General features: G+C 40.7%; 5 protein-coding genes and 1 long non-coding RNA gene across 8 annotated transcripts; 3 read left to right on the top strand and 3 right to left on the bottom strand.

The window, feature by feature from the left end:
* Nucleotides 1–10696: 10696 nt before the first annotated feature.
* On the top strand, nucleotides 10697–75292 carry lef1 (lymphoid enhancer-binding factor 1). Of its 2 annotated transcripts, none has more exons than XM_015008650.2 (11): nucleotides 10697–12054; nucleotides 13131–13197; nucleotides 14297–14424; nucleotides 46221–46353; nucleotides 52220–52310; nucleotides 53832–53951; nucleotides 54869–55031; nucleotides 55999–56106; nucleotides 59912–59954; nucleotides 60475–60516; nucleotides 73875–75292. In XM_015008650.2, the coding sequence occupies exons 1-10, from the start codon at nucleotides 11854–11856 to the stop codon at nucleotides 60507–60509; spliced, it is 1089 nt and encodes a 362-aa protein (XP_014864136.2). In that variant the 5' UTR covers nucleotides 10697–11853; the 3' UTR covers nucleotides 60510–60516; nucleotides 73875–75292. The 2 variants fall into 2 exon arrangements, with proteins under 2 accessions (XP_014864136.2, XP_014864135.2); XM_015008649.2 differs by having other exon boundaries at nucleotides 10700–12054; nucleotides 59906–59954.
* Nucleotides 75293–77732: 2440 nt separating this feature from the next.
* hadh (hydroxyacyl-CoA dehydrogenase) lies at nucleotides 77733–84957 on the bottom strand. Of its 2 annotated transcripts, none has more exons than XM_015008654.2 (8): nucleotides 84737–84957; nucleotides 81065–81193; nucleotides 80832–80989; nucleotides 79934–80060; nucleotides 79051–79140; nucleotides 78902–78974; nucleotides 78720–78836; nucleotides 77733–78177 (listed from the first exon to the last, which is right to left on the bottom strand). In XM_015008654.2, the coding sequence occupies exons 1-8, from the start codon at nucleotides 84875–84877 to the stop codon at nucleotides 78056–78058; spliced, it is 957 nt and encodes a 318-aa protein (XP_014864140.1). In that variant the 5' UTR covers nucleotides 84878–84957; the 3' UTR covers nucleotides 77733–78055. The 2 variants fall into 2 exon arrangements, with proteins under 2 accessions (XP_014864140.1, XP_014864142.1); XM_015008656.2 differs by lacking the exon at nucleotides 84737–84957 and adding an exon at nucleotides 82201–82219.
* LOC148161217 (uncharacterized) lies at nucleotides 83803–86589 on the top strand. The gene is made up of 2 exons (XR_015763090.1): nucleotides 83803–83892; nucleotides 86256–86589. It is a non-coding gene; the product is annotated as an uncharacterized LOC148161217 (long non-coding RNA).
* On the bottom strand, nucleotides 85527–91246 carry cyp2u1 (cytochrome P450, family 2, subfamily U, polypeptide 1). Its single transcript, XM_015008651.2, has 5 exons — nucleotides 90742–91246; nucleotides 89147–89797; nucleotides 87665–87826; nucleotides 87408–87575; nucleotides 85527–86504 (listed from the first exon to the last, which is right to left on the bottom strand). Exons 1-5 carry the CDS (start codon nucleotides 91166–91168, stop codon nucleotides 86293–86295), a joined length of 1620 nt encoding a protein of 539 aa, XP_014864137.1. The 5' UTR covers nucleotides 91169–91246; the 3' UTR covers nucleotides 85527–86292.
* Nucleotides 91247–92351: 1105 nt separating this feature from the next.
* Nucleotides 92352–104702, bottom strand: sgms2a (sphingomyelin synthase 2a). Its single transcript, XM_015008653.2, has 6 exons — nucleotides 104488–104702; nucleotides 95942–96429; nucleotides 95063–95180; nucleotides 94002–94155; nucleotides 93255–93421; nucleotides 92352–92922 (listed from the first exon to the last, which is right to left on the bottom strand). The coding sequence occupies exons 2-6, from the start codon at nucleotides 96388–96390 to the stop codon at nucleotides 92737–92739; spliced, it is 1074 nt and encodes a 357-aa protein (XP_014864139.1). The 5' UTR covers nucleotides 96391–96429; nucleotides 104488–104702; the 3' UTR covers nucleotides 92352–92736.
* Nucleotides 104703–105881: 1179 nt separating this feature from the next.
* papss1 (3'-phosphoadenosine 5'-phosphosulfate synthase 1) lies at nucleotides 105882–121473 on the top strand. Its single transcript, XM_015008657.2, has 12 exons — nucleotides 105882–106155; nucleotides 107039–107153; nucleotides 107247–107482; nucleotides 107579–107717; nucleotides 108574–108692; nucleotides 109675–109788; nucleotides 109866–109977; nucleotides 113246–113451; nucleotides 117574–117709; nucleotides 117789–118057; nucleotides 119425–119654; nucleotides 120728–121473. The coding sequence occupies exons 1-12, from the start codon at nucleotides 106096–106098 to the stop codon at nucleotides 120864–120866; spliced, it is 1875 nt and encodes a 624-aa protein (XP_014864143.1). The 5' UTR covers nucleotides 105882–106095; the 3' UTR covers nucleotides 120867–121473.
* The last annotated feature ends 423 nt before the right edge of the window (nucleotides 121474–121896 follow it).

Genomic DNA, 121896 nt, shown 5'->3' on the forward strand with positions numbered 1-121896 from the left:
TTCTTAAATGATATAAATTCTACTTACTGCATCCAAGTCTGTTCTAAGAAAACAAAGACAAATTTTAAGTGTAAATGTCCTTTGTTTCATCTGCCAAAATAATAAAAGAAATGCTAACTTGTCCTTCAAAAAGCCTTACATCTTCATTTCAGCTGAAAATCAATCTGAATGTTTTTTTCTGGTGTTTTTTGCATTTCTGAAACTTCAGGCATCGAGTTTGCTCAGAAGATTTAAGATCTCATGAAATTTATCTTGTTTTGAAAGGGTTTCTGTTTCTATGGAAGACTATTTCTCACATGAAAGAAAAAATAAAAAGCCCAACAGGATGTCATAATTATTGTTTAAGTTATAATTGCGAGAATAACATTATAATTGCAACTTTTAACGTGATAGTTTTGAGGTAAAAAGTCACATTGTTTTTCTAAGAAGGGTTGCTTTAGTTTCACATAATCATACTTATGATTTTATATCACAAAATTATGACTTTGAATCTTATAATTATGACTACATCTCAAAATGTTTTGAATTAATCTCATAATCATTACTTTATCTCATGATTGTGATTTTTGTATCTCATAATAATGACTTTGTATCTTATGACATTAAAAATCTAAATTATGAATTCCTGTTGGGCTTTTATTTTTCTTTCATGGCAAAAATGTGTTTCCATCGTTTCATCATGACCTGATTGAAAATTGATTTGAGTGACTATCAAAAGCAACCTGATGCCTGCCCTGCCCTCATGTGGAAGTAAGCCATACCTCGGATAAACAAACAGCCAGAAGGCAGAGGTTGAGGACCTCAATGCGTTTACAGACCTTAATGAATGTAAAGGAGAGTTGCTACACACTCATGTCCAGTAGGTGGCGGTATGCACCTGAAGGTTGCTTGCGATCCGCCATAATAGAAAAGAAGAAGAACTGAAGGCGTTACAGAGACATTTCTGTCTTATCAGCCCGCAAAGACGTCAGGTGAGAAAATCCTCCAATGAGTCCTACATCAATCAAGCAAAGCTACATTCACTTATTGATCTTCGATTTGACTATCAATAAGTGTCGTTATGACACAAAATGGGATGTTTACTACCAATTACCTTCGTTCAGATGAACATGTGGTGGTTTCCGTTGATCACAGTTTCATTCAGATGGACATGAGGTCGGCTGCAGGCCTCGCGTTATTCCAGACTCTATCTGGGTTTTGGAAACTTAACAAACTGTATTCCGCCCTCTGAACGCTCTGGGAAATGGCTGCTGGGATTAAATGTTCCCCATTGACGACGCACGACGATGACTTTCTATTATTTTCCTCAAAATCTCTGACCGCAGCTCGTTATCGATGATGAACCCCTTTATTTGCCGCATTTACCGCCACCTGTCGGATTGGAGTGTGAACGTCAACCACCCGGCTGCGACGGAAGCTCAGCTCCTCCAGATAAGGGGCCTGGACTTCGGGACAAATTGTGACCGCTTATTGGTCAGTTGCTGATTAACGCCCTGAAATGATTAATTGACGGGTGGCGTCATGTCAGTTATGCTTTATAATATATGTATACATATTATCTTTAAATCTCCTTTTGTTCTGAGTACATATGCATTTTTGTAGCCATATTGGATCCACACTGTTCCTCCTCGCGTCCTGCACCCAAACACAGAGGTGGGACCAGTGGCAAAAATATACTCAAGTAAGAGAAGATGTACTTCTACATATTTTCACTAAAGTAAAAGTAAACATTGACTCAAGTAAGAGTAATAAAGTATTTAGTAAAAAAAAAAAGTCCACTCAAGTACTGAGTTACTGATCAAATTATGAATCATTTAATATTTAAAAATTACATCATCAGACGGACCAAAAATATAAGCTTAAGTGAATATTTTTTGTATTTTAAGAACCAAAATGACAATAATTCCTATAAGTAATAATACAATAACAAGTAAATGTAAATAAGTGAAAATGTAAGATTTAGTAAATGTAACTAGTTACGACCCCCCTCTAGCCAAACTTTCAGTGAGCGGATCAGGCTGGCTGTGTTTACTGTTCAGTCCAGAGCGCTGATGTGATGAGACACCGAGCCGATACCAGGGCCAGAGGTTCTGCCGGTTTGACCTCCAGCAGCTCTGGTCGACCCAGAGATGGAGCCTGGGTCCAGACGGGGGAGAGGGGTGAGCGAGGTGACCTCTTAGCAGGTCAGCTCTGACCTCTGACCCCTCCACAGCAGGCCGTGACACTCCACTCGGTGCTTTCTCCAATAACGCAGCGGGATGAAAGGAGCGGCTGCGTTCAGAAAGAGAACCGGGTCGACCGCTGCACATGTGGAAACCCTGAGACATACAAAAAAGGTTTGTTTCGCCTCCCGAGTTTTAGTTTTATCAGCTGAAACCATATCCTTTATTAACTGGATGAAATCCCTGCAAACTTTCACCCTTTAGATGCTAAAGTCACATTCTCTGTTTTTACGTCCGCATCAGTTTTAGTGTTTTTCACAAAACTGCAATGAAAACATTTTCTTCACATCATATCTGTAGCCTGTGCCAGCTTTTTCAGGTTTGAATACAACAGATATCGATGCCATATTTGTTGTATATGCTGTTAATGGTGGTAATACATTTTTTTTTTTACCTCACAGGGGTCATGTGATCAACAGCCGGATGTTACTACTGGTGGAAAATACGAAGAAGATGACAGGAAGTGGTAGGAAGATGTTTTGTAATGACTTATCATGTGAACAAAGTTATTTACATGTGACTTTGATTGCATTTCATTTAACTTCTCTTGCAAAATAGTTTTTTCAATTGGAATATGAACAGAGTTTTTGTACATTTGTAATGAAAATGCAGCTACAGATTTTATTTCCAGTCTCATGTTTTTATGTGTGAAATCCCATGAAAAAAAACTGCGTACAAAAAACTTTCTCTTTTTTTGCGGGTCAAATATTTTGGACTTATTTGTAGATTTTTATCAGCAACTGATCTGTAAAGAAAAAACAAACACGTAATTTACATTTCAGAATTTGTTTGCAAATTCAACAGATACGGATTAATAATGCAAAAAGTTGGGTTGTTTTGCTGTTTTCTGGGAAGATATACATTTTTATCAGGCGTATTATGGCTTACAACAAATAAAGTGTGAAAAACCTCAACATTGTTACAGTTGGTGGAAGTTTGCAGATGAACATCTTTGCAGAGATTTCCCCTTCAGGCTTCTGGGTCAGCCAAGTGTTAATCTGCTCATTAGTCCGTTGGATTGATGACTGCAGGATCCCACAAAGCACAAACAAGCTGCCTGTTTTCATATCAAAAAGCCCTGCAGCGCTCCGGGTTTGGCTCCACCTTGGAGCCTCCCCAGGTTGCGTATAAGCGTCGAGACGGTGGAGCGTCAGAGAGAGTTTGCTTCGGCATGTTGTCTGCCAGGGAGGGAGGCGAAGGGAAAGCGGGTCTCTAACTGCGCTCATGTCTTTTCCATCAGCAACAGCAGTCACTTCAGTCATCCTTTAGACATAATTTCACAACATTTCTGGTGTGGCATACAGGAAGTCCATCCTCCAGAGCAACTTGTTTACTGTCAGAGAACAACTCTGGTTCAACAGCTTTTTTGTTAAAGAGGATGTATGATCCAAAATTTACATTTTACACGCCTTTGTTGTTCCATTTGAGTCAGAATTGCTTCTAAAAACAAACCAAGTGCTTAAAAAAATCCACCCAGTCAGTTTTTTGGCAATAACTTCATGTTTTTTGGTGTCTGGAAAATAGGTCATTTCAAAAACCCTCAGAATGTAACGTCACAAATCAGCTGACTGACCATTACTTAGCAACCCTGGTAGAATACCGCCCGTTACCTAGCAACCCAAGCTGAGCTCCAGCACGTTTGGTCAGCTGGTTTTACCGCTCTATGTGCCATACAATGGCTGCTGGAAGAGACAAGGGTTTTGTTGTTGACTTCCCATCCAGAAATCACTTGCTGCATTCTGGCTGGTTGTGCAGGAGGCTCCACTTCTGCTTTTCAAAGACGTATGATTGTATATTTGCGGATCTGTTTGCAGCCATTTTCATGTGTGAGTGTAAACATTGAGTTGGAGAGAATAGACTAAAATGTATTTATGTAAAAATTATTTTGTGCAAAAAAAATGAACTTGTTTTGCACCTCATAGATCTATTCTAACCTGTTAAAGGATGCATAGTAAGCCACCTTTACAAATATGTATTTTTCCCTACAGGACAAAGTGCCTTAAATAGTATTCATAACCCTTTAACATTTCCACATTTGATCACATTCTACACAATGTGCAACTATGCCAACTCAAAACCACTTTTCACAGCTAAATTACTTAATAAATAGACATAAGAGCTCAACAGTAAATGTCTTTATTGTTTTTAATCTGTTGTTTAGGTTGTTTAGCCATCAGATTGGTGCAAAGTGTTGTTATTGTTCCAGGAAGCCCTGATCATTCATGGAGCTTCTTCACAAATATGGCGTTGGCGTCTATCCTGCTGCTACATGTTTAGCATTAAGATGCTATTTTAGCCTTGAATAGCTACTATGATAGGCTAACTCCTATAAGCACAACTTGAACACAACCACAGTCTTTTCCAGCATCCAATCAGATCGTTTTTTTGATGTTGAAATTAACTCCCAGTGGACCGAGAGAAATGGTTTTGTTGCACATCACTGTTGTTACCCGATGTAGCTTGTGCGTCAGATTTACGGGTGTAGCAGAAACATGCAAATACAAATGTTCCTCTTTGGACTTTTATTATATAAAAGTCAAAAATAAAAAAAGTAATTAAGTGCATAAAAGTTTATGTAAAAAATTCATTGAAATAAGCGTGTCCTGGCCCTAATTTATTAGCAAAAAAAACAAAACATAAATGTTATCTTTATGCTTAATAACAAAAAGCACCAACAGTAGCACTTCTGCCTTACAGCAAGAAGCTACTGGGTTCAAATCCCAGCCTGCTGTCTTTCTGCATGGAGATTGCATGTTCTCCATGTGCATATGTAGGTTTTCTCTGGGTACTCCGGCTTCCTCCCACAGTCCAAAACCATGACTGTCAGGTTTATTCATTTGTCTAAATTGCATTTAGGTGTGTGATGGGCTATGGTGGGCAGGAAATAATGCATTTTATGCAATATTTTTTTTCTTTGTACTACTTATTAAGCTCTAATACACAACACATGTCATCTCAAGGTTCTTAACTGGATTCAGTCTGAACCAACAAAAACTTAAGTGGACAAATTTCCCTTTTTTCCATCTAGGAGATAATTTCTTTTTAACGACAGTTAGTCTGAGACAGCCATAAATCAACAGATCACAGGTCTGCAAATATCTTCCTCCATCTTCCCCCCTCCAGACATTTTCCTCCCCTTAAGAAGGTGACTCATCTTCCACCAATCAAAGAGCGGCACCAATAATCGCTCACCTTGGACCTCCCCTAGTTTAGATTTGCACCTGTGATAAACGTGTCTACCGCTGTGTTTAATTGCAGCCTTTTCATCATAATTTAATGTTTGTTTCCTGTCGTTTTGGCTGCGAGCGCAAAAGGCTGTAATTTCTACATCAAGGGTGTGTTTTTTTATTTTTTATGAATGAGTAGCAGGTGGAGCAGACAGTGAAGAAACCATTTTACCAGTGAGATCATCTGGAAAGTGAGTTTTATTGACTGGTATTGATAAACCGTCCCACTAAACTGGCTGCTATCCCACAAGCAAACATTCGTGGAGCTCCGCTGCACAGTGAGCAAACAGGAGATAATTAGGCTAATGTCTCTTTGAAGTATAGTGCATTGCAATTAAAATAGAACAGATAAAAGATGAGACAATAATAGATCTAAGGAGGACCTTGACTGAGTGTTGTTTAACAAAGAGCATTTTGTTTGACACAGTTCTTTTTTTTAACTCCAAAGTTGGGAGAGGAGGGAAAACATCAGGAAACAAAATTATAATGTTCATCAAGTCTGCAGCTGATTCTGTGTTTATTTCCTGCTTTAGATCCACCAGCAGTCTGAAAGCTTTCTGAATCTGCTGGTGATAAATTATGCTCTGTGTGCAGACACAACTCTTCCTTTAAACAACATGCAAAATGTAAAGTGAGAGACAACTGAATCCAGGTCACAGCTCAGCAGGAGGTCCTGCGTTTCATGTGCGATCCAGAGGGGTCACTCTTATGAACTCATTAGGAGAAAAAAATGCAAATGTGTTTTTTTTTCTAACCGTTTCACTCCTTTCTGCTGCTTCCATCAGGGGATCTTTTTGTTTTTGTTCATTTAATAAAACCTTACATGTCAAGTTTGTTATTGAGAAGATAAGAATAAAACAATGACATAAGTTTGTTCTGGTTCTGTTTACTACAAAACTGAAAGTAAAACAGAAATCTGCAGTCAATAAGAAGCTGATGCTGCCTGTGAAAAGCATCAGGAAATGTTTTATCTGAATCAACGATCTGCACTCGAAGGCCACATCTGTTCTATTCTAGTGTTGTGAATGGAAGGGCCGCACATAATCTCTCTACGGGCCGCAAATGGCCCCCGTGCCACACCTTGGACACCCCTGCTCTGCATAAATAAACTGAATTGAAATTAGGGTAAATTTTAAATCTTTGTCTGTTTTTTTTTTTCATGAGGTAGAACCAAACTTTGCAACTGGTTACCTTCAACAGATTACAAATGCATCTCAATAAATTATAATATAATCAAAAAGTTAATTTATTGCAATAATTTAAAATTATTCTATTTATATTTATCCCACATAGATCAATATATATCAAGCTTTTATTTTTGTTCATTTAATGATTACAACTCAAAGTTAATGAAATTCAAAATTCTGTTTCTCTGAAGTCTGTCTCAAAAAATGACTTATTTGGCTGAATACTTTTTCCTTCCACTAAACTTTTCATTTGGATACAGCACTGTGAATATCCAGTTTCTTTTTTTTTGTTGATAACTAACTCCGTCCTGGTGATTTTAGCAACTGGAGCGGCGATGCACAGAGGAGTCGGGTTTGATGTTGAGGGGAAAGTTCTGGCGCTGCTTCATCAGAGAGTCTGTCATTTGCAGCCTTGTCATCAAGACCCTGAACCTGAATTATTGTACAACACCTTGTCTTTACTGCAAAGATTTATTATCTCTACAGAGTCGTTTAGGAAATGGTAAAAAATTTCACATCGGTGGAGCTTCTCTCTGAGCTGCTTGGACTCGAATGGTACAACAACTAGATCCCGCTCTGCTTTTTTAAATTGGTCATAAAACTACCTGACATGAACATGAAGGAGCCTTCATAAATGTTAAAGACTGTTGTCATTAAGTGTCATTCAGTAAATAATGACAGTTTTATTGCAAAGTTACACATTAAAGGTCCATCAAAAGTATCAGCTTTGCATTAAAAGTGTCATTTTTTATTGAATGACACTTCTATGACACAGTCATACATATTCATGGAGTCTTCATGAATATTTATGATGGTGTCATGTCAGTCTTATGCACACGCCTTCAAATAAAGTCTTACCAACAGTTATTCAAGCATTTTTTCTTTAGACTTTGGCTACTTTTTCCACTCAATTTTTAGTTCAGTTCAGGAACAAACATAAAACTCTCATCTCTCATTGTGAGGGATTAACCTTAGCTATCTCTGGTTGGCTCAGGTTAGGGCTGGAACGTGTTAACATGTTGATTTCAGTTAATTATCTACAAACATTTTAACTCAAGAAATAACTTTTTTTCATACTAAAGTCGAAGCTGGAACCTTTGTGTTTGCTTGTTTCTGGTACACCTGTAAATCTCACACACAAGTGACAGCCGCTAAAAGCAGCGATGGACGACAAAGCCACTTCTGTCAAGCCCACTTTGGGTTAATGTCTGCTTCTAAAAGCGATCTGATTGGACGCTGGAAAAGACTGTTGTTGAGTTCAAGTTGTGCTAAAAACAGTTAGCTTATTAGTGAAGCTATTCAAGCCTAAATTAGCATCTCATTGCTAAGCATGTAGCAGCAGTGCTAACGCTACTGTCACATTTTTACAGAAGGATTTGTTCAAAGACGTTACATAAACCTGACTGGAAAGTTGAATCTGTTGTTTATTCTCTTGATTTATGGTTTTCAATTAAACTGCAGTTAATCAAGTACAGATTGTGCAATTAACTCAAAATTTTAATTGACTCCCATCACCTACTGTAACATAAACAGGATGGAATTGAGTTGTAGCTGGAACTGATATCTCAATATGATCTAATTATTTCAATTAAATCTTTTTTTTTTTTTTTAATCCAAGACTCCACCAGTGGTGTCAATTTTTTTTTATCACAATCATCAACAAAGTTATCAAGTTGAAAAGGATGTGGGCCACACAAAATATGTTTTAATTCAAAAATTAAAAAATAAATATCTTGTTTCCTTTTTTACTCTTATAGTCAACATGCAAGGTTTTATTAAAATAAAACATATTTTAGTTATAAAAGGGATCTGTATTTTATTCTCAATGCAAACCATTAAAGGGCCAGACTGAGGTTAGCTAAAGTTTGCTTCAGGTTCTGTTGACTAAAAAATTTTAATAAAACAGAAATCTGCCGTTGATAAGAAACTGATTTTGTCTGTGAAAAGGTTCAGAAAATGTTTTATCTGAATCAGCGATCTGCATTTGAAGGTCAGATTTACTTCATTGTGGTTGGAGGGGCCGCACATAATCTTCTGAAAGGCCGCAAATGGCCCCCGGACCACACTTTGGAGACCACTGCTCTACATAAATAAACTGAATTAAAATTAGGGTAAATTTTAAACCTCATGTTTGTTTTTTCATGCTTGGCCTGAGGTGGGACCAAACTTTGCAACTGCCTCAAATTCATCTCTGTAAATTAAAATGTCTTGAAAAAGTTCATTTATTTCAATAATTTAAACTCACTATTTATATTTATCACACACAGAGTGATACATATCCATTTATTCCCGTTCATATAACAATTACAGCTCACAGTTAATAAAAATAAGAGATAATCTCTGAAAAGCCTGTATGATTTAATAGCCTGAGGATATTTTCCTTCCACTAAACTTTCCATTTGGATGCTTGGATACCGAACTGTGAATATTCTGTTTGTTTCTTTGTGATTTTTGTTGATAATTGTCTGAATAATCAATATAAAATAATGTTTTGTTGATTAAATGTGATATTTATTTGGATTTTTTGGGGCTGAAAGTCATAGTCACCTAAATAAACTGGAAGAAGCGTTTAAAATAGGCCTGTGTTACTATTTATACAAGGACTTAACTTTACGAATTTGATGTGTCACCTCTAAAAAAATTAACCACCTTGCGGTGATTATGCTCTTATTTTTCTGATTAAGTTCAAAAGTTTAATGTGATAAGCAGCCAAAAACACGCAGATTGAGATTAGACGTTTGTTTTGTATTGATTCTCCAGTAAATGGAGAGAAGACGTGAATAATTGAAGCGGTAATCTGCTTGTTTTGGATCGCAGCGGCGGCGTCGGGCCCAGCAGGCCCGTCTCTCGCTCTCCCATCCTGGCAGGCCTGAAATCTCTTCCCTGTTGATTTCCCGTCACTTCCTCCCAGCTTTATGATTTAAAACCAAATAAAAAGAAAAGGAGGTTGCTGCTGCTTGGTGAAAAAAAAAGTGCCGGATAATTAAATTAAATAGTGTAATGAGGTAGAACCGAGACTTTTTTCCTACAGCAGGGTGGAAGGAAAACATCCAAAGCGTTTTTTTTTTTTTTTTTACCTTTTCATTGCAGTTTTTGGCTGAAAATAAGAACTGTTTAATGTTGAGGGTCTTTCCAATGAAAGGTTCGGTTGTTTCTGTGTGAAATCTGTCTAATTAGCTCTCTCTCCCTCTTTCTGTTTTTTTTAGGGCTGAATCTGTGCGCGCGTGGAGGAGCACGCGCTTTCCGCTATACTCTGGAATGCAGCCAGTCTCGCGCTTTGAATCCAAAACCCAAAAAGCCTTTGATCTTTTTTCCCTTTTTTTCTCCTCTCTCTCCTCGCCGTCTCCTTACCCGGAAGAGAACCCCCTTCTCTCTCTCTCGCTCTCTCTCTCTCTCTCTCTCTCTCTCTCTCTCTCAGCTGGGATGAACGCACACGTGGAAACGTTGGCTCGGATCCACACTCGGCCCAAATTTAGTCGTACAAAGGGAGAGCAGGGGGGAGAGAGGGGGGAGCGGACGGGGTGAGGGGGGAGTTGGGGATGAAAGAGGCAGCCGCCGCCAGATCAAAGGCAGCCGCGGCTCCGCCCCGCTAACTCCACCTCCGCGCTTTATAAAGATCTGCCTCCAGATCCCAACTTGGATTCTCACGCAATCTCTCAGCGCTCAGACGGAAACAAGCCCGCTTTTCATTCTGTGCTTTTAGTCATTTTTATTTAAAAAGTTGTTTAAGAAAAACTTATGTATATATTTTTATTTTTAATAATTTTTGATCAATATTAAGCTTTGATTTAATTTATGTAATCTTTAGAAAGAATAACAATGCATCTGTTTATATAAATAAATCTGCCTTTATGTGTGTCTTAATTCACTCCTGTTGCTTATTTTGAACAAAAACACAAAATTTCACACGGATTAAATAATTATCTTCTGTAATGCACAAAAGCAGATTATTTTTGGCCCATACTAATTTTTAATATTAATGCATTTTTTAAAATAATTTACTTACTCTACAGCGTTTTGATATTTATTATAATAAAAATATTTTATTTATGCATTTTTTTACATCTCTTTACCCTGCAGTATTTAGATTTTTAAAATAATTTTCAGTAATATTTTTTATTGTTTATGCCTTTACGTTTTTACTTTACAGTATTTAGACATTGTATTAAAATAATATCGTTATTATTATTATGTAAGGATTTCTTTGTTTACATTTTTTATTCTGCAGTATTTACTTTTTATGTTTATTTTATTTTGCTTACAAATAAATTGCACTTATTTTTTTTTTTAAACAATTGCTTTTAAATTGACCTAGGTATAAACAGATAAATGTAACTTTTGCTTCGTACTGAAAGTCATAATTTTTTGGTTGTTTTGGGGACTTTTTCCATCAGTTTGAAGGGAATTGGCTGCTTCTCCTCCTTGTCTCTCCATTTGCTGGGAGTTAAATCTCTCTCTCTCTCTCTCTCTCTCTCTCTCTCTCTCTCTCTCTCTCTCTCTCTGTCAATCAGAGCCTCGGCTTCCCTTTCATCTCTCCTTCCTCCCAGTGACTGAAGGGGGAGAGAAAAGGAGGAGGAGGAGGAAGAGGGAGCGCAGCTACATTATCAACACACACACACACACTGCTATCATTACACTGAAGCTCTGCGGGAGCGGCGGGAAGTCGGTCCACGGCGGCTCTTCCTCTCTTGTCTTTCTGCTTTTTTTATTTGATTGTTTCAGGACTTTTTATTTTTTATTTTTTGCTTTTATCTGTCCTCATCTGAGCAGCTTTGAGGATTTATTTGCAGGCAGCTTATTCCCGTTAAAGCTGCATCCCTTCACCTTGTTTTCATTTATCTCCACCGGATCACGCAGGGACGTATTTTTACTTTTATAAAAACACTTTTTATTATTATCATTATTATTTGTTGACTCGTTTCAGGATGAATTTAGACACAAACTGATTATTGTTTATCCTCATGACTTCTTTAATCACAGCTCCGGATTCTGATCTGTCTAATCTGGCTCAGAGATTTCAGCTTTTTTAATAGTTTTGAGAAAAAAGGAAAAAACCCGCAAAAACCTGCGGCTCCGCTCCTCCTGTTGCTCTTCTGAAAACCCACCGGCTGCGCTGCGGTTCCTTCCTGCCTTCCTGCCCGCTCGGTTGTGCTCGGATCTCGGTGGGAGTTAACCTGAAACCCCGCAGCCGCTGAGCAAGCACGCAAACCCCGCACCATGCCTCAGCTGTCGGGCGGCGGCGGAGACCCGGAGCTCTGCGCCACGGATGAGATGATCCCGTTCAAGGACGAGGGCGACCCGCACAAGGAGCAGATCTTCGCCGAGCTCAGTCACTCGGAGGAGGAGGGGGACCTGGCGGACATCAAGTCCTCGCTGGTCAACGAGTCCGAGATCAGCCCCAACAGCAACAGCCACGACGTGAGTCCGCTCTGCTGCCCCCAAACTGCCCCGGTCAACCATAATCTGGGTTAAAAAATCCTAAAACTGCCCCGTTCACCCATAATCTGTGTTAAAAAAAATCCTAAACCTGCTTCATTCTCCCAGAATCTGGATTGAAAAAAAAAATCTTCAAGCTACCCCATTCACTCCTAATATGGGTTTAAAACCGCTCAAACTGCTTCATTTTGACCTAATCCAGGTTACAGTTTCCACTACAGATTTTTTATCAGCTGAGTCACTCCTGATTGAACCATTTACATTTGACCTGCTGGAACTTCAAAGATGCTCATAAAATCTGGATTAAAAATATCTCCTGATACTCCTGCAGAAACCTTAAATGCTTCTGAACTTAATCCAGACTGAGGCAAATCTGAACACAAACAGATTATAAACTGCGTTTATTTAAGATGGGAGATTTTGGGGCCTTGTGAGTCAAACACTTCTTCATCCTGATGTTTATCATATTCCTGATCATTCCAGTCGTATTTTATGGTTTACTGCATTGATCCAGTTAAAATAATCCAAAATGTGATCAGGAGAAGAAATACTTGTATAAATTTGTTAAATTTGACTTAAAGTGTCTATTATGTTAATTTTTAAATGAAAATGTCGGGCAGCTTTTCTGAGTCTTTGCAGGTGAATTTGGAGGATTTTCTTTAATTTAGATATTTTTGGCATGAAGCTGGTCACTAAACGGAGGCTGAATGTTAATGAGGTTCAACCTGACTCACCCTGAAGTCATTCCCTCTTCTCAGAGAAACGATTATTAAGATTATTATTCTTTATTTGAATGTTTTAAAAAATCAGATGATTGGTTTGGAAGAGCATCAGATGCGTTAATATTTTTAATTTTTTTGAACCTTTTCTGGGTTTGAACTGTGAGAGAGCGGACCAGTGGTATTGGAAATAAGTTAATTTGTAAGCTGCTTAAGGACATGAAGCTTAATTAAGTGTTTCCTCTGAAGCTTTGATGAGGACTGCCAGGGCATCGTGTGTGTGCGTGTGTGTGCATGTGTGTGAGAATCTGACTGATTTCTTTCTGTTTTCTCTTCCAGGCAGCTAGACAGTCCCAAATAGCTCCAGATTCGTACCATGAAAAACACAGAGAGCACCCTGACGACGGTAAGAGACGCACAGCTGTTTTCTCCTGGAAAACGACAAACGTTTAGTTTTACTAACCAGATCAGAGGCGACTCCAGCAGAAATGCTTATTTTGGTCCTGCACTGCAAAAACACAAAATCTTACCAAGTAACTTTAGTCTGGTTTTTGACTGAGATGTCTTTGTACGCTTTAAATTAACTTAAAAGTAACTTTTTAGCTTGTTTAAATCAATAATTCCTTTGTTGGTGAAAAAGTGAGAATTATTTCATAATTGATCAACATTAAGGAACTAAAACAACCTGAAAAGTTTCTTCTAAGTTACTTTTCCTTTTATTCCAAGTGTTAGAAGATATTTACACTTAAAAACATTTTCTAGTTTTATAGACTTCTTAAACCTTGGTAAGATTTAGTGTTTTTTCCCTTCTGCTAGTCCGGACACGTTGCCTGACTCCGTAACCACGGCGACGAGGCGCCTGCAGGAAAAGCTAAGAAAAAAAACAAAACAAAAATAGCAGGAAAAGGAGGTGAAGCGTTTTCACCTGGGGAGCGGCGCGTCAGCTGCAGGGATTTGTGATGTCACAGGCAACACGTTGCCCCCCCTGGGGACTCATTGCCCCCACATCCCCCTCTGGGGACTCATTGCCCCCCCACCCCTCCCTCCTTTGGGACTCACGGCTGTCTGACCCCGCGCCTGCAGGTCGTAGTCAGAGCGTGCCTCCTTTTTGTTCCTCCTCCTTCAAAACCAAACACTGGCCTCCCTCTTCACGTCAGCCATGTTGCCATCGGCCACTGCCCCCCTCCCACCCCTCTAACCCCCCCTCTAACCCCCCCTCTCGGGTCAGAGGCGCAGTTGGGGCGTCTCCTGCTTTGACACAGCCTGTATGTTCTCCTAATTGGTGCTAATTGGCTCAGAGGGGCTCCATTGTTGCGCCGCATAATGGCGCCCTCCTCTCTTTGACGAGGGGGAGAAAGGAGGAACAAAAGGCCGCGGCGGCGCGGGGCCGCGGGGTTAAAGCCACAGAAAGCGATACGATCACCAGGTGAACTTCAGAGCAGCTTTGTTCGCTGAAACAGAAAGTAACGCTGCCTCTGGTTCTGCTGTGTGTGTGTTTGGACCAGGAAAACACCCGGACATGTACAGTAAAGGCCACCCGTACCCGGCCTACCCAGGCTACATCATGATGGGCAACATGAACAGCGACTCCTACATGAACAACGGCTCGCTGTCGCCGCCCATGGCCAGAACGGTGAGTACCGGCCCGGTTCTGGGCCACAAAACCGAACCTGAACCTGCAGAAAAAACCAAGCAGACGGTTTCATGACTCTGAAACCCGTCTGAACGGATGTGTTTTCACTGAAATGTAGCAGGTTTTCCATCTAAATACTTTAAAACCAGCTGTGCTCCAATAAATCGGCTCAGATTTCTGTAATTTTGGAAAATAGGTCGATATTTAACTCGATAAACCGATTTTATCTTTCTCCGTAAAGGCCTGAAAATCAGAAAAAGATGCAAACTTAGCAACTTTGTTACTATATTTAGCAACTTTTCAGACAAAAACAAACTGGTATCAGCTAAAATCGGAATCGGTAGATCACATCGGCAATCGGTTAATTAATGAGAGCCTTGCTTGGTTTGTCGTCCATCAATGATTTGGTTGTTTTTGATGTAATTCTGCAGATGTTGTTTTAAATATCGTCAAGTTTTCGCAGCTCAGACGTTTTTGTTTCACACATTTTTAAAACTGGAATCTCCAAATTCATATTTAGTTTTTTATGAAACTGTCACCTGAACCAGAGGCATCCAAAGTCAAAAGAACCAAGAAAATAAAAATAAAATCAAGTAAATGAAGTAGTCCAATGTTTTTGTTTTTTGTAGAAAAGCAATGTAATTCATCACAGATCCAAAAAATATATATTTTACATGTTATATTAACAAAAAATCATCCCGACATAAACAGGATTTATGTCACTTGGTATTTTTAGCCAAGTTCAATAAATTAAATAAAAGCTGATTTGAGTTTCTCAGTGAAAGTCTCTGGATAAACGCGGTTCTACTTTCTATCAAAGACAAATCATTAGAAAATTGTCTGTGATCATTTTTCCCTGATTAGTAAATAAAAACTCTCCACCTGAATCATCCACCTGTGCTGTGTTGTAGTAGGGGCCGCTTTAGATCAGTCCAGGGGCCACAAATGGCCCCCGGACCGCACTTTGGACCCCCCTGGTCTGAAGGAAAAATTAAAACAGAATTAAAAAAATAATAAATCCGCCTTATTTACTGAAATTCTAATCTTTGATTTTAAATCGGGAAACGATCATTTGATCAGGAAATAACGGAGTAAAAACAGGAAGCTTGGGGTAAAAATGGAAAAGATGCTCGACGGAGCTTCATATTTAGTTTTTAATTTTGTTAAAAAATATCAGAAATGACTAATTACAGAAGATAAAATCATGTATTGATCTGTAAATGAGGAATTAATTTTAAAATGTACCAACAGTTTGAGTTAAACCGTGTCTTCCCATAGATAAATAAAAATAATCTAAAAAATTAAAAAGCATCTATCATTGGTTTTAATTAGACAATGCATTTATTTTCTGTATTTTTGCTCGAGTTGACCTCCATGTTGTTGTCAGTTAGCCTGTTAGCGCAGCCTGCAGACTCACAGCCCGGCCCTGAGGAACACCAAGCTGGGCTGCAACCTGTCAGATGAACCACATTTAAATCTGCTCTTATCTACAAAGCGCCTTTGATTTTTTTTTCTCCTATCTGGCTCTGAGTTTTTTCCACTCAAAATAAGAAGCGTGATTTGTATCTAAAGAGTTCGCTGATCTCAGGAACCAGGAGCTCTTCCAGATCGCTTATCTTCAGTTTGGGAAACCAAATGTCTGAATGTGCGGGAACTTTTTCTGCTCGACCCGGATAAACCCGAGAGTTTCAGCTCCGTTCAGAAATCATCCTCTGCATCGTTTATCAGTGGTTATTGAACTAAATGTTTATCAGTTGCCATTAAATGTCCCTCAGACTTGATTTAAGAGAAAAAGACATTGGCTTTTTCTCTGCTGTTGCTCCTTTTCTTTCATTCTTAAAACTTATTTTGATTCGTTGGCATTCAGTTGAGGTCTGACGCTGTAACTTTTCTGTTGGGATGTTTTAGTTTTACTCTCTTTTCGTCATTTTCTTCTGCTCTGATTTGGTATTTTTCATGTGTCCTCGTCCAGAACTTCAGTGCATTTTCAAACTTTCTTTTTAAAAAGCGCCGAATAGATGAACTTTGGCAACTTCAGGCTAGCTGCTGCTTTCTTCTTTCTTCAAAAACACAAAATATTTACCAGTAATTTAGTTTAGGCTATAGTGCAAATATCTTAGTATACTTGGAAACTAACTTAGAAGTAACTTTTCAGTAATAATGTTTGTAATTAGTGGAACTAGTACTTTTTAAAATCACCATTAAAGGAATTATTGGCCTAAAATGAGCTCATATTTCTTACTGAAAAGTTACTTTGAAGTTATTTTTGTCTTATTTCAAGTGAACTAAGACATTTGAACTAGAAACTAGATCAAAACTTCTTGGTAAGATTTTGTGTTTTTGCAGTGTTAAAAGGGAATAGTGAGTTTGGTCCTGTTAGTCTTCCACTGCAAAAACACAATATCTTACCAGGTATTATTGGTCTAGTTCACTTAAAACAAGACTAAACAAACTTAAAAGAAACATTTCAGCAAGAAATAGGATCTTGGTTTAAGTCAATAATTCATTTAATATTGATTTTTAAAAGTAGTTAGTCCACTGGCAGATTATTTCACTGAAAAATGTTGTAAGTGAATTTATCTGACAGTGGAACTAAAACTTTTTCACCTATATTAAGGAATTATTGGCTCTTTTATCTCCCTGCAGAGTCACTTGTTAGACAGTTTCATCTATTCTGAAGACATTTGCATTAGAGACCAGATAGAAATACTTGGTCAGATTTTGCGTTTTTGCAGTAAAGCTTCTGCTGTCCGTCCAGTTGGCATCGGGGCGTCCAGCAGGGTGCCGACGCAGGAAGTGCTCCCACCTGGTTAGGAAGAACAACAAGGCCGCTTCTTGTTGTGAATTCCCCGGGAGTTGGATGGAGCGGCGGAAAGTTGCCTCTGCGTTGTTGTGAGAGTCTGTTTTTTGGGAAGCAGATGTGATTGTCGGGGGGTAGAGGCCACATGCTGAGTGTAAAGGATCTTCTTTCACACGCAACTCTATCATGGGATGATGTTAAAATTGCGTCGTTCCCCCTTTGAAATAGTTGCGGGAGTGAAAAGAAAGTGTGGCAGTTTGGAGAAAATTGGATTAATTCGAGCGCTTTCCTGTTCGCTTCTGGAAATTCTGTTCTGATGTTGAGATTTTTGCTGGTTTGTGTTAATCCGTGGCACCGAGAAGCTCATAAACCTCAGTATGGAGACCAGCTGAGTGTGTTAGAGGAAATTACCCCTCAGTGCAGATGTGTAAAACCAGGCAGTTCGGAGGCAAACCTCCTGCCCAAACTTCTAAAACCTTTTCTTTTGCTGTGGTTAGCCTCCCTCCCCCTGTCTCCAATAAAACAGAAGTCATTTTCTACGCGTTTCTCTCGCCGATCCAATAACAAGTGGAAGAATCCCGACTTTCTCACTGATGTCAGCTCGCCTGCTCTGCTGCCGGCCACCGCAGCCTCAGTATCTGCAGGCCTGGGATCAGTTTTCACCCAGATCAAAGCAACATTCTCCCTTTCATTCTCTTCCATCCTCGCCCCCCGTCCCAGCAGTTTAGATTGATTTCCATTGACCATGACATTCCTGCACATGCCGGAGTCCAGTCTGCGAACAGAGGGTAGCGTTTGCTGATTGTCAGCAGATTTTGGGGACTCCCAGATTAATGAGCAGACTCTGCTACAGAAGCTCAGACTCTACACCAAAACATGTCCACAGTTAAGAGAAATGAGTAACTTTTACCAAAAATAAAAGATCCTGGATAAATGTTGATGAGACTTGTCATGACACAGTTTGAACACCTGGTGGCGCTTGTTAAGAAAAACATATTTCAGGCTAAGTTCACACACCTTCGATGATAAATTCGATTGTCTTTTGGTTTTTTCATGGTTGTGAGTCGCACAGCAGCGCTCTGTTTACGGCAGGAATAATGGCCGCCGCTGCAAAGTGGATGGACTCTAACGGGAGGCGACAGGCTTGTTAGAAGGTGAAGCTTCTAATAAAACAAAATCGCATCGGCTGCAGCTTCTGTAGAGAAATTTGTTTGGATTTGTGGCAGGAACCACTGACACAAACTTCTTTCACAATTTTTCTGTTTTTCTGCGTCTTGGTTCTTCTGATGCATCAATGATGCAGAAATGACTGCAGACACTTTGAAAACTATCGGATATGTATCCGATTTAGTTCCTCAGATGGAACTGAGGTAGGGATAAAAGTAGATCTCGCAGCAATAAATTAACACAGATCTTCCTATTTAAACTAACCCTGTCTCTTAAAGCTTCAGCTAGCATGATTTTTATTTAGCTAAATTAGCATAAAGAAGGAACAACATATAGAAATAAATAAACTGGCATTCATAGTTCTGTGGTCAAATCTAAATTATTTTAGATTTCCTAAAGATTGCTTAAAACACCTTTTGGTTTGTTAAACATTAATTCTGTTTATGGAAACTCACAAAAGAATGAATTTAATGCTTTATTTAGTACGCTAGAGTTAACATGCTCTATAGCTTTTAGCTACTTCACTGTTTTGATTTTATTGAATCTTAACTACATTTATATACTATCTAGTTTTAATGAAGCCTAGATAGTGTAGCTGCTCTTATGCTTGTCTTTGTCCTGCTGGTTTGTTGAAAGTTTGTGTTTTTGGTTCTGCAGCATTTTGTGGAGTTCTGGATAGTTCATGTGTATTAAGATCAAAGCTGTAGAAAAACTGCTTAGCATTCGGACGAGGTTTGTTTTAACTTCATGAACACTACATGGTGTATTGAGTGAATCTTCATCAGTGCAGACTGAGCGTTTGCACTGTTGAAGAGATTGAATCATGTTTTATGGGGTAATGCTGCGATTTTTCAGTAGCTGTTGTGTGAATGCAGATGTGAAGCTGAGGTTGAATTTTTCCACCTGACTCAGCAGCAGATTCTTTGATGTTTCAGCACAAAAAAACACCAGAAAAAAACTCTTTCATCTTAGATCAGTATAAGCATTTTTAACAGGGTGTCCATGCATCCTTAAGGAATCTTTAATTCAAGTATCAATAATTACGGCCTCAAAATGTCTTTAAAAAGTAAGTTGGTCTTAAACGTGTTAATCACAGGTCTCGTCTTGGCAGTATTTAATCTCCTATATTGGATGTTTTTTTATTTCTTGCTGGACTTTTCAGTCGGGTAAAAGTTTGAATCGCACAGAGGAATTTTCAATGCGTTCTGTGACTTCAGACAGTTTGGATAGTTTGTTAAATCGCTATTTAAGTTCAGTCCATTTACGCGTGAGGCTACTGGTGACGAGCTGCTGACATAACCTTGCTATGGCTAGCTGGCTGTTTTGCGTCTAAGATGGTTGGATGATATTTGTACATTTCTGTGTAGATACAGTCTTAAATGTCATTCCTAGTCTTAAATTTGAGTTGGTGAAACCTGCAGAAACCCTGTTAAATTTCTTCTGTGACGTGTAGCAACATTATGTTTTTCTCTCAGTGGTTTCAGATAAAATTGAAACTTTTGTTTCTCTGCTGTCCTTTTTGATGTCACATTTGGAGGGTTTTGTTTTTCCCGGTTTGATGTGTGGAAGAAGTTGAGTTCACTTACATTTCAGCAAATACAGGAGCTTTATTTTAGGGAATAATTCCTTAAAATGTATGAAAAGTACTTGTTCCATTGGCTGATTATTTCACTTAAAATGTGGGGAAAATATCTTGTTAGAAATTAAATAATCTGCCAAAGGATCTAGAACTTTTTCATCAATATTCAGGAATAATTGACTCAAAACAAGCTATTTGTCAGTTTGTTTTGTCTTCTTTCAAGTGTATTAAGATATCTTCACTAGAAACTAGGCCAAAAATACTTGATAACATTTTGTATTTGCAGTTCACTTTTCTTGCTCCAGTGTAAGTTTGGATATATTTCATAAAGAACTGAGATCTGGAAATCCAGATTTGTTTCTGAAAACTCACATTTGATGAGACAGAAACAGTAAAACCAGCTGCTTAGTTCTGAAATGTTGGTAGAGATGCAGCTCAGGATGTCTGAAGATGATTTTATTTTCTGATGATGAGGACTCAGAGCTACGTCTCCATTTCAGTTTTTATTTTTTTGGATCCCTGGTTGCAGATCCTCATGGTGAGGATGAGGAGGGGCTGCAGCACTGGGCTTCCTTTGATGTAGAGGGAACGTGACGGATCTGCTAGCCAGTGTCTCGCAGCGTGGAATCGCTAACCCGGGCTTACCTAACGGGATTTGGTGGGGCCGCGCTGGTGTCCCTCAGTGCCATGTGTGTCCTGAGCTCATGCCCTCGGTGCTGCATGGAGGATCTGTTAGAGAGAACACTGCATCTCCCAGCAGCCTCCCTGTCCATCACTGCCCATCCTGCGCTGCTTTCCCACGGCTGGGCTTGCCTTTAATCGACTGCACTTTCTGCGAGCGTCTCATCTTCAGCTCAGTTATTCTCAAAACTCTGGAAAATAATACGGGAATAAGAAACTGTCCAAACTCATTTTAGTTTTGGGCCACATTAAGACCATGAAGGTCCAGTTGTGCCAGAATGTGTTGATAAAACCTATTAAACTGTTAAAATATTAGCTGGCTCTGCATTTTATAAGTACTCCTTAAATCAAATAATACTGAACATCTTTTTAGTGATTAGTTCCTCCAGGATTTTATGAGTGTTTTTGTGATTATTTTTAAAATTTATGTTGCAATCAAAATCACTGATTTTGTGATGCTAATTTAGAAATATTTGCGCTTATGTATGATGTAAATGTGACTTTTTGTAATACACCCCATCTATCACAGACTATAACCACTCATCAAATGTGGCGGCTGAGGCAGCAGGGTAGTAGAAGTAAGAATTGCTGCCACCTGCAGGTGGGAGTTGGCATCACTTGGAGCGCTAACATGTTGAGTCTGCTTTAGTTGAACTCCTGCCTGGAAAGTCTGGTTTGTTTGGGAAAGTGTGACTGCGCAATTAAAGTCTGACTCAGACTAAAAATGTGAATGCGGCTTCAAAAACAGGAAGTGTACTACAAGTCAGGGCATTCTGGGTAAATGAAACCAAAACAAACATGCTAAGCTAGCGCTAGCGCTTACTGGAGAAATCACTTGTGATCTTCTGCCAAAGACAAAAAAGAAATCCTCTAACTGCTAAAATCTGACCACGCTTTATTTTTGTTTACATTTCAGGAAGAAGAAAGTGTTAGTGTCTTCTTCAGAGGCTTTTGTGTCAGTAGTTTTTGGTGCAGCGCCCCCACAGGCGGGGAGTGGAACAGTGTTTCCAGTTGGAAACACTTGTTTCCAATTAAACCATTTTGGTCTGAATTGAACAAAGTCAGCTGGACTATAAGCTGTGGAAACACCCCAAAACACTATGTTTTTAATCATTTAACTCACAGTTATGCATGAAATCTGTTGATTTTGTGTAAATTTTGCTAGTTCACAAAAAACTGGAGGGACTGACTAAAATCCCTGTGAGGCCTTCGGAAAATAAAAGTTGCATTTACATTGAGATTAAATTACACACAGATTTACATGCAACACTTAATGTTTTTGATCCTTTTTGCAGAAAATTTGCAATGAACTGACAATTATGCCTTCGTGTGAAAAACTACAAGGACTGATTGATGTAATTTTGCAGTATACAGATAAAAACTCCTTTGACTTGATTGATAAAATAACAAGAAAACACACAACTGTTATCTTGAAGGTTCTATTTATGTGGCCCACTGGAGTCCAGAGGACCACATAAAAAGCTGTGGCGTGCCGGATTTGGCCCCCGGGCCTTGAGTTTGACAGTCTAAAAGATGCAAGCCTAATTGCTGTTTTTTTCTAAATCTGCTCAGACATCAGTGTCATCTGCGGTGCAGATCTCACACGGTGAATTATGTGTTTGCACAGCGATGGCCTGCTGCTGCTGTGGCGTTTTATAAACAGCCCCATTAACACCGAAGTTTCCTGCGACGTCTGGCGATGCCGGTCGACACGTTTACTCCTTATGCGCGGTGCAAGCGACGCCATGTGGTTGTAATCTGCTTATCTGAGTTTTCATCCTGGTAAATGGAGCTCAGCAGACTGTAAGAGGAGACGACGATCACGGATGAAGGCTTTCTTCACGCGTTTTTAAAAACGTCTTCTGGTTTTATTGCTTCAAAAGTTCAACATTTAATAGTTACAGAAATCCAAGCAGTTAAACTCATCACGTTTAAGTTGTTTCAGTGTTAAAAGCTAAAGACAGCAGAAGGAAGACATCTGTTAGCAATACTTTAGCTCCGGCGCTGAAAGCCCTGAAACTGTGACTTTCTACATGTTTGAGAAAGCCAACAACCCGTGAGCGCCGCATGCAGGCTCGCATGTGACACAACCTACTGATGCTTATTTTGGACGCATGTTGGCTCTCAGAAAGCAGACGGCTGGTAAACGACGGCTCTTCCTTTGGGCGCTGAGCCGGCCGGGTTCTGGTGGTTCTGGCCTGAGCAGCTGCTCACTGGGCTTCACTCCTCACCAGCAGCCTGCTGCTGCGGGTCTCCAGGGGTCAGCGGACGGCCTCGCCAAGGTTGTCCCTCATGCCCAGTTCTGGTTGATTAGAGGGGGTGGGGACTTCCTGTGAAACGAGGATAAGAGTTGGAGACTGGAAGGCTGTGTGTTCGTGTTTGTTTGGGTTTTTGGTCAGATTTCTCTTGTAACGTTTGTAATCTTATTTTGTGCGTATGGGATTGTAGACTGATGGTATGAGAACCTTGAATTCATGTTTTTAAATTGAAAGAAAATATTCACTAATAAACTTATAGTTAATAATAGCACTTCTATTCATCCATCCGTAAATACAAGACCTTTTGCACATTGCATTAAACGTCGCTCTCCTGTGCAGCCGACATGGAGTCATCTTTTATGCCATTGGCTGGTTTTGGTTAATTAGCAGGGCTATCTTTAACATTTTGAGCTTCCAGTCATTTATATCAGCTGTACATCAACTGCTAACTAGACAGTTACTTGAGCTACCCCTAAGCACTAACCGTAAACATTAGTTCTGCTAACATGCTAACCATAAACATTATTTCCGCTAATGGTAAAGAATGGCACCTGTATGGTATTTAGCAGAATGCTAAAGCGCTATAACGGCATAATAATTTTCAAAAAGCTAATACTAAAATAATAATTTCAACCATGTTCATACCCACTTTGAGTTAATGGTGGTTTTTAAACATTTTGCAGAAAATTTACAATAGCATCACAGTTATGCATTGTTTTGAAAAAATGTGGGGATCTTCTGATTTTGCAGTATTGTGACAAATTTGAGGAACTGCTTTATATGCACTACAACACAGAGAGATGGAGGCTGTTCAGCTCTATAACATGCATTTAATGAGTTCAATGTACTATTTGATGCCTAAAGTCTACAACTTTACATTTATTAATGATGGAGGCCATGTTGAAAACTCAAGCCCTCCTTCCCAGCAGAATTCAGACTTCAACGGTTTAGTTGTAATCCCAATTGGGAATTACAACAACACTGACGCATAAGCCAATTGTTCAATGCTGTTGAAACTTCAGTGAGTTTCAGTGAGTCTCCCTCGCTAACTGACGGCTAGCGAGGGAAGGGAAGTGTCACTCTTCCAATATATTAAGGATGTTTTTCCGTTTGATAGTCCAGTAGACTCGGTTCAATTGAGGACCAAAGTTACATTTTCAGCTGCTGCAATTTGCTTTCATGCTGCACCGAGTCAAACCAACCAAAACATTTGAGCAACTTGTGAAACCAAACTCTGATGCGGATCAAAAAATCTAACTCTGGTTCGCCTACAAACCTCAGTCTCTGTCCGGCTGAATTGAACTCTCATGTGGCTTAAATGCATATGTGAACGCCAAATGGACTGGAGTTTGCTCCACAGACAGGAAGTGGACCGTAGCCCAGAGCATTCTGGGTATATACTAGGGCTGTTGTAAACGAATATTTTAGTAATCGAGTATTCTATCGATTATTCTTACGATTAATCGAGTAATCGGATAAAAAAAAATTATAAAATGAAATATTGGTAAATCTGGCATAATACCGGTGTTACTATCAGATATCAATATCAGTCCAATTTTTCATATTTGAGCATCCCTAACAGTTGCTTTTTTGTAGTTTAGAAAACTAACCTGTAACAATAATAGCTCACTTTCTAAGTTAACCAGAAGAAAAGTTATAGAAAAATCTGAAATTATATTGAATTTAATAACAAAGAGGCAGGCTCACAAATATGCTTATAAAAAATGTCTACAATCCAGCTTTTAGTTTATGTATTCATCTTCAGTGAGTTTAATAGATTAATTAAACTCACCTTGCCACCTAACCTGTCACGCTTTGGGTTTGAAAATACGGGAAATGCCGCCTGGAGTGGGAAGAGAGGGCGAATGAACGAACGTAAGATGGGGTGGAGGGGAGGAAATAGACCAGCGGACTGACGAACCGTTAGACCGGGGGACGAACACGGGGGGAAGCAATACGGGATATTTACGACACCTTCACTGGTCACACTCAGAAACTCATCTACCAGCCATGTACGATGCGCTCCGCCACCCGTTTCTTCAGACCGGGATATGAAATTTATTGTGCGGTTCGTCGGTAAAGCTACATTTACACGGTAAGCATCAGCTACTCAGCCGCCCGCCCTGTTCAGGCTATCCGCTCACCTCAGCGCTCTTCCCGCCGTTCGCTTTCAACCAGCAGCCCCGGAGGAGAAATGCTGCCGTACTCCAGGCATTCCCCCAGTCATTTTAAGGATGCTTATTGGTTCCCCAAAAACGATAAAAAGTCAGGCATTATCATCAATCAATAAAATCCCCACGGGCCAATCTTGAAGATTGGACTTTATGCCGCTGAGACTTAGCTTTTGTCAACAACTCAGAGGCGGAAGTGAGAGCTCCGCGCAACGCAAATGAAGTCCCGGCCGGAACACAGTGCGCTAACTAATAAAACATAAATTAACGAAGCTTCGAGGCAGGTAAATTTTCCTCGAGGAATTTTAGTAATCGAGGTACTCGAATCATTCGAGGAATCGTTTCAGCCCTAGTATATACAACCAAAACAAATGCGCTAGGCTAATGCTAGCAGGAGAAATGGCTGTACCAAGGACAAAAGAGAAGTCATACACCACTAAAATCGTTATTTTTGTTAACATTTTGTGAAGAAGGACGTTGTGCTCAGTGTCTTCTTCAGAAGTTTTCATGTTGTTTCCTTCAGTGGGTCTTGGTGCAGCGCCCCCACAGGTGAGAAGAGGAACAGGTTGGAGTGTGAAAGAACCACAGCAGCTGAAAATTGTACAAATATTTGGCCCCTAATCAAACCGAGTGTACCGGACTAGATTTGTTGTTGTTATTTAATCTGATAATAAAGTTACACGACCTTCTGTCAAACTCCAGCAGGGACTGGAGGCGGCCGCTCTCTGCTACAGCTGTAAAGTGAGTAAAATCATGAATAGCGTTTTCTGACCTCATCCTGACAGCTCGCAGCTCTATAAAGAGACAGTTCCAAGTAGCGATCTGCAGCGGAGCGGGAACAATGGGCTCACAGGGGTAAGAACATGGCTCCAAATGCTGCCAGCTGTGTCCAGACTTCAGAGGAGCTCAAACAGCCCTCACTTTGTCCCGCTCAGAGACCGAGCCATGATCAATAGCTGCTCTGTTGGATGAATCCGTTCTCGCTCCGGCCTTCCTTTTCTTTCTTTTTTTGCTGTTTCATATTTTTTCAGAAGCTCATTATTTCCCTCTGCTGTGGGTGTGAGCGCTAAAGACGCTCACATGCAATGCGTCTCTGACAGCGCTGAAATATTAATGGTCCCCAGTGTAGGAGGTGGTACAGGGCCGGCATAGTTGCAGTACAAAGGGTGCCTTCTTGCCACCAGGCTTTATTAGCGGAGCCATTAAATGAATACATGGCTACGGCTTTTTCTTCATGCCTCCTTCTGTGTTCTTGTGCCGAACATCAAACCACTTTTTTCTGTCGGCATGTGTGTGTTGGTGTGTGTGTTCACTCCATCGGGAGGACAAAGAGGAGAGGCTTTAGCTATCAGTTCGTTTTGTGTGGTCTCGGCCGTAAAAAACACGCCGTTCTTTGACTGCTAGAAAAAAAAGCGCCTGCCTTTAATTTTTGGGAAGGCCATAAAAGTTTGTCGCTCCTTTCATATCGGCGGTGGAATTGAAAACAAATGCTACATTTCTCCCCTCCTCTCCTTTGAACTGTCCAATTATGGAGTTGTGAAAATATAAAAAAGAGAGAGAGGAGAATCTGTTTTTGGATCCATTTACCTCCTTCTCTCTTCTTGTTTTGAAGAAACCGATGGTTAGGGGGAGCGGAGGAGAGAGAAGGGGGATCACTGATGTCAAAGTCAAAACCAAGAGCATTAAGAAAACTGGCGAAATGCAATACAGCTGCAATCCAACATGACGCTAGAAAATAGGGCTGAGGAGCAGAAAGCCTCTCTCCCGTATTCCCTGGGCGCGCAACTGCTCCCGGCCTTGGCTTTGATCTCTTCAAAGCCTCCTGCCTCCTACTAGATGGAGAGTCTTGGCTGCCGCTCGCCGCGCTGGAGAGAGGCAGGAAGAGGAGGGGGAGGCGGCGTCATCGTCTTCTTTCCAGGGCTGAAATCAATCACAGTGCCGAGGCAATTATCTGTAATTCAACCCCGGCCGGATTAGTGACTCTTGTTACCTGAGCGACCGGGCAGAGTGTGATCCGCAGCGGGCCGGCCGAGGCCGCGGTGAGGCGGTGGAGAGGGCTGCCGCGCCGCTGCCCAGCAGAGCAGAAAATCAGAGCACAATGCAGTGATTACACTTGCAGATGTATCCATGTTTGAGAGAGGAGAGCGCTGATTGCCATGGAGCCCGCTAGTTAGAGTGCTAACGAGCCGGGCGCCTTTGTGTTGGAGCGTGTGTGTAATGGCACCTCGCAGCAGGGGCGGGTCTAGGCTTTCATAAGGGGGGCCAGGCACGGGCACGAGCAGCGATAGGGTCACGCAGAGGCCCCTCTGGCCTGTTTGGCACCCTGGGCGATGTTTTCAGGCTTGATGTTTACATTGTGATTATTAATATGTGATAGTCTGAACACAGTGAAGGTTGATTGGCTGATTTAAACTCCTGCTCTGCTGATGATCTGTCAGAGAGTTGGTGTGTGGGTCGCCTTTTTTAAACTGAACCGAAACAAACCGGATTCTGCAGCACATGTACATGTTACGGTTGAAAAGTCAAGCTAGCATAGCTGATATAATTCCCACACCTTCGCTATTTTTTTCCTGACCTTGTTATCTAGATGACATAGTGTTAACAATTAGTAGTAAAGCACTGTGTCCATTTTTCTTTTATACATTTAAGATGTAGCGCATTGTATTGACAGACTGACAGTTAAAACCAATGGCAGTCTGTCGCTCACTGGATCCGGAGGTTGGATCTTGCGCGTAAAGTCATGTTGCAACAGATCTATAGAGATGCTGCTAATGTAGGCCCGGCTAAAACTGCCTAACTGTTTAAAGTCTAACTAACCCCAAGTCTTCTGGTACCCCAGGTTACAACAGCAGGTTCAAAAAAACTAAAAAAGGTATAATAAAGTCCAATGACACAGAAGTTAGCGTGCATTCACACCAGCATCATTTAGTCCAGTTTAATCAAACCTTTTGCCTTGAAAGTTCAGTTTGTTTGGGGAGGTGTGAACGCGTAATCAGACTCCGGTCCACCTTGGTCTGCCTCCATTTGAAGTGAATTCTGCTGTGGTTCAAATGTGAACGCCAAGCGGACCAGAGGCCGCTCCAAAAGCAGGAAGTGGACTATAGAGCAGGACATTCTGGGTAAATACAACCAAACCCAACAAGCTAGCAGGAGAAATGGTTTGTGATTTGTTTTACCAAAGACAAAAGAGAAGTCCTACAGCTGTTAATATCTAATATCACTCTGGTTTTACATTTTCTGAAGAAGGAAGTTGTACTCAGTATCTTCTTCTATGTTGTTTCCTTCAGTGACTCTTGGTGTAGCGCTCCCACAGGTGAGGAGGGGAACAGGTTTTTCACTTGGCTCTGAGTGAGAAAATGAATCGCAGCAGCTGAAAATGTAACAAATGTTGCAACTTTATTCCGGAGTTTACTGGACAATGTAAGCTATAGCAACATTTAAAAAAAGAAACAATTGCCTTCCTTCCTTTAGGAACGCCCAGCTGGTCTGCAGACCCGCCTACTCACCCAGCCGGCCCATTGGCCACGCCCCTCTCCCCTCCCCCGCTGCCACCACCGCCATATCTCCGTCCCCCGACGGCCTCCCGGGTCCCGGCTCCGAAATGCGAGCTCAGCTCTGGCCCCAGGCGCCCGATTTACTACGGCTGGGAAAAACTTGATGGCCCCCCGAGTCACAGAGGAGACACGGCGGCGTTGGTCGAGTCTGTGCAGCTGCGATTCATACCAATTATACTCACTCCAAGTTCAGACAAACCTAGAAGATGGTAGCAGTTTGACTAATCCTGCCTGGAGATTTGGGTTTTAGCAACAATTCATATGAGGTTTGTCTGCCAGGCAGCTGGAAAGCAGAACCCTCCCTCTTTTCTTTTTTTTGTTTTTTTGGAGCAGCAAATTGAGAGACAGTTTTCCAAACTCTTGATTCTTCCCTCGCTCTCCGTCTGCACACTCTGATGTCACGGGGATGAAAACAAGGCTTTGTTTTCTTCCCCCCTCGCAGTCACTTGATGCAGGATGATGAAACCCACAAAGAAATCCAGCAAGAATATTTTTTGTTTATCTGATGAGCTCTCCTCGTACTCCACGCTGCTTTTGATCAGCGGACAGCGAACTCGTTGATGGGGAGCTCGCATTTTCCCTCTTGGGACGGACATGTTAAATAAATTAGATGCATCTTGGATCTCTGCGTCTGCTGCAGCTTCAGCAAACCGGGTCGGGAGTGGAAGTGGGGCTGACTCAGGGAGTGTCAAAGGCCACGCTGAATGGATTATGTGTCCTGAATGGGGCCCGGTGGGGAGCCCCTTAAAGCCGCCGGCGGTCGTGAGCCCAGGTGATGCTTTTCATGTCCTCCAGTGGAGAGACATCAGAGCGGTCCCACACTTTGAGCCGCCCGCCATCAAACGACCATCAGAACCTCTAATCAGTCCACCGCCACCGAACCGCCGTCCTCCGACATAAAAGGTGGACGAGATGCAAGCGCCCGTCTCTCGCCGTCATATACAGGAACAATAATCGTTCCTCCAATCCTTTCTACCAGGAACTCTGCAAATTAATAACTTTATAATCATTGTTCGTTAGATTTTTTTGCGAGGTTACAATAAATATTCTTTTAAAGGTCAAAACCTGGGACATATATAATAAGGGTAACAATTAGAGAAGCGCCGATTTTTCATTTCCAAAACCGATATCTGAGGTTTAGTATCGGTCGATACCGTTCTGATACAGAAAAACAGAAAAGCTTCTTTAAAAGAAAATTTACTGAATTATAATTTTATTTGGTAACGCTGCACACCGTGCAGTTAGAAACTCTAAATATAATTTAATATAAGTAATAAAGCATGACATCACTCAGAGCACAAAGCACAGATTTGACTGAATAGATCCGCCATTATGGATCGGACACATTGTCACCAATACCTGATCTGGACTGTTCTCAATGTTGGGACAAAAAGTTGCAACATTGGTTGCATTTAGTTGCCTTCACTTTGCACCGAGTCAAATGAACCAAGGCCTTTGAAGAACCAGTTCCCCTCCTCGCCTGCGGGGGCGCTGCACCAAGAACCACTGAAGGAACAACAAAACGACTTCCTTCTTCAGGAAATGTAAACAGGAATGGAGTGGCATCAAATTTTGCAGTTGTAGGATTTCTCTTCTGTCTTTGGCTGAAGAGCCATTTCTATTGTTAGCACTAGGCTAGCACGTTTGTTTTGGTTGTATTTACCCAGAATGCCCTGCGCTGTAGTCTGCTTCCTGCTTTTGGAGCGGTTTCAGGTCTGCTTGGTTTTCACATCTGCATTCAAACCGAACCAGAATTCATTTCAACCGAACAGAGACCGAGGTTTGTAGGTGGACCAGAGTTCAATTAGCATTCACACGTCCAAAAAACGACCCGGACTTTTTGGGGAAACGGACTGGAGTTCAATTAAGACAAATTCAAAAGTGGCTGAACTGTGAAAATAAGAACAGCTAAATAATTTGGTGCCAAATCATTTAAAGTTTTAAAAGTGAGTAAAATAATCTTAACATAAAAATGAAGAATAACCCCGGAAAGCGGGTTGAATTGGTCTTGTGAGTCATCCGCTTTACTTCCTCGTTCCTCCTTGTATTTTGATGCATTATTAATCTTAATATTAATGCATGAGCATTAAAGCATGTTTTTGGAAACTCTTGGAGGATAGAGTTTCTTTTTTTCTGCAGATATAGTTGGAAACTTTTTGTAAACGAGCCGTTTTGGTTTCTTTGCACCAGAATTTTGCAGGAAGGAAAACAGTTTGAGTCTCCGTTTACGCCCTCGGGAGTCTTCGTGCTTTGGCATCGGTTAATGCAATCTGCAGTCATTTACTGCTGGGTAACTGTTTGGAAACGAGGTTATGAAACTCAGAAATAATCCACCAGCAGGAGGTCGCTCCCTCTTATGGTCATCTCAAGTCAATGTCCCGGTTTAGAGGAGTACTTTGGAGATGTGACTTTATTTAGGCCGTTTTTACTCTCCAGCTGTAACCCAAACAAACTTGCAGAGAGTCGGGCTTCATTGGTCCATTTCATCCCCAACTTCAATCAAACTTTGATGACTTTTGGTTTGATCATCCATCAAAACACTCAGACATCTTCAGAAGGAATGAATTCAACAGCAATCAGACAAATACAGAAATCTTCATTAGATTTAAATAAAAAATGTGGTGATGACAGAGAAAGTTAATTTTTTTAATTATGAGAACAAAGACACAATATTGCTACTAGAAAAAAAGTTTTAATAAGAGCAAATCTTTGGTCTGCTGTGATCATCTAAAACCGTCACATTAATTTGATGTTGATGTTAAAAAATAAACGTATAATAAATATTATCTGTAAAGCTAACTTTAAAGCTGTAAAGCTAAGCCAAGTATAACCTCAGGAGATGCTCAGCATTCCTCAGTTTAGTCTTTAATTATTTTTAATAAAACTACTACTTCATTCTACTAATGTTACAATTTTATTCTGGTAATATAAAGTAGATTCTTGTATCATTTTGATTTGTCGTACGGCTTTTTCCTCGCAGTTTTACAAATTTGTTCTGTTGATATTCTGAGTTTATTTTTGCATCATCGCGATTTTTTTTCTCATCATGACTTTTTACAATCATCGTTTGTCGTACAACTCCTTCATAGTGACTTTTTCTTGAATTATTAGCATTTTATCCAAATATTACTTTTTGTTACCCGTCTTATTGTATTTTTATTACTTTATTCTCATATTCTGACTTTTTGTTGTTTGACTTCACTTCCATTATAATGACCTTTTTTGCTTATTTTATTACTTTATTTTTGTACTATACGTTTATTCTCATATTATCATGACTTTTTCCTCATGTTGACTTTTTAATGTGACTTTATTTTCTTATTTGGACTTTTTCTTATTATTTATTATATTCTCTTAATATTATGATTTATTTCTTGTACAACATGTTTCTCTTAATATTATAACTTTATTCTCGTAATGGTCCTGATACTCAGTTGAAAAAATTTAATTAAATAATTTAAATGTAAATATTTCTCAGGATTTAACATGCATAAATCACCTGTTGGCAGCTTTTGGGACAGAAATGGAGCAACTAAGCCCTAAAACCTTTGAAACATCTTCGTGAATGTTTCGTCACTGTTGTTGTCCCGTATGAATGAGGCCTGATTTATTATCATTTCAGTGTTTTCTGCTCTAACAGGCCTTTGCTTTCTGTTGCTGCTCCAGCTGAAGCGTCTCAGCCTCTCAGCAGAGCCATGAATATCTCCATCAAGCGGCTCGTTTTGCTTTAATCCGGTGGAGAGCTGATTGTGATGAAAACCCATTCAGGCCTGCTGAATCAGGTGGACGCCTATCGCCGTATCGCCGCGGTAACCATACGCCCCGGGTCTCGCGCACCCCTTTTGTGTTGCAGAAATTTCCATTTGTTAGGCCGTATCGGCCGTGTTGAACAAGGTCATTGTTTTGTTTGCGTTAAAGCCGCTAAACCCCGCCGCCACAAAGCTAATTGAAGGGGGCGGGGCCTTTCTTGCGGCCGCTCGGTTCCTTGGAGAGGCCCTTTAAGGGTTCCTGCCTCTGTGAGGTTGGAGAAAAGCCGTTTGTTTGGCGCGGATCAGATCTGAATGGCTCTGCGTTTTCCCATTCAGACCTCCTAGCAGGGGCGTGCAGTTCTGGATGGAGAGAAATCCTCAGACGTGGGGTTTGATTAACGGCTAATTCCCCAATGAAAGGCAGTTGTTGGTAGTCTTTACCAGTTAATCCCCTGAAACGTGGAATCGCACCCAGACAGTGGGCTGCTGATACTGTTGTTTGGTCCTTTATGTGAGTGAGTGTAGTGTTGATCCGTGAATTGGTCCCGAACATTGGGACGGAGAATACGGCTCATTACGTCCTGAACCAGAATCATTAAACCAGCAGCACTGCGTCAGGCTGGGACAGGAAGTACAGACGCACCAAACATGTCGACAACGATCTGAGATTTCCTTGGAGGTCCAATCTGCCGAGAAAAACCGAGATGCAGATTCCTGGAGGAAGGAAGCTTTTAAAATAGAAAACAAAATAAATACTAATTTTCTTCCATTTTTTGTGCTTCTTTGTTGAGTAAATGAGTAAACCAAAACACACTTTTATGGAAAAAGTTAGTACACCCCAAGCTTTTGATAACCCTACTTGTTCCCAATTATAACTACTAACTGGCAATGAGTCGTTTGTCTCTGGAGGAGAACAGAATTGATTTAATCTGAACGCATCGGAGAAAAGCCTGCTTACAGTCACACCACTGTCAGGTTTCACTCTGGACTTTGACTAGGCCACTGTAAAACCTTTAATTTTCTGCATAACCCAAATGTATTGAAAGGAGAACTGAAACGTGTTGTGAAGGTAACATCAGGTTCAAAGAAAATCATGAAATGCTTGCAAAATAAAAAACATATTGATAAAAAGTTAAGATTATTTAATTCCACATATTTTACATTTAACCACTTAAGCATTAATTAAAAATTAGAAATGCATTAAAATATGCAAATAAAAAAACTTAAATTTTTTAAATAAGAAGATAAACATTTTATTGCTTGAAATTAAATATCAGCATTCCTTTAGTAAAACTGAACCGAGTGAAGCTAAAACTGTGAGGATTTGGTTTTCTGTGTGTTTCCTGAGTCCCACCTGTGTAACCCTGTGCTTCCCGTCGGCTCCTTGTCCTTGTAGCCGTCAGTCGCTTGTTGTGTCGTTAGTCCTGCACCTTCCCAGTGCCACCAGTGTGTTTAAGTTCTTAGCCTCTCCTGTGCTGCCTGGATTTCTGTTCTCCTTCATGACAAAAACTGCTGCTTTTGGCTCAGTTGATGATTATTTCAGTAATCAATTAATCTAACTAATCGTTTTAACATAATCTATAGACTGAGGCCATTTTTAGTGTCAAATTATTTAAAAAATGTTGAGAAATCTCCAGATTTGATCACCGATCAAAGCCAGATCTGATCTCTGACTGATCGATTGGGATGAAAACAAACATCTCTTCAAAGGTGATCAGGTAAGCGATTCCCTGATAACCGGGTCAAAAGTTCAGACTGAAACAAACACCCAGGTGTTTCCTCACCTGAGGCAGCGCTGCGTCGCTCTCATATCATTAAAACAAACGCCACATTTACCATTTTATTTCTGAACTTTTACTCCAAAACGCCTTTTTTCTTTCTCTTTTTCTCCATGACGTCATCAGCTGCAAGTAATCCATCGTTATTTTTGTTCCTGCTATTCTGGCTGTGCATGTGGGTGGGTGTGAATCCGTCTGAGTGAAACGCAGAAGGAAAACTGGGTCACTATTCTCCTCAGCTCAGGCAGAAGCTGCTCTCGTTCAGATCACCTCCCCATCCTCGGTTTTCCCGGTGCCATCGGAAACCTTCCCCGCAGACACGCCAGCGTCCCCAGCAGCCAGAAGCTTCATCCGTCCCTCTTTCTCTTTTTTTTCTCTTTTCCCCCTCTGGATGTGAAATCGCAGCGTTTTGAGCGAGCCGGGGCTCAATGAGAAGGGCACTGTCTCCCGCGCTCGTCTCTGCCAATGAAGACGCACAAAGACCCCCACCAGACTCTATTTTCCCCCTCAACGCTGAGCTCCCAAATCCAAACTGACAGCCATTCATGCCCAGAATACCTGGGCGAAAGCAGAGGGGGGGGGACACTATCTAGGTGTAGCAGGCAAATCCGCTCTTGTTCGACAGATCTGCGAAGCTCCTGCAACTCATCAGCACTTTCCTGGTTTTCTCTCGCCGTCTTTCTGTGTTATTGTGCAGGAGCCGAGGTTTCCAGGCGCACAGAGTTAGCTTGTGCTGCGGTTTTATTTGTGTGCATCTCTGAGGGCCGCGGCGTGTTGTTGTTGGCACCACGGTGCCGCCTGGCATGAATGCAGCTACTCAGCAGGCCAGAGCTGGCTCCCAATGATAAATCATGCAGTGGGTTAATGCAGCAGCGGGACCGCTATAAATAGTTGGTGAAAATCAGGGGGAGGATGCACATTGATTCATGGAAAAGTGTTTTCTAAACCTTTTCTGCTTCTGGTCAGCGCTGAGGGTCTGAAGCTCACAGCTGATCAATGGATTCACTTTTTGCTCTGCTTTGCTTCGGCTCAACCGCTGAACGAAGGAAAGCAGAGCAGCAGCTCGGCTGGATCAATGCAAAGATCTGATTTTATTATCAGGAATTGGGGTTAAGTTTCAGAGAGCAAACCTGTTCATGAGTTGGGGATGTTTTAAAAATATTTTTACGCCGGAAAGTTCAACTGGGAACCAAAACTGGATCTAGATCTGTCACGATAGCTAATTCTGTCCAGAAATCATTTCAATAAGCAATAAGATTTTGATTCTGAGACTATTTTTATTAAGTAATATATTGATAATGGCATTATAATGCAAGTTCACCCTCAAAGACAAATAAACTTTAATTTTATAAAGAACACTTAACACTGGAACTGGAAGATATTTTAAATAGCAAAGATAACCAAAAATAACTTTATTTACATTCTAATTCTTTCAAATTTTTAGTTGATTTGAAAGGAAATACATCAACATACACCAACTCGAACTATATCAGATTTCATAATATATTTTGCATGTTTTCCTTATTGTTTCAATGGATTTCTCTTTTGTCTTTGTCAAATTTCTCTCACTAGCGTGTTTGATTTGGTTGTATTTACCCAGAATGCTGTGCGTTGTAGTCCATCAGAGTTAGCTTAGCATTCACACATCCAAAAAACGACCCAGACTTTTTATCTAAACGGACTGGAGTTCAATTAAGACAAATTCAAAAGTGGCTGCACTGCAAAAGTGAAAACAGCTAAATAATCTGGTGCCAAATCATTTAAAGTTTTAAAAGTGAGTAAAACAACATAAAATGAGGAATAAACCAGACGTGAGTCGTCTGTTTTACTTCCTTGTCCTTCTTTGTATTCTGATGCATTATTAATCTTAATCTTAATCTTAATGCGTGAACATTAAAGCATGTTTTTAGAAACTCTTGGAGGATAGAGTTTCTTTTTCCGGAGACACAGAACTTTCTTCTTAAACAATAATTAATATTAATTAAAAAAAAACAGTTTCACCAACATAGTTTTTCACTAACAACAAGACATTTTCCCATGTTATACGTGAAATAATCTGCCAGTGAAACAAGAACTTTTTCATCAATATTAAGGAATTATTGACTTAAAACAAGCTGCTGTATTGTTTTGAAAAGTTATTTGTAAGTTAAAGTCTTATTCCAAATGTACAAAGATACTTTCACTAGAAACAAGATTGAAGACTTTTTGTTTTTGCAGTGCAGGGATTTGTTTCTCTCATGGAGAGTTCATTAATATGTGCTGATTGTCTTCATGCTCAGATTCTCTACAGAAAGTCGGAATAAAATCAGATTCTGTTCTTAGTTTATTGCTACTCAGAGCAGTCCTGTTCTTTACTGGGATAAGGATGTTTACTGGATGCTCAAGTGTGTGTGTGGGGGTGTGTGTGTGTGTGTGTGTGTGTGTGTGTGTGTGAGCAGTCTGTTTTTTGAGCGTGTGTGTGTGTGTGTGTGTGTGTGTGTGTGTGTGTGAGCAGTCTGTTTTTTGAGCGTGTGTGTGTGTGCGCGCTTCCAGGCCTGCTGACAGTGGCACTTCAGCAGAATGTTTGCCCTTTCCTTCCTCCTTTGATGTGACCAGGTCCTGCTGGGATAATGAGCCCTGCGTCCCGCCGCAAGGTGAACATCCTGCAGTTCGCCCAGGGCTCAGCCAGCAGAGCCTCCCAACCCCCAACACACGCACACACACACGCACACACAGACGGTGGAGCAGCCAACCTCCATTCAGAGCCGGTCCACTTCCACAGAGAGGACAGACTGTGAAGACGCTGATGATCTTTTGTGTGTTTCCAGTCCACAGTTAATACTTGCTAATGCTATATGCTGTAAATATGCAAACTGTCAAAATTACTCAGATGTCACAACGTAATAATAGACATTTTGAAGAGATGTGTTATCTGTGCCACAATCTCACGTTATGCAGCTTTGTGGAAAATTTTGTTTTTTTTATGGTTAACCGTTAGTATATAACATATTACGTATATTAAGGCATTATTCTAATCTGTAAGTAATGGAATATGCTGTTTTACCACATGGTGAATCTCAATGTGACATAAATAACATTTGATCAGATTACAAACATGCAATGGTTCCTGCTGGAACCTTTGTATTTGTGTGTTTCTGGTACGCCCTTAAATCTGACGCACAAGCAACATCCACTAACAGCAGCGATGGACAACAAAGCTGTTGCCCCACAGAGGGTTAACAGAAAACGATCTGATGGCGCACTGTGTGACAGGAGCTGGCCTGTAAAGCATCTCAATAGTAAAGAAAGATGAGCAGCCAGAATAAGATTTTACACTAATCTGTTGGTTGTGTAACCTGAAGAACATATATAAAAAAATAGATATATTTGTTGTTGAGCTTATATGTCTATGCAGAAATGAGTTTTAAAATTGAAAAATGTTGCTTATTTTGTCAATAAAAAAACAAAGCAGTAAGCTTCATTTAAATTTTTTAATCGAGTCCAACTATTAATTTATGCAAAATTCACATTTTCCACGTTTTTGTCATTTGGGTTTCTACTGCTTCTAAAAACAGAGCGCTTAAAAACCCACCCAGCTGTTTTTTGGCAACAAGTTTATGTTTATTGGTGTCATTTCAAAACCTTTCTGAAGGTAACGTCATAAGCAGGCACAGCCCGTTACCTAGCAACTGCAGCGCACCCCGGCCCGTTACCTAGCAACTCAAGCCAAGTTCCAGCATCCGGAGTCTACAATGGCTGCTGGAAAAAACAAGTATTATGTTGTTGACCATCCAGAAACCACTTGCTGCATTCTTATTAGTTGTGCAGGAGGCTCTACTAATGCTTTTCAAAGCTGTGCATCTGTTTGCAGACATTTTCTTGTGCTCGCAAATTTGGGGGTTGTGGACAAAAGTAGCTTATCTTAATTTAAAGTGGCAGAGGCCCTGAAACAGCTCAAAAGTAGACACAACTGACAAAATATCAGAATCATCTTTGAATGATTTTGTGCAAAAAAAATTATATAAATTTATCCTAACCTGTTCAAAGAAGAATAGCAGGTCATCTTTAAGTATTGTATCAAATGTCTACTCACCACAGTTTCAAATCCAGACCGAGCTCAGCCTCTTGCATCCACTCTTTCCAGCCATTGCTCTCGGAAAGCATCCCCTCCTCCCTCTCGTTTCTCAACTCCTTCGCCCCCGTCTTGCATAACATGTTGGGAAATTTGCAGCTGGATAATTTGTGTTACGTTTCCCCTCGGTTTGTTAATAGGAGCGGCGACGCACAGATATTAAGAGTTGAACACTTTGAAAGGCGGATAAAGTCTTTTCATCTGAGGCATGCACATTTCACACGCATTATCTCCTGCGCACATGCAGAATGTCAGAAACACGGAGCTGAAAAAACACGGCGGCTCGCTCCGAGCGCAGGTTCTGCGTGACGGCTAATCCATCTCGGTCCTTTTCAGTCGCGCTCACTGATTTTTGGGGAGAGGAGACGCTTTGCTGTTAATAGCTTTTGGTGTTTTGTTCATTTACAGCGTGGAACTGTTAAATTCATTAGCTACCTGTTTTCTGATTCATGCAACACGAACACATTCTGGTTTTTAGCTACCTGTTTTCTGATTCATGCAACATGAACACATTCTGGTTTTTAGCTACCTGTTTTCTAATTCATGCAACATGAACACATTCTGGTTTTTAGCTACCTGTTTTCTAATTCATGCAACATGAACACATTCTGGTTTTTAGCTACCTGGTTTCTAATTCATGCAACATGAACACATTCTGGTTTTTAGCTACCTGTTTTCTGATTCATGCAACATGAACACATTCTGGTTTTTAGCTACCTGTTTTCTAATTCATGCAACATGAACACATTCTGGTTTTTAGCTACCTGTTTTCTAATTCATGCAACATGAACACATTCTGGTTTTTAGCTACCTGTTTTCTAATTCATGCAACATGAACACATTCTGGTTTTTAGCTACCTGTTTTCTGATTCATGCAACATGAACACATTCTGGTTTTTAGCTACCTGTTTTCTGATTCATGCAACATGAACATATTCAGGGGGTTTTTTCTTCCTTTTTTTCTCAGATTTAAATTGAAACTTTGTCATTGAAGATGTTAGTTTTTGCTTCTCCAAACCGAACTCAGAGCTCTGGTCATTTCTATCAACCGACTGTCGCCTTAAACGCTTCCTTTCTACTGTTGAGCTCTGATTAGCATGAAGGGGATTTTGATTGGAGTGAAAGGGGGGCAGAGGGAAAGATTGGGACTCATAACAGATGGATATTCGTCTCCAGGGCAGGCTTTTCCTGCTGCTGCTGTCCCCACGGTTGGCTTCATTACCCTGGGCTCCTGGTGCCGCCTCGCTTGCTGGCAGCCTGGCTTTCTTCCTCATTAATTGGGTTTGGTTACATTAAGCCCCCTGGCCAAGGGGCAATCCTACTGGAGAAATATTCCGTTTTTAGAGCCTCACTCGAAGCCGGCGGAGTTCAAGCGGCTCTGCGGATGGTAATTGGTTATTTATTTAGGCTTCTGCAGGTTGGTCTCCAAAAGAGACGCTACTGCAGGACGATGTTTGCTCTCTTTTGTTGGACACAAACACACCTGGTCCTGGGATGACTGTAGGAATTCAGCAGCCGGCACACCCTTTGCTTCATACGCAAACATTTAGCATTTACAGATGCTTTGAGTCTATTGTCTGTGGAAATAAATGGTCTGGAGAAGGGAGTGGGCGCTCTGATGTCACCCTGAAAAGGTTCTCCTCAAGTGGAAAACGTGTTGCCAGGTTGGGTGGGTTTCCGCCCAATTGGGATGCTTTTGAACATGTTAGGCTGGAACAAACTGCGATGCCTTATTAGGGCCATTGTAAAGGAAGAAAGGAGGAGTACATTTCTGCCACAACACTCAGAAATTTTTAGATTGATCTCAGAAATTTTCTAGACAAAACGTGGACATTTCTGACTTTAAAAAGTTTAAAATTTGCTACAAAAATCTAAAGTATTTTGAGATTAAAGCCAAGCATTTTCAAATTTTAGAACATTTCTAAGATTAATCTCAAAATTTCTGAGGTTTTGGTGGAAATTTACTCTTTTATTTCTACCTACGTTGGCCTAATACGTCGTCATAAACCCCAACTTTATTGGGTTGCTTTTTTTATTGGAAGAAAAACACAAGAGTCAACACAAGCATTCAAATAACAGGATGTCTATCTGTGCATCAGTGAGGAGTTATTTCCATTAAATAAAGTTAAAATTTGGGTATAAATTATGTTTTGGATGCCGGGAGTTGTTTGGATCTCGGCAGTGACTCCTTCCCTGTTTTCAGTCATTTTCTGCAGAATTATTTCTTATTTTTAATTCTATGCTAGCTTGACCTTGTTAACATTAACATGTAGACGTGTTGTAGAATTTGGTGCGTTTTGGTTCAGTGAAAATAAAAAAAGCGAACCACATGTGAACTTTCTGACAGGTCAGATGTTTTAAATGATTTAATCAACCTTTGCTTCATTCAGACGATCACTTCTTAATCATCACAAAATAAACATCAAACCTGAAAACATGAAACTGTGATGGACTGAATCTTTTGGTCTTTGTGTGGGAAACGTTTGCGTGGTTTTTGGTGTTGAATCCTGATACGCGAGTGGAGCTGTTGTCAGTTAGTTGCTATGGCAACGGGTCTGGAGAGTGCGGTTTTTCTGTATTTTCACTTTGTTGTGGCACTAAATTAATAATACCTACATCTCCAGGTTTCATTTTGTTGCCTTTCGATGGCAAGTGAATGAATCGCCTTTTTGTCCTCCAGCGTTGTGGGCATGTGAGAAATTTCCGGATATTTAATTGATGGTATCTGGCGCTCCCAACACGGGTTTCATTAGAGGTTGAGATTTGTTCTGTTTCTTTTGGAGTTGGGCTGGTTTCACTGGAAACTGTCAGTCAGATCTGGCAACCCTGAGTGTGAATTATATCTCACAGCAAACCATTTCAGCTGCTTGCCTCATCTGTTCACATCCCATGCTGGGTTTGCAGTGCATCTTTTTCCTGTAGGATTTCGGGGAGTCGCCTGGGTGTGTTTCGGGTGAGAAGGGTTTCTTTTAGTGGGCAGATTTAGCAGCATGGGAACCCACCACCGCCACTCGAGCTGCCGACTCCCCAGCTGTTTGTGAAACACCTCACACCGTTTCTACTCTCTTGATTGTAGCCGCCGGCTCCAAGAGTCCTCATTGCATATAAATTACAGAAGTGGGAAGTGATTATTATAAAATTCCCGCTTTCGCCTTTTTTCCCCCCACTCCACTCTGCAGAAGTGCTATAATTGAGTGGAGTACAAAAGCTGCGCTGTGAGGCGGAAGAAGGAGAGGATGGTTCAGAAGGCAACATTTAGGAGGGGTGGATGGTTCTGGTGTGACGTATTTCTCATGATCACCCGCCTTTAAAGGGACCAAATAAACTCCCACAGCCTCTGTCCACCCAGGGCTTCCTGCCAGCGCCGGTTCCAGACAATAAATTTCACCTGAAACCACATCTGAAGGCCCAGCCAAGCCTGGATATGATCAGTCTTCTCTGTCTCCCTTCTTCCGCTCTTCCTAAGCAAAGAAGAAGTCCCACACTGCAAAAACGGTAAATCTTACCAAGTATTTTTGGACTAGTTTCTAGTGCAGATATCTAAGTACACTTAAAATAAGACAAAACTAACTTAGCAGTAACTTTTCATCAAGATATAGGAGCTTGTTTCAAGTCAATAATTCCTTCATATTGAAACAGTTCTAGTTCCACTGGCAGATTATTTCTAACAAGACATTTTACGAAAGTTAGAAGTGAAGAAAATCTGCCAGTATTACTAGTATATTTTCATCAATATTAAGGAATGGGACAAAACAAGCTCACATATTGTAAAACGTTGCTTTTCAGTTAGTCTTGTCTTATTTAAAGTGTTCTAAGATATTTGCAGTAGACACTAGACAAACATAGTTTGGTAGATTTTGTGTTTTTGCAGTGTAAGCCTATTATTTGTCCAGTGAAACGGAAAGACTTCCAGTATGGCTGCCCTCCACTGGAGCTTTTGGAGTCGCTCATGGTGGGAACGAGACGGGATCACAGCTCAAACAAACTCAGTGTCTTTAATTAGTTTGCATTTCAAACCAGTTTTTTCCCTTTCTGTTCCTAATTTTAGTTTATTTTAAAAATATCAGAGGCACATTCAGGAAGCTGATGTGTGTTGCTACATAAACATTTCCTGGTTGATATTTTTCTGTATCTTTTCATTGATAGTAACCAAAATAATACAATAAGGCGACAGTAGTCCTTCGGAGGGAACTCTGTCTACCTACATCCAAAGCCAAGTTGGTGAGACAGCAAGTCCAAAGAGAAAACTTTTGGCGTCCGGCTGTCTAGAGAAACTCTCCGGTTTCTCTTTGGGAATCCCATGGCATTCCCAGAGAAAAGGGAAATTCTGGGACTGTCCTGAAGTCCCCTTCCGTGGGAAATGTCTGAAAACTTTCCAAAAGAAGGCAACAGGTGTAGAGTTTTCATCCAACTGTCATGTGATTTTAGATAAAACTTTTAAAACGTAGCAAAACAGAAAATGTAAATTATGCCTCTACAGGTTTGGGTTGAATCAAGCAGGCTGGCGTAATGTTGTCAGTGTTGGCGGAGCGCACAGCTGTAACAGGCAGGAAGTAAGAAGCTGCAAACTAGCATGGAAGAGAAATATGGAGAGAGGTTTTCAGAAAGCTGTAATTGTTTTGTCTTATTTGTTGGCGATGTGATAAAGTGTCTGGAGACGTAGAGAAAGAAATGAGTCCAATGGCAGAAACGACTGATTAGTAATGTGAGGTAAAAGTTTGCTGCATCAGAACTTATTCAACAAATGTTTCCACCTCACCTCTAGCAATAGGGGAAAGGTCATGCCTCCAGTTTGACAGTATTTCAGATATTTAAACATTAAAACTAATCAATAAATATCGATATTGACTGATATGTAACCTCTGTATCTTGACACGTTTTCCAGCCATATTGAGCAGCTCCAAAGGAAACACGGTTTCCATTAGACCGTTTTAGGATTCTACCTCCACGGTCCCGATTGTCCCAGGAATCGATCCGATTCAGGGTCCAGAGCGCTCCTGCTTCCCATCCCGTTGGATGAAACGTAGGACGAAGTCGAAAACAAACTCATCTTCGCTCCTTGATCAGTGCCAGGATGTTGTTCCTGAACTCTAAAGAACCGACGCTCCCCGTCTTTGGATTATATATAAACTGTCCCGTTATCGATGACTCTTCTTTCCTCTATAAGGAAATGTTGGTGTCGTTCAGCCAAAAAGCCATTTATTCTGTATTGGTCACAGGTCTGCAGCTCTTCCATGGTGGATTTGCCTTTCTTTCTCCCTGAATGGAAGCTGTTTATTGGGAACTTGATGAAAAATGGGATTTGACAGCTGGAACTGGGAGAAGCTGAGGAGCTGCTCCTCCAGAGTTGGTCACTTCCAGGAGCTTTTTCTCCTCTACAAGTTGAGAGACTTTCGGGTTCTTATCTCATTCCCACAGGAGAACAAATGGGAGTGGAGAGGATTAAAATAATACGGGCGAGAAAGCTGTAATTTAGCCTCCAGTGTGGGCATGTCCTGCTCCCTTTGGCCTGGTTAGTCCGTCCCTTCTGGTTTAACAGCCTCATTAAGAAGGCTGTCCCTCTTTGGAGACACTCCCACCTTCCTGGATTATCCCGTCACCTTTGACCCTTTGTGACTGGAGGTCAAAGAAGCTGTTTCACCTGAGCTGAAGCTCAGTGCTGGCAGTTTTTGTTTTCCCTGAAACAGGCCACACATCAGAGAGTCCACTGCGTCCCGTGTTTGATGGAGCGCCGCGAGGCTTAAAGCCGAGCTGGAAAGACGAGGAGCTAAATTGGCAGAAGGGATTGGAGCCTCGGCCTGATTAGGGAGCCGGGGTAAATGATGCCTCGTGTGGTCGGGGACGCTTTCGTTTCATGGTTAGGACGTTCCCAAAGGGTGATGGGAAGGAGAGGGGGGCCTTAAACCGAAGCTGGTGCCAGCCTGAGAGAGGATCGCAGAAACTCAGACATTCCAGGCATCCCGTGTTGGAGAGGTTTTATGAAGTGTGTGTGTGTGTGTGTGTGTGTGTGTGTGTGTGTGTGTGTGTGTGTGTGTGTGAGTATGATGAGGGAACCAGTCACTGCTTGGCACTGTAGGAATGTCACTTTAGCACACAAGTCATTAGACAACAATAAAAGCAGTTTGTTACATCGTCTCTTTAAGAGAATTACTTTATTTAAAGGGTCAGTAAATTGTAAAACCCCAAAATACACAGAGACGGTGGTGGGAACACTTCTGCTAAAGCGCTAACAGCAGAGCTAAGTTTTTGTTTAGCACTTGCTTATTTTAAAAACATTTAGCGCACGTAACACAATGCTTAACTGGTTAACTGGCTTCCTGAATAAACAGAAGCACATATTTTTACTTGCAGTTCAAAAGATGTTCCAGACAGTGAAAAAGTGAGAAAAATGATCTTTGTTACATAAAGTGCTGGGCACTCTTCAGCTAACACGCTAACAGTGAAGCAAATTTACGTTTAGCGCTTGATTATCGACTAAAGAATGATTCAAATAGTTAGATGTTTATAGTCATGCTCTTAGTTTGAAGTTGGCTGAAACTGTGCAGCAGCTCCATTTCCTCTTCTTTTGTTCTCTTTTTTCAACAATAATTATATTTCAATATAAGAGGACTATAGAAAATGTAATTATGTCAAAATTAAATTGTTTCTCGAGGGTTGTAGTTTTTCAAGGGCAGGCCTAACATGGATTGAAGTTAACGCTTTAGCATTGGCTTTCGCTAATTACCGTGTTGTTGAAGTACTTTAGCATTAGCTTCTGTTAAATATCATGTTGATATAGTTCTTTAGCGTTAGCAGAACTAATGTTCATGATAGTGGTTTATGGTTAGCACAGCTAACTGCCCACCACGGCACTGAGGTGATAAACAGCAGGGCCTGTTGGACTGAGTCATGCTGTAGCCTCCATCTCTTCATGTATCAGATCCGACTGCCTTCGACCCATTATTCCCAATCACATAGGGATTGGGAATAATGTGTTTTAGGTATGCTAAAGCACACCTTTAGCTTAGCAACGTTTCCATTGAAAGCGCAGTCTGCCTCTAACCTTGGTATGATTTCTTTTATTAAAATCAGAAAGTGCATCAAAGTTCATCCATGTTGTGTTTAAAGACCGGAAAAGGTGGCGGTTCTTCATCTTGATAGAACCGTCTGGAAGTGCGGTGATGATAAAGCCGAAGCGGTGCGGTGGACGCCGCGTCTCGTCCAGGCGCGCCCCAACGTGTCCCGCATTTAGCCGTACTTCCTGTGGAGGTTTGGACTGCAGCTCGGCTCAGATGGCGAACAGTAGATTTAGCATGGCTGAGTGTTTCCATGTGTGCGCTGCAGATGAAGTGGTTAGCCGTTGTGGGTCGGGCCGGTTTTGGACCGGTTTCCCTCTGAGGTCGTCTCTGTGAGTCAGCTGGGGATGAAGGTTTACAGTCAGGCCGCCGTTTGCGTGATCACCCGTCTCCTAAAAGCTGCTGCAGATATTTTCTGCTTTCTCTCGTCAGTCCCCCGCCCTCCTCTTCCTCCCTCATCCCCCGGCTCTGGCTCTGTAATGAACTCCCCTTATTCACCAGCTAATGACTGCCTTTGATCCTCCGCCTCAGACCTCTGCTCCAGCTCTACCTTGCAACTCTCTGATTTCTCTCCCTCTCCTCTGCGCTCCGCCGAACACGCTGCTTCTTTTCGCTCCTCCCGTTTGCATCCTTTGACTTGTTTTCCCGGCCTCCCTCCAGGGAGTCGGGGTTTCAGTCCCGCTGACCTAGGCTAAACAAAGTTTGGAGCTACCAGGCTTCAAGACGAGAAATTTACGAAATTATTTCGTCCTCCTGAACAAAACTTTAGAGACCGGAACCTGCAGCTGCGTTGCGTTATCCGTGCGTCACGCAGTGGCAAACTGAGTCATGTTGCAAATAACGTAAAGCAGATGAGTCTAATGGTTTTCACGTCCTCCTTTTTGTCTCCTCAGTCCAACAAAGTCCCGGTGGTGCAGCCGTCCCACGCCGTCCACCCGCTCACGCCGCTCATCACGTACAGCGACGAGCACTTCACCCCGGGGTCCCACTCCGGCCATCACCCCCAGGATGGAGGCAACAAACAAGGTAGAGACACGCTGACAGCAGCAGGACGGTGATGAAGATGTTCAGCATCTCTTTTCTTTTGACATTTAAAAGTGATGGGAGGAACGTTAAACGGGCTGCAGTTCAGTTTAAGACTTAATTGTAGCCATGGGGCGATGAAACTTTTACTGAGGTCTCTAAAAGTTTCTCTCATTGTTTAAAGTGTGTCGGCAGAGGAAGTCTTATAGAGTACCACCGTGCTGCCCCTCCCCCACCTGATGCTGCACACATTTTCCTTGCTTCTGTGTAGCGAACCCGTAGTATTCAAAGGGTTCTGGACCACAAGAACCAGGAAATACTTGAAACTCTCTTCAGAAACAGTTAAAAAAGTTCAAACACCAAATAATATGCATCCGGTTCAGTTTATTTTCATAGCAGCAGTTCACAACAATTTATCCAAAATCAGAGAAGAAACTGGGCTAGCAGTGCTGAACTGAGATAATAAACAGCAGGACCTGTTGGACTGATATCGTCCTTCTCTTCATGTATCATATCCAACTAATGAGCTAGCAGTGCCCACCAAACATATGTTGTTTCCTTCAGAGGTTCTTGGTGCAGCGCCCCCAGAGGTGAGGAGGGGAACAGGTTGCTCAATGGGTCTGATTGGGTTGACTCAGTGCAGTGACACAAACAGCCACAGCAGATGAAAATGTAACAAATGTTGCAATTTTGGAACCCAGTGGAACTGAATTTACCAAACTATCAGGTGTGAAAACACCATTAATCGAACTCCAGTTCATTTGCCTTGAATGTCCGGTTCATTTGGGGAGGAGTGAATGCGTACTCAAACTAAAACTCTGGTCCACCTACAAACCTCGATATGGGTTTGGTTGAACTAAATTCTGATGCGGTTCAAATGGAAATGTGAATGCAAGTGAAGCGGAGACCGCAGGAAGTGGAGTACTGTGCAGGGCATTCTGGGTAAATACAACCCAAACAAATGCGCTAGTCTGGCGCTAGCTAGAAATGGATCGTGGTCTTGTACCAAAGACAAATGACAAATCCTCCCATCGCTAAAATATGATATAGCTCCATTTTTGTTTATATTTTGTGAAGAAGGAAGTTGGTCTCGGTGTCTGTTTGGAGGTTTCTGCGTCATTTCCTCCCATAGTTCTTGGCGCAGCGCCCCCACAGGTGAGGGGGCGCAGTGCCTGTTCCCCTGTGCTGAGGGAAACAGGTTTTTCAGTTAGTTTGGTTTGTTTAACACAGTTCAGTGGGAAAGAGAACCGAACCGGCTGAAAATGTAACAATGATGCATTTTTTTGTCATCAGTTGGAGAAGCCAGGTGTGAAAACAACCTAAAGGTCCAAACATGTAGGATTAAAATATAAGAGGCAGGTAAACAGGATGACAGAACAGAGTAGCTTAGGCCCAACTGATTCACTCATCACTGTGTTAAATAAACATATTTACAATACGGTTCTTATAGAGATTAAAACAAGACGATAGACGACTTGTCATGCAATTATAAATTTGTAAAACAGCTAAAAGAGTTCTCAGTTTGCTCAGGCCTTAAAATAAACCCAAGTCGCCGTCTGATGACAAACGAGCAGCCTTTGATGAAAGACTTCAAGCTCTGGAAGAAAATAAAGCGCTCGCTAAAAATACTGCAGCGACACATTGTTGAACCCAATTTTTATTTAACTTGTGCAACGCTCCAGTGTTTTTCTTCTTCTTCTGACTGTCGCTGCTGTCAGGAATCAGTAGAGACGCGCCGACCCGAAGGTGTCACGGTGAAGTGGGATCTGGTTTGAAGCCGCCCGTCGGCCGGCCGCTCCCTCAGCTCGGCTCGGTTCGGCTCGGCTCGCAGGAATAAGATCAAGCTGCAGCTCTGACAGTTTGGACGAGGCGGCGTGGCCCGCACAGCTGGAGGCCTTGGCAGCTTCTCCATGATGCTGAGGAAAGAAAAAAACGGCGTTTCGTCCTCCACCTTTTCGCTTTCTTCTCCTGCGATGATGATGAAGATGATGAAGACGGGACCGGCTATAAATAATGCTGCGGAGCGGAGATGTGAGGAAGCTGTGCTCCACATACGCCTTGCGTCTGCCAACATGCGCTGTGATGTCGAAGCATGAAAGAACAAACAGGAAACAAATAAAGAAAAAACTAGATTTCAGAGAAAAGGTTTCTACTTTTCACATCAATTCCTGACAATAAGGAGAGGAAAAAAATCCCCAGAGGGCCGTTTTTGTTTTTTCTTCCTGCATTTGATCTGCACTCTCACAACCCAACAGAAATCCACGTACAAGCAATCTGGCTGCAGAATTAGCTGTAAATGATTTCCCCAGGCGTATTCATGTGTACCAGTGGAGCTAAGCTGAGGATGCTTAAAACCAAATCTCTCTTTTTTAATTTTTTTTTAGCTGTCCCTCTTGCTCTTTCTCTCCCTCTCGAATCGACCAATAGCTGCTCTGCTTCCTTCAGAGGGCTCAGACTTTGATCTGCTCGTTAATTATGAAAAACAATCATGGATTTTCTCATTATGAGCTCTAATATGCACGGGGCTGCTGTGTGGGATGGAAGGTCGAGCGGAGGGAGGGGGCAGAGGAGAAGCATGTTGAATTAAAGAAATGAAGACGGGGACCAGAATTAGACGGATCGGCGGCTTCCGGTGGGAATGTCTGCTGGATTTCAGTGGCAACGAGAGGAAAACAAAGGTTTTCTACAGGTGAGAGGGACGAGGCTAGCGCACAGAGGAGTGTGAGGTAGCAGATTAGCCACGGCTCTGCAGATGGGAGCCTCCCACTCGGCCTTCCTCTCTGAGGAAGAGGATGTAGGCCTCTGCAGACCTTGGCTGGGAATGATAGAGGAGGAAAGGCATCTGACCTTTTCTTCCCTTTCATGTCACTGGATTGCACTATGCAAAAGGCTTCCCATAATTTTAATTATTAATTTAATAATAATTTATTTTCCTTCCAAGTCGCCTGGCTTCCATGTCGTCTTCTCGATCAAACGCTCTCCAGATATCCTGAATAGAAGTACTTTATTCATCCCAACAGGGAAATTACTGTGCAGTTGCAGCATACACATACACACAGATCGAATTACAATATGAAAAATACAAATAAAAATAAGATAAATGCATAAAAATATAAAATGTAAGATGTAAGATTCTGTACAGTATGAACAGTGAAAATTAATAATCTGTGCAGTCTGTACAAAAGTGCTTTGTAAACAATCTGTACAATATCGATTAAGATCTTTAAGTTTCTCTTTGCGTTGATCTATTGATGTCGAAAGTAGAACATAAGTGCAAAATGCATATAAAAGTAAAAAGTCTGGAATCCACTTCCACCTTTTACTCTGATACCCCTGAATAAAATCCAGTGTTAATAGCTGAATTCAGGAATAATCTGATTAGCAAACATAAATTAGTATATGCAGCTTTTTTTCTTGAGGGCTGCGGAGGTTTTGCGTGAATTTCCAATCTCTCAAATTCACACAAAATCAACAGGTTTCATGAATAATTGGGTTTATTCAAAAATGTTGGGTATATTAATGTTTTCACACAAATCAGGCCAAAATTGACCCGTCATAAAAGCAGAAAACAAAACCAATACAAATCTGGAATTGATTTGGTCCATATGACTTTATCTCCAGTTTAACTAAACATGATTGTGGAAAAACTCCTGCACAGCTGAACCCACATTATCAAATATTCTCAGGCTGTTTTCCCACCAGATTGTCCAGTAGTCTTTGTTCGATTAGGGACCAACAATTGCATCATTTATTACATTTTCAGCTGCTGCGGATCTCTTATGCAGCACTGCACAAACGATCCAAGCCCTTTAAGCAACCTGTTCCGCTCCTCGTTTTGGTGGCAGCAAGAACCACTGAAGGAATGAAACAACACAAAAACCTCTGAAGAAGAGCCCGAACGCTCCTTCTTCAAAAAAACAAAAAAACAAAAATGGAGTAGAGTCAGATTTTAGGGTCGTTCTGATCAACCTGATTTAGAGCTCGGATATCGATGCGTCAGAGACTGGGTTAGGGTTAGGGTTATGTATATACTCTGTATAACTTGTCTTATATTGGTTTTTTCCTCTACATGATGCATTTTTTGACAAATGCAAATTTTACTCCAGAGTTGCGTATGGTCTGGGAAAATACTGCACATGAAATATTTTGAAGTTTGATCTTGCTGCATGAGAAAATATGAAAACTTTCCAGGGGCTAAGGTTGGAATACTTTTTGCATGATGGCATGTTGTGGAATCTTTCTAAATAAAACAAAAAATGTAAAATGTCTGACATAAAACAGGATTTAAAGTAGATATCCAAAATGTAAATGTCAACAATAATTAAAAATACAAAAACCCATCAAGTGACAAGCAGCCTAAGTCCAGATTTCTCCAAAAACCTGGAGAAATGTTTATTAAAGATTTAAGGTAAGTCTGGCTGCTTGGGGGGGAAATCGTAATGAAGTGAAGGATGGGTTGAAAGTAGCAGGAAGGAAAGCAGATGTTTGTCCTCCTGCCGTTCTGTTTTTACTACGTTGTGTCACTAAAATAAACCTCTTGACCTTGAAGCTCGGTAGGAGCTGCAGATTGAAGAGCTTAGCAGGGAAAAAGCTTCAGAAACACTGAAAGGGATCCGGCTCTGCGCACATCCTTTCAGAAGTCAGAAGTCATTTTCAGACCCTAACTGTAAGAACCGTTCACTGTTTAAAACACATTCAGTGTGAATCTCAATGAAATCTGAGTAAAGTTAAACTCCAGGACTTTAAAGAACATTGTTGTGGGATTGGAAGAGTCTCTAAAATAAAATGAGCTCCAAGGCTCTCCAAGACCAAGCTGAAAAGATTTGGCTCGTTATTTTACCTTGAGAACTGGATCTGACTCTGCAGTCCCAGTACTGGACTGGTTTGAGTCTGACTAAAGGAGAGGGACTCATTGGAACAGTCAGAAATCACATGTGGAGGTTTAATCCTGGGACCCCTCTTATTTAATATCTACATGCTCCCACTGGCTCAGTTTATAGCAGGAAATAAGATTATCTATCATAACTATGCAGATGTAACAGCTCTTGATTTTGAAGTCACCGGGTAACTATGAACCCTTCTATGTTCTGAAATGATGCTTGGAATAATTGAATGTGTTCTATAGAGTCAAAGCACACCTTCAGTTATTACAACTGGAAACTAGAGAAGAGGCTTAAACCTGACCTGAACCTTCAAAACCACATAAAGACGGTTACAAAGTCGGCCTTCTGTCATCTGAAGAGCATTTCCACTATTAAAGGACTAAAGTCTCAAGATCTAGAGAAACTCATCCATGTGTTTATCTTTAGTCGCATTGGTTACTCCCACAGTGTCTTCACAGGTCTGCCTAAAAAAATCTATCTGATCCAGAACGCTGCTGCTGGGGTTCTGACTAAAACCAGAAGATGGAGCACATCACCCCGGTTCTAAAGTCCCTACACTGAGAGAGTAGACTTTAAAATACTGCTGTTGGTTTATAAATCACTGAACGGCTTAGCACCACAATACATTAAAGATCTGCAGTCATTGTATCGACTTTCCAGACCAATCAGGTCCAAACATGGAGAAGCAGCATTCAGCTTCTATGTACCACAAATCTGGAACAAACTTCCAGAAAACTGCAAAACAATCGAAACACTGAGTTCCTCTAAAGCAAGGCTAGAAGTTTAGAGCTGCCTTTGATTAGTAGTAACTGGAACATTGATCAACATATTTGATCATTTTGATGAAGCATTAGACAAAATGTAAGGTTTTCTATTTGTTTTCATGACTATATTATGTTTTTAAAGTGTTAAGTGCCTTGACTAGACTTGACTTGACCTTTTTTATGACTGTATGCTCTGTATCTGAACATGGTTTCTGTTTGCAGGGATGCCCAGGCATCATCCTGGACCAGACATGCCCAACTTCTACTCCCTGTCTCCTGGAGGAGTGGGACAGATCACGCCCCCTCTGGGATGGTGAGTCACACACGGCGGTTCTGGGTGATTAATGCTGATGCAGAGCAGCCGCTGACTCTGGTGAGCAGAGCCGGTCTGCAGCTGCAGCTGCAGCAGGGAGGTCTGCGTCTGGCTGGTTCTGCAGCGCTGCTGTGGCTCCGACCGCACTGCACATCCAGCTCCCCCCCTGCTGCTGCATCTCCTTAACCTCCATCAAAGCTTCTGAAGCACTCGTCTCTTCAACACTCACTCTGTGATTGAGAAATAGGTTTCCAGCCTCCTTTTTGTTTTTGTTTTGCTTTGTTTCATCTTTATTCAGTTCGTGTCAGGCTGAGTGAAGCCATGTGGAAAGCAACACACAAATGTGTTAAACCAGTCATTCATCCTCTCTTCCCTGAAAATCTGATTACCTCCAGCTTTTGGCTCCATTTTACATTTAGTGTCACTTTTGAAGACGAAAATCAGTTTTGCCAACTTTCTTAAACCATTAAAGGATTTTTAAACCATGGTCACATTTCTGCAACCACTGCATAGCACCCAGTAAGATTTTGTGTTTTTGTGTTGTGATTCCAAAGAATTTTTGTTTAGTTTATAGTCCAAATATCTTGATACTCTTAAAATAAGACAAAACTACCTTACAGATAGCTTTAATTCCTTATTATTGATGAACAAGTACTGAAAGATTATTTCACTTATAACATGGGGAAAATGTCTTGTTATGAGTGAAATTATCTTCCAGTGGAACTAGTACTTTTTCATCAATGTTAAGGTAGCCAAAAGCAATATGCTAATTTCAAACATGTTGATATCCACCATGTGTCAAAGACGCAATATTTGCTGCAACATAATGTATCACCCTCTACAGTGTCTGATTTTTTTTATTTTTTGGAACTTTACTCTTGGTTTCAGTTGTTGCGTATCGCTAACTCTGTTGCTATTTATTGACAGTTAATGCTAGAATGCTAACCTGTATTCAAATTATATCTGCCATTGAAAGACTGAAACCCTCGAGCACCAATTTAATTTTGACATAATTTGCAAGTTATACAAAGTGCTGAGATATTTACTTACATCTGTATTTTGCTCTCCGAGTTATTTTGTTCCTGTATGTTTCTTGTTTTAGATAAAGTTATTGGGGGAAAAAATGATACATCGCGAGGGGAAGTACTTTCACTTCAAAATAAGAGCATAAATATAAACGTCTAACTACTTGAGTTCTTAATAGTCAATAACAAAAATTCAACACAGATGTTGAACATTATTGAACTGAAAGTTTACAAAATAAAGAAGTAAATTAGAATTTATCCGTAAAAACAGAGGAAGCTAACAGCGCTAAACATTTTCAAATAAAAAATTAGCTCTGCTATTAGCCATTAGCAAGTATTCTTTTTGTTCTGCTCATTTAGCTTTAGTATATAGTTATATGCTATAAGAACGCCAAACAATCCTTAAAATCAGAATGTTTTAAATTTGTAGCCAGAATTTCAGACGGTCTAATAAACTCAAAGTAAAATGTGTGTTTGGCTTAATTTCTTCCTGCAGGTTCTCTCACCACATGGTGCCTGGCCCCCCAGGCCCTCACGCAACAGGCATCCCTCATCCAGCCATCGTCAACCCGCAGGTCAAACAGGAGCCGCCACATGAAAGTGACATCATGCACATGTAAGTCCACTTCAGACGGCCGGGTTTCTTTGTCTATAGCAGCCGTATCAAACTCACTTTAATTTTGTTTAGGCCATTATAAATGTTCTCATAGGGCCTTTTGTGCTAAAGTGTATTGATAATTATTTACACTAAATAATCCTGAACATCCATTCACATTGATCGGATCCACCAAGATTTTGTGATTGTTTTTTATTTATTTTTTTCCCCCTTTTTTTTTACAATCAAAATCACAGATTTTGTGGTGCCAATTTATAGATATTTGCAAGGAATGTTGTAATTTTTATGCTACTGCAAGACGTTAAAAGTACCTTTTTGTTACTCGCAGTGTAGAAAACGGACTGCATCTTGATATCAAGTAAGGCTGAGGCAGTAGAAGAAATACTGCCACCTGCAGGAGGGAGTTAGCATCACTTAAGCCCAATGTGTTTGGGCATTTTTGCATAAAATTTGCAATAAACTCACAGTTATGCATTACTGTGGAAAAATACGTGAATTTCCGCTATGGTGGACTAGATTTGGCCCCTGGGCCTCGAGTTTGACACATGTGTTTTATGGTATTCCCATTGGTACCATGAGACTTGTCAGAGTGGGAGCAAAGCGCTGCATGCTCACTGGGGGGATTTCAGCATTTGGTTTTAAGTACTTTCCAATGTTCTGTGGACAAAGTTTGGTTGCCATTAATGATGAAGTAATCTCTTCGCATGAAGGGCTGCGAGTGTGCAACTGCACATGATTAAAGAGGCAGGGGCCCATGGCGTGGCAACGCTTCTCACGCTGCCCCGCCATTGGCCGGGAGAAACCAGTCGCCATCGTGGCACCGCAATTTCCTCCTTGTGCCGCTCCGCTCTTTTTCATTCTCTCATTTTCCAACCATTTTCTTTGATTTTCTTCACCTCGGTCCGCGACGTCTGCAGGAAGTCCCAGCACGAACAGAGAAAGGAGCAGGAGCCGAAAAGGCCGCACATCAAGAAGCCGCTAAACGCCTTCATGCTCTACATGAAAGAGATGCGTGCGAACGTGGTCGCTGAATGCACGCTGAAGGAGAGCGCCGCCATCAATCAGATCCTGGGACGAAGGGTACGTCACGCGTCCCACTCATTTTCCCTGCAGCTGATGTTTTTTTGTTCTTTACAGCTCAAATCGACTAAAGATCACAGTTTAGGACCCAGGAATTACAAAGACTTCCATCTGCATCACCGCAGCGTGCGACGAGATTTTGTAGTTTGCGATGATTGCCTGAGCCAATTACTGCAGATTCAGTCCTGTGTCAAATTGTGCGCCATAAAATCTGCCTTGATGATGGCTCAGTTGGAAATGTGAAAAATCTGGATCCGTGTTGAAAGCCCTAATGATCTAGCAGCTCGAATCACATGATAATTGCTCGCCGACGCAGTTTGAATAAAAAGTGATTGTAAATTAGGCTGCGACGCAGAATAGTGACATTTGTCGAGTATCAGTGACGTTCAGGTCAGATGAATGCGACCTGGACGTTAGGTCACATTTGAATCCGATACGTATCGGATACCCAGGTGGCCTGGGTCGCATTCGAAATTATTAATTCTTATCTGAATAGAAGCGTTTCTATTCATCTTAAATCGGCCATTTGGAAAATATTCAGATTAGTAACTCAAGACTTTGCCAATGTGAAAACCATCATGTGGTTGGTTCATGTATGATGATGCTCTGTGAATTAATGACTTCCTTTCCCCCAAAATATATTGTAAAGTGAGAGATCCAAGGCAGGTTGTTCTGATTTTCACAAATCAGGAAATTTCTAGTAGAAAAATCGACTTTTTGACTAGACTTGTCTATATCTGCAGTGAAAGTAGCAGTGAAATTTTTTTAAACAAGCAGAACTGTTATAAGAAAAACTTACTCATTTTAAGACTTGCCTCACATTATTGTTTATTTTTTTCTTTTTTCAAATCAGCAGCAACATTTGGATGATTAATGGATTCTTTTGACCAAACTCTGAAGATTCAGCTGTATGATATCAATTAACTGTTCTGTATTTGTCCCCCCTGTAATCTTTGTACTGAAACAGTGGCATGCTTTATCTCGGGAAGAGCAAGCTAAGTATTATGAGTTAGCCCGCAAGGAACGGCAGCTCCACATGCAGCTCTACCCCGGCTGGTCCGCTCGAGACAACTATGTAAGTATCAACAGAACAGACCGGCAGCGGTGCGCGTGCTTGCATTCATGTTGTTTCTATGTCTGTTGTGTGATTTAGTCTTTTAAAGGTGCACATTAATTCACAGGAGCCTTCTCCGTGTTAATGGGGCCCGTCTGTGGAGCCTTTGTTTCTGCATAATGTGTAATTCATAACACTGTTATGGTGCCATCCACACAGAGATGGATGTTAGGATCACGGTGATTATTATTGTCACTGAGAGTGAAAATTGCCTTGTAATGGTGATGCTGGTCTTTGATGTGCCGCATCGGCGTAGAGCTTCAGATATAAAAGCAGCTGTCAGAGCGAGCCGAGGAGGCCGGATTGTTCCTCCCAGAGTTCACCTCTGCTCCCCCCAGCTGCGCATTGTGTTTCTGAATGCGCGCAATCAGAAAGGTTTAGGATGTACAGGGGTTTTTAGAATATTCTCCTATTCAAAAGTACAGTAGCTGAGAGGAACAAATGTGCAGCAAAATGCCTGCAAACTCATGAATGATGCAAACTCCAAAACGCACAAATACAAAAATGGAAAAATGCTGCAACCAAACAGACAATGCTGCAAATAGCTCCACAAAAACACAGGTCCTCCAGACCACTAGGTGTTTTCTGTTGTATGTGTATTTCTGTTTTTTTTGGAGTTTGCATCATTCAAGTGCTTTGCAGAGCGTTTACACCTGTATGCTTTGCGTCTGCACCTGTTGGCAACAGTTCAGAAGTGTTGAGGAGTTTGTTGTATTCAGGCAGCCAAACCTTCTTGGTCAATAGCTCTCCAAGGTTTGAGAAGGTCTGTTAACAGCTTTCTGTGGACTTGCGCTGCTTTTTAAACATTTTGAGACAAGTGGAGCACATAAAAAGGAGCAGGGATGGGCACCAACAAATTAGCTTATTCTATAATCTGGTGTGGCGCCTCAAATGGCTTTTATATTTGAGCGCCATATTGTCCCTTTTAAATAAAGTGTATTATATTAACTAAATAGTTAGTTGCGCTAATCCTGAAGTTCTAATAACAATCATTAGTTCTGCTCATGGTAAAGTGCTAAATCAACATGGTATTTAATGGAAGCTAATGCTAAAGTGCTAACAGCTTAAATTCAGATTGTATATTCTTGAAATACTCCGACCCTCGAGCAACAATTTAACTGACCTGAACGTTATGCGCTGTTATTCCAGACGTGTGTAGTTTCATACAAAATGTTGAAATATATGCTGAATTAGCCGAGCCTTTTAAAGTTATCAACAAATGCTAAAGGAAAAGTTATCTATAAGTTTTGCGGTTTAGCGAAAATGAGTCTACCTTTAAAAATGGAGTGCTGAACACTGGAGTAAGAAGCTGCCCAAGTCCAAAGAAAACCTTTGAAAAAGACTTTCAGAAATCCTGGAGAACAATTGTTCAAGAAAACCTGACAGCTTGGAGCCAAACAGTAAAGAGTTTAAATGTGATTTCAAACTTTAGCACTTTAGGAGTGTGTATCCAAAGCTGTCCTCGTGTGTGTGTTTGTGTGTGTGAATGTGACGTGTGATATTTTTTCTGAGAGAGAGCACCAGCTTTTATTAAAAGTGTGGCTCCGGCACTCACCTTCACTCCACCACCGAAGTGCTTTGTGGTGTTTACCTGCCTCCCCTCGGACATCGACAGCGCCCCCTGCTTTGTGCCGCCGCCGCTCCGCTGCCGACCCGCTGCTCTGAGAGCGACCCAGCCGCAGCATCAGCTGCTGCTCTAGCTTTCCTAGGAGAAGTCGATCGTCTTTCTGTTAGTCACGTCAGTGAGATAAGAGCCTGACTCATTCTTTGCGTGAATCACCAGCTGTTGACTGGAAGCATGTCTTGCCTGGAAACCCCACACAGTTCAGGCGTGCTGCACCTCTCTCATCCCTCCTTTCACCCACACTCGCTCGGTCTGTCCTCCTCGCCGCCTGCCGCAGCGGCAGAAGGCAGATTAGCTCATGAATAAGTGGATTAGCAGACTTTGCAGCTGGAAACCAAAGTGCTTCTCATATTTGAGTAGAACGACTCTTCTCTGCTATCTATACCTTTAGTCCCCCTCTTTGGGGATTTAGCTGAAGCTATAAATCCTCACATGTCCTTACTGGAAGGAGAGTGCTGCTCTCTGCAGAGGATACTGCTCCAGTTTTAGAGAATATTTTAATTGCTCTTATTGTTTCTCATCTTCACGATGTCAGACGTAGACAGAGCAGTTTAACATGCACTGCAAAAACACACACCAGCTGCGTTGCCATTAACCATAAAATGGAGCAACTTGAAATAAATTTGTTCAATGGAAATGTTAAAAAAAACAAACACGTTTTTCAATTAAGTTTTTTCAGGCATATCAAAACACGCTTTTAGCATCACACGAGTCATGTGATCTACAACCAGATGTTAGTGCTGACAGAAACAACAAAGAAGACGACAGGAAGTAGTAGGAGGATGATGGTTTGTTTTGGGGTTTTCAGTCAAGGTGCAGCTCACATCATCACAGTTCATGAAAAGTTATGTATTATTCCAGCGTGATGATTCCATAGCTCATCTGTAAAATCGGCGCCTCCATCACCCCTAAAAGGCTGCATACGTAGCCACGCCCTGTGGGCGGGGCTTGTCACTGACTAAGACACCAATGTCTCCTCTGATTGGCTGATAGATGAGCGTTAGCGCCACGGCTCAATTATGAATACGTCTCATTACCTGTTTACAACAAGCTTATTCATGCATGATTTTAAACAGTAATTGCAAAAATGTGTTCTTTTGACATTAGCAGAATATTGACAAAGATTTGCGAACAGCTAGTTTTACCAAGTATTTTTAGTTTCTGGTGCAAATATTCGGCCGTCCAAACAGCGTTAGCTTTTCGCCTTGGAGCTACTTGCTAGCCTACAGACAATGCTCTCACAATGCTACAAAATATGTGAAGAGATATCGACTTTTAGACATTTTTTTTCTCTTTCATTCTCAATTTTATAATTATTGCATTTGTTTAACATAAATGCTGCCTCTGCTTTTAGCTGGTCATGAATTTTTGGGGTTTTCCACTGCGGTGTGGCTGCTGGACGGTTCCTGAATCAGCAGTTCGAGCTTCTTAAAGATCGTCTATCATCCAGAAAACTGCAATCGAAGCACTGCTATCAGAAAGACGAGCGCGACAAATAACATTTCAATAAGTTAATTTAACTTAAGTTTTATAAGTAACAGATTATATGATAAAAAAATCTATGCAATTGAAAATCTGGTTAAATTTTTTTTTTTACTTTCTGAGGCTCCACTTTGGAAAACACTTTTAGTAGAGTCGAAATAAGACCAAACTAACTTACAAGTAGCTTTTCAGCAAGTAAGATTTTTAATATTTATGGAAAAAGTTTTAGTTCCACTGGCAGATTATTTCACTTAAAACAATTTAACATGTTACAGGTGACATAATGAGCCAGTGGAACTAGAACTTTTTTTTAAATCAATATTAAGGAATTAAAACCAGCTCCTATATTTTGCTGAGGTTCTCTGTAATTTAGTTTGGTCTTATTTAAACAGATTTCTGCACTAAACTGGACCGATGATCCCGGGTAAGGTTTAGTGTTTTTGCAGCTTGTCTGGCTGTGCAGAGCAGACGACACTCGGTTGCTGGGTTCCTCTCAGGGTTGCGGGTTGCGGTGGAGTGCGGAGGCTGGGGTTTCGCTGCTCGGCTGCCCAGCAGGGGATGAGTGAACATGGCAGTCAGCAGCAGGATATCCGAGTGGTCTAGTGAGCGTGAGTGCTGGAGCCACACTTTATGCGTTCCTCTGTATATTTTTAGGGGAAGAAGAAGAAGCGGAAGAGGGAGAAGATGCAGGAAACGGCCACAGGTGAGTGCTGCTGCAGCTTCTGTGTGGTTTTTGCATTTAGGAGTTTGGGATTAATAATCTGCTACGGTGTTTTGCTGCATAATTATTTCCCATTAAAAACGGGACTAAATGCAAATGAAAGTAGAGCCAAACGTGATCCAAATTCATCACCCATCAGCGTTCTGACCCGACTTGTTTTTGTTTTTTTTGTACCCTGAGCATTCCCTAATCCATTCATTCTTTATCCTGCCATAGCCTCCACATATTACACCTACTTTGGGATTAGTCTGTCCTTTTCTTCGGAGTACTTACAGATTCTGGGCTTTGCACTATTTTTCTGCACCACAGTATGTCTCTGCTGACCTTGTTTATCTGCGCTTTTCAAGCCCTCCTCTTAGCTCTGCAGCTGTAATCCACTGAGAATTACACCTTAGGTTAAATGTCAGTATTTTCATGGTCTGTGTAAGTCCACTTGGACGGTTAGCGTCCAGTTACGTTAAGAAAAACAACAAACTGTTAAAAAAGATGCAATTTTCTGCAGGTACAGGCCAGAGAATGAAAACGGCGTACATCTGAGAATATGGTAAGACCACCTCTATGCCCTCCCTGTCTGGTTAATATTTGTCAAGTTTCCTTTTTAAACTGTTAAACACTGACTTGAGAGCTTGCGCTCGCAGACTAATCCTAAACAGGTCCACCATAACCTCACCATGGCCATTGTGTAGCGCTCTATGCTAACCCAAACGGTGTCGAATGCCTGCATGTGTGTGTTTTCTGTTCTGCTGTGTATAAAATGTCTGAACCTTACAGGTTTTGACCAGATTTGACTCTCAAGCATTTTTTTCTTGTTGTCTGTGAATGCAACATTGCAAAGCCCATAATTCATGCTAGCTTACTGAATTATCTCTGCAGAAAGGTACTGGACCAGGTACCAGCTTTACCTGTCCTAAGTTTCAAAACTTGGGGAAAAAATGTGAATGTTTTTGTACAGGTTTTGCTTAATTCTTGCTCTGTCAGTCTTGTTCTTCAGCAAATTGCCTTTTTTTGAGTCTGTAACAATTAATTTATTAATTTATTTGAATTATTTCAAAAATCAATTCATCACGATTAATAGGATTAATCGTTTCAGCCCTACATGGTATTTTTTAGGTACGGTGAGTTCACAGATCAGAAAAAGATTGAATTTCTGAGTTTCAGTGATCAGTTTCAGGGATGATCAATGGGAGAATTAGCAACCAAGTATTGATTCTGATCACAGTCTAGTTTAACTGAACCAGATCTTGGTCAAACCCAGACTGGCAGGTCAGAAAGCTGCACTCGGTGCGTCTCGTCCTGACAGGAGCTGGATTATGTTGTTTTGCTGCTGGTGGAGGCTTGGTGTCCATATGGGCTGCATATGTCGCCTTTGTAAAGCAGAACAGGTTGGATGAAGCAGGACCTTAATGAGATGCTTCGGCTTAATAAGATTTCATGGCTTCTGGGGTCTCTGGGCGTTTGAAAAGCTCTCATAACACAGGCAGCCATTTTTTTTAACACGCTAAAGTTGCGTGGAGCTTTAGATTCAGATGTTTCAGTTTGTATCAAAGGCAGCAGTATTTTTCCTCACTGGGAGGATCCCGTTATTCCGCTGCCAGAAAAATCCGGGCTGACGTGACAAGTCGGTCCAACGACTCAAAGGTTTTCCACTTGATCAATTCTTGACCCAACGGGGCTCTCTGAACCCAAAATTAGGCCGCTCTGCTTTTTCCTTTTGTCTCCCGTTTTTATATAAACAGCCGGTTTTCAAAGAGCCGTCAGCGCAAGCGCAAAAAAGCCACTTCATCTCTGATCCAATAATTAGCAGCGCCTAGCCGCGGCGGGATGGACACCCCGGCTGATTCTCAGTGACAGCCTTAAACTAATATGCATAATACCGGGGATACTGCCACAACTCCCCAAGCCCTCAATTTATACAGATCCCAGAGAGCTGGATTGAGGTTCGCCTGCTGTAGATGCCAAAAACATCTTTAAATGAACTCGTTTGTCTGTTTCTTTTCATCCGTCCCATCTGTCTCTCTCTCTGTTTGAATAGTCGAGGAGAAACGTTGTTGTTACTTTAATTGATTCTTCAATTAAGCTCCCGACATTTTCTTTCTTTATTACAGTCAAAGATTGAGACGAAAATGTGCAAGTTGAGTTTAGAGAAATGAAACACTTCCAGAGTGTTTTGTTTTGCTCCCATGCAGCCCGATCAATAGGCCTGTCTCAATAAGCAATAAATAAATTGATCGCCTGAAAAGTTAAAACAAACTCAGTTTAATGTTTTCCTCTCTTTCTACCAGAAACTGGACGACAGAAGTCTTCAGTCTGGCGTTGTGGTCTCAACTAGACCCTTGTTTTTTTCATAATTACTTTCATTTGTTGTTTTATTTATTTTGGATTTTAAAATGTTTTCGAATTCCAGTATTAAATATTCATTAGAATTTAAAGGTTATTGATCTTTGAGAATACATTCTGGGATTATTATGCCATTATCATTATATCACTTGAAAACAATATTATCATTTATCGAAACACTTTCTGGGACAATTGATCCTGCAGGCAAATTTGTTATCTTGACTACTCGTCAATAGTTAGAGTTTTTTAAAGGTTTTTCTTTGAACTTTAAATGTTTTTGTTCTTGAAGGTGGAGATTTTGTGCTATGCGAGCTTTAAAAGTGGTTTGTCTCTATATTACATAAATGAAAACTAAGAACTGTTTTCAATAAATAAACGCATCAACATGCAGCTTGATGCACTTTTGATTTGAATATAGCTCTGATAACCGCTACTGATTTGATTCATAATCTGGGATAATCTTCTAATTTCTCAATTTTTCTTGCATTAATAACCATAAATAGCCTGCAGCATATTCTTATTCTTTCTGTCAATGTGTCTCCATTTAAAAGTGTAGAAATTGCTGCTCATACTCTCCAGCTCCTAAACCCTCCGTGTCTTAACAACATTATGAACCTGATGTGGAACGTGTTGGAAATTGCCCAGGGCAGCATTAAATCGGGGGATACACAAGTAAATAACCTTTCTATTTGTGCCCCGAGTAAGTTTTCTATTGCTTATATGCATGCAGCAGTCAGTGGGGAGTTGGCACCTCATATGTAGAGTAGATGTTCCCCACTCAGAGAATAGACTGAGTGTGTTACCTACTTTCTTTATATATTTATAATTCCCAATTTAATCTAGAAATTCTCACTTTAATCTTAGAATCCTGACTCTTTTTTTAAACCAAAATGTGACTTTAATCTAACAATTCTTGTTTTAATCTCAGAATTCCCACTTTAATGCAGCTTGGTACCTGAAGGAGAATTAACTTTCTTGAGGAAGGAAGGATGTTAGATTTAAGTGATTTTTTTTATTAATTTCTTTTTATCCAGCTGATTAAAGTCAGAATCTGTATTTTTTTCAGTGGCTCTAATCCTCTTCCATATAAATCCCGTTTTAGGACTAGAAAAAGTGACTGCTGGGAAAGAACTCCTTGATTTTTTGGAATATCTTCATGTTTTCTGGTCTCTGCTGTGTTTTTTCTCTTTCAGACTGTTTTTTATGCCTCGACGTTTCATTTTCTCATGATGACCCGGTTTCTGTCACCTTGTTTTCTCTCGCTGGAATCCGTTCCTCCACGCTGTTAGCCTTTTGTCTGAGTCAGCCGCTGATTCACAGCCTCTGCGATAGTTATCTGCACGCCCTGCAGGCTTTCCCCCTCATTTCAGCTGCTGCTCACTTTATCACACTCACACACCTAACAAAGCCGGCTTTTTAGAGCACCAAGCACTGCAAAAACACAAAACCTTACCAGGTATTTTGGTCTAGTTTCTAGTGTAGATATCTTAAGACACTTGAAAAAAGACAAAACTAACTTACAAGTAACATTTCAGAAACATACAGGAGCTTATTTTAGGTAAATAATTCCTTAATACTGATTAAAAAAAGCTTTTGTTCCACCAGCAGATTATTTCACTTGTAACAAGACATTTTTCCCATGTTATAAGTGAAATAATCTTGTAATAACTTTTTAAATAAATAATAATGAATGTTTAACGTAAGCTCTGAAAAGTTGTTGAAAAGTTACTTGTAAGTTTGTTTTATCTTATTCCAAGTGTATTCAGGCATGTGTAATAGAAACTAGACCAAAAATACTTGGTCAGATTTTGTGTTGTTGCAGTGTGACTTTTCCAGCAGCCATTGTATAGCTCATACACCAGTAAACCTGCTGGGGTTGCTAGGTAACGGCGCATTGCCTGCTGATTTGTGACGTTTCATTCTGGAGGTTTTTGAAGCGGCTCATTTTCCAGACACCAAAAACCAGCTGGGTGATTCTTTTTTCTAAGTGCTTCGGTTGTTTTTAGTACCTTTTTATTAATATATCTTGGTGAAAAGTTACTTATAAGTTCTTTTGACATATTTCTAGTAAGTAAGAAACTAGACAAAAATACTTGGCAAAGTTTATTGTTTTTGCAGTGCGGAGCTGCAGGAGTTGTGATTCTTCATTTGTTTTCAGTTTCATCCAGGATGTTTAAAAAAAAAAAAAAAAAAAGACAGAAAAAATCTCTGCAATTAACGGCCAGTTTTCCTGCTCCGGAAAATATAATGAAAGTGTTGTTCTGGCTTCAGCGGCACCTCCCCTCCGCTCCGTCGTCTGATGTGAGCAGCCAGAAGTCAGCTGTCAAATGTCTTTGATGAGAAAAGAGGAAGACGGAGGCGAGCGTGTGTTCAGAGAAACTGGCCAAAAGGAAAACAGAAAATCTCAGAGTTCAGCCCCTCATCCTCTGGTCCCCCGTTGCCAAATTTTGTCCTGTTATTTGTTTCCTCTCATCGTTTTTCTCTCAGAACCTCATCCCAACACACACACACACACACACACTCTCCAGCTGCAATTAGGCGATTTTTGGCGTCTGCCGTTTGAATCTGACGCTGAGCCTCTGGGCCGCGGCGGCACAGCCCAGTGCCTCCACACCCTGCCTTATTAGTGACCCCACCTAATTGGGAAAGGATAAAAAACCACTTTTGCAGCAAATGCAAAACGAGAGGATGTTTTCTTTCCAAACTGGCTGGAATGTGGGATAGCTAGATGTAGGAGGTGGAAATTTGGACTCTAAACGGAGCAACACCTCGGCTAATGTTTCTGGAGGTAGGAAATGGAATCGGAAATGTCTCCCCCCCCCCCACCTCTTACAAAGCATGCTCTGTTGAGCAAAACGCTCCTCTTAGCACTCCGTTGGTGTAATTAAAGTGAGAGGATCTCTCACTCCACTGCGTCCCGGCCCCTTTTTGACGCTCCGAGGGGGGGAACCCGGCTGGTGGGGTTGTTTAGACTGGAGCGCAGTAGTTGTTTTGGTTGAGTCACAGACCCATTGTGCTGAGGCTGGGCCAGCTGCAGGAACTCTATGAAGGTCTGGCCGTGTTGCTTTTTGTCATGTCTTCTCCGCTTCCTCTCTTCCTCCCCAGTTTCCCCACTCTAACTCCAGGGCTGCTGCAGTCTTCTAAACTCAAGCTTATAGACAGACGGACTTCATTAATCCCTTTGGGATGTTCCCACACAGCGCTCTTAGAAATACATCAAATAGCTAAAAACATTCCTTTTTTTTTTTTTTGCATGTTTTTGTACTTTTATTTGGGCTTTTATGGGTTCTAAAATTAGTCCAAGCACTTAAAAAAATCACCCTGCTGATTTTTAGCATTAAGTTAATATTTTTTGGTGTCTGGAAAATGAGCCGTTTCAAAAACCTTCTGAATGTAAAGTCACAAATCAACAAGCACTGCCCGTCACCTAGCAACTAAAGAGTTCCGCCTGTCACCCAGCAACTACAGGAGTTCCGCCTGTCACCTAGCAACCGCAGGAGTTCTGCCTGTCACCTAGCAACCACAGGAGTTCTGCCAGTCACCTAGCAAATTTACTTTCTGAATGTCAAATTGCTCAGTTATATGGTTAATGGAAACACAGCTTCTGTCTTTTCCTCCTGTCAGCCTCATAACAGAAAAGTTGTTTCTGAATTGAATTGAATCGTAAATCTAAAAATCAACATAAAAATCAAATACACTGAAAGATTCGCATCTCTGACCTCTGTCACAATAACAAATTTTGCTGGACGATAAATTGTCCCAGAAGTTATTGCGATAAACAATAATATTGTTATTTTGAGATAATCTTTGAGTGATATAATGGTATTTGCATAATAATGCAAGAAGACATTCTCTAAGAATATTAAATGAAAATGTAATATTGCAACTGGACAAGACAGTTTGAATTAACAAAACAGAAATGACGACATAAATTATGAAGTCTCTGTAATCAACTTTGGGTAATAATGTATCTGAAGGGGTGTGCATAAGTCTGACATGTCATATGTTTGTGGTTGTCGTGATTATTCAGTAAATAATAATCATTTTAATACATTTAGTGCAACTTTCCTATAAAGTGTCATTATTTACCGAATGACAGAACAGCCCTAAACATTCATCCTTTAATGACAGGTGTTATGTCACGCTTATGCACATTCCTTCAGATAAAATGTTACCCAAAGTTTCCTGATAGTTGAGACCAAAGCTCCAGACTGAAGACTTTTTTCAGTTTGTGGTATTTAGAGAGAGAGAAGAGAAAACCGATAAATCATGGAAATTATTGAGCTTGTTTTAATTTATCGTTCAACCGCCTCTGTTGAAGCACGTTGAGTAGCCTCTGCTGAAAGGTGCTGTATAAACAACGTCGTGTTTTAAAGGAGGTTTGACTCCATGAGATCGTTATCAGAGGATGAAGCCTCTGTGTTTCTGTGATGTTTCGGGTTTGTTTGCTTTTGGGGAGGCGGAACCTGAGCCCGGCTCTTCTTTCACTCATTTTCTGCCTCATTTTCCCCGCTGAGGTTTTCCTGCCCTCTCCTCTGTCCCGGTGCTGGATGTGAGCAGCAGCCGCGTCCCTTTGAAGCGCCACCGCAGCAGAGGAGGCGGCCATTGTGCCGGCTCTTTGATCGCGCCCCCGCCTCCCTCCATCTCCTCTCAGACGGAGCTGTGCGGGGGCACGGGGCCAGACTTCAGCTGCTCGGGCCCCCAGCGACGTTCCCTCAGATGTGGGCGATGGCTCCCACTGACCCCCCTCGCCCCTCCTCGCTGCGCTGCGAGTCTCGCCCACGCATGCCTGAGGTTTGGGGTTTTTGGTGACTGTACCAGCCCCGTTCCCCCGCTGCTAACCACAATCAGACCTCACCCTCCTCTACCCTGCAGTGATCAGCTCTCCTTCCTCTTGTCTCTCCCTCTTCTGCACTTCATTTGGGAAAGCAGAGCTGTTGTTTTGTTTCTTTAATACCGTCAGGGGATTAGAAATGAAGCACGAAGTCCAACTGAAGTTTAGGAACATGTTTGTTGTGTTTTTGACATTTGGAGGGAAAGTTTCTCCGGACAAATGGAGGGAAGGAGGAGGAATATATTTCTAAGTGTGAAAGTTCTTGAGTGTCGAGATTTTGACACATTTTCCTAGATGCAAACTCTACAGTGTAAAAACACTTTAATTTATTGAAAAATTTCCTGGTTGCCTAATAATTAAGTATAAAGATGAAGCTTTGGATCAGTCCCACCAGTTTACCCTGTTACTTCACCACTCTGCTGACGTTAATTTGTCAAATTGTTGCTTGAAGGCTCTAGTCTTTCAAGCAGAGATATAATTTCAATTAAAATTAGCGCTTTAGCATTAGCTTCTGCTAAATACCATGTTGGTATAGCGCTTTGTTGTTAGCAGAACGAATGCTTATTGAGCATTAGTTCTACAACAAATAAATAACGTATCCAGAAAAACAAAACACTTACATGGACAAACTGCTAGGCTTGGTAATTAAGCAGCTAATGTTTTAGCATTAGCATCCGCTAAATACCTTGTTGGTTTAGCGTTACTGGAAGTAATATTATTGATTAGGAGTTTAGGGTTAATGCAGCTAACTTTTAAGTTAGCGGTTTTTGTTCTTCTACTGATGCAGCTGGGGGCGCTGCTGCCCCCTACAGGTCAGTTTTAAAACAAAAAGATTCTCCTCTTCAAAGGGCTAAACTTCAAAATGTAGCCACATTTTGAGCTTGATGTCAAATTGCTAAAACTAGAAACGGTAAAAATGGAAGGATGACTGGACAGATACATATGGATGGAGGGAATAAACCGATGGATCCAGAGAGGGAAGTTTGGATAAACGGACAGAAAGGTTGGCGGACGGACAGACAGATGGATGCACTTCCACACTTGGATGAAACTTGAATCAATTTTCATACGTTTCCAGACTTTAGGAACCTTGGAGCGAAAACAGCAGCAAAGTCCACAGACAACCTTTCAAAGATCTTCAAAAAGCCTGAAGAACTAATGATCAAGTGGTTTTTAGAGGATTACTTGAAAGTGAAATGTAAAGCAATGAGAGCCGGGCTGAAACTTGTGGAAAGCCCTCTCAGGCATGAAGTCTCCCCCGTTTCCCCCTTCCTCTCTCTGCTGCACCTTCTGCTCCTCGCACCTCTCCGCACTCGGCTTATTTTTAGAGTAATTTGTCGGCTGTGTTTTTCTTTTTAATGGCTCCAAACAGAAAAACCCCTTCGCTCTGGGTGGAGGAGGGGCGGGGGGCAGCTGTGGGTGCTTTGATTTGGCCGGCGAGGTGAAAGCAGCGATTGAGGCACGAGGCTGTGCCAGTTATCTTAACCTCCCACACTTCAAACGCCGGGGGAGACTCCTTCCTCCCCCGTCCCTCCATCCCTCCATCCCTCCATCCGCCCGTCGCGTAAAGGCAAAGGGGGGAGGATGGGGTGAAGCTTCGCTCGCCCTCAAACAGAGGAGCGTTTCATTTCCTGCAAAAAAAAAAGAAAAAAAAGCCGGATTCCAGCGAGCATTCTTCAGCTCTAATACAGACGGAGGAAGAGGAGGGAGGTGAGGAAGGGTCAAGTTGCTCCTGAATCCCAGCCTGCACTGTAAATTATTACGTTGTTTTTAACTGAAAAAGAGGAGGGAATATAAGTTTAGATTTTCAGTTTAGTGAGCTACTGTGTTGACTAATTGAATAAATTAAATGGATTTAACTTATAAGGTTTTGATTTAAAGAATTTGAGGGTCTTCAGACGTAAAAATGTTTTAAGGGTTGTGAGACAGTTGGGATTGGCCAGTGAGGTATCCCATAATGCATTGCAGCAACTAAACCATTGTTTTTTTGGCAGAAAAATGAGTTTTAATAATAATAACAGTAATAAAAACAGACACTAGAATATATTAATGCGAACAGTTTGACAATGCAGGGCAGTAGTTATGACAGTAATAATCTAAAAACAGCGGCTCTTTATGACTGCATACATGGAACTGAGATGCTTGTTCGTTTTCATAGCCTTACATGAAAACAGTGAGAAACTGCTGTCTGTTCCTGTTGAGCAGAATTAAATAAAACCAAATGGTTTCCTTTTTATATAAAGTTTCAAGTTTAAAAAATAAAGTAAATGTAATTCCAACATAGTCAGATTGAATAAATTAACTTAAGCTCACTGAAATTACACAAGTTAATGTCAATCAGATATTTTAATGAAATGTAAGTTTTTAAGTAAGGAGAATTAATTGGATTTTACAGTAGAGTTATGTGCACTACTATGTCATTACAACTTAAAATTATCAAATTAGTCGAGTTGTGTAAACTTAAGATGTGTAGCTTGAACATATTAACATTTTTAAGTTTTAACATTTAGGCTATGTGTGGATTTGCATAAATTTTAGAAGGTAAAGTCCAATTATTTTAGGTCTTTTGTAACAAATTAATTAGTTGCATGATAAATGAAAACAAGCTCAATGATTTCCATTGGAAAGATTTATTATTTTTCTCCTTCTACCAAAAACACACTGGTAAAAGTCTGGTGCTTTGGTTTGAACTCGCCTTTTCTTTAAGGTCAATTTTGTTTACAGAAACGTCATAATTCATTTTATTTGTTGTTTTGTTTATTTATTTTGGATATTTAACACAGTTCCAGTGTTTAAATGTTATTGATCTTTGAGAATATTATCGTTTATCACCATAACTTCTGGGATAATTTATCATCTGTTTTGGGCAACGCTTGCTGCGTTTTCCAGTGGACAGCCAACCAGCCCTGCTGCAACCACTGCCACTTTTTTTTAAATTCCTCTTTTCAAACGAAGTGGCTCGGAGCCTCAGGACTCTTCCCCAGGCAGGAAGGCCGGTGCTTTTCATGTCTGCCGTGGGGGAAGGAAAAACGCTCCCCAGGAAACTGGGTGCAGGGCCGGGCGCGGGCCTGCCTTCAGATCCTGGGATGAAAAGACGGTAAATAAAAGCGACAGGAGATCTCTCTCCCTGTCTTTCCGCGCGCAGCTCCGGGGTCAGCGCTCCTCTGTCCCGCTCCCTTTTATCCGCATGTGGGGAAGCAGTCTGTTTGCATGTGTGTTTTAGGGCTTCACGTTGCAGGACTCTGCTGACTGCTCTCCTTTGCCACAAGGGAGAAACAAACTAATATGGCTGCTTTTTTTCCGCTCCTCCTCACCGTTCAGACATCGTTTGAGTCGCAGGAGGCGTCTGCCCACCTCTGTCTCTGCCTCTCCACTTTGATCACAGATTCTATTTGATGCTGCTCTGGTCTAAAATAACTCTCCCTTATAGCTTGTCAATAGCTGAAGCAAACTCTGGTACGTTAGCCCAGATCACAGAGGGGGAAAAGAACCGGCTGACAACAATTTCCCAGTGAGGAAGGAGGGCAGTTTGGATAAAGCTTCAGATCTTTGTTGGATCAGATTTAGGTCATGAAACTCAGGCTGTTTTTACACCTGATAGTCTGGTAGACTCATTTGATTTGTTACATTTCCAGCTGCTGCGGTTTGCTTTCACCTGCACTGTTTCAAATGAAACACAACCTTTGAAAAACCTGTTCCCTTCCTCGCCTGTGGGGGCGCTACAGCAAGAACCACTGAAGAAAACGACTTGTTGAGAAGAAGCTGTCTTCTTCTCAACATGGAAAAAGGATCTACTATAACTCTACTTTGTGCACATTGGATGCAGCAGTCTGTCACTGAAGGAGTTATTTATAGCATTGGGCCAATTTTAAAACCTTTTTAAAAATATTTTCCAGATATGTTTTCTAGAATTGCGCCGCTCAGAGCGGCAGCATGTTGGAGCAGCTCTGGACTTTCATTGAGATTTTTTATTTTTCAAAACTTCATTTCTGGCTTTCTAGAGAGAAATTATTTTTCTGGTTTCTGGTTCCTTGTTTTATTCCTTCTTGTTTTGGATGATGTGTAGCTGGACAGATTTTTGTCAATATTTTTCATACTTTTCTATTTTGTTGTGAAATTATTTAATTTCCCTTTGGAATCAATAGAGTATTTTTGAATTTGAACATAACCATATTATCCTTTATTCCACTTTTCAGAAGCTTTGTCTTGTCAAGACGTTCGTTTCTATGCTGATGATATGCGGCTGTAGTTAGCTTCCAGCGCTCACTTAGCGTCTTTGGTTGGCACTCACTCTTTGCCTGACCAGTAGAGGGAGCTCATAGGGAAGTGTAGTTGTCTTGCAATCAGAAAGTTGCATGTTTGATTCCAGCTTCTTCCCCTGGATATTTATGGCCAGAGGAAGAACTTGTTGTTTTGCCCGTACGCGACCCATGTCTGACTTTTGCACAGCACTGTAAACGACCCCATTACGATCTTTTCACCCAAAATAAAATCCGATTTTCTTCCACGTTCATATGTGGAACTAAATCGTTTATGTATCCGATAGTTTTCAAAGCGTCTGCAGTCTGAACCGTCATGTTTTATCTGACTTTTTCATTGGATAAAACGTGAGACATGCATCATAATCCTGCATCAGAATAAACCAGGCAAAGTAAATAATGGTTGAAAATTATAATTCTGAAATTGTGAAAGAAGTTTGCGCCAGTGAAGCATCACATCCCGACCCCACCACTCTTAGTTCTGCAGAAGCTGCCTGCAGGCTGTAGCTATTAGCCGTTCTTTCTTTTTATCTTTATTTTTATTAGCTTAATTCGTCTTAGGATTTTATCCCGGTGCTCAGCGGCTTTAAAATTGATCTGTAGACGGCGGCGTCCATTACTGCTTCTGTAAACGGAGCTCTGCTGAGTGACGTCAACGTTCTTCTTCTGCTCATGTTTGTTGCTTTAGGGGTCGTAAACCGTTCTCTGAGGTCTGATTGCGGTTGTGTTTAATTAGTATAAACAGCCATTCAAAACACACAAAAACAAATCTGATTTTAGCCAAAAATCTGAACTGAACATCAAGACCTGCTGCGTGAACTTAGCCATAAAAGTTCAGGGAGGATCAAGGAAGAAGAGGTGTTAAAAAATATGAGAACCTCTCTCACATTAAGGGAGAACTGCTCTCCTAATAGCTGAGTATTAGCTGTAAAACCAGTCCAGCCTGCCAAGAACGGACTGGGAACTGTCAGAGGGCCAGTTACGTTTGAGGTTGCACCTTTTATTTCTACGGTTATAAATGCATAATGTGGGCATTGAGGGAAAAAAGCCGGATTTCTTTTTTCTGTTTCCCCGCCGCTCGCCCACCTGCAGCCGGAGCTGAAATGTCAGCCAGAAGCTGCTCGGCTGAAACAGAGAAGTGCTGCCAGCTGGGTCATCAAAGCCGGGCCGGCCCACTTCCTGTCGCCGACCTCTGACCTCCTCTGGAGTTCAGAGTGTGGCTCGCCGCTCCGTTCAGTCAGCTGAATGTCCAAAAAAAAAAAGAAAAAAAAAACTGCTGATGGATGGAGTGGATGGGAATAAGGATGAGGACGGCGGTGGGAATGGCGGTGAGAGTCTGCAGAGTGAGGCGGCTCAGCCTGACGCGTCTGTCTGGAATGTGAGCGACTTTTTACTCCCGATAACTCTTTCACAATAAGCAATAAATCAACTAATCGCTTAATAATTACAATAAGCATGACCATTAGTCGCTCCACTTTAAAAGGGCAGTATCATGTAAAACCAAGTTTTCCATCATGTTATTATCTTATTCCCTCATCAAAAACACACCTGGACTGTTGCTTTGATTCTTTCATGCATGTTTGAGAAATCTTTTAATCTCCATGGCAACCATTCAGCTGTGGAAAACGCCTGGTTGGTCCTAGCAGCTCTGAGGAGGAGCTTCGTCCATAAAGGCGGCTTCAAGAACGAAGCTCCTCTTCAGAGCTGCAGTTTCTAAATTTAAGAGCTTCTGCCTCACAGAGCACTGTCTCCATTCAGCTCCTTCAGACTAGCCAGCAGCAATTAGCAAACACCTGGTGAGCATAACCTGAGCTCATTATAGGAGCTGCTTCTCAGAGCAACGCTGGTTAAAACGTCGTTAAAGGGTTAATAGAGGAGCCATGTTGCTCCTGAAGGTGGAGTCTCAGAAAGAGCAGGAGCTTCTTAAAGAGACAGAGGCCCAATTTCAAGGCATTAAATTACAAAGTGAAATTTAAGTCAGATTTCATATATGAAGCATTTTATAACAACTGAATGTAACATAGTTACTTCATTGTGTTATAAAATGGTCCCATGTGCCTGGAAAACGTATAACAACGCTTCTTTAACATCATTGAAAAATCGGCATTTTGAGAAAACTGCAAACAGTTTATATATAATATGAAGTAGTTAATCTGCACTTCTGCCACTTTTGCCTGTTTACCTTGTCTGAGCTGAATGACTTGATTTTTATTTTATTTTTTAATGCAGTGTTGGTTACACAGACTTTCTAATCCACTTTAATTATTGTTTTCTTTGTTTATTTTGGATATTGAAATATTTTCCACTTCTGGTGTTAAATGTTCTTTAGAAATTAAAGTTTGTTTTTTCATCTTTGAGGGTGTGTTCTTGCATCAATATGTTGAGGATGGTTTCAAAATGGCCATATTATCTCCATACCTCCTGGGACAGTTTGCGGTGCAGATGTTGAGCGTTTCTGTTTTCTTCCCTCAGGAGGAAAGAGGAACAGCTTTTCGACGTGCAAAGCGAAGGCAGCATCATCGGGTCCTCTGCTTGAGATGGAGGCCTGTTAGATTCCATGAAGACCCAAAACTCTCCAGTTCTCAGCGGGACCCCATCCTCCTCCGCCCCTTCACCTTCACCTCCGCCACACCGGGACAGATTTAGCTCCTCCCTCGCCTCCTAAGGCGCCTCCGCTCCGGAGACTGAACTGAACGAGACAATCAGGATTTTTAGCGGGAGCGCCGTCGCACCAAACCCTCCGTCTGTCTTCTGCACTGAAAACCCGCAGCACAGACTCCTCCTCTTCCTCCTGCCCCTCTTCCTCCTCCTCCACCGGCACTAACTTATTCTAACTTATTTGTCACCTGTCCGTTTTTGTATAGTCCATCAGGCCCTCGCTCGCCCCTCCCTCGCTCCGACCTCTCACTGGAAACGTTTTGGGGACCGTTCCACCCGACCAAACGCCTCTTTGTTTTTGTTGTTTCGACAGACTGCACTAAGGAAGACGGAGGGATCTCATCTCGTCTCACCAAACGTCCGACCAAGTTGATGCGAAGAAAAAAAAATGGATCATTTCGACTCTCTCTCTCTCTCTTTGCTTTATTTAGACTGAATTTTATTTTGAATGCTTTTGTTTTTGTATCTCGTTTCATCTTCTCGGTGTATATTTTAGTGATTTTTGTTTTGTTTTGTTTTTTTATAGTGGTATATTTGAAAATAAGCTTTTGGACGCAAGAAAGCCATTTTTCTTGTTGGAGCGTCTTGCAGAAAATCGAAACTTGCGGCTTCTTTTGATAACTATTTGTAACAAATAGTGACCTCGGGGTCGGCTCCAGTGTAACATAAACGCTCGGTATGTGTACTTTTTAAAAACTGTCAGGATATGTTGGATTTTTCTGGATATTTTTGCAGGCTACATCAGGATTTTATTGCTCGGAAACACGACAAATGAAGCAGATATATATATTTACTCCAGCACTTGACAGTCTTTCTTTTATTGCAATGGACCTTTTTGTCTTTTCTCTCTCTGGTAGCTAATAGTGTGGTCTTTTAGCCATGTTGTTTATTCCATCTCTGTAACATTTTTTAATTTTATTTTGATGCTCTATTTTTAGTATTACTTGACAAATTAATTTTTTTATTATTATTTTAATATTTCGGGTCACTGTTATCTTGGAGGAGCATTTTGCTTCCCAAGAAGTCATATTTGAATTGTTTCAACATGTTTTTTGTTCTTTTTTTTTTAATAAAAAGGCACCATTGTCTCATCTGATGAGTCGTGTGGTGAGCAGACCTGAAACCTTAACGTGCTTTAAAGCTCGAAGACGGAGAGCAACAAAAACAACATTAATGTACAGACTGTGTATAAATTTGAAGGTTGATTAAAGGATAGACATTAAAAATCTGAATGTTGTGTTTGGATCTGATCTGGTGTAATTCTGATGAAACGGCGCCATCTTCTGGTCAACTTCTAAATAGGGTAGGGTTATTTGGTGATGTACTAAAATATTAGCTTATTAACAATTTCTTTTTTAATCCAGTTTTGTTTACAAATATATATAAAAAAGTGGAATAATGTGCTTGCATGCTGTAATGTAGACTAGTTTGAATTGCTCAAAGCGCTTCGTGATTAAAACATTTTGGGAACAGCAAACAAACATTATATTTAGTCAAATACCCTCAAAGCCAAGAGTAATTCTCATAATATATTGAATTAATACAGAAATTAATCAGCGTTCCAGTAACAAATATATCAAAATCGACTCTGCACATCTGGATTTTTAACCTTGACTTAGAGAAACTCGGCGTTTCGGCTGTTTTTCAGTTTTCTGGATGTTTGTTCCAGATTTGTGGTTCTGGATTAGCTGCAGCTTTCTGATTTTTTTTATGCAGAACTGTTGGAGTAAAGATAAACGTACGGATGAGTTTCTCTAGATCTTGATGGAAATCCTAGAAATGCTCTGCAGGTCATAGAAGGCCGACTTTGTAACTGTCTTTATGTGACTCTGAAGGTTCAAACCCAAATCCTGGTTTCCAGCTGTAGTGACTGAAGCTGTGTGCTGAATCTAGATCTATAACTCTAGATCTTCCTCTTCAGGTCCAAAGATAATCACTTAATTTTGTTTCTGTTCAGCTGCAGAAAGTTTTGGCACAAAGTTCCAGTCCGGTTTTGTCAGATCATAAAACATTCTCCAACAACATTGTGGAAGATTTTTGCCACACCTGGATCTGTTTTTGGAGGAAAAGTTTTCTGTCTCCCAGCTTCAGTCTTTGGTCCAAACCAGTGGAAAATCATCGTCACATGTAGAACCAACCAGAACCTTTAGTCTCACTTGTTTCCTTCTTTTACTCAGTTTTGGTGAAATATGCAGTTTTATTTTCTTTTTTTCCACATTTATCAGCTGATAGCTGCTGGTTTGCATCCAAGGATCAAAGGTTAAAAATTCTGATAGTTTCTGCATGTTTTTTATATGGTTGCAACTAACGATTATTTTATTAATTATTCCAACGATTAATCTGATTAAAAAATGATCACATTCTGCAGATATTTCATTTGACCACTATAAGCCTTTTTTGAATACAATATTAGAAATACACAAAAAATGCAAATAAGCAAATCATTCAAGTCTTTTTTAAATAGAAAAGGACTACAGGAGTGTGTGTCCTCTTTCAGAATAAAAGCATGAGGTTTTATTTATTTTTTGCACCTGTGATCATTTTGATCCTTTGCAGCTTTTCTGCAAACTAGAAGTTCAACATAAACAAGCAAATATGAGGAAAAACATCTCAGTGGTTCAAATTTATTTCATTTTTGTCAGATTTCCTGTAACTGATAAGATTACTGCGCTCTCATATTTTTACATCCTGGCATTTGGTCTCTACTTTGACCTTTGCTGTTTGACATTTGAAGCTGTTCGGTTTAGTTTTCCTTCAGGTTCTGTTCGTAGACATCAACATGTTGGGTTTTATTTTCGGTTTTCTCACCGAGGATGAAGCTGAAATTTAAGATTTTGTACTTCCAAAACTCAGCTGAAACAAATCTGGGTGTGGAAAAACTCCAGAGCATCAGGATTCCTGAAGATCCACGTCAAAATTCTCGACCAAAATCCCTAAATTAGCTTTCTTCCGACTGTTTGTGTAACTATGGAGATTCCCAGCAGATGTTTCAGTGGTCGGGTTCTGTTGGTTGCTGTGACCACTACAGACGAGCCGCAGCGTACACAGAACCGGGACGGCAGGCAGAACTACTGGGAAAACGTTCTACTTACTTCATAGACGTAATCTCAGCCTGATGCTGGTTTTGTTGTTTGTTTCTGTTGACAGGCAAACAGAAAACTCTGGACTTTGTTTTTAACCAAACTCTGCATCTGGAAAGTGGACGCTGTCTTTAGTGTGAAAACACAAAAACTTACCAGAGAGTTTTGGTCAAATTTCTAATGCAAATATCTTAAAACACTTGAAATAAGACTAAACTAAATTATAAGCAACTTTTCAGCAACATATAAGAGCTTGTTTTAAATCAATAACTCCTTAATATTTTGCTTCCACTGGCAGATTATTTCACTTAAAACAGGAAAAATGTTTTGTTAAAGTGAAATAATGGGTAGAATTTTGAAAGGTAAAATTTGTGAACCTACAGGTCGTGCTATAAAGTACGTAAAGAAGCATCAATTTTATTATTTATTCATTAACTGTTGCATTTTTGTGGCATGAATGCTGCATCATTCCTTTTAACTTAAAGCAGCTTAATGAATTTAACTGGCAGCCAATCAGAAAGAAGAGCATGGTAAAAAATATTCCAATAAATTGTTTTGCCCAATATTTTAATAATAATGACTGAAAAACAGGTTCGATTTTGTGATAAGTTTTATTCTTTTGCATTTTTCCCCTCCAGTTCTCTGAGGCTCCTCTAGCGCCCCCTGGCGGCCCCACTTTGAAAAACACTGGGTTGAAATATTTCAGCTCAGAGAATATTTTCTGGATCATAAATTAGCTCTGCTTCAGTAATCAATCATCTTACTGGTTTATGTTTCTTTAAATAAATCACATTCAGTTGTTTTTAAAGCGTGTGTTTAATCAGGTCTGATGGTCTGGATGTTAACGACCCGAGAGGCACTTTTCTGTTCTGATCCGTTCTGCCTGGAAGCTCCGCTGCTCCAGTTCTGATCCGATCACTTGTTGTACTTGTAGAATCCCTCTAGCGACTTCTTGCCCAGTTTCCCCTCAGCAACCAGCTTGTTGAGGAGATCACTGGGAGCGAAGAGCGGGTTGTCGGGTTCCTTCTCGCGCCAGCCTAAAGATTCAGGAGGAAGAGGATTATTTAGATCCAAATTATCGATTAACCAGTTTATCTAACATCGACTGACTAACTATTCACCGATAAGCAGCCATTTTCTTAAAAACCTGAGTTTTCTCATGTATGAAGAAGGTCCACTGTCTTCCCATAACGGCCTAAATTCTCATATGGTGAATTAAAATAAATATCTACTGAATTTTAACATTATTTGGTGTCAGCAGTATTAAATACTGACTGAATAAACAGAAAATTGTGGTTTTCTCATTTCATTAAGCAGACATATTTATAAAATATAACAAAACAGGAATCTCTTTTATTGCCGGATAGAAAAATAAAAGATGAAAATAATGAAATATGTGAAACACCTTAATATCCATGACCAGAGATGCTCATACCTACTTGTCAACGGTGGCTTTTAAAGCAGTCGCCATCTTTAATTCTATCAACTGGCTCAGTAAAGGATGACCAGCAGCGTCCTCTGCTGGGTGGTGGCCAAACTACAACAGTGAAATTTATAGGCCCCATTAGTAAATACCCACCGTCCGTGATAAACTTTATTGTGTCCAGTCCCACGTAGTCACTGAGCTCAAACGGTCCCATCGGATAACCGGCACCCAGCTTCATGGCGATATCGATGTCTTCTTTGGACCCGTGGCCTGCAGAAAGAAACTGATGTGAAACCATGGCAACCGTTTTACCAGCGAAGCAGACGGAGACGCACCTCTCTCATGCAGCCGCAGGGCCTCCATCATGTAGGGAACCAGCAGCCGGTTCACGATGAACCCAGGTGTGTCCTGGACAAACAAGACAGGGATTCAGAGATCAGAACTGTCCTCGTCAGACGGTCCGTCCTCAACTGTTCCACCTCACCTTGCAGCACACCGGCGTTTTTCCGAGTGCTTTGGTGAAGTTCAGGAGGGACTCGGACGTCTCTGGGCTGGTCGATGACGTTGCGACGACCTGCAGGAGATCGAGATTTTACCAACTTTCAAGCCTGGCGGGACGCAAGCGTCCACAACGTCATCCAGGAAACAAGAAGCAGGAAAAGATCCGAGGCAACAGGCTGGGAAACTGGTCCAACGTTCAGGTAGGATGCAGAGCAAGGATGCAGGATTTATTGGCGTCAACACTGGTATCGGCCAAAGTTGTTCACCTTTCAAAGGGGCTGTACCCTCATCAAAAACAAACCTGAAGTGTGGCTTTGATTCTTCCATGAATGTTTGAGAATTTCATAAACATTCAGCTGTGCAAAACGCCAGGGTGAACCTAGCCCCGCCTTCAAGCCGCAGCTCCTCCCCCACTCAGCTCCTGCAGACTAGCCAGCAGCAATTAGCAAACACCTGGTGGAACTGCTGAGCTCGCTATAGGAGCTACTTCTCTGAGCAATGCTGGTAAAAACGTCGTTAAAAGGTTAATAGAGGAGCCATGTCAAAGGCAGAGCTGGAGTTTTTAAAGAGACAGAGGCCCAATTTCAAGGTCTTAAGAAAGTGACATTTCTTTTAAAGTCATATTGATACATACAGACTTTGTATAACAACTGAAGGTAACAACTTGATTATGCTATAAAATGGCACCACATGCCTCTAAATCACATAATACTTTGTGTTTTTTAACAACTCTTCTTGTTCCTAGACGTAAAACTGATCCGGTTACGTTGTGTTTACAGGAAAAAGCAGCTCCAGTTCCAGCCTGCTCATCGGTTCGGTTCTGATCTAAAACCAGTCTAGACAGCTCGTCTCTGCGTGCGACCCACCTCTACCAGTTTCATCATGGGAACGGGGTTGAAGAAGTGGAGGCCTCCGCACCGGTCTGGCCTGCTGGTGGCGCTGGCCATGTCACTGATGGGCAGCGAGGACGTGTTGCTGGCGAAGATGGTGTGTCTGCAACAGAAGATACCGGAAAATTATTTCTACAACAACCAAAAACTCATCGGGTCACAATTTTACATTTAGATGGAAGTCAGTTTGAAGGCCTTCCATTAACGTGCTAACCCTTAAACACTAATCCCAAATACTAGTTCTGCTAACAATAAAGCATTTAGTGGAAGCCAATGCTAATGTGCCGATACTCCAAATGCAATGCAAACCCACCATGGGTGAAGAACATGAGCATTTTTTATCAGCTAAAAAAAGGTCTAACATCGAAATGTAAACATTTCTGTTTGACTTAACATCAACACAGCTGATCTAGTGATTATTTCTTGGATTAACTGACAAATAGCAAAATGTAATTAAAAGTTTTACAATACTTGAACCAGGTGAAGCTAAAACTGCCACTCGAGGAATTCTGGGTAGAACAGATGTACAGAAACAGAGATTTTTTAAAATACAAAATGTATATATTTTTGTAGTTTTTGGCTTACTTACTGCTGTGTTCTTTCAGCAAACGGCCATTTTCTGGGTCTGTGTTCTCCAGTTAATGATTAATCTGAATTAGTGACAATTAATCAGATTAATCGTTTGAGCCCTATTTTAGCCTCGTTGTGAGCAGGAAGGTTTCTGTGAAAACTATTTTTGTTTCCATGGAGATACTTTGAAAAAGTCTGACTCTATAATCTAATACACTGATAAGTAAACATCGAGAGAAAACAAAACCCAGACCTGAAAGCCAGAGAAACATTTCCAACATGTTAGCCGGACGGTGACTCTTACTCGGGCGCCATCTTGTCCAGGAAACCAAACAGATCCTGTTTGATCTTCATATTCTCCACGATGGCTTCCACCACCAGGTCTGAGGTGGTGACGGCAGCTGCAGGGTTTGTGGTGGTCGACACGTTCTGCATCACCTTCTGGATGAAGTCGTCGCCAGACTGAGGAGAAACCAGGATGTTCTCTGTGAAACGCTCATTGCCTGTTTGTTCCTCCGAGGATCTGCAGTGCCTCACCTCCGGGTCGTCAGAAAATTTCTTCTTCACCACTCTCCTCAGGCTGCCCTGGATTCCTTTCATCGCTTTCTTCAGGATGTCGTCCGTCATGTCCACCAGTGTCACCGAGTGGCCGGTGGATGCAGCGACCTCCAGGGAGAAAACAGAAAGCACACCAGCTTCATCAGGCTGTGAAGGGATTCGTTTTGCTCCGGTTGGGTTTTCATGTGAGCAGGTTTTAAAATCCTGGTCTGGAGCATAGCAATCTGGTCAAAACACCAGATTCACTTTCAGACTCTCGTCCTCCTTGGTCTGTTGGTTAAAGTACAAACTGTTCACCACAGGTTTAGAGCAGATGAAGGTCAGAGTTCAAATATGGAACCTGGAAGAAACGCAGCATTGAAGCGTTGATGGAGAGACACACAGATGGAAAGGTCTGTCTCGATATCAAAATGTGTTGGACGATAAAATGTCCCAGGAGTTATCGCGATAAATGATAATATTGTTGTTTTGAGGCCATTATCAAGTAATATAACAAACTAGAACATATCCTCAAAGATCAATAAACTTTAAATTCTACTTAACATTTAACACTCAAACCGGTTAGACATTTTAAATATTAAGCAAATTTATTTTTGGAATGTCAAATTGCTCAAATATATGGATAATGGAAGCATAGCTACTGTCTTTTAGCATAAGAACATAAACTTTAAAATCAATAAACTTTAATTTCTAATGAACATTTTACACTGGAACTGGAAGACATTTTAAATATCTGAAACAAAAGAAAAATAAAATTAATTATGAAGTCTCTGTAAACAAAACTGTCTTCACAAAAAGGGCTAGCTGAGACTTTTATCATCCAGTTTTTGGCAGAAAGAGAGAAAAACAATAAATAATGCAAATGGAAATGATTGAGCTTCCTCAGGTTCACTGTATTTATTTCAACAAGAGAGAAAATCAAGTTGATGGTAAACATCAGTTGGCCATAGAAAAAGGCGGCGAGCTGACTGCGATTATATAGTGATGTAAATCCAAGTCATTCATCAACATAGCTAATTTAATCTTTAACATAACATATATATATTTTACTGCAGGCAACAAAATCACACAACTGGAAACGGAAACATTACTGTGAATCAAAACTTAAAACATACCGAACCAGAGAAAAGTCAAGTTGGTGGCTAAAGTCGGTCCAGCAGCCTGTGTCCCTATATGTTAAATAAATACAATAAATAACCCAAAAACTACACAGCAGTGGCAGCAATGAGCAGTTAGCAGCAGTTAGCAGTTGTAAAATTAAACAACATTAAACTAAAATTCACAGCATTAATAATGATAATACTTTCAAAACGTGGCGAAATTTACACATGAAACGCTGCATATGATTAAATTAGTCTAAAATCGAATAATAGAGCAGAAAACAGAGCCGATCCCAATACATACCGCAGGTGACAGATGACAACAGAAAAAGGGGACGAGCTCTCGGTTACCGGTTGCTATGGTAACAACCATCAGTCAAAAGCAGCATGGATTATTTGTCAGTAAACACAGAGGATGCGCGCGCAACTTAACTGCAGCAAGCATCGGGGCAGGCTTTGAACGCTCACTGGTTACCATGGTTACCGCATTTATCTATTGTTTTAACATTGGCTAGCATGTCGTCAGCGTACTACCACTGTCTATCACAGCGCAATGAAATAAGTTATTTTCTATCAAATTGACATTAGTGAATAAGTTGCGTCTTAACGATCCACTAAATTAAATGCAGTCGATAACCTGCATTTAATCAGGTCATCTGAATAAATCAGGATTAAATGCAGGTGAGTCGATAAATAAGAGAAAATGGCTCAAACGTCAGTGGCGTCATCACTACAAATACATTTTTTAAGCGTAATTTATGTTTTTCTTGCAAATGACAAATAAAATAAAATAATTTCTTCCTATTTTGATCACTATTAGGTAGCTGCATCTATCAAGGCAGGTGATAAACGAAGCCTTCAGAAATTAAAAATGCAGCGGGTTGGACCGGAGGCAGCGCTGTGCTAATAATAAAACCTCTGACACGCCGTTAAACTGCGTGCGGGGTTTGCGCCGGTCTTGTGACAAGACCGGTGTTCCGTTTATCTGTGCTACCCGTAAATCCGTCCTACCTTGCGGTAATGCGCATGCGCACATTGATGTAGTCAGAACACCGGGCGAAGAGATGTGAACTGGCAACGCAGATAACCTCTAATGAATAGCTTAAATAGTTAACGTATTCTTGCCTGCCTTCTGAAGGCGACATGCCATAATCCTTCATCGAAATTTAAAAAATAGCAACTCTGGAAGGCAGTGCAAATAAATAAACACGTATATTTCAATACATATAAATAATATAAACACATAGAAGCAACTGGGGTGTTAAGGAAACAAACAAACTAGCAATTAATAGCAAAATTAATTAGGCAAATAAGTAAATAGATTTTGATCAATGTCACATCTATTGTTAACACAAAATACTAAACAGGTGTTTGACAAATGGATGGACACGGATGGACGGGCGAATGGACAGATGGATGGACCGACAAGTGGATGGATGGATGGATGGATGGATGGACAAGTTGACGAATGAATGAACAAACGGATGGATGGATGTTGTTCTCTGGTGTTGTATCAACCTGTCACCACTAGAGGGAGCAGCTACATTTCACTGTCTCCATTTATACCTGCTTCCGTTGAGCTCAGGTGAGAAGGAGCCGAACAGTTTTCTGAACGTATTTTAAGGTGAATGGACGAATATTGTCGTCATATAAAAGTTCTGTTAACTCCTTTGGGCTCCATCTAAATTAAATGGATTATAAACAGAGGTAAGTTCTGTAGGGAGCTTCCTCAAGTTATAAGAATGCATCGTTTTATTTGAAGGAAATGACCACTGTCAACTCATCTTCTGTTGTGGTTGAGCATTAACTGGTGGAGCAAACAGATGGATAGATTAAAAAAAAATCTTCTGAAGAATCATCTAGAGCAGTGTTTCTCAAGGCACACTGCCCTGCATGTTTCAGGTGTTTCCTTGCTTCAGCCCAGGTGAAGGTCTGACAGGTGTTTGCTAAACTGCAATCAGCTGAATCAGCCATGTTAAAACGGGGAAACATTTAAAACATGCAGGGCAGTGTGCCTTGAGGACCAGGGTTGGGAAACACTGATCTACAGACTTTATCAATCAATCAAATTTTATTTGTATAGCATATTTCAGCAGCAAGGCATTTCAAAGTGCTTTACATAATTAAAATAAAAACAGCATGTGACATTATATAAACAGAAAGAGATTTTGAAAAAGATTAAAAAGATAAAAACATTAAAACCAGCACCCCTTTTAGGACTTCAGTTAAACGTCATTTAACTGGGGCTCTAACCCTCTGGGACTTTCGTCAAAAACACCGTTTGACAAGGACTCCAACCTCTAGGTTTTTAGTTGAAACGCCGTCAACTGGGACTCTAAACCCCGTAGGACTTTAGTTAAACGTCGTTTAACTGGGATGTTTTCCGTGGGGCTTTACATCATTAAAACGTAAACAGTTTATAATATTAAAGTTTTGAACAGGCAATGCCAGGACGACCTAAAACAACAAGATCAGAAACTCAGATTCCCAGCAGGTTGAAGAAAAAGAAACAAGAAATTCCCTGAAAAGCTTCCATGCATGCGTCTCTTACTTGTGCGATTCCTGCTCCCATCTGACCTCCTCCGATGATCGTCACGTTTTTGATCACAACATTCCTGACAACCGAAGAAGAGAAGCTCCTCTGGATCTGGTGCGTGAAAAAAGCCATGTTGGAGGAAAATAACCTAAACATACAGGCTCTAAAATCCGCAGAACCGGGGACAGAATCCAAACTGGGTGAAGGGTCGACTGCAGGTTACTTCTTCATCTTAAAAGCTTCCAGATTCAGCGGACAAATCGACTGGAAAACGAACTACCGCCATCTAGTGGCAGTTTCTACAATACTATCAAAACAGAATTTTTTCTGTCCGATGTCAGTTTGTTTCACTCAATCCAATGGAGAAACTATAGTTTACACCTTTAATCCATAGAAAAGAGATTCCAAACATCATATTTGATATTTTATGAATATTAAAGCTTAGCTGCATGACAGGAACCGGAGAGAGAGATCAATGTTTAGGCATCAGCTGTTTATACCTGCTTATCCTTCCAGGATACTGGTTTTTTTAATTACTTTTTAACTATTAATATTCTTACTCCATAATATTTAGGATAATTTCAGACCTTGATCTGAGAGGCTGCAGGTCCAAAAAGCAGCAAAAATTATTTTCCAGTGGCTTTTCTAACAAAATCCAAACAATTAACAAGTTAATACGGATAATGCTGCATTCTAGTTGGAATGTGAAAAAATTAAAGACATAATATATCAGCATAAATTGATGTAAAAAGCCCCCAAAATGTTCTGCATAATTGATTAAATTATAAAACCACGGAAACAGAAATATTTTATCATCATCAGCTTTAGTTTTCCATCCCTCATCTTTACTAAAACAGAATAGGAAAAAAGTTCAGAAATGTAACAAGCGTAACAGTGACATCTGCAGGTCAAATAAAAAACTGCACTCTGGAACTTTTCCCAACAAGATTCGCGTCTTAATTCCTGTTATATCAGTCATGTCATTTCACATAAAAAAATAACTTCAATAAATGTTCATATACATTTCATCAGCAGATACAAATTGGACTTGTGCCAATAAAGCTTCTTTGATTAAAATATAAAATTTCTGTTTTTCTACAATTCCTGTCAAAGGAAGTCTTCATCCAAAAGTTTCTAAAAAATGACCAAGAAAACATAATTTTTCCTCAAAATAATATGACAATAATCTATTATCAAGATTAAATCAGTCAGGTATTCAAGTTGCTTTCATTTTATGGAGCAGAAAATAAATTTTTTCTCCATATTAAAATAATAACTGACCATAAAACAATAAAATCTTCATCTGGTATCTTATAGAATCAGCCAAAAATAAAAATTGACCTTTTAAAGGGAAATAAATATAAGTGCTAAACAAATTAATACTGTTCTTATAAATTAACACATGAAATTACCTAGAAATGAAATCCAAGTTTTTTAGAGTCAAATACATTTTGACTAATCAGAGAAATATTCTTAAAATTAAAAGATAAGATGTTGTGAAAGAGACACTCTTTGGTTTAAAATCTCTCTCCAGGAGACCTGAGAAGCATCTTTAGGTCGCAGCAGCCGCTCTAGCTGAGTGCGTCGCAGCTGAATGAGTCCTCACTGCGGGCGCTCACGCACAAGGCGAAGGGGCAGGGAGCCAGAGTCAGGCCGAAGCGACCGTGCAGGGATGGAGCGGGCGCCCCGTCTGGGAGCCGGAAGGTGCAGGCCTGCAGCAGACCACTGACGGTCAGGAACAGCTCCATCTTGGCCAGCTGTTCACCCATGCACACCCGGCGACCTGACGGCCACATGCAAAAGGGATTTACTTGTGTTTATTTCTGTTAATTTGGTGATTATGGCTTATTAAAAAATTAAGGTTCAAACCAGAATATTACAAAAGACAAAGAATGAAAGGTGATTCCATATTTGCTTGGTTCTAGAACTGTGGCGCTCATGGCAGCAGCATGTTGGAGCAGCTCTGTCAGGTATTATGTTCTTTTACTAGATTTTTGTTCATATTTTTTTGGTTGAATTGTTGCATGTTTGGACAATTAATCCCTCTGGTCATTATGATATGTAACCATGGCAACGGTGTATTGTTTTTACAACTGGTAGAAGCTGATTAGCATCTCAAATGGTCAAATTATTCCTGAACTTTGACCCCAAATCCCAGAGAAGTTTAAAGAAGGCTTTGTGGATCCAGAGACAGAAGGAAGAAGTTGAAACCGTCTCTGGATCCTCGACTCCAACGACTCTTGACAGAGATGTAAAGAGCAGTGACCAAAGCAAAGGAGGTGGATTAGCAGAGCAAGCAAACAACTGATGGTGTCATTTAGGATGTGTTACTGTGGAATATCATCTCTGCTGACTGGAAATTTAGCTGTTAGCTTGTTATAACACTTTTCAGTTAAAGGCCTTTAAGATTTGTTGCAACACTGACAGCTACTGGAGAACCTTCCTGCTCACAGCATCACCATCTACAACTCTTTGAAGATTCTTGGATAAAACGTTTGGATAATAGACTCTGAACAGCCAGCTTCTTAAGCAACAACCTTTCTCATAACTTAACATTGTAAAAATATAACATGTTAAGATTTTCAGAGGTTCATTATTGTTAAGCCATAATCATCAATAATAAGAGGAATGAATAAACCTTCTGAAGCTAAACTGGTTTATTATCTGGAGTGACAGAGCATCGTACCGATTCCAAACGGTATGAAGGACTCTCTCCTCAGCAGTTTCCCCTCTCCGTCCAGGAAGCGGGCCGGGTTGAAGGCGTCCGGATCGTCCCACACGCTGGGGTCTCTGTGGACCGAGTACAGGTTGGGCATAATGACCGTTCCTTTGGGAATGGTGAAGCCCCGGAACACTGGGAAACAGATAAAACCCATCAGAAAACACGCTCCATGGCAGATCATCCTCTGGTTGCCCCCGGTACCCGTGGTTGCCCCCGGTTACCTGTGGTCTCTGATGCCATGTGAGGAATGCTGAGAGGAACCACCGCTGTCAGTCTCTGCACCTCCATGATGGCAGCTTCAGTAAAAGGCAAACTTCCTCTGTCAGTCAAAGATGGAGGGCGGCGTCTGCCCACCACTCTGTCGATCTCTGCTTGGACCTCATCTGGGATCCACACAGAGGGATGCAAGCGTCAGTCGTCATGGAAACCGGCTAGGGCTCAACACACAAGCGTGCCTGGTTAAAGTGACACCAATGAAAACGCTGACGTGTCAGTCTGCATCAGTGAGAAGTGGTTAAATATTTACTGAGCCAGGCAGACTAAAATCAGGAAGTAGAGGAGACATGGCAACCCGCCGCCGGTTATTAATTCCTTCTTTCACTATTGATAAGTAGAGATTTTACATCTAGAAACCTGAAATATGTGATAAATCACAAACTTAATCACCACAAACCGAAATGTATCTGGTGAGGCTTAAAAGGAAAACGACACATGGTGTTCAGATTGTTTAGCAAATAAAAATTTGAAATGTGTGGCATGTATTTCTGTTAGACTCCCTTTACTCTGACACCCCTAAATGAAATCCAGTCATACCAACCTAAATAGTTTACTGGTTTGTGATGTAATACATCTTTTCTCTGAAGCCTCAGAGGTTTGCTAATGAACTCAAAATTATTTGCAGAAAATTCACTTACGCTCGACTTTTTATCTGAAATATTTATAAGAAAATGCAGCTTGGGAAGCAGGAATACTAAAGCACAATGCTACATGACATGCTATTGACTGGCACTGATGGCTGAACCCCAAAGAGTGGCGATAAGGAAGCTCCTGCAGTAGAATGCTTAATTGCTTAGTTAATGCTTATTAACATATATTTGGGGTTTTAACCATTGAAATAGGCAATTATTACTGATTTAAAGGGTATCTCATGAACTCATGGATTTCAGGTATTTTTGAGTGTTTGTTGTTTATGTAATATGCTGTAAAATTCTGTTGTCTGATTTTTTTATGTTTTCTAAACAGGTCGTTTGTAAAAAAAATTGTTATCAACCAACATACCTGGTTCTATAAAGGTTAAATAACAATAAATTAAATAATATCCTATGGTAGATAGGGGTTGAATCAAACAGCTGGTGGATTTAGTTTTCTTTAATCAAACTCTGGTTGGTTTGAAAAATGGTCGATGGTCTTTGGAAAAAGATAAAACAAATTTTCCAACTACTGAAATCTGACTTAATTTTTATTTCCATTTCATGAAGGAGGAAGATGTGCTCAGTGTCTTCAGAGGTTTTCGTGTCATTTCCTTCAGTGGTTCTTGGCGCAGCGCCCCCACAGGCAAGGAGGGGAACTCACTGTTACTCAAAGGGTTTGGTTGGTTTAACTCAGCGAGTGAGAAAGAAAACCACAGCAGCTGAAAATGTAACAAATGTGGCAACCTTGGTCCCAAATTGAACCGAACCTACCGCACCAGGCGGCGCTGTTACCTTGGATATCAGGGTACAGGGCCAGGTAGAGCAGAACCCACAGAACTGAATTGGTGGTGGTGTCGGTTCCGGCAATGAAGAGGTCTCCGATGATGTAGAAGAGGTAGTCCTCTGTGAAGCTGCTGTCCTGCTCTCCTGCGGCTTGCTGAGCCAGCATCTCCATCAGGTACATGTCAGTCAGGTCTCTGGGGTTGTCAGGATCCAAAGTGTTGCTGTGGCTCTCGATGATCTTCTTCAGGAACACTGTGATGTCTCTCTCCACCCGCCGCAGCTCCCTGAACGCCCCGAAGGGCAGGTAGTAGAGCAGCGGGAAGATGTTGATGAGCACCGCGGGGCTGTTTATGCAGATCTCCAACCCGCGCGACATCAGGTCCAGAATGCCGCGGAACTCAGGGTCTTCATGATGGAAGCGCTGACCCAGGATCAGGGAGCAGATGACGTTCGACACGGCGTTGCTGATCAGCCTGGAGGGGTCGACGCCGCAGGCGCCGCGCTCTCCGTTCAGCCTCAGCAGCTCCGTTTTGACGGCGGCCACGCCCTGCTGAATGCACGGCTCCAAACTCAGCCGACCCAGGCCGAAGTTCCTCAGGGTGGCGTGGCAGAACTTACGCTGCTTTCTCCAGACCAGCCCGTAGGGGGCAAACACGATTCCTGAAACACAAACAGGAGACGGCTCTAGTCATTTACAGACAGGCCTGTCACAAACACAAATTTTGCTGGACAGTAAATTGTCCCTAAGTTATTACAATAAACCTCTCTAGCTCTCGGTGAAGGCAGATGCTTTTTCCTCTGCTCCCTCTTTACCCACTTTTGCCCTGCTTTCCTCTGTCTTGGTGCTGCTTTTGGAGCCTCTGTTTCTGAATCTGTAAATTATGGATCAGGTCAACTTGTCTCTCAATGTAATTGATCAAATGTTCTCAATAAGAAGACTGGGAAAAGAAGAGCCCACTTATCCTGCAGAGACATACCCAGCGGGATACATTTTGGACTCTTGAGATGTTTATAAAAAATTATGTCAGTGAGTGAGAAACAGAACCACAGCAGCTGAAAATAAAACATGTCTTCCTTTGTCCCTGGAAGATGTGGAGGATCTGTATTTATTTGGACTCATGATAACGGGATTTCTGCTGTTTGGAGTTAGCAGATACCTGGCATAACGATAAATTTGGAAGACGTCAGCAGCTGTGGACCCTGGAGCTCACCAGCAGGATGGAATCGATCTTGGAAAAGTTGCTAGCTACGTGACTTTTGATAAATATATGATTTTGGATTTAACAGGTATGTGGCATATGTCTGGGAGATTACAGTTTTTGAGAGGAAATTGGGCAGACTTGTTAAGATTTTTCGATGGCTGCTTTTTACTTTTACTTCAGTAAAACTTTTGGATACTCTTCCCACCTGGTAATGAGATCAAGAGGCAAGAGTTTTCATTTATGTCGCCTCATCAAGTCTGACCAATCAAAAAAAAGAAACACACCCCACAGCATGATGCTGCCACCACCTGGTTTCACCGTATGGAAAAGGGAGAAGAAAGTCTCGGTGACAGGAAGTTGGATATAATCTTTTGCACCGCAGCGTGTTCATCATTTCCTCACCTTTCCGTTTGGTGAGTATGGAGATAGTGGGAACATCCGGCCGGTCTGAGAACACATCTGGATGGTTTGACAGCGCGTCCTTCACCACCTCATAACCGTTCAGAACAACGATCAGCTGACTGCCCACAAACAGGCTGTAGATGTTCCCGTAAACGCTGGCTTGGGACGTTAAAGCCTCCATGACACCGATGTTCCGGTTGGAGGTCTGTCCGAACCTCCGCCTGATGAAGGGAGGCAGGAGAAGGGCGCCGAAGTTACCGACCACCGGCCACGGCCGCGGACCTGGCGGGATGTTCCTGTAGATGCCGCGCTGCTTCTGATAAAAACGAACCAGATAAAAAACCACGAAGAAGAGCAGCAAAGGCAACATGTTTGGAGGAGACAGAGCGGAGCTGCTGAGGTCTGCCAGCCATGACAGTGAGCCCATGCTGTCAGACAGCTGACGTCTCCGGGATTACTCCGTAACAACAACAGCAGCGGGCTAGAACGTGCTCTTCCTGTCTTGTGCGGAGGATGGAACTGTTGCTGCGTTCCTATTGGCTGGCTCCGCTGTAAGCGTGCTCTGATTGGTGGAATTCGGAAATGCGGTCGATGTTTTTCATTGCTGTCTTTTAAGACGAAGTCGCTTCTTGTTGCTGATACACAAGGACCTCGTTTTTAACCAGTGGCTGATTATCTGGTTAATTCAATCAATCAAAATCAATCAAATTTTATTTGTATAGCACATTTCAGCAGCAAGGCATTTCAAAGTGCTTTACATAATTAAAATAAAAACAGCATGTGACATTGAATAAACAGTGAGAAAGAGATTTTGAAAAAGATTAAAAAAGATAAAAGCATTAAAACCCGCACCCCTTTTAGGACTTCAGTTAAATGTCGTTTAACTGTCGTTTAACTGGGGCTCTAACCCTCTGGGACTTTAGTCAAGAACACCGTTAATTATCAGCCTTGTAGGTTTAGATGGATAGACATGCTTTCGATGAGCTCTTTCCATTCTTAAGCTAACCCTCTTTATTATGTTATTTCAGTTTCTGAATTTCTATTTACTCCTGGAGCTGTTTGTTGCTTTGTTTTACCTGAGGTTTATCAGTTCACATCCCCAACATAGTGGACACTCACTCACCACCAACCGTCTGTCTTTAGTGACAGTAACGGCCAACATATTTTCTAGTTCATGGTGTCTTCTTGGAGGAAATACCATTTCAAAGCCACCTAAAAGAACATGGCAAACCCAAAATTGATGATATTTATGCCCCTGACGAGGGCAACAGGCTTCACTAAACCACTTCAGGATTTGTTTCTGTTGCTTCTTTTTCTGTATTCTTTATAACATATGTTTCTTCTTATCTGAATCTATTTTTTAAAGTAAACTTTATTTAGAAAGGGACAATACAGCTCAAAGATAAGCTAATTTGCATCTGCAGTCCCTTGACAGGTTTCAAAAAAAGATATACAATTCAATAATAAAATATAACACTACAATTTGATTTCTATTGACAGTACACAGACAAACACATATATTTAGACGTAATCACTGGCGCGCGCACACACACACACGCACACGCACACACACACACACAAATCCATTGACGACATAAATCCAGCACACGCATGATTTGGTTTGCTTTATTTTTAATACAACGTTGAGGCTATAGTTTTGATACTAAGACTGCTAAAATTAATACAAAACAAATGATATCAAAGCAAACAGAAGTCGACTGAGAGGCAGATCATGGCAGCTTTGGTACATCTACAGTAAGGCACCCTGTGGCTTCGAGACACTGATAATTAAAAAATACTTAGCATGGAGGAAAACCACATCACATACAGCAACAGACCAGACAGTGTTGTTTACAAAAACGCTCCATTTTCAGCTCATAATGTTATAAATAAATCAATAAATGTTCCTTCCTTCCTTCCTCCAGTGGAGATCTTCTTACAACTTTTGGTTTGTGCCCAGGAAAAGCAACACATTCGCGGCTCCAGGCGGGCCGGTCACTCTTCCCGTGAGCTCTGCACCATGGAGTACGCCTTGCAAGGGTTTTTGAGGCAACCGGAGGCCCAGCTGATGGGCCAGTTGTAGGAGCACGGCACTGACGTCTGGACGTTCCTCTCAAAGAAGTTGAACACGGGGTTCCACCAGGTGTTGGTGAGGTAGTTATTGGGCGAGCACTTCAGAGTCTGCAAGACAAAATAACAAAAATCACATTTACATCATAAAATAAACCTGTCTTTATTAATAAAATCTCCAAATGCTACAGTAGGTACTCTCAAATAGCTTCTTCATACACCTCCACAGAAAATGGATTTTCACTTGAAAACATTTAAATAGCTGATTTTTAGAGCCACTATGCGGTCTGTATTATAGCCACTAGAGGGGGCTGTTTTTAGCACTTTAGTGGTGGTTACTGAGCAGCATTAGTCTTAATAACTGAATTAATACAACAATTAATTATCTGCACTATTTTTTCCAGTCTCTAATGATTAAAACAGCCTGTTTGAAATGTTCTGACCTGTAAGTTGGCCATGGTGTGGTACCACCAGAAGAGACGGGATGTGATGAAATAGGCCACAATCACATCCACGGTGTAGTGCTCATGAGCCACCAGGATGCAGAGCACGCCCACGGCGCTCAGCAGCCAGCACATGAGGTGGTACCACCAGAAGGACTTTGGAGAGTCTTCAGAGGAGGAAGAAACACAGATGGGCCATCAGTAGTTATAAAGCTACGCAGTCAGAAATAAACAGCAGTGATATGGGTTATTTAATAAGATGGGATTCATTTTAATGTGTTATTCATTCCTTTATAAATGTCAGTTTCAAACTAAATATTTAATTAACAAGCTAAGTATTTAGTTTACAAGCTGAACATTTAGCTCTAAACTAAACATGTAGCTCTGAGACAGCTAAATACTTAGTTTAAAACTAAATACTTAGTGAGTAAGCTAAATATTCCAAATTACTGCTGTCAATTTTTTGTCGTGGTGAAGCAATGAAAAATTAAGAACAAATAACAACATATACAACTTTTCCATCTGCCAAACTTACTTTAACCAACCCAAAGGGGAAATGACTTTGACTTTAAGTCTGTCAACCTTTGAATAATTGATCATAAAAATAAATAGACAATAATCTAGAAGGTTGCATAACAACATTAAGAGCAATGGGTGATCAGAATGGAAGTACACAATATGAATCATCAATTATTAACCAGAGGATCTCCTGAATTATTCTAAGAGAGCAACCGTTTGAGTACTCACACTCTTTGATGAATAGGTACGTGAGGGTGAGCATCACCGTGTGTCCGCTGTACAGGAAGTCTCCACACAGCAGGTGGGAGTTGGTTATGGAGAGGCCGGCTCCTGAAATGAGCTGCAGAATGCGTTGGATCTTGGCCTGCGTGTCTCCCTGGAGCTGGTGGACATGAACATTAAAAAACAAAATAATAACTACTGGTTCAGCAGCAACACTTATCATCAAATTACTTCTGCGAAACGCAGAAATTATAACATTATAAATGCTGTTTGACTAATACAAACATCTGAGGATGTTGCAGAGCATCTTTCATATTTAGGAAGATGAACTGAAAATGTATTGTAGGTTTCTTAAAAGAACTTTTGCTTCCTAATTTATGGCCTTGAAATTGGGCCACTGTCTCTTTAAATAGTCCTGATATTTCTGTATGTCTACCTTCAGGAACTCATCACCACATGACTTCTATTAACCTTTTAGCAATGATTTTACCACTGAGAAGTAGTCCTATAATGAACTCGGCTGTTCCACCTGGTGTTTGCTAATTGTTGCTGGCTAGTCTGAAGGAGCTGAGTGGGGGAGTCGTGGGAGAGGACTGCTCTGTGAGGCAGAAGGTCACAAACTGCATATATATATATATATATATATATATATATATATATATATATATATATATATATATATATTTTTTTTTTTTTTTTTTTTTTTTACATATTATGGCCCCTTTAAAATTGGCATTAGATCCTAGCACAGCAGCTACACAAACCACTTCACTCGTTCTGTCTCAGATTTTACTGTTTTCTTTTAAGATTCAGTCATCCTGGTGTTTGATTGATGTAAATGAACAAACTACATCAAACAGTGGCGTTCTATTATTAGTTCCTCCAGACACGGCAGGAAATATGATTAGAGCTAAAACTTCTCAAACATGTTCAGCGGCTCAAACCGTTCAGCTGCTGATCGCTTCGTCTGTGCTCAGCTCACAAACTGCCAGAGGATCACATTTCCCTCAGAGACACTGATGAATCTCATCACTGCTGATTACAGGAGGCTGATGGTTTCTGCTCACCTTGGGGGCACAGTTCATGTGCATGCCAGGAACAGGCAGCGTGGTGACGTACATGGTCACACAGCGGTACAGGTACAGCGTGCCGATGAGGAAGAAGAACCGTCTGCAAGCTATGGACCTGTCGACAGGAAAACCCAGCTCACTATCGAGTGGCAAATATGGAGCTGATGTCTCTTTGTTAGAATCCTGCGAACAATAACTTCATGCAAATGATTGCTTAGATCTGGAAATTACAAAGAGCTGGAGCCATTTATAGTTTAAATATTGCAGAACTAAAGTAGGATCAGTTATTTATATAAGCTTTTATTCTCTTTATAGTGCTTGAGGAGCTTCCTCTGCAGCTCTGAAGAGCAAACTGTTTGTTCAGGCATAATATTATGTAAGATAGTCATGCATAGAAGTGATCAACACAATTTTAAAAAGTGGGATTGGGTTGGGATTTTATTTTATAGCAACAGATAAGGGAGAATCAAAACAAATCATTTATCTTGTCAGTGTTGAATCTATCAAAAGATTTATTTAACAAAAAGAGTTTGTTGAATGGGTAGAATGGCACTTTGAACCAATGTGATGGTTAAATCACCTAAATAACAGATTAAAAACAATACATATGTTTGTTGTTGAGCTCATATCCGATTTATTCAATAATTTAGCAGCAAAAAGAGGTTTTGAGTTGAGGATGTTGCTTATTGTGTTGATGGTTTTCAATTAAAAAGTGATCAGTTGTGATTGATTAATTACAGACCCTGCAATTAACTTGATTAAAATGTTAAATTCCACCACTCATATGTTTGTTATTAGTGACAATAACACTGCAGCCAACCCAGGTCTGGGTAAAACTTTGTATCTGTTTTTATCGGTAGATTATCAGTTTCTCACTTGTATTTGAAGAAGAAGAGCTGGATCAACCAAATGGCCACCAGAACCATCCCATTGATTTCCGTCACAGTGAAAGCCCACTTGACTCTGTCTATGTAGTCGAAGAACTTATCAGGAAGAGGAGGGCTGCTCTCCTTAGGGGGGACGCGCTCGTGCACCACTGTGATGACCACCGTGGTCAGAACCAAGTTAAAAGCTGCGTAAAAGAAAGCGATCACCGTCTTCCACCACTCAGTGGGCAGGTGGTTGACTTTGGACTCCGGCAGGGAGATCTTCACATAGTCTTTATGTCGGACGATGCCTTTCCTGAAACTCCTCTTCGCCTCCTCTCCGGCGGAAGCGTGGACTGGGCAGGATTTGTTTGTGCCGGGAGCAGAACCATCCTCTGTTCCCAGGTTTAGATTGGGAGTGGAAGAGTCTTCAGCATTCCTGAGCTCTGCCGAAGCCATGGATGCGCTATCTGTTCACCCCGGGACTGGAGCCTTCAGCTGCAGAGACACGGGGAAAGACAGGAGGTTAATACAGGGCTGTGTGGGGCAGACTAGGCATTCATTACTATTATAGCTCTTTATTATCAGGAAATCCTCAAAAGGCAGTCAAAACGCCCAAAACGCTGTAATTTAAGATTCTACTTCTTATACATAAACTCTATCATTCATCAGATGATTGTTCCAGATGTTCCCAGCAGATCCCTGGGGGTTTGCTGCTGGTTTTGAGGATCTGGAAGTGGAATGGGAGGCATATCCTTAAGACTGTTTTAATACCTGTTAGTCCGGTGAACTAGGTTTGATTTTGGACCATAATTACAACATTTGCTACACTTCCAGCTGGTGTGTTCACTTTTACGCTGCACTGTGTCAAACAACCAAACCCTGATTGTGGAGCGGTCTCCGCTCTGGTTGGCGTTCACATTTACATTCAAATGGCACCAGAGTTCCCTTCAGTCAAGCCGAACTGAGCTGCATTTTTCTTTCAAATATTTAAGGCATTCTCCATGAAAAAAAAGGCAAATTTATGTGAATGATCTAGTTACATTACAGAGAAAAATGAGCGAGGACTGAACCTCAAAAAGGTTAGAAACATGCAAACCAGATGGATCACAAATGTTTTATTGATGCAACAATGGTTAACATTAGCCATTGTTGCATTAGCCAACATTAGCTTGTAGCATCTGGTCAATGTTAAGAAGCCCAGAACTGATTTATTAAAGCCAGTTCTGGGCTTTAATAAATCAGTTCTGGGCTGATTTATTAAACCATTCATCATTCATCAACCAACATAAGATCTGGAACAAATAGTAATAATTACAGTCGTTTCAAGGGCTGCATAGTGGCGCAGTTGGTAGAGCTGTTGCCTTCGATTGCTGTTCGAGCTGTTTGATTCCCGGCCCCGGTCTTTCTGCATGGAGTTTGCATGTTCTCCCTGTGCATGCGTGGGTTTTCTCCGGGTACTCCGGTTTCCTCTCACAGTCCAAAAACATGACTGTCAGGTTAATTGGCCTCTCCAAAGTGCCCCTAGGTGTGAGTGTGTGGTTGTGTGTCTCTGTGTTGCCCTGTGACAGACTGGCGACCTGTCCAGGTGACACCGCCTCTCGCCCGGAACGTTTGCTGGAGAGGCACCAGCACCTCCCGACCCCACTGAGGGACAAGGGTGTAAAGAAAATGGATGGATGGACAGTCGTTTCACTATCTGTTGCTTTGTGCAGATCTCTACATCAGCAAACAATCACAGATGTTTCCAAAAACATTTCAAGACACTCAGATAAACTTCAGTCCAAGTTACTACCCTTGTTTCCTTATGGAGTGAAGATGAAATTTAGTTGCTTTTTGTCCCTTTTCTGTTAACCCTTGCAGGAAGAACTGAATTCTGTTACCATGGCTACCTTGACAAGAAAGTTATTAAAATAAAAGCATATAACAGCAGAAGGTAGCTTTACTCAGTTGACCTTAACGTGTAAAGCTGTGCATTAAGAGACTTTGTGTAGGAAAATGTGAATCTGCTGCCCAAACATGCAGCTGTGTGTTGATTCACACGTGTTGTTGTCTGCAAACTCATCTATCAAGAAGCTGCACATGTGCAAGCAAAACATTTCAAGCTAATGACATGAGAGTGCACTCCGGAGCTGAGGATTCCTATTGTTTCACATCTGCTTTAATACCTTTAAAAGCCTCTGTGATGGTTTTCAGCGCTGAAATGCATCATAATAAACCTCCTTGGGGAGACTACCAGAATACCCTGGTTACATGCAAGGAAAAACAAATATTTACAGGAGACCAACGGATGGAGTCACTGGACGTATCGGTTACCGTGTAATCGGTTTTGTGAAGAATATATCAGCGGAAAAAGGATACAGGCTAATTCAGACTCTGTTACATGAGTAACAGAAGGATTCACAATGCATCCCGCAATCACTGAGGTGTTTAAATATAAGTATGAAACATTTTAAGCTTTAATTGTTCTACTCAGATAAAGATGCTGAAAGTCAGACTTTCAGCGGTTGGATTATTTAGACAAAATAATCCAACCGCTTCAAACCGCATGTAATAAATCAATAGATGTTTATATTACAAGCTTTTTCAGCCACATTTCAAGTCAAGTTTATTTGTAATTAAAGTTTCAGCAACAGGGTGTTTCAGAATGCTTTACATGATGAAAACATGAAACAGAAAGAAGCATTACAGAGCAGAGGAAGAATAAATAAAAGTGATGAAAGGTTGGAATTCAGACTACAATTAAAGATGTTCCAGTTATTAATAAACAGGTGGGTTTTTAGTCCTGACTTAGAGGAACTCAATGTTTCTGCTGTTTTGCAGTTTTCTGGAAGTTTGTTCCAGATTAGAGGAGCATGAAAACTGAAAGTTGCTTCTCCATGTTTGGTTCTGGTTCTGATGCAGAGCAGAACCAGAAGATCTGAGAGGTGTGGAAGGTTAACATGAGAACCTTCCTGGTGCTAAACCGTTCAGTGATTTATAAACTAACAGCAGGATTTTAAAGTCTATTCTCTGAGCCACAGGGAGCCAGTGGAGGCTGTAGAACTGATGTGCTCTGTCCTCCTGGTTTTAGTCAGAACACCAGCAGCAGCCTCTGGATCAGCTGCAGCTGGAGGAGTGATCTTTAGGCAGACCTGTGAAGTAACCAATGCAACTAAAGATAAACACATAAATGAGTTTCTCTTAGCCTGTGAAAAAAGTACATATACAAGATTTTTGTGTGACAATGACAAATAATTTTAAATTTGAAAATGTTTTTTCAGTAGTTAAAATAATGCAAAGCTTCCAGTTTTTATAAAATCCCAGCTAGAAGATTATATTCTTTTGTAGGTTGTTATCTGCCAGGCCTTTCACTGGGATCTTTTATTTTTATTGTATTTGTTTAACTTTACAGCCTTCATTGTTCTTTTAGGGTTAATTTTAGGGCTTACTGTTGACCTATAGAGGAAATGGTAGAAAAGCTGCTTTTATCTGTCTAACCTCCTCCAACCGTAGAACTTCTTGCAGATGTACAATCTAAAGCTTTGCATCATTTGCCCATCTATTTTTCAGCATAGCTGTTTTCTTTTTATTCGCTGTATTGATTGCTTCATTTAAATACATTTTTTGTTATGCTGATTAATGTATGTGCAGGACTTTGGTAAAAGGCAGCTGCTTGGCTATGGTTTCTGCATTTGGACATTGCAGCAGGATGTCCACCCTGTGAGAAGTCCTCCATGGTTTACAGGGAACCAAACGCTTCCACCAGAACCTCTGAAGGGACGGGTGGAGTTGGAAAACTGGATGCAGTGATGTATGATTTAGCGGCCTGTGCTTGTCCGGGCTATTTCGGGAGAAGTCCACCAGTTGCTTTCAGGGCTGTGTTTCACTCTGGTAAAACCAGGGCTTTCTTTTTTTTAACTCTACTTTGGGTCTTCATAATAACATGTTGCTTTTACTGCCCACTAATTTCCACGTTTCCACTGTTTCATCTTTCGTCATTAAAGAGAGTGCTAAAAATAAGTTAAGCTTGAGGCGGCCCCGCCTTGTATAAACCAGAGAAACCCAAGAATTAGATGGCAGCTGGAAAAAAACACAACCAAAATCTCCACCTTCAGCCTTCAAGCATGTTTTAGTTTTAGATTGAAACTATTCATTAAGACTCAAATCATTACACCTTAAAGGTTCTGACTCCATACGTCTGACTCGATGTTTTGTCTTTTGTGTATTTGGATGTTTATAACTATTGAACTAAAAAGTTAGCTGTGATGTCCCTAAAGCACTAATTATGAATGTTAGCTCCACTAATGCTAAAGCGCTAAATTCAACCATGTTTATATCCACATGAGGAGAAGATGAGGAGGCTCACAAGGCAATTTAAATGAGTAACAAAAAGCTAATAAACACAATAATAATAATAATGTTAATAATATTAAAAAACAATTTATACATGTCAATTTAATTAGCATCCCATTTAATTGTTGTTGTCTTCTATATATCTCATTTGTTGATGTGTTGTATAGTGACCTGCTCTGCTCTTTGTAACAGAAAAATGGGCCCTATGGTAGAAATATGAATGTTTCCACCAAGACAGAAATCAAATGCACCAAACATCTCAAACAGAAAGTGAGACTCCACTGAACTGCAAACAGCACAGAGGGACCAATAATGGCAGCACAGATAAACAGACGCCAAGCACCAGTGCAGAAGCGTCTGGCTTCTGCTCATCAGACAGAACCAAAGGTTTGCAGAGCTAAATGCAGAGGTGGTGGAGAAAACCAGGAAAAGGCAACAATGACTCAAGATTCCCAACTCTGAAGCACATTTTACTTTTTCTCCTCTTTCCTTTCTTTCAGCACCGTCCTGCTGAAAGACACCCTGCATGTGCTCCAGCATTTCATCAGTCAAACATGCAGAGTGAAGATCTGAGGCATCTAGATCTATATTAGCTGACCATTTTATGTCTGACTCCCATTTTACTGCCCATTCAGATTATGAGATGAGGCAAGATTATATGAAAGTACTTCAAGGAAAAACATATTTTTTGTTTTCATAAATTTAGTAACATTTCACATATCAAATGCATTTCTTTTTTAAATAATGTCTCTATGCTTCACAGTATTAACCTACAAAATCTGTTTGATAAATGTCTGTTCAGCCCAAATTTTACCCATGAATTAGTTTGCATATGTTTGAATGAAGTCAAAAGTCCTTAGAAACAGAAATGCTTTTTTAATGAGTCTGTAAACCACATAATTACTTTAGGCTATAACAAGCATTAAAATATCATCTTTTTGTGACAGAATAAAACATTAAGTTTACATTTATTCATCCTTCTGACAGAGGTTGACCTGAAAATTATTTCTATTCAACTAAGAAGTTTGTTCACATTACAAACACAATAAAACAATGTAAGGTTTGTCGCTTTCTGTTTTAGTAAACAATAGTATGCCAAATTCTCAGTAATTAATAGAAAAAATTCACCCAATTTTAGATTTGGATGATTTATGTTTCTTTATATTTATATCTATGATGTATGAATATTATTTTGGGCTTCATTAAAGGTTTACCAAATACTAAACAAAATTTTGAAGAATCCGTTTTAATTCATTTGCTTCTGATTTGACCTTTGTGAGAATCTGACCTGTGAATGGGAAGCTACGAATCAGATGAAAGTTTAGCTTCTCAACCGAGCCAAGTGCCATATTTTAGTTTTTCAAAAGATTTTTTGAAAAAAATAACAATAAAAGGAGGCTCTGAGGCAGAAAGCTAGTACGACACAGATTTGTCAAACGGATCCAGTCATTGAATTTTAGTCCAGTTTCACCTAAAGGTCACCCTGCTGGTTGAATTTCACACAAAACAGGACTAAATACTAAATGTTAAAGTATCTCTGATGCTATAAAGCCCATAAACTGTGACGATGAACTGAAACGTCAAGCTTCAGGGTTCTGTCATCATCAGATGCTGTTGCATTGCTTTGGCGTGGAGTAGAGTGTATTTTTTTAGTCTACACATTTTATGGTAGCTTATTGGTTTTGAAAGGGAAAAATAAATATTATACTATATTTAGCAGTTTAATTTGACAATGATAGTTACAATAACAGTCATGAGCTGGGGATAAAACATTCTGTACATTAGCAAGAATAGTAGAGAAAGAATGTGCAGTAAATTAGATTTTACTGATTTACACATCCTGGACAGTTTTCATATGAAATCTATAAAAATTCTGTTTTTATTATTTTACCAGGGTGTTATTAATTTATAGTTCCTGGAATATGAGTCCCCCAAAATGTTTTTAATTTATCATTTAGTTGCTGATGCAAATGATTGAGTTTTACACATCTGTGGTTGCAAAGGACATGCAAATGTGTCGAATGAGACCGAGTTCTTCTTTAAAGGTGAAATGAGAGTCAGCTGCTCTGGAGACACGGCGATGAAATTCAGCTCCAAAGGAGCAACTTGATTTAATGGAAGGACAAAGACTGACAAAGTTTCATCTGAGATAACATCAGAAAAAACAGATGTGTGCAAATAAAATGTCAGCCAATTAAAACCTGGTTGGTGAGCGATGGAGGGCATGCATGACTTTTAATAACCAAGTTTTGTTCTTTTTCATTTGATAGTAAACAGAACCACAGACTGTACATCCTGTGGTATTTTCTCCAGAGCAGATCTGCATCATTTTTAAAATTGAAAATACCCAAAATATATATAAAGATCTTGCAGGCTTGTGTTAGAGACACGTACAGTTTACTTTTTTTCTGAGAGGGTCGACTGATTTTTATTTCTGATAAAATGATAAAACATTCCCAAAGAAAAGGACATGATTTGAGTCATTCTGTCCTCAAACATTTTAGCCAAGTTAGAGAAATTAATACAGATTTGGAGACACCCAGGTCTGCTTTTGAGTAAATATTACTGCATATTTGTGGTAATTTACTATAATTACTATTACTATAATTTTTAAATAAAAAAAGCAAAAAAAAGTTGGTAATCAAATTGATAAATACTTTGTTGTTTCTAAGATTTCACTAGAAAATGTCTTCACCTCTTAAATTGCATTTGGGGCCTAAAAATTCAGGTCAAGGGCCACAAATGGCTCCCAGGCCACACTTTGGGCACCCCTGTCTCTATTTTAACAGTTTTAAAAGAAGAGTAATATTTGCAGTAAATTTGACTAAATAAATATGGAAAAAAACTCTGAGTTATTTAAACGCGCAAAGGTCATTCAGTGTTCAGTTTATGAGAAAAGAAGAAACTCAGAGTTTATGTTGTTCTGTGCAGAAGAGGTTCAGTGTTTTCACATCATAACTTTGGTGTCATAAAACATTCACCACAAATATTCCATGTTTTAGAAGTTCTGAAAGAAAATAATTACCCAAAGAAAAACTAAATGATTGTAAGATTTATGTCAAATCTGTTCTTCAGAGTTTTTATAACCATTTAATTTTTCCACATTCTGCAAACTGAATTTTGTCCAAACAGAAAGTAGTTCAGAATTGGGACGTGGAAGGAAAATGATACTTGCTTTTCAAATGACTGTGGAAATTCTTAGATCTGGACTTTGACTAGGCCATTCTAACACTTAAATCTGCTTTGATCTAGTTTTGAGAAACTGTGAAGTATCTCAAAACTTCATAGCCAAATTATTTACCTGCTTTACACAGACATCTTCAATGTGGGGTCATGACCCCTCAGGTTAGATTTCTGATTAATTAGATATTTTTTATTTCTTTTTAATTTCAAAGTTATGCTGTAGTAAACTTTAACATCAGAAATGCAGACATTCAATTCAAATTATGTTAAAGATTATATATGTTTTGTGTTTGTTCATGGACATTATGTTTAAAATGAAGAGCTGTGCATTATCTTGGTTTTATTTATGTATCTTATTCACAGTGAGGCTGCAGAGAGAAAAAGTTTTCGCCTCCCATCCAATTTTCCATCAGTCTTTTGCAGAAGGAACAATAAAACAATCAATTTCACAGAATAAAAGCTAAACCTAATAGTCCCACTCGCCATGCTGGGGGTTTCTAACTGTGTGTCTCCTGAACCCCCAGTTCGTCACACGGGATGCTCAGACACTTCTGAAGTTTACTTTTGGGGTGTAGCTCTGCGGCCCCCACACAGAGTTAAACACCAGGTTCCAGTTGTGGCTGGGTGGGGCCACAGGGCCTCAATTTGGGGCCTCTAATTTAGGCTGGAGGAGAACTGTCCTCTTAAAGACCTGACAGGTTTTAATTACAGCCAGATTCAACATGCAGTTTGTACTTTAAATAAATTATTCAACAATGGACACGTGTTTTGTGTGTTTTTTATTTGGCGTTCCCTTTGCAGTCATAAAAGTAGAGAATAAAACTTTTTCTACTGGAAATCTAAACATTTAAAACCTATAGAGACTGATTCATATGTAGCCTGCTGTGTGTTACAGTAGCCTGTCTGTCATCACTGGTGCATCTAATTTTAGTTTCAGTTTCATAAAAACGCCCCGCTTCATGTTTAAAACCCTAAAACAGTAAGAACTTCGTCCTGTTTGCTGTTTTCTCTAAGATTGAACAGATTGTAGCATCCTACCTGCTCAGACGGGCCTCCTCGCAGCTCTTCCTGGAGTTTCCTGAATCAGCTGCTCTCTGCTCCTCACTCACAGCCTCCTCTGATGCATTAGGCGACGCTGCTGCTCGCTTCCAGCGCGGCGCTCCTCCCTGCAGCCCCGCAAGCCTCCCGCATGTGCCCCATGCCTGCCTCCCTCCCTCCGTCCCCTTTAATTCAGAAGCTTCCTCCTGTAATCAGCGCATCCATCGCTCTGTATTTGTCTCATTTAACGGGGCAGCTGTGTGCTGTAAAGCCTGCCGGGAACAGCTGGGCATTTTATTCACAACAAAACACTAAAAAAATGAAAAGATTTTTATTTATATATATATATATATACATATATATATATATATATATATATATATATATATATATATATATATATATATATATATATATATATATATATATATATATATATATATATATATATATATATCTTTTTCTTATATTTCTGTTGTATATGTAGGTTTTATTTTTATTTTTATTTTTTTTTAATAAATCTGACTGGAATTTTCCTTTCCCCAACAAATATCAGTTTTTAGATCAGGTGAGCCAGTATTATATGGCAGGTGAACACATCATATAATACTGTTTCAATTGACGTATTTAATATGTTCCTAGAAAATATATGAAAATATAAAAATGTCTTTATATTTATTGCAAAATTAGTACTGCAGTTCATTCGCCATTCTGTCTAAAACAAAATGATGTCACTGTCCATGAAAATGCTAAAATGTTTCTGACTTACATAAAAATAATGTCCTTAAAATTTTGTTTGTTATTTAAATTCACAAATACAAGTTGTAATAAAAGACGACTGTAAATAAACCTTAATTAGTTTCTTTGTTTCTTTCAATACCTTTTTAGCACGTATCGCCTTAATTTAGTTTTAGATATAAATAACTTCCGGTTCGATGTTTAATGCTTTTATTTTGAAAGGACAACTTCTGGTTTAGATGTTGACGACTAAAGACGGAAGACAACTATGTAGTGACGGGCAAGTGAAGCTTCATGAAGCAATGAAGCCAAAAACTACTAAATGCAATATTGGCACAAAGTTTTCATCAAACTCATGTTTAGTAACAGGAGAATCAGTGAAACCATATTTAATTGTCATATGTTTTAATTATTAAAATTATTTGTAGCCAATCTAATCCTGGTATATGTTGAACGTCAGTGGTTATAAAGGCTCTTTCTCTGTAAAACTAGTAACAATTTAACATAACCGCACAAAAAAATCCGAACTATCCCTTTAAAAGATAGTCAGAAATGTGCTTTTATTATATGCTATGACAGCCTGCCTTACATTTAATCCAAACTGACCTGAGATCAGTTTTCCGAGCTGGCTGGCTACAGACAGCGGAAATACGTCACTATTTCATATGTGACGTGGCTGCCAGAGGAGCCTTCCCCGTGGTAAAAAAGCTCCTGTGTCCTGAGTTCCCCCATTTAATGGACATACCTGTCTCCTGCGGTAACATTTACCTGCGCCAGTAAACAAAGAGCCAGCCGGGCTGCAGCTGCTGCTGTTCGGTTTGTGTTTTTAGCGCCTTCACGGTTAAATCAGCTGCTGATTCCTGATCCGCCATGGAGACTCATGGGAACTCCAATAAGAAGCAGAAGCTTAGCAACACCATCGAGAACTGGGTGTGTCTTTATTTTCTGAAGTTTATTTAACGCAATATTTTATTACTACCTTCGGATTTAAATGAGCCAAGCGGCTAGCATTGTTATCCATAGCTAGATGCTAATAGCCCCGAGGCTAATCGTTATCTAAGTTCACTGCAATGATGGATCAACTTTAGCTTTTCGATGATGGTGTTTCTGTTTTCATAAATAGTTATTTTAACCCTCGTTGTTTACACATCAGATAAGTATCTGTCCAATTTGATTACTTTTATTAAAACGAACAAGTTTAGCACAGTATAAGGAACTGGCATATTGATGCCATATCTTGGTTTTAATTACAAATTTATGATAATTATTCAGTCGGTAAGTAATATTTCATTAAGTTGAGATAAGGGGTAGGATTAAATACGTGTTCACTTCTTTCTACTGCTTTTCAAACGGAAAAGTAGTAGCTTGGTTATGTATGCACACACTTTCTCTTGTCCTACTGATGACTTCTTTTTAAAAACCTGTTTGAAATAAATAAATGAAATAACATGAATGTTTCACATTTTAAGCTAATTTTCTGTCCCGTGCATCATTGTTCAAAACTTTTAGACCTTTTGTTTCTTGTTTTGTTTCATTTTAGTTGTATTTTAAAGATAATTTTTTAAGCTGCACAATAGAAGGAAAATATTGGGACGCAGAATTTGTATGCATAGCACTTTAATTATAACATCCTACCAAATATTGTATTGCAATATTGCAAAAAAAAAAAAAAAATCCGTATATTTTGATGTTGTGATTCTGTGTGTTTTGCTACTCTACTTCATTGGGATTCCAGTGTTTGTATGGATATATTTTTTATTTAATTTGAGTTATTTTAATAACTTTTATGAGCAAATTATCTTGATAATTTAAGGGAATGCAACGTGCAACTAATGTCACCTACCAAGCCCACCATGTAAGCCGGAACAAGCGTGGGCAGGTTGTGGGCACACGAGGCGGGTTCAGAGGATGCACCGTCTGGCTGACTGGTAGGATGTTCAAAAAAGACAAAAATAATCCTCACATCAAGGCAGATTTTAGATGTAGCTTCTCTATAATCCTGCCGCTCGTCTTCCCTGCAGGCCTGTCTGGTGCAGGGAAGACGACGGTGAGCATGGCTCTGGAGGAGTACCTCGTGTGTCACGGCATCCCCTGCTACACGCTGGACGGAGACAACATCCGCCAGGGACTCAACAAAAACCTGGGCTTCAGCCCTGAGGACCGCGAGGAGAACATCCGGCGCATCGCCGAGGTGGCACGGCTCTTTGCAGATGCGGGTCTGGTCTGCCTCGCCAGCTTCATCTCCCCGTACAGCAGGGTGAGTGAACAGAGCGCTGCCGTTTGGAGACTCACAACCCAAATCTCATCGTTAAAGGGAATAAATGATGTAACAAAACGTTGTGTTTTCCTGCAGGATCGGCTGAATGCCAGGAAGATCCACGAGGCGGCAGGGTTACCGTTCTTTGAGGTTTTTGTGGACGCACCACTGGATGTGTGTGAGCAGCGGGACGTGAAGGGACTCTACAAGAAGGCCAGAGCTGGGGAGATAAGAGGTAGAGCCAAAGGCTTTACTTAAACTAGGCAGAGCAGCGGCTTTAAATTCATTTTCATCTTGGGCCACATCATGAAGGGCCAGTTGAGCCAGAACGTGGTGCTAAATTAGAAATATTTGCATTTATTTTTTCCTGCCAGAATCGGCTGGAAAACATGTGACTTTTTGTTACAGAATTGGTCACAGACCAGGCAAAACTGAGGCAGCAGTGTAGTCAAAGTAAGAAATACTGCCACCTGCAGGTGGGAGTTAGCATGATTTAGCCACAGTGAGTTGGAGCATTTTTGCAAAAACAAACTCACAATTATTGTTTAGCACGAAAAATGTGTGGATCTGTTGATTTTGTGTGAAAAACTAGAAGATTTAATTTGCCAATTTAGAGATAAAAATGGGTGCTGCATTAGAGGGGGCGCCAAATCTATGGTTAAAAAATGAATTTAAATCAGCATTTTCTGTGCTTAACAGCTGTTGTGCCTGTGCTTCTCTACAGAGATTCAGAGTATAGCTGCTCAAATCAAACATCTTCTGTATAGATCTGTCAAACCAAGCTGTTTCTACCAAACTGATGACTTTTAAAAATGCGAAGTGGCTCTCTAGAGCTGCTATGGTGGAAAACCCTGAAATGCTACCAGCAGCCTGGCATAAGCTTATAATTCATTCATATTTCTATTTGAATTTATAAAAAATCCCTCATATAACAACCAGTTTTCTGTTCACTGTTTAAATAATTAGGGCAGATTCATCTGCTTCAGAAAGCATCATATGAAGAAAAAAATCCACATTGAATTATTTGAATGAGTTTCTGCTGCGGTGACTGATGAGCTGAAACTGAATGGATTTTATGTTTCTGTTCTCAGGTTTCACTGGAATCGACTCTGAGTACGAGAAGCCGGAGGCTCCGGAGCTGGTGCTGAAGACCGACTCGTGCAGCGTCAACGAGTGCATCCAGCAGCTGGTGGACCTGCTGCAGGAGCGGGTGAGCCAAGCGCTCACTAGCTTTCCACTAGGCCAGGAGCTTAACATGTTCATTAATCACATTGATTTTTAATACATGAGCTGCAATATTTTGTCTTTGTTTGTGTTTCTGTTTCTCTCATCCCTAAAATAGCATCTCAGTGTTAAACACGTAGCAGCAGCTCAGACTCTAATGTCTACATCCACATTTCTAAACAAACTTCATGAATGATCAGGAGTTTCTGACAATCTGAATGGCTGGAAAAATACTAAGCTGATGGTTGAACAACCCGAATAACTCATTAAAACAACAGATATATTTTATAATTTAGCAGAAAATGGGTTTTTGAAGTGAAATGTTGCTCATTTTGTTAGTAAATGGTTTGTGAATAAATTGTGACTAATTACAGGCCCTGCAATCAAATCGGTTAAAAATGTTCATCAAGTCCCACCACTGCCTTTTACTTTTTCATTTATAAAAAAAAAGTTATATTGCTTTCAGAAATTTTCTAAAACAACCCCAAAAAAACAAAACAAAAAAAAAAACAGGAATGTGTTTTTCCAACATATTTCTGAGGTTTCTTGGTAGAAATTTGCTGCTCCTTTATATTTTTTTTATACAGTAACAGGCCACTGCATCTTCCCACAGTGAATCAGGTGATGGAAAGCAGCTGAAGGCTCCACAAATCTCATTGAAACACGGATCATTTGCTATTTTACAAGTTGAAGGAAAAAAGCTTTTCCAACAACATTATTTCTAAAGAGTTAATTTAATTAGTTACAACATCAAATACAATATCATATACTCAAAGAGTTGCAGAAAATCTTTCCTGGTTTGAAACATTGAACCTGTTATTTTCCTTGTGGCCACCAGGTGTCAGAAATGAGTCGTAGTTGCAGGAAAATTGAGGCTGAAGCATGTAGGTTTCTGCTCCGTCTGCCCTCCCTCCGCCTGCTGGAGCAGGCTGCTTCATGTTTGTCATGAATGCTCGTTTATTTTTCAGGACATCGTTCCTGTTGACGCCTCCTATGAGGTGAAGGAGCTCTACGTTCAGGAGAACAAGCTGGACCTGGCCAAGGCCGACGCAGAGACTCTCCCTGCTGTCCAGATCGGAAAGGTGAGCCGGCCTGACTCTGCAGCCGCGTTCTGCTCATCTCGGCCTGCCTGTGTTGACCTCTGACCTCTGGCCTGCAGCTGGACATGCAGTGGGTGCAGGTGTTGGCCGAAGGCTGGGCCACGCCTCTGAACGGCTTCATGAGGGAGAGGGAGTTCCTGCAGTGTCTTCACTTCGACTGTCTGCTGGACGGTAAGACGGCTGAAAGAAAATAATGTTTTACCAGCGATGTGTCGCCCGGAGAAGTCAGGAGGATTTTCCTAACGCGCATTTCAAGGTGTGTGTTGAACGTTTGAAGCCTCGCCAGCCACTGTCACATGGTGGCTCGCCGTCATGTAAAATAAAATATTTTATTTTAACAACAAAATAAAATATTTTGTTATTTTCAGCAACAAAATAACCAAACATGCTGAAAAGGTTGTTACTACCAGCAGGGAGAGAACTAAAACATGCAGGACCCACTTTGGGCACCTCTGAATTAAAGCTTCACATCATGTCATTTTCTCACCGCCTGTTTTACTTATATTGGCCACTAGATGGAGCCGATTGCTCAAAGAACTGATGAGGCAAGAATTGGTTTATTCCTCCATATTTATGGTTTATTTCCTCACATATTGATGTCTGGATTTTCCAGGTGTTGATCACTTTGACCAAAGAAAATGTCCTCATGGATAAATTCTCTAAGTTCTCATGCAGCATGGCTTTTATGATGCACTCACACCAGTCCCATTTAGTTCACTTTAATCAAACTCCGGTCCGTTTGCGCAGAGTCCGGTTCGTTTATGAGGCGTGAATGAGTAATCAAACCGAAAACTTAAACTCTGGTCTGTGTTCGGTTGAAGTGAACTCTGTAGCGTTTCGAATGTGAACAGCAAGTGGACCAGAAACCAGGAAGTGGACTGCAACTCAGGGCATTCTGGGTAAATGTAAACAAATTAAATGATAGTGGGAGAAATAGCTTGTGTTCTTTTTTCTTTTTTTTAACCAAAGACATATGAGACATTTTCTAACCACTAAAATCTCACACAACTCCATTTTTATTTACATTTCGTAAAGAAGGGAGTTGCACTCAGTTTCTTCTTCTGAGAGTTTTGTGTCATTTCCTTCAGTGGTTCTTGGTGCAGCGCCCCCACAGGCGAGGAGGGGAGCAGGTTTGGGCTTGGTTTATTTGACTCAGTGCAGAATGAAACAACCACAGCAGATGGAAATATAACAAATGTTGCAACTTTTGGTCCTGAATCAGACAGAGTCTACCGGGCTATCAGGGGGGAAAACTCTCTTAATGATTGGCCTCATGTCACCGTTTTTTTGTTTACATCAAACATAGAGTTTAACCGTTTAGCCAATCAGGATGGAGGTTGGTGGATCACACACCTTCAGAGGGTTATCAGTAAGGAGGTGCATTGAGTGTGAGAACAAACGTCCTACATTGTTTCCCTTATTGAAGGTAAAATGGTGAAACTCTTGTTGGAAATCTAAAACATGGCCTCTAATTTACCAAACATGTGAGTTAGAGTCAGCTCTGCCCCTAAGCCAGCACTTCACTTTCCATTTTACTCTAACGGGAACAAAGTTTCACTAAATGAAGCTCATGTTGCAGCACAGAAGATGAGATTCAGACCAGGAGGTCGTTAGGAAAACCTTCGGTTCCCTGCGGGATTGATTCCTGCTTTCATCCATCCGATCCGTCTCTGCCCAGACGCCACGGCTGAAGCATCTGAACGTTGATCTGATCCATTTGTCTGTTTCTGTCTCCGTTTGTAATTTACTGATAACTCAGAATGCTGAATTTATCAGTTGACTTTATATTTATATTATTTTTATAGGTTTTGCACAGTTCTGCTTTTTAAATTTCCTGAAATTTGGAAATTTTATCAAAGAATAATCATATACACATCCATTTAGTAAGTTAGAATATTATTGAAAAGTCCATTTATCTTAGGAACTTTATGAAAAATGAAACAGACGGATGTTTTAAAGTCTCTCTTTCTGTTAATTATGGTGATTTTTCACTTACAGGTAATGAAAACATGGCATTCAGAAGCAGAACGTTACATCAGGAAAAATAATTAATGCAGAAATGTGGACTTGATGAATAATGAATAAATAATTAATATCTGTTGTTTTACTGAATGTAAATGTTTTTAAATTTAACTATCAACGTTATTTATTTGATGAATTATTTCCTCGAGTGAAATCAAATTGAAAAGTTTTTTACTTCTGGCTGACATTTATTCATGTATAAATAAGAAAAACAGCTCTGACTATTCAGACATCCTACTAAAAGATGTTGAAAAACTTCATGCTTTCAGTTTTTTTTAGTTCTGAATGTTTCATATTTAGTAGAAAATAAATTTCTTTTATTAATACAATATTCTGTATTCCATATAAAAACAAATTTTACGTGTTGAACAGTGAAAACAGCTTTAGGCCTTCAGGCAGAAGACCAGGTGGGTCTCTGAAAACAAACCGTTTGACCGCAAAAAAATAAACCGAAAACTTTACAAAACTGATTTAACAATAAGATTTTTTAGCTTGTGGTTGAAATTACTTCATTTTCAATGAGGCTGAAAATTAAAAGAAATGTCTAGTGAAGGTTGGGTTCCAGAAGTTCAATAATTCATGATGGTTTTTCCTTCGGAGTAAAAGGTTTTCGATATAAAAATGACTCCCAGAGGCAGTTTGAGGCATGTTGCTGCTTTCAATTTGAACTCGGAAGTTGAGATTTCCGAGTTCGAAGGCGGAGAAATCGACTGGAACATTGGTTCTTAAAACGCAGAAAGTTTAGGATCTGCTCATATCTGCCTGGCAAATGGTGAACAGGTGTTTGCCAACTAAGGATTGAATGCAGAACCTCTGGCTCTGTTAGTGGGATCCAGAAGAAAAAGTTAAAAAATGAAAAGCACTCTGTCCTTTTAGTCCATCAGAGCTGTTTGGTTCAAAGATCCAACTGAGAACATGATTTCATGCATTTGTTTCTGAGATCAGCACCACAAGCTACAGAATCTCTTATGTGCACAAATGAAATGCATTTAGATAGTAGATTTACAGGAGTCTCAGCTGGAAGGATTCCACATTCGCTTCGCAAAACGGAGACGGAAAACTTCAGGAACAAAGCCACTGGGCGGAGCCAAGGCACGCCGTGGTCGGTCAGGAGTTTGTTGTCGTGTTTTATGCAGAAATGCGCTCAAACAACAACATTGATATTTCCATATTTCCCTTGAACTAGTTTCCGTTTGTTTCTGCGGGGGTCGTGAATGCTGAACGTTTTTATACGACGTGGTGAGAGGTTATGTACATTTTTACAGTTCTTCACTAAATAACTCAAAGTTCCTCTGTTTTTCTGGATTGCAACAGAATCAGATAGTAACAGATTCCCACCTCTGCTATGCAAACTAAAACGTATTCATTAGTTAGACTTTGTCCTGTATCTAATTTTAATGTCCTTCTCTTCCACTAGGTGGCGTGATTAACCTGTCGGTGCCCATCGTGCTGCCGGTGTCCACGGCGGATAAGGAGCGTCTGGACGGCGTGACGGCCATGGCGCTGGTCTATAGCGGCCGACGCGTCGCCATCCTCCGTAACCCGGAGTTTTACCAGCACCGGAAGGAGGAGCGCTGCGCCCGGCAGTGGGGCACCACCTGCAAAGACCACCCCTACATCAAGGTGAGCGCCGCGCCGCGTCTGTACGTCAGCAGAACGAGACCAGGCTTGTTTACGCACTGCTAGGAAAACGTAGTAGTAACTAGATACCTTTACTGAATTACTTTTACTTTAGTAATTCTGTTATGAAGTATTTTTACTCTTTATTGAGCAAAACTTCTGGATTTTCTACACGGTGAATTAAAAACAAACTTGTTTAAAAACTCACCGGACACAGACACACACCTGCAGTTTTCCTTAAAGTTTCTTAAGTTTTTTTATTGAATGAAACTCATTTGGAAAATTTTTCTTTTGTCTGATTTTGTTATTTTATGTTATTTATATGAATTATTGTCAATTTGTCCTTAAAGTCCCCACATTTTCACTTCACATTTTGTTCCATCTAATGTAATTTTTAAATATTAAATGACTGATAATTTGATCAGTTACTCTAAAAATACTCTTTTACTCTTGAGTGTTTTCTTACATGGCCACTTTTTACTTGAGTAAAAATGCAGAAGCGTTGAAGCAGGTGCATCTTTTGGGAACTTTGTCCACCTCTGAAAAATCACGATTAAGGAAACATTCGAGGCAGAATCAAGTCGGAGGCGAACTCTGAATGTTTGTTTCAAGGTTTTACTTGATTAAGGAAAAGGCAGCGAGCTACAGCTGGTAAATCAGCGACCTCCTAACCAACCCACTGATGCTCTCACTATTTCTCCTTCTTCACATGTTAACACATAAATTAGTTGCTGATCGTTTCAACTCTGGAAAAACCCCAAAACAAAACATCTTCATCTTCTGCACCCAAATCTCCCCTCATGATGGGAAAGCAGCCCAGAAAGCTTTTCTCATACCATGAAGTGTTGTGTGTCAGCAACATGTTCATTATTCTAAATCCAAACCATTCTGACTAGAAATGTAAAGTACAAGATGAGCAAATCAATGTAATTAATAAATGCTAAAAGGTTATTAGAGCAAGAAGGCAAACAAGTAAATTAATATTTTGTAAAGAATTATAAACTAAACACTACATAAGTAAAACAAGCATGATGCAGTGAGTAAATGTGACGATAAAATAACGTTCTTGATGCGGTTTGTGCTGACTGTTGCGGACAGCCTGGATTCATTGGCGTGTCAGAAACAAACGGTGAGATCCTGAAAACGTTCAGTGGAGGAGCCACATGCTTACTGATCTGATCACACGACGCCTCTGCTGCCGACGGCCGTCAGACGGTTACATGGAACTGGAACCACTCCGGATGAAAGCCAGTTCACACGCTGACCGAGAAGCGACAGCCGTAAATCCATTTCTGAGGCGAGTTATAAAGGATTCATCGGCTTCTTGAATTCTTGGATTTGTATGCTATAAAAAGGCTCGTCATGGTAGATCAGGGCATCTTAACCAGTCGGTCTCCACCGACTTTGTTCATTAATAAAATGATGGTTTTATTCTACTTTGTGGTATTTATTTAAAAAAATACACAGATCATTAATTTCTGCATTTTAAATTTAGAATCACTGGATTCACACAAACTTTATTCTTTTAGCTCTGAGTGGATCAGTAACTCGCTGCGTATTAACCTGCCCTTTGACTCCTAAGAGTCAGAGTGCTTCGCTCTCTTTGCTGATGGAAAAACTGAACATCTGGAGAAATGGAGGTTTACTCACTACTTAAGAACTTCGTTTTGATCCACCCGTCTTCTGCAGGTGTTAAATCTGGAATCTGATGTGATCTCCACCCTCAAAACAAAAAAAAATGTTTGGGAATGTAGTTTCCACTTCTCTCCAAATGCGTCTGTTTTTGTGTTTTTATCCAGCTGTTTTCTTGCACAAGTTTTTCTGACACCTGCTTTGTGAACAGAAACACAGAACTTATTTCGCCGCTTTGGGCTGCTGAATTTTTTGTGGTTTGACGGAATCCAAAGGATTTAAGCCACATGTGACGCTAAAGCAGCAGCCGGAGACCTTCAGTGAAGATTCATGTTTTTGTTTAGAGATACAGGATGCAGGTGGAAACAGTCCAAACTCTTCAGGTGTAGTCCTAGATGTGAGGGAAAAATTAGGAAAGTTTTCTGTTAAATGTCAGCCGTCCGTCCGTTCGGTTCTTTCTGTCTGGGTTTCAGCAGATTCTGTAGTTGAAGACAGACTGCTGTAAAAATGCAGTTTAGTTTATTTAGTTTATTTTACTGATTTGAAAGTTATGCAGCTACCTCTGAAGGATAAGAAAACAATATAAAAGCGTTTCTTATATTTCTCATATCATACAGGTGACATATTATGCAAAAGATTTTGAGAAAGAAAAATTTTATGTAATAAACATGTTTTGTGTAGCCCATAGAGCTATTTTAACGTGTTCCTATAAAATGTTAAAAATTAACTATTCTCCTTGAAATTGCTTTGTTTTGTTTATTAATTTCAGTTGTGGACCATTGTTTACTGGTTTGCAGTGACTTTACTTCCAGTAACTGACTGGTTGGCTTTTGATGTTTGAGTCAGAGCCGCAGAGAAACCGCCCCGATATTTCAACTCCTTAACTTTTAACTTTCATCTTATTCCCACCATCGCCATGGTGAAATGTGGCTCATGTGTTGAATGATGCAGTGGGGGGAGGGGGGAGGGGCGGCGGCTACACGTGTCCTAAATTGGGACCATGACTCTCCACTGTCGACACCTGACGCCTCAACGCCGTCGCCACACACGTCTAACCTGATGTGTGTGTGTGTGTGTGTGTGTGTGTGTGTGTGTGTTCAACCTGCTCTGATTAAGGCCTCCCTCGTTAAACTGTGTGTGTGTGTGTGTGTGCATGTGTGTGTGTGTGTGTGTGTTCAGCCTGCTCTGATTAAGGCCTCCCTCGTTAAACTGTGTGTGTGTGTGTGTGTGTGTGTGTGTGTGTTTACATGACTATACGTCTCTCTGGCTGCACCGGAGCCTGTCTGTCAGCGGCGCCCTTTACTGCGCCGCATTGTTTCTGTCTGCTGCAAACGAGCCGCTCCATTCAGACGCAGTTAATCCACTTTTTCCTGTTTACCTGTCCGTCAGGCCCCCCCCCCACTCCCCCGACAGGAAGCCGCGGTGTGTTGTTCGGGTCGGGTCGGTCTGTGCGCTGGTTGACGTTCGTTCACGGTTCATGTGAGCCTCTTCTCCACATATGGGTCGAGTTTTTCAAGCCACCTCTGGACAAATTGGATCAGTTAGCATGTGGAGCGGAAAAATGTAAATTTCTCACACGACTTTCCTTTTGATCAAATCGTGGCGACGCCTCTGCTGCTGACAGCATTCAGATTTAAACCCACTTTAAAGCAGAAACTGCAGCCAGGCCGTTCTTTGGTTTTGTTTTTTAAATATGAATATCAAAGGCTGTTTAAATGATGAATTACATGTTAATGGAATAAGTGACACAAATGTTTTTCTTTTTCTTTAATGCTCAGATTCATCAGTTTCTTGCAGTAACTCTGGCTGGGTCTCCTAAGGACCGCAGGAGGGAGGCCAGAGATATCGCCTGAAACAAAATCAGCCTGAGCGACTTGGATCATTGTTTGATTCTTCGGGGAGAAACTTTCTTTCTCTAGCAAACATGGGAACGTTTGTCACTTAATTGTGAAAAACAGCAGATTTTATCATCCCAATGTTTGGGAAATGTGGTGAAAAAACCACTTAAACCTTTTTATGCAATATTAGAATTACAGTAAAAATTAATAAAAAAATTTTAAATAAGAAAATAAATGTTTTATCCTTGAAAATGATCATTTAGTAAACGATTGATCGTTTGCATCTAGAATATTTCTGACATAGACATGAAAAGCTCAGGACTTCCTGCTTTGTGGAATAAACAGTTAATAATTGGAGAGCAAAAGGTTCTTGGTTTGTTTTTTATGGATTTTGAACCAGTTGAAGCTGAAACTGGAAAATCTTTACAAAGGTTTTATTTTCTGTTTTAAATGGAAAATGTTTGTATTTTTTGTATGGTTTGGTTTAGTTACTGCTCAGTCTGTTCTTTCTACAAATTGCATTTTTAACTAGAGTTAACGATTCATTGATAACTAAATTAGTTGATTCAATAATTGATTAATCACAATAAGTGCGATTGATTGCTCCAGCCCTGATTGAGACCTGATTGTGATGACTGATCTGTCGTGTTTCCAGATGGTGATGGAAAGTGGCGACTGGCTGGTTGGCGGAGACCTGCAGGTTCTGGACCGGATCTACTGGAACGACGGCCTGGACCAGTACCGGCTGACGCCCAACGAGCTCAAGCAGAAGTTTAAAGAAATGAACGCAGGTAGCCGTCCCGCCTGCCAGCTCCACTTCCTGGTTCTGGTTTCCTCCCACCAAACCAGTCCTCTCGTCTCCATGTGCAGACGCGGTGTTCGCCTTCCAGCTCCGGAACCCGGTCCATAACGGCCACGCCCTGCTCATGCAGGACACCCAGAAGCGGCTGGTGGAGCGCGGCTACCGCCGGCCCGTCCTGCTGCTCCACCCGCTGGGAGGCTGGACCAAAGACGACGACGTGCCGCTGCCGTGGCGGATGAAGCAGCACGCCGCCGTGCTGGAGGAGCGCGTGCTGGATCCGGACTCCACCATCGTTGCCATTTTCCCGTCTCCCATGATGTACGCCGGACCGACTGAGGTAACGCAGATCCAGGCGGCGCTGAGCTTTCTGTAAGCGCAGATAAAAAACCTCGCTGCTGCTCTGAATGATGAGCGTTGAGGCCGCCTCATCCCGGCTGACTGCCCGGACAGGAAAGGGAACCAGCAGCTGGGCCGAGTCGCTCTGCTCAGCCGCTGGAAACTTTTCATTCATTCACGTCTTCATTCATGGAAGCAGCCGATCATTGGGAACAGACTAAGGGCTGTTGGACATCAGGGATTCAGTTAAATCGGTTTGGAGCCGTAAAAAGTTTTATTTTTTCTTTTAGGTCCAGGTGCAAGCCTAGCGTTAGCGTTTAGCTGTTAAAAGCGAGATTATTTCTTCTCTGGTTTTCATATTTACGGGATGGCCCTGAAGCAGACAGGAGCTGCTTTCTTAAAACACTTCAAGGTGGTTGAAAGTGGCTGTTTTATCTTCATCTGCATCTGTTTACTGCAGATTGTTTGTTGACCACTTTAGCCTTTTTATGCAACATTAAAGATGAAACTAAACAAGTAAACATGTTTTATTGCCTAAAATGAAATGACAGCATTCCTTTAGTGAAAGTTTGATCATTTGTAGCAAACAAAGCATCTGCATCTAAAAATCCTTCGACATGAGAAAAGCTCAGACATTTCTGCTCAGCTGATCATCAGCAGATAATCTGATGATCAGCTGATCTGGGATTATTTTTTCATTTAACCAGTTAATAACTGGATAGCAACAGATGGTGCAGGATTTGAACCAGGTGACGCGTTTTAGCTTAATTACTGCTCTGAGTTTTTTTTCTAGCAAATTGCCTTTTTTGAGTCTCTAGTTAACGATTAATCAATTACTAACTTAGTTTATTTGAGGAATTGATTACTCTGATTAGTTTAAATCTGCCATGTTATCATTCATAAGCCTATTCTGTGGAGGTTTCAATCTTTTTGCTGTCATAGGAGAGAAAAGTATCAGATTTCCTGCATTCCCTGAACCTAACACACGTCTTGTTCTAAACTACCGTTTTAAAATCCTTCCAGACTTTTAATCTGCTCCCTGCTGGATTATTAGTGTCTCTTCTCCCGTTTTCAACATCTTCCAGCTCCATTTTGTTGCTGCTTGTGATTCGCTCAGAGACTCTTTGTGGGTTTATGGCTGAAATGTTGGAACGAAACATTCAACAAACAAAAAACATTCATTAAAGTAGCAGCTTCATATTGAAGTTGTCAATTATTTAACTTTTTATCCAGACACCTGCTGCAGGTTTTCAGATCCTTTTTAACACCAGAAACTCCAAAATGAGAGAAAACACTCGGATGTCCTGCAGGCTTTTTATGGAAAAAGCCTGAGAACAGTTTGTGAACCGACGTTCTTCGTTCCCGCAGGTGCAGTGGCATTGTCGAGCCCGAATGGTCGCCGGCGCCAACTTCTACATCGTGGGTCGCGACCCCGCAGGCATGCCCCACCCGGCCACGGGGAAGGACCTGTACGAGCCGAGCCACGGAGCCAAGGTCCTCACCATGGCGCCAGGCCTCGTCTCCCTGGAGATCGTTCCCTTCAAGGTCGCTGCGTACAACAAGGTCAAAGGAGCCATGGACTTCTACGAGCCCAAGAAGTAAGCTCACGCCGTTCGGTCCCGACTCTTCGGTCTGGTTGTCACGGTAATGGGAAACAGGAAGTACTCACTCAGGGTTAATTTGGAAGTTTATTTGGACGTTTAATCCCGTTTAGGCCAAGCAGTCTAAACAGAAATTATATTCTATAAATTCGTTGTGTGTTTGTAGAAAGGCTCCTGTTCTCCTGGTGCTTTTGTCTCTGGGAAACGCTGAGCCAAAAATAACACCCGATGTTTTCTTTTCCTCAGAGCTAAAATGTTTTAAGCTTTGATGTTGCTCAGAATCACACAGACCTGCCGCTGATTAAAGTCTGTGTCTGCGCAGCGCAAATGATTTTTAGCTCCAGTCACGCCGTTTATTTTGTTTTCCTCTGTGATGAAGGCTGCGTGAGCGAAGCTGCATTCACAGACGAAGATTCAGGTTGGTCAGATTAGTCGAGTTTTCCATGATGCAAAGTCGGGACTTTAATCCTAATCCAACAGTTGATTGGAAGTATAGCAGTCCTGCTTCACATATTCTCATATTTTAATCTAGTTTCTTCCTTCACATGAGAGAAAAGCTCAATTTAATGTCGAATTTTCTTTTTTCTTGGTCTCGGCTAGTTTATTTTGTTTACAGATAATTCATAATTAATTTAATTTGCTGTTTCTGGTGTTTTATTTATTTTTAGATTTCAAATGTTCCAGCTCCAATGATAAATGTTCATCAGAATTTCACGTTTGATCCTTGAGTGTGTTCTTGCATTATTATTATTATTATTATTATTATTATTATTATTATTATTATACATTGGAAATGATCTCAAAACAACGCTCTCGTTTGTCTCAATAACTTCAGCGACAGTTGAAGTTGTTTTTGTGACAGGCTAATTTTTCATGTTTCATTGTTTTAACATGCATATAAAAAACAAACTTCATTCTGAAGGAGTGGCAGATTTTATTTTTCTGTTGGGAAGTCAGGAAACCCTGATGTTTGTAATAAAATAAAACGATTTCTATTAAAGCAGTCAAACTCTTTCTGAGTCACGCCTCCTAACTCGTTCCCTCTGCTTTGGTGTCTTTCTGTCCTGCAGCCATCAGGATTATGATTTCATCTCTGGCACGCGCATGCGGAGGATGGCGCGCGAAGGGGAGAACCCCCCCGACGGCTTCATGGCCCTGAAAGCCTGGGCCGTTCTCAAGGAGTACTACCAGTCCCTGGAGAAGGCCTAACCGGAAAACCAGGAAACGCCGGATCTTATGCTGCCTGACATGAGAAACGCCGGGACCTCAGTTTTATGAAGAAACTTCATGCTGGCTTTTATCCGTCTCACTTCCTGCCATGAAAGTTGCTTTTAGTCCTGTTACATTTGTGTTTTTAGCCGTGTGCTTCATTTACTCTTTACTAGATTTCTCCTTTTCCACTGAACGTTCAGATTAACGTGTAATAAAGTAGATTATCTGCAGATCTAAAGATGGCGACAGCTCGGTGCTGTTGATCAGTACCTGAATGCTTTTGGAGCGGTTCTGTTCTGGAAGCCGCAGTAAAAGTCGAGTGCCTTGGTCTTTCACATAATGTCACGTTGGGATCACTGATTCTTTGTATTGCTACACAGAAAAGCTCCTAAACTGTTAACTCAGTATTTTCCTTTATTTATTCTCGTTTTAACCGGGTTGTGCATGGTAGTCATTGTACTTTAAGTTTTTTACATCCTTTCATTTTCTTTTCTACCTCCAGCTGCTCGTCTTTTTCTTGTGGTAAATCATTTTTAACATTTCGGTTAGGATCACGTTTCTTATCTTCCCTGTCCAATAAATCATTTTTAGAGAAAAAAAAAAATCAGTCTACTCTCCTTTTTGTTTGTTTTTGTTTTGAGGAGATGCCATAAATGTAAGGCCTTTTCTTAACGAACACCAGAGGGCGTAAGTGGCAGCGTGATGCGGTTACTGAAGCACCCGACAGTGGATGGAGAGCAGCAGACATCGTCTGGTTTGACGCTTGCTGGTTGTCGTATCAACGCTCTGTTTATCGTCCAGTTCTATTATCTCCACTCTGATAAAAAGCAGCTTTATGCAAACTGAATTATTTCTGTGCTTCCTGCTAATCTGCAAACAATGTTTGACCGTTGCTTTACTTTTTGTAGCAATAATTACATTTCAAATAACATTCAGTTTGATTTGCTTAAGCCTTGTGATTTTTTTTAAATTTTGTATCCTTTATTAACTTAATATAGACAGTTTGTCACATTACAGTCACAAGCTT

Source organism: Poecilia mexicana, unplaced genomic scaffold (genome assembly GCF_051168715.1).
Source record: "Poecilia mexicana isolate PSO_F unplaced genomic scaffold, ASM5116871v1 scaffold_1, whole genome shotgun sequence".
In the NCBI taxonomy this organism is placed as follows: domain Eukaryota; kingdom Metazoa; phylum Chordata; class Actinopteri; order Cyprinodontiformes; family Poeciliidae; genus Poecilia; species Poecilia mexicana.

Excerpts from the sequence above, each read along its gene's own strand:
- lef1 (XM_015008649.2), top strand. The coding sequence starts at position 11,854 with ATGCCTCAGCTGTCGGGCGGCGGCGGAGACCCGGAGCTCTGCGCCACG. Across the intron at positions 56,107-59,905 it reads GGTCCGCTCGAGACAACTAT|GGGAAGAAGAAGAAGCGGAA; the intron begins GTAAGTATCAAC and ends GTATATTTTTAG. Across the intron at positions 59,955-60,474 it reads GATGCAGGAAACGGCCACAG|GTACAGGCCAGAGAATGAAA; the intron begins GTGAGTGCTGCT and ends AATTTTCTGCAG.
- hadh (XM_015008654.2), bottom strand. The coding sequence starts at position 84,877 with ATGTTTAGGTTATTTTCCTCCAACATGGCTTTTTTCACGCACCAGATC. Across the intron at positions 78,975-79,050 it reads AAACGCCGGTGTGCTGCAAG|GACACACCTGGGTTCATCGT; the intron begins GTGAGGTGGAAC and ends TTGTTTGTCCAG. Across the intron at positions 78,178-78,719 it reads AATAAAGTTTATCACGGACG|GCTGGCGCGAGAAGGAACCC; the intron begins GTGGGTATTTAC and ends CTGAATCTTTAG.
- cyp2u1 (XM_015008651.2), bottom strand. The coding sequence starts at position 91,168 with ATGGGCTCACTGTCATGGCTGGCAGACCTCAGCAGCTCCGCTCTGTCT. Across the intron at positions 89,798-90,741 it reads CATACTCACCAAACGGAAAG|GAATCGTGTTTGCCCCCTAC; the intron begins GTGAGGAAATGA and ends TTTGTGTTTCAG. Across the intron at positions 87,576-87,664 it reads CATGGCATCAGAGACCACAG|TGTTCCGGGGCTTCACCATT; the intron begins GTAACCGGGGGC and ends TCTGTTTCCCAG.
- sgms2a (XM_015008653.2), bottom strand. The coding sequence starts at position 96,390 with ATGGCTTCGGCAGAGCTCAGGAATGCTGAAGACTCTTCCACTCCCAAT. Across the intron at positions 95,181-95,941 it reads CTCTTCTTCTTCAAATACAA|GTCCATAGCTTGCAGACGGT; the intron begins GTGAGAAACTGA and ends TCCTGTCGACAG. Across the intron at positions 93,422-94,001 it reads GTACCTATTCATCAAAGAGT|ACTCTCCAAAGTCCTTCTGG; the intron begins GTGAGTACTCAA and ends CCTCCTCTGAAG.
- papss1 (XM_015008657.2), top strand. The coding sequence starts at position 106,096 with ATGGAGACTCATGGGAACTCCAATAAGAAGCAGAAGCTTAGCAACACC. Across the intron at positions 117,710-117,788 it reads GTTTAAAGAAATGAACGCAG|ACGCGGTGTTCGCCTTCCAG; the intron begins GTAGCCGTCCCG and ends CTCCATGTGCAG. Across the intron at positions 119,655-120,727 it reads GACTTCTACGAGCCCAAGAA|CCATCAGGATTATGATTTCA; the intron begins GTAAGCTCACGC and ends TCTGTCCTGCAG.